At 41.9% G+C, this 144179-nt stretch overlaps 3 protein-coding genes and 1 pseudogene across 6 annotated transcripts; 1 reads left to right on the plus strand and 3 right to left on the minus strand.

The window, feature by feature from the left end:
- Nucleotides 1-5368: 5368 nt before the first annotated feature.
- Nucleotides 5369-38825, minus strand: Nup37 (nucleoporin 37). 4 transcript variants are annotated; one of them, XM_041663564.1, is made up of 10 exons: nucleotides 38772-38825; nucleotides 37386-37580; nucleotides 31914-32038; nucleotides 29265-29337; nucleotides 26848-26942; nucleotides 14020-14110; nucleotides 9062-9243; nucleotides 8668-8718; nucleotides 6535-6628; nucleotides 5369-5616 (listed from the first exon to the last, which is right to left on the minus strand). In XM_041663564.1, the coding sequence occupies exons 2-10, from the start codon at nucleotides 37539-37541 to the stop codon at nucleotides 5503-5505; spliced, it is 981 nt and encodes a 326-aa protein (XP_041519498.1). In that variant the 5' UTR covers nucleotides 37542-37580; nucleotides 38772-38825; the 3' UTR covers nucleotides 5369-5502. The 4 variants fall into 4 exon arrangements, with proteins under 4 accessions (XP_041519498.1, XP_041519480.1, XP_041519489.1 ...); XM_041663546.1 differs by having other exon boundaries at nucleotides 37386-37591; nucleotides 38772-38811; XM_041663555.1 differs by lacking the exon at nucleotides 38772-38825 and adding an exon at nucleotides 38433-38457 and having other exon boundaries at nucleotides 37386-37591.
- A 105-nt stretch (nucleotides 38826-38930) lies between these two features.
- On the plus strand, nucleotides 38931-79012 carry LOC121459635 (PARP1 binding protein). The gene is made up of 12 exons (XM_041669538.1): nucleotides 38931-38989; nucleotides 41528-41672; nucleotides 42614-42751; nucleotides 46420-46650; nucleotides 51020-51124; nucleotides 58830-59000; nucleotides 60200-60354; nucleotides 70055-70235; nucleotides 73311-73489; nucleotides 74775-74856; nucleotides 78020-78152; nucleotides 78539-79012. Exons 3-12 carry the CDS (start codon nucleotides 42617-42619, stop codon nucleotides 78859-78861), a joined length of 1695 nt encoding a protein of 564 aa, XP_041525472.1. The 5' UTR covers nucleotides 38931-38989; nucleotides 41528-41672; nucleotides 42614-42616; the 3' UTR covers nucleotides 78862-79012.
- A 95-nt stretch (nucleotides 79013-79107) lies between these two features.
- Pmch (pro-melanin concentrating hormone) lies at nucleotides 79108-80288 on the minus strand. The gene is made up of 3 exons (XM_041669552.1): nucleotides 79996-80288; nucleotides 79492-79690; nucleotides 79108-79249 (listed from the first exon to the last, which is right to left on the minus strand). Exons 1-3 carry the CDS (start codon nucleotides 80242-80244, stop codon nucleotides 79200-79202), a joined length of 498 nt encoding a protein of 165 aa, XP_041525486.1. The 5' UTR covers nucleotides 80245-80288; the 3' UTR covers nucleotides 79108-79199.
- Nucleotides 80289-110919: 30631 nt separating this feature from the next.
- On the minus strand, nucleotides 110920-112636 carry LOC121462748 (annotated as a pseudogene).
- Nucleotides 112637-144179: the final 31543 nt, after the last annotated feature.

Genomic DNA, 144179 nt, shown 5'->3' on the forward strand with positions numbered 1-144179 from the left:
GGTGGTGGCAAATCCAGGTGAGTGCCCAAGGCCTTCAGGCTGGACTGGGAGACCCAGTGGCTTAGAGGCTTTGGCTCTATGCTGCCAGGGTGAAGGCTCGTAGCTCTGGGGACTAACATCTGGCAGCTCTGGAAATTGTCGTCTTTGGCTTCGGGGAGCACACAGCAGCAAGCAGAGTGTGTGTGTGTGGGGGGGGGCATTCTCTAGTGCTGCTCTCCTAACCTGAATGGCCAGGCGTAAGGCCAAGGTTACCCAGGCCCAGGGTGTCGGGGTTCTTGGTTCTTAGGCTTGGATATCCCCTGGAACCCTGGTAGTCATCAAAGGGCGCCATGCCCACTCTCCAGTTCCTCCCGTCCCCCGTTTTCTTTGCCTCTGCCCAGCTCATCCTGCATCGCTTCTGCCCTGTCTGTTTCCGGGGACCCCCAGCGGCCTCTGCCGCTGCCCGTTCTTCATGCCACCAGGTCATCCCACCCTGCTACGGGGGAAAATCAGAAGCGTCCAAGAAAAGACTTCTCTAGAAGCCTTCTGAGGGCCTCAGGTTGCATACCACGGGGCAGTCCAAGAGAGGCGATCTTTGGGCCAGTCCAGAAAGTGAGCCCAACAGCGCTGCCACCCCTAGCAAGAAGGTGCAGGCATCGATCACAGAAATGATGGACCAGGCCGGAACCAATCAGAGGCCTTCTGCTGGGCCATTAGGGGAATAAATATTCTTCCTCGGCCCTGGGCAGAGAAAAGGAAACGTAGAGTTGCTCAGGAGGTTTTTGATGGCAGAAAGCTCTGTGCCCGATGTTTAAAACAAGCGTGACTGGGGCAGGGCCTTGAGGAGTCTAGCTCGGATTTAATAGCAAGCAGCTGTGGTTCCTGGCTCACTTCCTCAAAGCAGCCTTGTAGTTTTCAAAGCGCCCATTGCTGGCGTGAGGGGAATCCAGCTAGCTGCTGGGCTGCTGGTCCCCTGCTCCAGGCAGCCAAAGCACTAGGGAAGGATCAAACTGCTGTCAATCAGGGAGTCAAACGTCCCCGGCCTCCAATACCTTAGCTTATTTAAAGGAGAAATGAATATTAAAAGGGTGATTACCATAGAGACATCATTAGCGATGCTATTACTGCCAACCCCTCCCGCCCCCAAAAAAACCCAAAAAACAAAGGACTGGGCCAGAAGTTCCCAGTCCACCGGTTCAGAAGAGCGGTTCCTAAGGTTTGCCAGCACGAGGACCACGCTTCTCTCCTGCTTGGATTCTACCTTTCTCAGTGTTAGAGGCCACACTTAGGGCCTGCTATGTGCTGGGCAAATGCTCTACAGCTGCGCGCGTGCGCGCACACACACACACAGATTGTAACAAGACATCTAATTGTCACTGTACAAAGGGATACACACACACTGCTGGGGAAACGGGCATATTAAATCCACGTGGGTAAACTTTATTGGAAAGGCCACAGCAGTATCAAGTGTTTCCAATCAAACACAGTGTTTCCCGGTTGTTTTCTAGGCTAGATTTGATGAGTTTCCCTCACCGACCTTGCATTAGAATGCCTTGTCTCCTAGGGAACTGTGAAGTATTCTGGTTTCCATTTCAACACCAGAGGCAAACCCACAACTGCATACAAGCCACCAAGCAGAAAGACCCACCTGGATGTATGAACAGTCAGAACTGAAGTTTCTCCAGAATTCTAAATAAGGGCTCCAAAGGCCACTGTGCCTGAAGATTAAAGGCCTTGCTGGCAGCTGCACTTCCCTTTCCTATGACGAAATTTTAGGATAGGAGGTGGCAGATGTCAGGACACATGAACTCAGTGTCTGCTAGAAATACGTAAGCAAACTGGGATTTTGGGGTGTCTATTATTCCAGGGTCCTAAGAAACCGTCACTTCTAAGATTTGATAGTGATGATTTGAAATTATTTCTCTCCAAGGCATATTCTTGAAGTTTGAGGAGGAGCGAGTCAAAGTCTTACTGAGATGATATATGCAGAGAACACCTTTAGAGATTGCGGCATCTGGGTAGTAGCATGTAGAAAGAAAGGACTCAGTCAGCAACACCCCACAGCTTCAGAAATCTCCTCACACAGGAGAGTAATGTGCTTGTCAGGAGAATCCAGGAAGTGCTAAGGCCCTTTAAGCACATGGACATGACTTGCTGAAAATCCACACCAGGGACCTCTTCGTAGACAGAAGAGAGCCCCACGTATCTCAGGTGGGGGTACCTCCACAGGCATTCTCCAGGAACAGACAATCGGAGCGCATGCATGTCTGAGCGCCTATCACACGGCTTGAGGCAAGTCTAAGGAGAATAACCTACAAGAAATTGGCAGCGTATCTAAAACTCCTGAGTCTAAATATCACTAAAAAATGATTTTTCTGTATGTTGGATATCAAAATGAGTTATAATACAATAATTGTAATAAAATCCATCTGTTCTATTTTAATGAACAAAGACTTCATTTTCACTAGGGTTAGTGAAAGAAAGACCAAAAAAAATACGAACAAGAAGTTCATTAAAAAGTAACTTGTTTTGGTCTGATTTAAACTTGATGTGAACTGAGAAAAGTAATTTCTTAAGATGACAGTCCAAACAGAGATGAAGCAAAACGAAGTAACTTGGTGACTCTCCACGTCCTTCTCACTGTGCTGAAATTCATCATTAGCTGTCTCTGGCTTGCTTTAGAGGCTGTCTGGGGCCTGTTTCCTTTGTACCGCCTCAAAAGCAGAGATTCCCTAAAACAGTATTAGAAAGCTCTTCTTCCTTGAGATGTTTGCAAAGATTACCCTTAATTTTGGCCAGAGTCTAATCTTGTCTGGATTTTGCTCAATGATAGGATGACAGCTGTGTTTATGAGAAAGATCAAAGTTTTGTAGTTAACCACTTTCCTAAGCAAAGAAGCCAGCTGCTTTTGCCTTTTATTACAAAGCAATAGAGACTCAACAAAGCATTCTGAATGCAGATGGCAGAAATGCCTACTCCATAAAGAGTAAATCCACTGCATGATGCAGATTGCTCGCAAAGGTCAAGAAACCTGGTGGCCTCATTTTCTTTAGTATTCGACGCTCATATGGAGTTTATAAGCTTGCAGAAGAGTTACGAATTCCAAGGTCTTCTGTCAAAAATTACCATGGAATGCAAATACAGACAAGACAAAGGCATACATGGAAATAAGTCCACCCAAAGAAATTTCCAGACAAAAGGTCACTTGTTTCTACTCAGAGTGGCCGTTGTTTTACCAGGTTAGTTATAGAACAGCTGAAAAGGTCAGAGAAGAGATTAATGCTCTGGTTTCCCATAAAGACCGTGTCCGTGTGTGCAACAGAATGCTCATGCCGAATCTGGCAGTAAAAACACCAGAAAACATCAAGTTTTTATTTTACAAAATGAGATCTTCAAAATGATGGCTCAATGATCTTATTGTATTACTGTGCTTAGGTAATGTCTTAGGGTTTTTATTACTGTAGAGAGACACCCTGACCACAGCAACTCTTATAAAGGAAAAGCATTTAATTGGAGTGACTTACCATTTTCAGAGGTTTAGTCCATTATCATCAGGTGTGACATGGTGGCGGGCGGGCAGACACGGTGCAATTGCATTTAAAGGTAGAGCTGTCTTTGAATCAGCAAGGTGCACTACGGAAGAGACTGCCTGCTCCTGTCCTGTTCCAGAGGACACAGGGAGTGTTAAAGACACGCTGGAGCAAAAAGTTGCTCCTAAGGGCCCGACTGAGCTCCTGTAAGGGAGTCTGAGGATGCAGCAATCAAAACAGCCGCTTCCAGTTTGCAAACATTACTTCTGCTCAGAGCAAAGGCACCACTGGTAGGGTCAAACCGAGCTAACTTTTTAACTATAGAAAATTATGGAAACAGTCTGGAGTAGCTATTTCTCAGAGCCATTAAAAGTAGCCTGGGGCATCACGTTGTCTCATTACTCCCTTAGCATTTCTGGGACGTCTGATACTGGACAAATTAGATGCAAGGAAAGCAACAACAAACAAGTCACATATACGCAAGAAAGATTTCAGTATTTCTTTCCGGACACGAGATTTCAAACAGTTATCTGTTTTAAACATATCTGAGTCAGTGTCAATATGCAGGCACAAGTTATCAGCGTAAGCAAATACGAGTGTGATTCTGTTCTGGCAGCAGAGAGACACTGAAATTTCTCAACAGCCAGATCGTCAAAAGCATCCTCCTGAAAGCAGAGGATTAGTCCTGACATCCTGCAGGCTCGAGAGATCCTGACTGCTCAACAGTGCTGAGTAACACAAGTTAGAACGTATCAGCATGATTTTTTCTTTCCATGATGCTTGTGAGGGAAACTGGACTTCAGAAGAAGGAAAACCCTCTCAGAGAGATTTATAAACAAAAACAAGAATACTGAACCCAGGAAAACAGTATCAGAACCAAGTTATTTATCATGAACCGGAGCGATGACTAGTAACTCCCAGTGGCCATTTCCCCCCGTTTTAGTCTGACTTCCCTATCTATCCGTCCACCCATCTATCATCTCTGTCTATCTAATGACAAGGTCTAACTGCACAGGCTGGCCTGGAGCTGATGGCCACTCTTTGGATTACGGCTTCTGTGCTCGTCTAATGGAAACACATTTCACACAGCAGGCTTACTAAGGAAAGGTGAGCAGGTGGAAAGCGTCCTGTGGCCTGTCTGTAACCAAGGGCAACAGTGAACTTTAATTCTTTCAACTAAAAGATCAAGGAATCCCTCTCATTTCTAGATAATATCTTATTGTATAGAAATATATAATTTACAGTTGGAAACAGCACTTTCTTCCCTGTTAGGTTAATACCTCCTGTCTATTTTTGGCAAAACTGTATTTAAACATCTATAAGTTATCTTTTCCCAATATAGGCACTTTTAATAAATGGATGGTAGTTATACTTGATAATTTCATTAGACAAGTTTTACATTCTGGATTAATTTACAATTGGCAACTCATGCTTGATCCCAACTTCAGCATGTTCATGTCCCCAAACTGGACCCCTAAATACGACTATGTTTTTACAACACTTCTTAAGTTTAAGATAACAATTTTCAAATATGGTGGCCCAGCTGATTAACTTTGGGTTCTCAATGTTTTTATTTCTGACAATTAGGAAAAGCTTGTATGTCCTCAAAATGTATAGCTGGGATGCTCAGCTTCATATTCCTTAGCAAAATGGAGACCCAGGACGTACAGCTTCAAGGCTCAAAATAGAGCTGGGACGTACAGCTTCATGCTCCTTAGCAAAATCTGTCCTATGTTCCTCGTCCTCTCGTCTCTGGAGCTGAGCTCTTAAGGTCATTACACAGTTCTTACAAGATTTTACAGAGTATGTACACACATTTGACAGGCAATAAAGAACAACAAGAACATATGTTTCAAGAAGTCTTCATCACTTTATTTATCAAAGAAGACAACTGAGGCATTTCTAGACTTACAGTATATTTGATATAAAAATAAGGATTGCTCCAAAATATACACCAAAATACAAAGTATAGGATAAAAAATACAGAGGAACATCATATTTCTGTCACCCAAAACAAGAGCTTGTGGTCTCCTCCAACCGCACACAGTGGGAGTGTTCTATGCCAGGAAAGACCAGATCCGACTGCCACAGAACCAGTGAGGATGGGCTGGAAATATGTGAAGAATTGAAGAAGCACAGTGAATTCTTAAAAAAAGGAAAACCACTGTCTTTCTTCTATTTTTTTTTCTTTTAAGAAATGTATTTTACATTTATAACTGCTTGGTAAGTGTTGATGAAATAATTGTCATTTATAGTAAGGGACGTTACTTATTAAGCTACTATCCCCTAGAGTCAGAGATAGCATCACAGAACAGAGATCTGAATAGTGCAACATGTGAGCAGGCGTTCAGATGACAGGACAGGTGCTTCTCTGTAAGAATTACGTGGAGAAAGAGAACTGCAAAGCGGTGGGCTCTTTGGCAGCCCCTAAACTACTCTTCTAAGTTAGAAATGGGACTGGAGAAATAGCTCAGTGGCCGAGGGCCCTTTTCGAGCCCCACATGGCTGTTCTCCATCACCCCAACCCCAGTGCTAGGGATCCAACGCCCTTTCTGACCTTTGCAGGCACCAGGCATGCATGTGGCGCACACATGCAGGTAAAATACCCACACACATAAAATAAGGTAAGAAACTATTTTTGTAATAGAAGTATAATAATGATAAAATACAAATTATCTACTTGCTCCTGACTTGAATGAAAACCTACACCACCTATGAATAGTGGTGCAGTTCAGAGTCAAATATTTCTGTAGTCTACACAAACCAAGCAAACAAAATCATTATACTTAAATGAAAGATAAAATGCAGATAGAACAGATGAAATATGATTTTTACATTAATTTTGAGGAAAAATAATCTGTTGCTACTGGTGATCAAAACATTCAAAGAAACCTTTCATTTAAGTAGAGAGCAGACATAGTATCTTTAGTTACTAATTGCAAACTTGGGAGCTATGGATAGAAAAGTCAAATATCCACTTTAAAAAACACCTACCCACAAATGCCATGAAACATTTTGATAGTACCTGAGAGTGTCCTAAGTGGTGAATCTGAAACTGGCTTGTCATTTTGCCAGGATACCCAGTGGTAGCAAATAAGTTTTCGCTGATTGCAGACCACCTAAGAAACAAGAGGGCATAACCATAAGCATTGTCCTGCAGTCAACTAAGTTTGTCTGAAGAAGGCTACGTCCGTCTGTGCAAAAGCAGTCATTTCATAACTCTACATCTGTCAATATGGCTTCCAGGTAGACTTCCAGCTTATTTAGCTACGAATGCCTCCCTTTTCTGGATATTCGCTGAGTGCTCACTTGGAGCTCAGGACTACGTTCTACCATTACGCAAGGTTAGCACAGTCTTCACAGATGGAGACACAAGGCATCAGCCATGTATGGACATTCTGAAGATCAAAACAGCTATGCTCTGTCATATGGGTGCTGAGATCAAACCTAGATTCTCTGGAAGAATAGTGTTCTTAACTGCTGAGTCATCTCTCCAGCCCCATTAGCGGTCATTTCTTTTAAATTCTGTGATACACTTGTGTTTTGGTCACTTGGGATGGCACAACCACTCAGACTATTCAAGTCTTCAGGGTATCAAGGGAAATCTCTCCATTTCTCTAAGTCAGCGAATGCTAGTGGAGACACGATAGATGACTGTCAGTGTAATGAAGAAGGCAGAGGAAAACAATTCTTTGACAATCAATATCTGGCTCAGACGTTATTAACTGTTCAACAGTGCCCCTGTCCTTTGTCTATACCAACTAAACCTCAGCACTGCTCTGTGACAGGGTCCAGCTCTAGGAGGTGAGATGTACTTGGTGAAGAACGCCATAGCCATTCCCCACAAATGTGGAAGCACTCCATTTTCTCGTGATCTCAGGCAACGCTGCAGCAGACTACGGTATCAGCCAGAGGAACACATCCAATACCTTCTACTAGTCTCCTTCCTACTGCCTGCAGGCAGGGTCTCTCCCTGAGCCAGAAGCTCACCATTCCTTATAGGTTGGCAGGCCAGTGAGTGAGGATCTACCTGTCTCCGCTCCCCAATGCTGGGGAGGTGGTGGAGATTGGAACTCAAGTCTCAATGCCTGCATAGTAAGGGTCCTTACCCACCGCACAGTCTCCCTAGCAATGTCTGGGTTTTTAATGAGAACATTACCTGCTAACACACTGAGCAGGTGATCCTCACCAATCACACCGAGCAGGTGACTCTCACTCTCCGGAGAAGGGGAACTCTAACATCTTTAGAGTTCTCACAAAGCACACACAGTCACTGAGTTAAAAACATGCCTTTGCTCATATCTCTGAAATTTGGATTATCTGATAATCAATGGAATTTTAAAAAATATATAATTTATTTTTATGTGCACTGGTATTTTGCCTGCATGTGGTCTGGGTGAGGGATTCAGAAGTCCTGGAACTGGAGTTACAGGCAGGTGTGAGCCACCATGTGGGTGATGAGATTTGAACTTGGATCCTCTGGAAGAGCAGCCTGCACTCTCAACTGCTAAGCCATTTCTCCAGCCCCTAATCTATGGAATTGTAAGACTATAATGAATATATTTCACTTTTAATAATAATAGAGTCTCCATGATCTTATTAGGGTTATTTCAGACTTGATTTAAAACAAACAAACACACAAACAAACTCCAGCAAATTTCAAATGTCTCAGTGTTTTCAGTCTGGTTATATGCTTTTTCTATTATTTAAGACTGCTAATGACTATATAATGGATTAAAATGACAAAAAGCAAGACATATTAATTTAAGTGAAAAAACAAAACTAAACTTCAGCACGTTAAAGAGTCATACTAGCTGGCAGGATATTGCTTAAAATCCAGTGATATTCTTATGCAAACATGGGTCTGTGTACACTGTATTTATCAGGACAGAACAACGCTGAGGTAGTACTGGAAGACTGGCTACATGTTCTCTGTGAACGATCATTTTCTAAGTGTTTGAAAAAGTAGATTTCCCACTTGCTTAAAACAAAAAACTAAGCAACTACGTAGTAGGGAAAGCAAGATAACCCTGGTAAAGTGAGCAGACAAAGCAAACCAACCCCCAAACGCTAATGCAAAAGGGAGGGCTGAGGAATTCTGGTAGTGGCATACCACCAAATCAAGAATTCACACAACTCCAACAAAAGAGAGCATTACCTAAACAGATGTGCTCGGTCCGTGTGAACAGGTCTCGTCTCTTGAGGGTAACTGCAAAACAAGAGTTTGCATTTTGAAATTATGTGTTAAACTCAAGTAGACAAACTTAAAGGTTTCAAAGGTGTTTTTTCTTTGGAGCCCAGTAAATTTAAGGTGCAACAAAATTCCAAGTAAGCACTCAATTGGAAATAGATGGAAACCAACAGACACAACTTAGAATCACCCTAGGGCACCACAAGGTCAGCGTTTTTCTTTTCTAACATTCCCAGAACTCCTGCCCTTCTACAGGAGAGACTTGTTTTCAATCTACACGCAGGCCTGTATGTATAATGGCCCACCAGGTCACTTAACAACGTACTTATGTAATGTAACAGCACATATACTAAATATCTACCTGGACCGAGTGATGTCCCAAATTATCCAATCATTTCCTGCGACAGCACCAACTTTGAAGGTGTTTTTCAAGCACCAGTGTGCTGACATTAATGGTGTCTGTTCTGATTGAAGAGATAAAATTGCTTGCTGGGCCATTAGATCATAAAAGCGGATTGTTCCATTCTTCTCGGCAACCATCAGCTGTAACACACAGAGGAAGAAGGGAACTCCATGTCATCTCATTAGCTAAATCTAAGAAGGAGAGGTTCAATGTCATAAAAATAAACATGCACACACAGATACACACACACACACACATACACACACACACACACACACACACACACACATATCACAAACAGAAGGCAGATGCATAAGAAATGAGAGGCTAGCCGGGCGGTGGTGGCGCATGCCTTTAATCCCAGCACTTGGGAGGCAGAGGCAGGCGGATCTCTGTGAGTTAGAGACCAGCCTGGTCTACAAGAGCTAGTTCCAGGACAGGCTCCAAAACCACAGAGAAACCCTGTCTCGAAAAACCAAAAAAAAAAAAAAAAAAAAAAAAAAAAAAAAAAAAAGAGAGAGAGAGAGAGAGAGAGCCTATATAAAAGTATCAGTACAAAAACATTCCAGAGGAAATCGGCAAAACCAAACAAAAAAGTTAAATTTTAGGGCATCAGCTTTGTCACTAGGAGGATCAAGATTAATACTCTAGGAAAAGCTATATTTACACTAGTTATAAAGGGCCATTATGTATCTTTTGACAGGTGATTTCTGTTACACATCTTTATACAGTGTTTACAGATGTATGTATGTAAACACGGCATGGAACAGTCAAAGACAGACGGGACTGGATAGAAAGACGGCTGCTTCTTCCGCTTAAAAGTGATTGACTGCTATGTGGTTGGCGGCTCTCATCTCTGAAATGGAGATGTGAGGATAAGACTCTAGCCACTGCGGGAACTGTGCGATGGACCAATGCTAGGTACTACTGTGTCCTCAAGTTTACGACCTATGTCCTACCTCTATAATGTCAAAACAAACAACAAAAGCTGAAGTAGATACTGAAGGAAAGAAGGCCAAGCCACAGAAGAGCCACATGCCCATCTGCTAAACTTGCTCCTGCGAAGTCAGGTCCCAAGCTTATCAAGGTCTCTATGAAGTATTGAACGGAAAAAGCTAATCCTGGCGAGGATGGGAGCACCCTCCAGAGTCTGCAGAATCTGAAACAGAAAAGGCTGATGATGCTGGAGATACTTCCAAGCTTGTGTATTGTTGATAATCCTACTTCTGTTGGCTAGAATTGAAAAAAAAACTAAAATCAAGTTTTATAAAAATGCAATCTTCTCTTTTCCAAGCTATATAGCTAGCACACAACCCTTCACTGTTGTGGCAGAGAGAACATGTGCTACTAACAGTGTTTCCAAAGTCAGACTGAAGTATAGGAGGGAGAGCCCCTCTCCCTGCTAGTTCTGAGACTTTCTCTTGAATCGTAGGATGGGGTGTTCCCTGACATGTCTCCACATGGCTACCTTGTGACGATGCAGGAAAACTCAAATTTATTTTGATGTCCTTTCCCCCTTCTACCATCAACTCAGATTCAGTTGTTTAAAGGCAGAGATAATTTGAAAAGGACTCAGGGGCGTCTCCAGATTGATATTTCTGCGGTTTTCAATTTCTCAATGTCAGGGTTGGCTTATAAAAAGATGTGACGGTTAATATCACTTGTCAACTTGACAGGGTGTAGAATCGCCCAGGAGACATGCGTGCCTCAGAGTGAACACCCACCAAGAGTCAGCCAGTTCAAGTGGTCAAGTGGGAGGATCCAGCACAGGTGCTGGGGTCCTGGACTGCACTAAAAGAAACCGCTGGCAATTATCGCGCTCTGCTTCCCAAGTGCAGATGCAATGTGACCAGGTGCCCTGTGCTGTCACGACCTCCCCAAAATGATGAGCTTCCCCTTGAGCAGTAGCTCAAACCCCTTCTTTCCCACTTTACCAGGCTTTTCTGTTGTAGCAACGAAAAGAAGAACTAATACACAACCCTAATGTGAACTGTCAATCTTCACTTTAAGCTTCCCCATTCAGAACCAAGTATAGACTTTATGCAATCTGATGGCATCTTTCCCATTTTGATAGCTCATGTATGGAGTTTGAAAACTGTTGCATACTGTTAATGACTGCCCACGTCTTGTTTGAAATATTATAATGGCTCATGAAATCTATTTTTAGTAAGCTACATATAAGCTGGCACAGAAAGAGTAGGCTCGTTTTGCAAAGCATCTAGTAAATATTGAATTTTTTTTTTTTTAGTTTTTCGAGACAGGGTTTCTCTGTGGCTTTGGAGCCTGTCCTGGAACTAGCTCTGTAGACCAGGCTGGTCTCGAACTCAGAGATCCGCCTGCCTCTGCCTCCCGAGTGCTGGGATTAAAGGCGTGCGCCACCATCGCCCGGCAAATATTGAATTTTTAAATAAAGAATATTACTACCTAAATATTCCCTCTTTCTAAGAGTCCATTAGTCTTAGATGTTTAATAGACTAGTTTTATCACTATATGAAATATGTAATCAAATGTACTTTTATACAATAACTCCCAATTTTATAAAAATTACATGAAAGTTGTTTCTTCGACTCACAAAAACACGCCATTAGGATATCATCTATGGGAGAAAAGATTGTTGCAACTATATACGGCATGGCGTTCACAGCTAATGTCCACAGAACACACTTTATCTCCCCTGTAAGGCCTCTTTCTCCTGAGAGTGTCCTTTGATTTGGACTACAGAAAGGTGACGATGCTCCCGCACGTGAAGGAACAGCGACGGAAGAAAGAGCAGGGCTGCTGGGAGACCCTCGGCTCTCACACTCAGTGTGTCACAAAGAGGAAAACAGCTCACAATCAGAAAGTAAGAAACGGTGACAGAGGACAAAGGGAAACACATGCGCGCGCACACACACACACACATTTATTTATTTAATGGGATGAGTTTCAAGAAATAAACAATCACACTCGGGAGGCAGAGGCAGGCGGATCTCTCTGAGTTCGAGACCAGCCTGGTCTACAGAGCTAGTTCCAGGACAGGCTCCAAAACCACAGAGAAACCCTGTCTCAAAAAACCAATAAATAAATAAATAAATAAATAAAATTAAAAAAAAAAAGAAATAAACAATCAACAATGTAAAAACTGTCTCCATTTAAGCATTTTTTTTTTTCGAGACAGGGTTTCTCTGTGGCTTTGGAGCCTGTCCTGGAACTAGCTCTTGTAGACCAGGCTGGTCTCGAACTCACAGAGATCCACCTGCCTCTGCCTCCCGAGTGCTGGGATTAAAGGCGTGCGCCACCACCGCCCGGCCATTTAAGCATTTTTTAAGGAAAAAAAATCCACTAATGTATTGGAAATACCACAGGTAATTTGAGAAAATCTTGGTAACTCAATGACATTATGGAGTTAGACTAAGAAAGAGATGAAATACAACTAAAGTCACAAGAGGGCTGACCTCGACGCCCTAAACCTGCCGCATTTATACACCTACATAAAAGTTATCCTAGGATCCGCATCTGAGAGAAGACATGAGCCTCAGCCAGACTTAGTTACTTAGTATAGGTTTCAACTTCCATCTACTGCCCTGCAGTTGTCGTGACTTCATTCTCGTCCATGACTGAACACATATACCACATTTCCTTCACTGACCTGCTGATGGGCATCTAGGCCACTCCATTTGTTGGCCATTCTGAAAGGCGTAGCACTCATCAGTAGACATGTTTATGAACACACACACAAAGCTGAAAAGGGGTCATGAGAAGTGGAGAAGAAAAGGTATTAAGGAAGGGTAACAGAATACATGTGACATGAGGAACAGTGGAGGTATCGGGGGACAGGAAAGCAACAGGAAGGCGACCAGGCAAGAGGGCAGGAAGATAGTGGAAGGGGAGTGGGTCAGTGACCAACAAAAACATACATACGCAATAATGAGATCCACTGATTTGTATTTTAATTTTAAGAAAGCTAAACAAAAGAAAATATACCCAAACATTTAAAAATAAAAGGTACAACAGAGACAGCTTAAAATTTAAGTTGGAATGATTTAATTGCTAAGAGAAAAAGCTTTACCACTGCATATTTGCTAGATTTAATCAACTCTATCTTTTTGTGCGAAATCGAGGTCATGGTAGTGGACTGGAGAAAGGCACGAAGCTATTAGAGGTCTAGGAGAATCAGGTGCCCAAAGAATGAGGGTGCCTACAGGAAATGCTGAAGGATCCATTCTGAGATGAACATGGACAGTCTATGGAAAACACTGGCAGATGAGAAAACTTGGTGAATGGCTCCTGTCTTCACCATGAATTAAGGGTAAACTCAGTGTAGCTTTAGTATCTTAGGAAGCTTTAATTTGAACAGCCCTCATCTTCCAAAGGTCCCAAGTTCAATTCCCAGCAACCACGTGGTGGCTCACAACCATCTGCAATGAGATCTGGTGCCCTCTAGAGGAAGAGACCTGGTCAGTCATCCTCATCCACTTAGACCATGAAACCCAGTATGTACAAGTTCAACAGAAACGCCATACACGGGCTGTCCATGCATGCTGCAGCATGGGCAGGGCATAGATTTCATTTCATTTTTTTTTTTTAAATTTGAACAGGAACGGGATGTCACTAATACAGAACAGATGAGCCTTATGCCACTGACACACTTGTCTGTATGTAACATCTGATGTTCTGTGTTTGTGAGCTGCACACTGCTAACTGGACTGAGCCTGGGTCTCCAGGCTGCAGCCTCCACAGGCCAGGAAAAGCACATTCTGCATATACGAAGGATGGTTGCTAAGGCAACGTGAGAGAAACAAAGTGTCGACTTCTGTACTCACTCAAATGCACTTGTGCTCTTTGTGTTTGAGGTGGGAAGTCACTGGGTCTCCTTTACAAGTATAGGCATTATACCTGCATGTTTGGTAAGGGAAAGCTGAGTTACAGATAATAACCTTAAAAGCTTCCTCAGGGTGCCAGCATACACTCATTCCAGGAGAATGAAGAAGAAAATGAGCCGTCTGCTTTCCTTCCAAGTTCCAAATCCTAATAAAAAGAGTTTGAGGTTAAATATTCTTGATACATCACTACCAAAAAAGTGAAACTTTGACAAATGTCATCAAAGCCATCACCTACAGATTATTATGTACACTTATATTTGATAAACATCTTTGAGAAAATGAAAATACTATTGTTGAACAATGTCAAGCTGACATAAAGAATTTAAGTTTCACCATGCTCAATTATGGAAACAAAGACATATATTTTCTAATTAATCTAACATAATAACATTAATTATTTATGTGTCCACTACAAGCAAAATCAAAGTTTCGAGGCCATTAATCTGGTTGCATGCCTACTTAAGTCATTTCAATTAATAATTATTCCTATCAGTGGTGCTTACACACACACACACGCACGCACGCACGCACGCACGCAATCTCTATACACAAGCCTTTCCATTTTCAAAATAATGAAGTAAATATGAAGTGATAGGAATTTAGCGCATAGTCATTTTCCATGACGCTTATTCCTTCCACCTTTGGGCATGTCTCATCTCACAGCATTTTGGTCTGGCCGATTTTTCTAATGTTTTCTCCCCAAAGCTGGACATGCTTAACAGTTACCAGATTAAAGACAGGTTAAAGAAACAGGCGCTCGGTTCTTTCTACCGTCCATCAATAAGCACCAGCCTACTCAAAAATAAGGCTCTTCTTCTCAGCAGCTTATAGCTTATAAGCTTATAGCTTATAGCTGTGTAGCCCTGGCTGCCCTGGAACTCGCTCTGTAGACCAGGCTGGCCTCAAACTCACAGATCCGCCTGCCTCTGCCTCCCAAGTGCTGGGATTAAAGGTGTGCACCACCACACCCCAGGTCTCAGCAATCTCAGGCAGGGCACTCTCCCCTGGACGATGCTCTTTGGCTTGCTCACAATTCTCACCCAGTCACTGTTCCACTGTGCAGAGTGGATTAGCATGGCAGGAGACAGAAACCCGAGGATCGGGGTGGCAAAGTGCCTCCAGCGTTCTGGTCTTAGTGAGTACATTCACAGCTAAGGGTGCAGCTCAGTGGAGTGTGATGAGCACATGAGGCCCTGGCTCTGCCCTCAGCAACCCTCATCAAAACTGATAATCAAGATTAGGAGTTCTCCCCCGTTTTGTGTAGGTTTTATAGTTCCTACTTGCTTTAGGACTCTGGAGGAGCCTGTAAAAATTGAGGAATGTAAAGTAGGGAAAGTTTACTTGTGAAAAGTATAGGACGTCAAATTGAAATGCCGTAGTAACATACAGGCTAGCACACACATGTTTCAGGATCACCTACTTGATTAAATATTAGAAGCATATCTTTTCTTTTACCAAAAGATACTTTTCATTTCTTTTAACTATATGAAGCAGACAGCTCTGGTTTAACTGAAGAAGCAAATCACCAAGAGTTTAAACTCTTGTCCTTCAATACCTAGGATGAGATTGGACATTAAGGCAACTAAATCATTCTCCTCTGTTACCATTTCCATAATGAAGTATTTGGCTAGCAAATATTTTATCACTATTGGAATAGCAGAAATTTGTCTTCTCAACTCAATGAGTCTCATTGGGGGTGGGCTAAAACATCATTCTTTTGATTTTATTTTAAAATGAATTTGATTTTTGTTGGCTATTATATAAATTGAGCAAATACATGCCAAAATATTTTCATGGTTCCCCCCTCTTCAAATAAAGAAGACAAAAGAGGTGAAGAATACAGAGGCAGCTATGAAAATAAGTCAATTAACTAAGTATATTGTGGTCTAATGAGCCAAATTTTAGTCTAATTTCAGCAGTATTTTATCCTGATCAGAACCCGATGATCCTTTAAAAAAAGGGGAGCTAGTTCAAGCATGAGGAGGGTCATATGGATTATATTTCAGAGGACTACGATACAATGATTTATGGTTTGTAATTATACACTGATTCAATAATTCCCAAATGTTGCATAATCTCAGTACTAAGTATGCAAAATACAACAAATTGGACTAAAATAAGTTATCCTAACTAAATTAGCTGCAGATGGTACAATTTAAGTTGTTATGTCTTATTTCCCTTTTTGATAGATTCCGTAATTAAGCCTCTGAGATTCTTTTGTGGAGCTCAACTCATTTTCTATCTTTACCGAATATATTAAGTCCATCTGATCATGCTGCATTTCTTGTGTGAAGTATATCACAGACACAAACGATCGATCAATCTGAAGCACACAGAACAGAATACACTCAGAGAGCAGCAGCTCAGTCTAGAGCACCCCAAACACCCCCACACCCCCCACAACACTCTTTTCTAGCTGTTTCCTCACTCCCGGACAAGGAAGAAAGTCACCATTATGACTTCTAATGAGGTAGCTTACTTTTCAGTAGCATAAAGACAACGCCACAGTGTGCACTTTTGTTCTGGTTCGTTTACAGCTGCCAGGTCCTGTGAGAACGCTGTTCTATCTCCCCACTCATTTCAGAGTTCCCCGTTCAGCACACAGCCACACACACACTGCCACAGACGTTCAGACTGTACTTTCCAGCCCCTCTGCAGCACACAGCCACACACACACTGCCACAGACGTTCAGACTGTACTCCCCAGCCCCTCTGCAGCACACAGCCACACACACACTGCCACAGACGTTCAGTTCAGACTGTACTCTCCCCTCCACGTCCACCCCCAGCCCCTCTGCAGCACACAGCCACACACACACTGCCACAGACGTTCAGACTGTACTCTCCCCTCCACGTGCACCCCCAGCCCCTCTGCAGCACACAGCCACACACACTGCCACAGACGTTCAGACTGTACTCTCACAGACCTCCACGTCCCCCCCCCCAGCCCCTCTGCAGCACACAGCCACACACACACTGCCACAGACATTCAGACTGTACTCTCCCCTCCACGTCCACCCCCAGCCCCTCTGCAGCACACAGCCATTCCCACAGTCCCTACTGTTTGCTCAGTACATACCTACGCATGGCACTGGTGGATCAAGTTGACAAATGGGTTTAACTTTGACAAGACAGACATTTGCCAAACAGCTTTCCGGGTGAGCGACACGGCTTTGTCCTTCCTCACTCACGGCTATAATCACCACCGTAAAAAGGTAAAACTCTCATCTTATGTACTAATAAAAACATCACTGGTCTGAATGTCAAAAGCTGCAGTTTTCCAGATGATCTTCTTTCGTAAGACTGGTTTCATTTCTAAGGTTATGAGTTTTTATTGTAAATAGTGTGTGTGGTGCCTGTAGAAGCTACAAGCATCAGATTTCTCTAAAGCTAGAGTTGTAGGTGGTTTGGAGCGTCCTGGGCGCTAAGAACCAAAGCTGTTCTCCACCAGAACATCCTCTACAAAGCTGTTCTCCACCAGAACTAACCCTCTACAAAGTCATGATGAACCCTTAACCATTCAGTCATCTCTCTAGGCCCTAAGATCGAGTTCTTAAATTATTGTTCTTTCCTGTATTTGATGTCATTTCCCTCATCTATGCATGGATACATTTGGACAAATTTTAAGACGTCTTTATCCTTGTTTTTGTTTTGTTTTTCTTTGTTGTTTGTCAATTTGACACAAGTTAGAGTTATCCGGGAAGAGAAGCCTCAGTTGGGGAGACACCTCCACCCAGATTGACTATAGGCAAGTCCGTGGGATGTTTCCTTGATTAATGACTGATGTGGGTGAGCCCAGCTATTCTGAATTGTGTAAGAAAGCAGGCCGAGCAGTCCAAGAGAAAGCTGTTTCCGAATGTCTTCTAATGCCTAACTGCAGTATGCTCGCCAAGATGGACCGTAAGTGCTCTGCCCAGCAAAGCACTGTTTGCATGTGATTTAAAATCTTATTAGTTTAATTATGTAAACTGACAGCACATGAAAATAAAAGAACTATTTCAATGAAATGAACTTGATGGCAATGAATCAATATTAAAAAATCTAAATTAGGTGTGTGAGACAAGCAAGCACCAAACAAACAAAAAAACCATCAAATATTGATGAATTATAAACTTTTTAAAACCATGCTGTTTACACTGTAGATATTTTATTACGGTAGTTGCTCATGAAACAACAAGAGAGAGACAGACAAGATTTCGGGGGGGGGGGATAGGAAGACCTGTCAGCAGGGATCTGCTGCAGATTGTGCCTCTGCTGTCTTGGTCAGGGTTTCTGTTGCAGTGATAGAGCACCATGGCCAGAAGCAACTTGGCAATCAATGGATTAATAACCTAAGACAAAGGGCTTTGCTCTGCTATCAAATCAATCTTCATACATGTGTTGGATATTAAAATGAGTGGCAGGCATGATTTTAAGATAGTTTCCCAGCTTTCTGCTTTTCTAAAACTCACTGGTATAGCCCATACCAGACAGGAGGGCTTCCCATAAGAAGACATTGAAATCTGAAAATCCAAATTTATTTGAGTTCAACAAGTATTCATAATGTTTTTCAAAAAAGCTGGCACACTAGAGAACGAGAAAAGCTTTAGTCAGGGAGCAGGCAGAGCACTTGTCTACCATGTCTAAGGCTTGGGTCGGATCTCTCGCACCTCAAAGGGAAAACAAGCATTCTCAGTACACATAGCCAAACTCACAGAAAGAAACAGACAGTTTATAAAGATATGGTGTAAATGTCGCCACGTTAAATTACTGGGGCCAAACAGCCGAAAGCTATACGAAGTGGACAGGTACATAAATGCAAATGCTTGCAATTAAATATCAGAGGTAAAGGGTTTAAGGTCTCAATCAGGAAGCCAATCTCCAATGAACCAAAGGCACTGGAGAGTGGATGATAGAGCACCAACTTTAAAGAGAAAGACAACAGCAGTCTTCACCCAAAGTGAACTAGAACAAAGAACTTCCCATTCCAATGCCATCCTGTAAATAGAAGTTAGATTTAACCATAACATGAAGGAATCAAAACTTCCTGTGCCAAGTTTATGAATTATACTTACTCTAGTTTTTCTAGTAAAACCACTGCCTTATTTTAGTCTGAGAGCTTTTTAATGGAATGTAAAATTTCCTTACCATATGGTATGAAAATATAATTGTCATGTAACTAATTAAAAGACCCCACAAATTGTGTGTTGGCACGAGATACCATAGCATTTCCAAGGACCTTTTCAACTGACAACTGGTGGTGGGTAGTCTGAGAACTCGGAGGAATCTCATGCATAACACACTGTTCTTTTATTTGTTTACTCTGTTTCAGTTGGCAGCTCACTGTCTGCTAGAAAGTGTGTCACAGAAGAACATGTTTTCAAACAACAGACAAAAGAAGGGATGCATGACATTAGGTGACGCATCTGTACCCATTAAAGCCAAAATACAAACCGCAGGATTTCTACAAAAACACCACTAGATCACATGTATTGGTGTTCTGAGTAATTACATAGAAAAGAACAAAAGTAACAGGCAGAGATACAGTCGTAAGGACGAAAGGGACTTTATCTGTCCTTGTGTGCAAGAATGGGACTGCCCGTGTTGACAGGAAATATATTTTGTTCAACTTGTTGTGATAGCAGAATGAAGATTTTCCTTCTTAATTATGAATTATCAAGCAACTCAGGTTAGACGATCAGAGAAAGTGATGGTGAGACAAAAGACTTTAGTGTTTGTTAACAAAGTTCAGAGGTGTGTAGTGACATTTCCTTTGTATTTTAATAAATAAAACTTGCCTGAAGATCAGAGAGTAAAACAACCCCACTGGTTAGCCTTATGACTAGGTAATGGTTAACACACACCTTTAATCCCAGTAGCCACACTGGCTGCCATAAGAACCAGGCAGTGCTTGCCTTTAAATCCCAGTGGGGCATTCCTTTAATCCCAGTCCTAGAGGATTATAGACAGGAGAACACAGCCCTCAGACAGTCTCATCCTGAGATTCCTGGAGGCAGGATCGCCATTTCAGACTGAGGCTGAGGTAAGAGTCAGTGCCCTGTTTTGCTTTTCTGACCTTCAGGTTGAACCCCAATTTCACTCCCTGAGTTTTTATTAATTGTGCTACAGAGGTGGGACTCTAATAATTAAAAGCCCAAATCTAGGATTTAAATCTTTACAACTTTTGTTAGTTAATAGCTTGGACTATAGAAAAGTTTGGCAGCTATGTAAAGCCTTAGAAGTAGAGGTAACCAGCCTGGTCTACAAAGGGAGTCCCCAGGGCAGACCTGTGGTTTGAATGCAGATTGTCCTCTCTGAAACACTAGGAAATGAGACCTGGACTCTTGAGACGCCACCAGCCTGATGACCCAAATTCAACTCCTGAGATTCCCATGGTGGAAGGAGAAAATACTTCTGTACGTTGTCCTCTGACCTCTACACACATCCCCTGGTATATTTGAGCTCATGCATAAGTAAATAAATTCTAATTTAAGAAAAAAAGTAGAGACAACTAAATAGTACGATAATTTGAAGCAAGGATTTTTCAAAGGGTATGTCAATATATGTCATTTTCAAATACACTCTGAAATTAACATTAGAATTGATTTTTACCTTTTTATAATACTGACGTGTACTAAGCAAGCAGCATCAATAACTTTAGTATGCATGCAACATTAATGATGAAAGAAATGGATTGCTAGTCACAGAATGAGAATTAAAAGATTAAAAATGAGAACTGCCTATGTTTCTATTTTATTTTTCATTAGCATTAATTCATTCACTGAATTAATAAAGGTATGCAAATGTGATCCAGTCTGTAGTGTATTTATTCCCTGAAACCTCTAGTCATAGCATAACAATGAACAATCCTGATTTTGCTCTATGTTGGGAATTATTAGGCATTTCCTATGAGGTCTTCAGTAATGATTACTCTAAAGAAATGTTACATTGGCCTATCTTCAGAAGGCTCAGTTTTCCCCTGCTACTTCCATCAAGGGCATTTTTTTGTTTTGTTTTTTGTTTTTCAAGACAGGGTTTCTCTAACAGTCCTAGCTGTCCTGGAACTAGCTCTTGTAGACCAGGCTGGCCTTGAATTCAGACCCGCGTGTCTCTGCCTCCCGAGTGCCAGAATTAAAGGCACGAGTCACCACTGCCCAGCTAATGGTTATCTTAAAATATTTCGCATATTTTATGGTTCCAACTGAAGATAGGTAGTAGAGAAACTCCATATTAGTAATGGATCCTAAGAGATTTTCCACTGGATGTAAACAGACCGCCTATGGCAAGAGCTTGCGAGTGTGTGGCACACGCTTCTCTTGTAACAGCCGTTTGAGAGACTACATAATTGGTTCAGTGGACATGTTAGGGCATCATTTAGTATTCTTAACCAGCTATTTGGTCATACCTGTAAAAACAAACAACAAAAAAGAGGGACTACACAGAGACGGCCCAGTCCACACTGTTCCTGAAGAACCTGAATTCATCTCCCAGCACCCATTTCAGATGCTCACAATTCCCTGTAATCCCAGTTCCATGAATTTAATGCCATTTCCTGGACTCTGGAGTCACTGCACTGCATATGCAAATCCCCAACCCCACCAATACACAAAATTAAAAACAATACAATTTTTAAATGAGTCTCATCTCGTAAGGAAAAGCTGTATCTTACCCTTCTCCCATTCCTAGCAAGAACAAGAAAGCTTTAATAGTCCATGTTTTAGAGAGAAAGTGAACGGTATATACATGCCTCATATACATTAGTCTTAAACTAAGAATCCCCTCATTTGCAGGAGTCAGCTTTTCCTTCATCATACATTTTATCCACTATTGTTAAAGGCTAAGGGGTAAGGAGGAGAAAAGGTTCTTTTTGGCATCTTTTGTAATTACAGTGAGCACCGAGTCTATCCCTTTAGCATCACCCAGAGTACAAAGTGGAGTCTGTACTAACGTGTTTAATACGTGTTGATGCAACTTGTTCTTACAGAATGACACTGTTTCTAATACCCAAGAACATATGTGACTTGGTACTGACTAGGAATGGGATGTTGTTCATTAATGAATTTTTTTTTTTTTTTTTTTTTTTAATAATTTTTTTATTAAGAAAAGAAGAAAAAAAACATAAACAAAAAACAAGTTTCCACCTCCTCCCAGCCTCCCATCTCCCTCCCCCTCCTCCCACCCTTCTCCCCCTCCTCCCACCTTCTACCCCTCCCCCCACTCCTCTCCCCCTCCCTCTCCAGTCCACAGAGCAGTCCAGGTTCCCTGCCCTGTGGCGAGCTTAACCCATTAATCACTTAAGCACAGGCTGGAGAGCTGGTTCTCCAGCTAGGAGAAGGCACTGTTCTTGCAGAGGAGCGGGTGTTCCTCCCAGGACTCAGACTGGCCTGCTCACAATCCCTCCCCTGTAACCTGAACCCCAGGATCTGACACCCTCTCCAGCCCCCCACTGGTATCCACGTGTATGGGAGAGTCGTCAGGAGGACTCTGCAGAGAGCACAGCAACACAAGGCCCTCGGTGCAATCTGGGCTTTTTTTTTTTTTTTTTTTTAATATTTGTTGAGAAAGGGTCTTGGGATGTAGCCTTGGCTGTGCTGTTACTCAAGTAGCTCTTGAAGGTTTCAAACTCAATCTCCCAAGTGACCAGTATAGGTGTGTGCCACCACAGGGGGAGCCCACAGTGACTCAGTTTCCATCTGGAGTCCTTGCTGACTTAAAAAGTCATTTGAGTTCAAGCTTGCCTGCTCTGCCTGCTCCAGTATCCTTGAGAGCTGTGTGAATGTCCTGCCAAAGTCCACAGAAAGGAGCATTTTGCCCACAAGGAACAGCACATCATCTAAGCCACTGCACATTCAGATAGAGAAAGCAACTGCTTGCGGCTAGCGGGACTCGCACGGTAGACAGCGAGCCTGTGCGCTTTCTCCCCAGGACAGCGCAGGGAGGTAGTTCACTGACTGGATGGCTCTTCCTTCTGTCTTTCGCCCTTAATCTGTATAAAAGTTCCGAAATAATTCTGGGCTGTTTGGCGTTGGCAGTAGGCCTCCCAGATCTGTCCCGTGTTCTGTCTCAGTCTCTATCACCTGCCATCTCCTTAGCCTGGCACCGCCCTCCAGGTGCCCAGGCTGACTCATCCAACACCTCCACACCTGAATTTGACAAGTTCTTTTGGGCATAGTTTTGCAAAGTTCAATTTATTTAAAGGACATACTCTGAATTCACATTTATCTTTTAAAAATGTCTTTTCTTCCATAAGATGGTGGTAGTAGAGTGTGAGAGATCTTTAAATTTCTTTATACTTGATAAAAATTTGTTAATTCTCATAATATTGGGAGAATTTAACTAGTCTACAAAAAAAACAAAAGAAACTCAAACAAACAAACAAACAAACAAAAATAAGCAGCCTCTCAGTCTACTCTAAGGAAAACACAAGCGTCGCACAAGAGAAGGTTGGCACGCCTGTGACAAGGGTGGAGGCCGCTGGGAAGCCCGTGTTAAGGATGGAGGCCACTGGGAAGCCCGTGTTAAGGATGGAGGCCGCTGGGAAGCCCGTGTTAGGGATGGAGGCCGCTGGGAAGCCCGTGTTAAGGATGGAGGCCGCTGGGAAGCCCGTGTTAAGGAAGGAGGCCGCTGGGAAGCCCGTGTTAGGGATGGAGGCCGCTGGGAAGCCCGTGTTAAGGATGGAGGCCGCTGGGAAGCCTGTGTTAAGGATGGAGGCCGCTGGGAAGCCTGTGTTAAGGATGGAGGCCGCTGGGAAGCCTGTGTTAAGGATGGAGGCTGCTGGGAAGCCCGTGTTAAGGGTGGAGGCCGCTGGGAAGCCCGTGTTAAGGCTTCACCACCTACTTTGTGGCATCTGGCCACTGTTTTAGAATCACCAGTAACAGAGGAGATCAAGGTCCAGCTAGATCTCTCTTACCACCAAATAAAACCTCCAGTGCAGGAAAGGGTTACATTTAATTGAATTGTTGGCCAAACAGGCAAATAGAAGCCACCAAAAACCCAGGATGTTGCCAAGGTTATTGGTTGCTCTCCAAACACTGATGGTAAGGCCCTGTTGCTGGAGACAACACCAACAAGGCTAATCATGTCAGTGGCGACGTGGAGAAGTAGAGCTGATGCCTACAGAGTCATCACCGTTACTAATTCATGGCAGTGTAAGGAACTCTGCATGCTACCGGAGATGGGCAAACACCAACTCAGCTGCACACCGCTGATCTACAATGGTGGTCTGCCTTCAAGACAGGCTGGGGCAATCATGGAAGAAGGCTGTGTGAACAAGCAACCGCTCTGATGGATTTAAGGACCACTCCATGAGATGGAAGCCTCCCAGTACTGCACAGGAAGCCTAGATCCTGAGACTCGATAGTCCATGTACTGGGGGAAACCACATCCTAATGGCCTCCTGCTGTTCTCAAAGATCAGTGTCTTGCTCAGCCATCTTCAGAGACACTGCCTCCTGCAGCAGATGGGAGTACAGGGATCCACAGCTATACAACGTGCAGAGAATGAGAGACTTTGAACAGTTTTATGTCTCCATAAAAATCTCTCTCCTCAAGGCTTAGAGAACTCTGTGGAATAAGAGGTGGAAAGATTGTATAGGGGCGGAAGACAGCAAGGAAAAAAGGCTTCCAGACACAACAGGACGGACACACATGAAGAGACTGGCAGCGTGCACAAGGCTAGTCCCAGAACTGAGGTGAACACAGTCCATGCCCTTAAACCAAAAAGTTTTCTCCAGCTGATAGCTACTCACAAAGGAGTCTCACTGTGCATACAAACCACACTTGAGGGCAGGTCCCAGGCCCAACAGCAGATGCTAGAACAAAATGAGCCAATCGTGTTTTCTGAGGGTTTCTGGGCTCACCATGCTTTGCTTACATTTTCAGTTGCTCTCTCTCTTTATATATGCATTTTACCGTTTTAATTATATTACTACATATACATAAAATAATGTTCTTATTTATATATTACATATAAAATAAAATGATATATAAATAAGCATATTGCTACAGTAAATATAATTATAAAATGTAATTAATACACTTTAATGAAAAATTTGTGTATCTTATAGGTTATATAGCAAGGTTTGGGGCTTTGTTGGATTCCTGTGTGCCAACGTACATGTCTCTGTGTCTATGTGTGTATCTTGTTAAAGGAGCTGTCATGGGTCCGCCAGCCAATTGAGAGGAGCATTTTTGGTCCAAGAGGGGGGTTTGCATTGGGGATGGACCTGACCAGAAGAAAAAGTGAACAGAGGTGAAGATGTCCCTTTCAAGCCATGAGCCAGAGACTTTGAGAGTTAGCTGTGGCTTGTGATTCGAATCAGGTTCCCCTTTTGTTCTTTAATATTTGTCCATGAACTTTATTAATAAATGGTAAAGAAATTTTACATCAGTTTCTGTGGGGTTTTTTTGGCTCTTTATTTTTTTCCCTGTTCCTTTTTTGTCCCATTCAAATTTGTTTGTTTTTATTTTATCTTTTTAAAATTACTGTTGTTATTTAGATGCCTGTTTGTTTTATAGTGAGAGAGAGCAAGAAAGGGCATGAATATGGGTGGTGGTGAGGATCTGGGAGGAGTCAGGGGAAAGGGAAACCCTAATAAGAATATGTATGTATGTATGTATGTATGTATGTATGTATCTATCTATCTATCTACCTATCTACTGTGTGTGGAGAACAGCCCCGGAGGAACAGTCCCAGACTGTGGTGTGCACCTCGCTGCAGTCTGTTACGCGCAGGCTCCTCCTTGGCTGGCAAAGACATTCATTTCTTCCCCTTTCAGGCTTTATTATTCTATTTTTAAAAAACTCATATTTATTTATTTATTTATTTATTGTGGTGTTTTATATACATGCATGTCTGTGTGAGGGGGTTGGATCCCCTGGAACTGGAGTTACAGGGAGTTTGTTAGCTGCCATGTGGTTGCTGGGAATTGGATCTGGGTCCTCTGGAAGAACGGCCAGTGCTCTGGTAGATTTCATTATTCCAAATGCTTCTGATTAGAAAAATCATTTCACAGAACCAAATTATCAAAATTTATTTTTATTTTCCTATTATTTTAAATGATCTGTTTATTATTTAGGTCTTATACAAACAGGTTAGTAAATAAAATACTTGGGGACTTAGGTTTTATGCCTACAAACCTTTCGTGTCCCTCAAAAGGAAACTTTAGCGGGTAGTACATAGATACAATAGCCTATAACTAACTATGCCTTTGAAAATATAAGTTACATAAAGACAAACTATGTAAGAAGCAGCTGGCAGACTGACTTGCAGTGTGAAGCACTACATGTTTAGACGCTGTACAGATCTATGTGCATTGACAAACATAGTTTGTCAGTTACTCAAGTTTCCTTCTTAGGCAGAATATGAGAGTTATAGTTCACTAATGAACAGCAACCTATCTTTTGTGATGTAAAAAATAACTTCACAATATGATAGGAGACTGATATTATCCTTCTGAGCTTGCCCAGTATTGGAGACTTTAATTCAGTGGTATATATAGGCTTATAAATCCATACATACAAATTTATAGGCTTACAAATATGCAGATCCAAAAGAAGAGGACAAAACTGCTGATGAACCAGCAAGAGGAGGACCCATTAATTGTATGAAAACTACTTATGAACCAGCAAGAGGAGGACCCATTAATTGTATGAAAACTACTGATGAACCAACAAGAGAAGGACCCATTAATTGTATGAAAACTACTGATGAACCAGCAAGAGGAGGACCCATTAATTGTATGAAAACTTAATTTATTGCTTTTGGAATATTTGTGCCTTGTCTACAATTTAAATAAAATAGATTTCATTTATGATACTGCATGATATTACAATTTCCTAATTTTTAAAATGTTTATTAAACTACAACGACAATTCACAAATGTGAGTGTAACAAGCACCATACCTGCAGGTGTGGTCATCACTCACACTGGCAATCTCATGGCCTTCCTTGGGATGGAACACCAGGTCATTGATGAAATCTGAGTGGCCCTCCAAAACCTGGGAGAGAAAGAGCATTAGGGAAGCATGGCCACAGCCTACAATCTCCCTATATAATGCTTTCACTTTGTAATTTTTCCCTCTGTTTTTTTTTTTTTTTAAGGTTTTTCGAGACAGGGTTTCTCTGTGTAGTTCTAACTGTCCTTGAACTCTGTAGACCAGGCTGGCCTTGAACTCAGAGTTCTGTCTGCTTCTGCCCCCAGAGTGCTGGGATTAAAGGCGTGCCCTACCACAGCCCAGAATACTTCTCTATAAATACATTTTAAGAAAGCTGCCATTTTAACAGTATGTTTTATATAGCCACTCTGCTAGAAAGTTGCATTAGAAAGAAGTCATTCAACACACAGTCTTTCTTTGCTAGTATGTATTTCTTATAGAAACATACTAATTTTTTAATTGCATCTGTTCTCATAGCATCTCTGTGCTCTGTTATTATATAAAGCTCAAATAAAAATTGAAGTTGCAAAACCATTTTGGGCTTCCTGAGACAGAGTCCTTCCAGGCTTCTTCTCGTGGATCTGTTGCTTTACACACTACAATCACCTAGCACATATACACAATGTCAAGTTCACCCCTAATGTGTGCAGTCGTTTGTCCAATGGCAACGACAGCACCGGAGACAGCTAACACTACAAGCCTACAGCCACAACCAACACAAAAGTCCTCTTCTGGCCCTTGAGGGAACAACTGGAAACTTGCAATGACCATTATTATTCTATAAGTACAATTTCAATTCATCACGAGAGCCACTTACTATTAATAGAATATATCTATATTTCTTTATATAGACACACACACCATGCAACTTACTATGTATAAAGCATTAGTCTGAAGGTCTTACATAAATTAGCTCACTCAGTATCTATAACCCAGAGGCAGGTGCTAGACCCCAAACTTATCAGTAACAGTAGAGTTGCCAGGAAGAGTAGAGTCCCTGCAGGCAGGACTGAGCTTTGAAGGCAGGGAGTGTGACTCTGGAATCTACTGTCTTTTTTTTTTTTTTAAAAAAAAAAAAAACTTTCTTTTTATTTATTCTTTGTGTTTTTTACATCAAGCCTCTTGATCCCACCCATCTCCCCTGAAAATAATATAAAATAAAAACTTAGAGAAAAAAAGGGGGGAAATGTAGGGAGGGGGTCTCATCACGGAAGCTGCAGTGTGACATAGTGAGTCACACAGTAAACTTTATCCATACATTTTTACACGCAGGCATTCATTTCCAAGAACCAGGGGTCTGGTTCGAGGCCCCTTTCCTCTGCCACACTATCAACGCTGGGCCCCCGCTGGGATTCATCCTGGACATCCCGCTGTACCCGGTGTTGGTGTTGCTGTACCTATTTTCCTAAGGAGATCTGCGTTTAGTTTTCTAAAAATCAACTTAAATCTTTTCCGCCTTTATTGAGGCTTCCTACATTTATTTAAGGAGTATGCTCATGCTGTAAAGATTATAGCAACAGAGCTGGCCTACCCACAGCAAGTTGTTAGATATACTTGTCTCACTTCCCTTATGTGTACTGTGGGAACACCTGGGACCTATGCCCTCAGCAAATTTTAAGAATGCCGTATGCTATTTTTCATTTTTGTAGTTATCAATGCATACATCATGCTCATTCTCCTTTCCCCACCACTGTCACCCTGCCTGGCCTACTCTGCACTCAACATTTGTCTCCTGAAGTTATACTTCATTCCACCTTACTACATCCACATGTAAACCCCTCTCTTGCTGGCTCTTCCTAGCATCTGTAAGTGTTATGTTTACTAACTAGCTCCTTTTAAAAGTCCAGTTACTAGGGTGTATAATACAGTAAATGAAACCTAAATTGCAGACTTTGGAGAGAGGGCGAATCCTAACCACGAGCTTGACTGGATCTTGAACTAACACACAGGCCTTTGGACGGAAGGGAGAAGACCTTCCCCCAGAGTGCCTGCACCAGGTGTAAATGGTCCCAGGAAGAACCAGGGCTGCTTGCCAGCCTGCCTTCACTTCTGGCTGCTGTGCCCTATCTTTGCTGACATCACACTGCCCATGCACTGAGACACTGGCTCTGCTGAGCTTCTAACTTCACTGACTGAACAGCAGAGTTGCCGGCCTCTTCAGCACGTAGACTGCCACTGCCAGATGACCCAGTTCCTATTAGAAATGCCAGTCAAGCCAATATCCACTTTTATAATATGTATTCATTCTACTGCTTTTGTTCCTCTAAAGAATTCATGATTAATCCAATAGCCATTAAAAGGTCATTTTAAATCATAAGTACAATTTAATAAGCAAAGAAAATGAACATACTTTAACATATCAATTTATTGTAGTTGTCAATATACCTTATATTCATTTTTATCTTGAAGATCTGAAGTAAATAATCTAATCTTCATATCAGCAGCTGAAGTACAAAATCTGAAGAAAAAACACAAACAAACCGATTTTTAGCCTTTGGAAATTAAAGGTTTCTCCCTATGCCACCTTGGCTTCTAAGTCATCAAATCTTGTCATAACTCATGACGCTTTCTGGGATCTGTGGTGGTTGGGGGCAGGAGTTACTGCAGTTTGCACTAAAAATAGTACAGCCATTAAAGAAAGTAGGAGACAAAGCCAATGTCTGGAACACATAAAATCTTAGTACAGTCTGGATTTGTGTCTCCAACTATTAACACAGAATTTCATGTTAAGCTGGCACAGAGCGCCTCACATTCTCTACCGCTCTCTGAGTTTTTGCTACTTTAGGGCTTACAAGTCATCCTTTAAGAAAAGCAGACAACCTCAGAGACGTGAACCAAGATGAGTAATCTGTTCTCAGCTACTGTGAGTGAAAAACAAGCGGGATCGGAAGGGCAGCGAGTCAGGAGAGGACAACAAACAAACACAGCACACTGCGTTACCAACGAGAACTTCTTAAATACAAACTAAAGCTCGACAGTGATATTCTAAGTCATACCTTAGCCATTTACAGAGCCCACGATGTAGTCACAAAGAAAATTCTATTCATTTCAAAATACTCTTAAAAAACAAAGCAAAAATAGATCATATGACCATAATCATGTTCAATTATATACGAGTCAGGGTACCAACTTGTTGGCTTCTCTTAGCTCTACTGGATGAAGAACTGTCTTGAGGAAGCTATTGAATATATAAATTTTAAGCTAACGAATGAGCAAGTCTGTGTGTAACTGTTGCCACAGAACAGCAAGAGGTCTCCACATAGTCATCCTAATTATGAAGCCCTGGCTTGAAGTCTTAAAACCGTCAGGCAGGCCCAAGTTTGTCACCACTCATGAAGAACATGGACATATCTAAGGAACACAGCATGGTTTTCTTCTTTCATTATGAGAGCACAAGGATGACACTGAACAGACGGGACACCGACATCGTGGCCGAGAAACCACTGCGCCAGTGTTGCCAGGGTTTGGTGTGATGAAGCAGTTAGAATTCTCAGTGTATTTTCAAACTGCTTGTCAGATGGTCTGGTCTGAATTTTACTTCTATATTTTTTAAAGTAGTTGCCAACAAACATAGATGCTGCCAAAAAGTGATGACATGAACGGCCATGAAGCACGGAGTATTTGTCTCCGGAAAGATGGGATTTACAAAGTCTAGTTAAAAACAAGACAAACAAACAGGAAAAAAAAAAAACAAAAAAAAAAACAGGCCGGTAAAGAGACATGATCAAATTCTTAAGCTGAGTGTCAGATGGCAACTCTGTGTACTCCATGTAAAATCTGGAAGGTAACGCATCATGTTGATGTCCTCTTTATCATCGGCTTGGCAGAATTTAGAATTATCACTGAAACAAATTCATGGGCGGAAGGTACTCTAGACCATCAAATAAGCATGGCTCCTTTCCATCATGACACCAGTGTCCACTGTCTGCACTGTCACAACAGTGCTGGTGACCGTGGCGTTCACTCTCTAAGTCACTCTGAGCCCATTCACATCTGACGCACTAATTCCACTAACGACACCTAAAGCCAGCACCTGTACCCATGCACACACATACTGCACAAAAGGACATGCGCTTATCAAAACTTTATAAGACTGTACTTAAAATATGTTTATCTTAGTTATGTGTACATGTATGTGTTGGTATGCAGGTGTGTGTTGGTGCCTGTGGAGGCCAGTGGTATCAGATCCCCCTGGAGCAGGAGTTGCAGGTGGCTGTCAGTCCCCTGAGAACTGAACTTGGGTTCTCTGCAAAAGCAGTATATGCTCTCAACTCCTGAGCCATCTCTTTGGCTCATTAAACTATACTACTAAGAGCTCACGGTTTCGTTAGATATAAGTTGTCTCTTAATTAAAATTTTAAGTTACTTCAATAATAGCTAACAAACTTATTAAATACTTTTTTCCCAAAAGACAAATCTTTAGGCTTTGTCATTTGTAGGAACCAAAATCAGGGATTTGTAATATACCTTAAATAATCTATTTTTAAAAAATGCTTTCATCAGAACTGAAGCCCATTGACCAAACTAGTGATTTATGTTCTCCTAAAAATGAGACTATGACCCTGGGTCACATCTGGGATCAGAAAGGCTATACTACAGTTTCAGAAAATGTTACTTTAACAAAGTAGCACTTTGCTGTTTTTATAATTATTTTGTGTGTGCTTGTACGTACACACATGGTGTATGTGTGGGTCAGAGGACAACTTGAGGGAGTTGATTAGCTTTCCTTCCATCTGATGGCAGGTACGTTTACCTAATGTGCAATCTTGTTGGCTCTTAAATAGTACTTTAATTCAAAAGTGCAGACTCTGTGATGACTTTGAACAATTCTAATGAAACTCAAGTAAAGAGATTCATAGTTTGGACCATACACATGGTCAAGGCAATGGCCACAGTCACAAATCTAAATTGCAAAGATGATATGTAAAATTATTAAATAACAGCAAATATCTAATCACCCAATAGGCAGAGGGCACTTGGGGTCACTGGACGCGAAGGCCATCAATAATACTGCATGGGAATGTTTGAACTTACTTGATCACGGGAGGCAGGGAATCTAGTTTAGTTTCTGGGCTCCAGGCTATACCATCAACTCGGACTCCATGGTGAAATGTCCGTAGTGTTTTGTATTGAATTCCTTCAATGTCTGCTTCTTCTTCCTAAATGTATACAGTAAATGTTTTAATACGAAGACAAACGATGCTCTGAATTTCATCTCAATCAAAATTTAATGGAGGAACTCGGACTCCATGGTGAAATGTCCGTAGTGTTTTGTATTGAATTCCTTCAATGTCTGCTTCTTCTTCCTAAATGTATACAGTAAATGTTTTAATAAGAAGACAAACGATGCTCTGAATTTCATCTCAATCAAAATTTAATGGAGGTATGCATATGCTTCTGAAGCATGTAGAAAAAAACTAGATATTGAGAGCATACTAGTTTATGGGATTAAAAAGAATATTGGGGGCTTGAGATGTAGCTTTAGTGTTTGTCTAACATACAAGGCTCTAGGTTTGATTACTGGGGCTCTAGATGTAGCTTTAGTGTTTGATTAATATGTACAAGGCCCTAGGTTTGATCCCTAGCACCCCGGGGGAGGGGCAAAAGAAATGCAAATGAACAAACAAAAACAGTTGTTAAGCCTCAGTTACAAAGAAAGACAAAATACCTCTTAGGTAAAACAAAGCAGTAAATATGTTACTTTACCTAGGAGACATTTTATCTTTAGCAGTAAAAACACTGCCTAACAACTTTTTCAAAAATGATATGGTTTATGTAGCTTATCAACTGATAGACAACTGAACATATACTTGAGGTTTTAACTATGTGGAGGACCCTTTGGATGACAGTTCAAGCTTCCACATCAGTGCTAATTTCCAGTGTTAATATGCATAAGACGTTGCGATGCACCTGTCCCATTAGAAGCCATGGACGGTGACTATAAAGGTATACTGGTTCAGAATTCTGGCACATAATGATAATACTACATAGAAAATAGCGAATGGCCACAAAAAAATCCCAAGCACATTTCCTGGGAGAAAGAAAGGCAATGAGGGAAGACACTTCGGGGTCTTCCAAAATAGCTGCTACTCTCCCAATTCTTAGACTTCCGAGGATCTATTTTATGTATTTCTTTTTTTTTGGGGGGGGGGGGGGGTTGAGACAGGGTTTCTCTGTGGTTTTGGAGCCTGTCCTGGCACTAGCTCTGTAGACAAGGCTGGTCTCGAATTCACAGAGATCCCCCTGCCTCTGCCTCCCGAGTGCTGGGATTAAAGGCGTGCACCACCACCGCCCGGTTTTTATGTATTTCTTTACACACTTCAGAGAATACGCTCACTTGTGTACTTGTGCTGAATCCCAGTAGATGAACTGGTTTTCCCAGGACAGCTTCTGAGATCCTGGCAAAGCCACTGCCCAGGCATCTTCCCCATGTCTTTTAAATTCAAACACCATTTGCAAGCAACTTTAAATTTCAGGTAAACGTAACAAAAAGATTTCCCACTAACTGAAGAAATGAGTAGAAATACACTAATTGGGAAAAAGTACCTGACAAGTTTTACTACTTCATAGTTTGTGTGCATCACAACCGCTCAGCTAACAGATGCGCAGGCAGCAGCCACCACGCAGCTGAAAGTGAAGTCCAGTAGCCCAATCGCAGCGGACTGCAGACTGACTTAGCTCTATTTTTCCATACTTGACAAATCTAAAAATGAATTTTTATATAAAAACACACATTATTTTGCTACTGTAACGAGAGTGATGAAAAGCAGGTCCTGTATTTGTCACTCAAATTAGATATGGAATTACTGAGCGGCCAGAGGGATGGTGAAATCACGGGGCTGCACAGACTGAGCTTTATGTATCACCAGCAAGCCTTGCCCTGCCCCGGCAGGACTGGCTCTTACCGAGCAGCTGATGAAAGTGTGTGTGGTATGGACAGAGACGAATGAACTTCTGGTTCAGTCTGGGGTGTAGGCAGTATTGTATAGGCAGGAAATTAGAGCCGTTGGAAAACTTGCTGTAATAGAAATGGTTACACAAGGCTCCAGCAATGTGAGGCTGAGGAACAGCCCAGTCGGTAGAAGGTCTATTAAAGGATCTGAAAGTGGTAGGTTTTCTACCGCACCCATTTAGAGCCACGTACAGAATTTCAGTAAATTAAGGCTGGTTTATCTAATGCAACTCTTATTTAGTGCTTTCATTTTTATTGAAACATCTGAAAAAATATTAAAAAAAGAATAGCTCTCTGGACACTTACAATGAGAAAGAAAGGGCTGCTTTGGGAGAAGCAGATTCAGCAGTAGATAGGGCTATTAGAGCTCTTAGCATTAAGCCGGACTGTCTCCATGTAAATTCTACTTAATGCCCTAGTCCTGTCTCTGGGAGTGTAGAGAATAAGCTTAGTTTAGTGATGGCAACCCTTGCTGTAGCCATTTCTAATAGGTGAACACTTTCAGAGCATAATTTAGCGCCAGTCTTGAAGCAACAGCTGCAAACAAACGGAGGTGATACGTCAAACTCTGCCAGTCCAATACCACTTCCATGAGTTTTAAATAATTCTAATAAGGCTCTGACACTTGTTGTCAAATACACTGTCAGAGTACAATGCTGAGAAATAAAGATTATTATATAAAATATTATCAATTTATAGAGAACTGTGCTGTCTGATAAGGTAGCTAGTAGCCACATAGAAGCTAAAACACTTGAAATGCAGCCAGCATGTATACTTACTTTATAAGGTATAAAATATATACAAAGATCTCATTAACATATCAACTAAAATTATATTATTTTTTATTGACTTATGTTATTATATTGATCACATATGAAGTATTTTAGTTACCTTAGTAGAATGTTGAGAGTTAATCCGACCTTTTATTTTTATTGTCTGGGAATGTGTGTAGATGTGTACAAGCTGGAGCCAGAGGACAATGTTTAGGAGTTGGTTCTTTTTCCCACCACATGGATTGCAGGGATTGAATTTAGGTCACAAGGCTTGGCAAGAAGTGCCTTCCCCACTGAACTATCTCATGGCCCTACTCTTCTGTTATTACCGCAACATTAAAACTTATATTTGTGGCTCATGTTATATCCTAACTGGATATAGTATTGAATTCGCTCTGCTTGGCTCCCCATTGTGTTGACTTGGGTTAATATTCAGGTGGCTAAAATTTCTAAGTCCTAATTCTCCCTTCCCAGTTCTAAGTCTATTGTCTTAAGACTTATAGTCTTCTTTATTAAATTTTTGCTTGTTTGACTTGGTCCAATCTGTTAAACAATGTTTGGATCTGAACACAAGAGTTTGGCATACAAGTGGAACTCAATAAATACTTGTTAAATGAAGCTGGTTATCCAAAGGATTAAGGTATCTTTGTTTCATTTTCTCCACAAAAACAACGTGCTCGCCTAGATCAACGCTCTCATTCAAGCCCCACTAGAGACGTCTTTATTACTCAAGAGTGAACGAGCTGCGAAACTTTAACCTCATTTGGTCATTTACAAACGAGGCTTTTACAAGAGCACTGATTTAAGATCTCTTTGGGGATAAGGTCTTTACAAATTTTTATTTCTGAATTTCCTGGCCCTTAGTACTCACGCATTTGGACAAATGTCTAACAATCAACAAGTCTACCATTTTGACCCACATTTCTGGATCCTTCTGAGGACGGCATGAGATTCTGAAACGCTTCTGCTGAAACTCCAAACTTTCTGGACTTAACCTTTCCTGACAATCTTATTGTTTCTGACAGGCATGGGGAAATTGGTTCCATTTATATAAATTTTCTTACAAGATATGAAATTGGGTGATACCACACTTAAAGGTTCTAGGATGAGAGAATGGGAATGTTGAATAGCATCTGAACAGATACACGAGAACTGTAATTTCTTTTCAGTCTCCAAGGGCAAACTAATGAAAATAAATCCTTCAGAATATTTGAACTATTGATTTAATTTCAATAGAAACAGAATGGGTTTGATGGAAGGAAAGAACACGGTTTAGAAAGAGATCTAAATCTTGTTCTCATTTCTTAGTTATGTAATCCCCTAAACATCTTTGAGACAGAATGGAAACTATTCTCTTCTGGAATGGAAAGGTCAGTGGTTCTTAGCTCTATCTCTAATGTGTTCATTACGGGTAGGAGAACAGAAAGCCCCATTGTTTTTTCCTTAGATAACTTGGAAGACCTACTTTGTAGCTCTCACAGGTCCGAGGATCAATAAAGACAAGCCTTCTGAACCATACAAATACTTCATGCATCTCCCTTCTCGTTTTCCTTTCTCCTCGTTACCTATTTTCTTTTTTTCTTCTCCTAATATTTTTTCCTTTCTCTCTTTCTTCCAGCATTTCCTAACTGAATTTAAACTAGAAGAAAATATATTTATCAGTATTTAGAAACAGAATTCTGTGTCTGCATCTATTAATTCAGGAAGCACTGACAGTAATTAGGGGAAACACAATCCCACCATATGAATTTTTATCTGCTTTTCTGTAGATCAGTGGCCCACATTAGAGAAAGTTTTTAATAAATCTTCCTTAAGATAATGCTACATTATCACTTGTGTTTCTGACAGTCCAGTTGAACTTAGGTCAAGGGTCATAAAAATATAGTTCTGTAAACATTACTTTGTTAAATAAAGAATTGCAGAAATTCCAGAGGGTTGACTCCGCCTTGCTGAGTGTTTCCTATATGTAACCTTGGTTTCCCGTGAGAAAACACGGTATGGGGTCTCTTAGGAGCAATTTTCCTTTGATGATTAAATATGAGAGCACGGCTGTCATTACTGTCCCTCTGGACCACAACTAAAACTCACATACGGGTTACAATGTGTCAAATGTCCTATGGGAAACTTACATGCACTCACTCCCTACCCCTCACAAACCATCCTGGACATCATATTCCTCACATCTAGAGAAGAGAGGTTCATTATCTAATGAAGGTTTAATAAGTCAATGTCTAGGCAATGTGGCTGCAGAGTTCAGAGCTACGAACGGCTTGCTGTAGACGCAATCACACACTTTGCTATTCTACTTGTACGCTGCAGATACAGAAAGTGTGAAATCAAATCCATAGGAAAGACGAATATTACAAAAGCTATTTTGTAAAAAATTTCTTTCAAAGAAATTTTCTTTAGAATTTCAATGTAACCCTGTTTCCAATAACACATTATAATGCAGGGAAAGTGAACTGGACTGCATTTAATTGGACGTTTTAATACACGTAAATACATGTGTGTGTGTTCAGTTACATCATACCCTTTATGAACATATAAGAATATTCCACTAGTAATCACTGGGTTAAGAAGCGCTTCATACTTCTTATTTTACCATCTACGTAATGTGTACACAAGTCTCAATCATTGCGACTGGGAGAGCCTTTCTCTGTGGATCGTCAAGTCATTTTTTTTTTTTCAAGCGCACCATAATTCTAAAGTTTCGCCTTGGTTTGTGTATTCTGTTATTGATAAAACATCTCCACCATCGCTCCTTGCAGTCTGTAGACTAACCTGAAACGTGCACAGGCCAATGACCACGTAATTACTGCCACCATACACAATTAGGTTTCCCGAGTCCCCACTCTCAAAGGGATTAAATTCTACCACATGGACATAGTCTTCACAGTCCACGGTGTAGGCGGCATTTCTTGTCGCATCCTGCTTCATCTTGGATGAAGTTGTGAGGACCAATCAGCTTTCGACTGACTGTCGCGGAACTGTGGGCCAGAAACAAAATGAAACAGTGTTAGTTTTCCAAGGGAGGAATCAAATAAGGCTGGACATTGCAATACCTGGGGCAGCTTAAAAGAGAATTCTGCTTATATTAACAAACACACATGTTCAGCACCTGAAGGTTGAATAATTTTAATAAAAATAGATTCATAAAACTATCATGTAGCAGAGATACAGCACTATTTGTAGTTGGCATGCTTTGCATTTTACTGACATCATCACACTTAAGAGTACCACAAAAACTGGAACTACCAATAGTCCCCATTTTGCCTAAGATCTTGCCAAGTGGAGGAACGGGGAAAGAACTGAAAAGACTTAGTATGTATTGGGCCCAGACGCTAGAGAAAACACAGATACACACATCTGCCTTTCATTTAAGACTATGCTACAATATTTGTTTTAATTATATAGCTTTTAATATTCCAATTTGACAGTCTAGCCAAATTCCCATCCAATGTGGGATGAACTGGAAACGCCTACCCCTGCCTAAAGAGACAAGGAGTCGAAGAGCCTAGAAGGATATTATGGTCTAGGAATGTTAGGAATCAACGTTAACCCACGCAATAAAATGAGCAGATATGAAACACAGGATCGGAGGTAACGTGAGATATCCATGCTATAACGCTAGCCACAAGGCTCAACGTATCTGTAATGGGACAGGTAGCGGGCACTGAATAGCATCCCCTCAAGAGAATAACTTTAATTTGCTGTTGATTAAGACGAGGTGTCATTCTAGGCTCTGAACAAACACATTAAATATCTTTCGAGTATCTACGAAGATGCAGATGAGTCCTCCCCTCAGGGAGCTTATATATCAATAATAACCTTAATAAATGAGCATTCCAGTGTGGACACGTGTTACGGTGACCACAGACGTCCACAGAGCAGAGAGGAAATAGGACGTGCAAGAGATTCGCGGGCCGGACTGGAAGGCGACCCCTCACACACCTCCAGGTCTTTAAAGCCTGGGGTCGACATTCTCAGGGCCCGCCTAGGAGCTCCAGTCCCCCACGGGTGTCCCCCCCCCCCCCAGACGCCTCTCCGGAGACAACCCACGCCCACCCCGCGGTACACAGGGTAGAGCTCCGGGGAGCAGGGCAGGGTCCCTGGGGGAGCGTCACGGACTGGCGGCCCGCGACCACGCCATGCTCAGTACCTACATACCAAAGCCTGGGAGGTCGACCTGGGCACAGCTTCCTGGCTCTGGGCGGGTCCAGCGCTCGCCGGTTCGGCTTCCGGGTCGGAGGGCGAGCGCGACGATTGGTTCCTGAGTCCGGCCGCGAGATTTGAAAGGCTCGCTGAGGCCATTCAAACGTCCGCCCCGTCTCGTGTCCAGGCTGCGCTGCTCCTCCTTTGGCTCGCACCTATCTGGGCTTCCCGAAGTAGGTGACTCTCGCCTTTTCTCTGCCCTTCGGTCCCATTGCGCGTGGGCATTCAGGCTGCTGCTTCGCGAAGGCGATTCGTGTGACCGCGGGATTGCCTCGTCGCCAGGCAGCGGCGGCGTCTGGGCAGTGGCTGCGCCCTGACTTCGCAGGGTCCTGTGCGGAAGGACCCGGGAGGTCGCGAGGGCTTGACTTGTCTGTAGCTGGGCAGCATGAAGGCCGTCCAGATCTGCTGGCAGTCTGGTCACTCGCCCTGTGCAGATGCCCATGTCCAGAGTGTGTGTCAGCTGTTGCATCCTTCAGAGGGACCTTTCAGGACCGGACTAGGAGAGGAACAGTGCCAGCTGTCATCCCTTTTATGCAGTATTTTCTAAGTGCTGGCAATAAGAAAGTTGTATATTGCTTTGCTTCACTGATGCCTCGGAATTCTTTTTAAGTAGAAATTCCCGTCTCTGTGGACTTGAAGAAATGTATGCTCATCGCGGTGTTCAGCTAATGCATGGATGTGGTAGCAGGGATGCCAGGCCGTGAGGCGCTCTCATTTTAGCTTCCAGGGACAATTCCCAGTCTCAGAATTTCTGCTTTAGTTCACCCTGAATCCAGATTTTGAAACGAGAGTTTATTACTTCTGCCACCTATCTCCATCCTCCCCTCTCCCCTCTTTGCTCACTCCTCTGTATAGGGCCCCTTTACATTCATTTTCCATAGTCAGTGTCTCCTTGATTCTTCACAATGGCTGGGAGATAAGAGCAGAGGGTGAGGCAGCGCCCTGCTTCCAGTGTAATAAAACATTTACCGGGGCAGCCAGGTCCAGAACGAATCTAGGCTTAGGCAGCCGGGGGAGAGCTGGGGCGACAGTAGAGGTTGGCAGGCCAGCTGCAGGGCCTATTTGTGACTAGCCGGTTTCAGAGCTAAACATTGCTTTTACATGTTTAAACGGTCGGCAAAAAAAATTGAAGGAGAAAATTTTGTGACTTCTGAAGATTATATAAAACAGGTTTTGGTGTCCAAAAATAAAAGAAATTTTAATGGGGTCCAGCTATGTTTATTTGTCTATGCATTATTCCTGGCTACCTTGCTATGACAAGGTCAAGGAACGTGGTTGTGAAACAGATTGTATGGCCTGAATGTCTCACATATTTAGTGTTCCCCTCCTTCCAAAAAGTAATAGCCTCCTAGATGAGACTTTTGGCTTTCTGACAGTGGTTATAAGGCTCTTTCAATTTTAACTCAAAACAACTTAAAAACCCATGATGCACGATCATAACTTGTGCTTGGCATTGCTATAAAAGTATTAGATGTAGTTGTGTCTTTTACTTCTCCCAAAACTATGGAAGGTAGGAACTTTTTGTGTTTTCGCTGCAAGGAGGTTGGGGCATAGAGAAGTGGTATAAGTTGCTAAGATCTCATAACTTCATAGACGATAGAGTCAGAGATTCGATCTAGTTCTGGGTGATTTTGATAGAAAGCTAAATCTTAAAGTAATACCAACAGGTAGTCTTCTACCAAAAATTTATTTCAGGCAAACTAATCATATCACTGATGATAGCTCATGTTTTTATCACTTCTTCACTTTCTGTTTTTTAAGAGATACGTGTGTTATTTTTAAGAGGAGGGAAGCTCCCAGCAATGAAGATTACTGGTTATGGTCATCTGCTGTCTGTTTAAATTGCATCGCAGATTATAATTATTGTTTCACAAGTCGGGCAGGTCTGAGCTACCCACGTCTGTATTGCTGCACTAGTCACAGCCAGGTCACAAGATGACGTAGATACCCATTGAGGCATGAATAGTGGGGAGGTGGCTCAGTAGGTGAAGCCCCTGTTGGACAGTATGGGGACCAGCCTTTAAATCCTGAGGACAGAAAGAAGTGCCGGAGTACAGTCCAGTGTGCAGGAGGCAGAGACGAGAGATCCCTGGAGCAAGCTGGCTAGCCAGACTAGCTAATGTGGCGAGCTCCTGGTTCAGCAAGGGATGGTTCCGTAATGGATGAGGTGGACAGCAGTAGGGGAGAAGCTCCCAGTGTCACTCTTGGGCCTCTGTACACATGTGCTTACACGTAAGTTATATCACACGTGCGCGCGCACGCCCGCACGCATGCGCGCACACGGCATTTAAGAAAGGGTAAGTTCCATCAAGAAGAACAAAAACAGAAGAGGGACTTTGCTGGTTTGGTATCTAAAATGTTCACACCGCGCCAGATTATTTTGAATGTTGTTTGTGTGCATCCAGGAGAAGTTATGAAATACAGTGATTTAAATGCCAGGTTTTAGGATTACAAATTTTGGATTTATGCGTTTCGGCTATACGCTAGCATTATGTCGTTGGACATCAGTTTCTTCCTGTGTCAAATGCAGATAGTTGTAGACTGACATCATTAGGACACCTGAAAATTGAACAAAGTAATCAATGTCAAACATTTGAAAAGGATTGGCGTTGGGTAGCTTCATGTGTTAGAGAAAATATTGATTATCCATTTGCTGTGTAACAAAACACCAATACCATGGTCACTGTAAAATAACCAAGCATTTGCTTCAGATTCTGTGGGCCGGCAGTTTGGGCTGGATCGGGCGATTCCTCTGCTTGCCTGGACAGAGATGACTCACGTGGCTGAGGTTCACCTTCCGTATTGACTGGGGTCTCCCTAGAATACGCTGTCCTCTTTCGTGTCTGCGGAGTTGGGGTAGGTTGTCAGCTCTCTCTCGTGTCCTTTGCAGTTAGCTGGGTTTGGTACAGCAGGCCCAGGACAGCAAGCAGTGAGGGCTCCCCAAGACTGGCAGTTTGCTAGGAGGACCGGGAGCGTCAGCATGTGGGTGTAGCTGTGTACGTGATAGCAAAGATAAGATAGCGTCGGTGATGGGGAAAGGCACGGGAATGAAGTCCGGGGAGACCAGATATGGGCTTCTGAATGTCCTCTCCATAGAGTCACAAAGTCTTCCGTGTCGTCTACACGGAAAGTTATTAGAAACTCTGCCAGACTTTACTGGACTCAGGTAAGCCTGTCCAACGTGCATCAAAAACGCCAGACCCAGAAGGAAATCAGGTGTTCATCACAGAGAGTAGAAAAACAGCTCAGCGCAGTCAAGCACTCTTAATCAAAACTCGACTGTTTAAACTCTTGCACAAACCTCTTAAGGTGTGTCCTTAGAATTCTCCTGATCTCGTCGTCTTCCAGTCACATCAGGTCATAGCTGTTCCAGATTCTGACGGGCAGAAAAGTGAGCCACTCTGGGGACACTGCAGAAATGAGCCCCCCCTCCAGTTCTCCACTTATAGTGCCATTTTTCTTAGAACAGCTATCTTAAAATACAGATGTAATTATTGGTGTCTATGTCTATAATTATAAATTTGCAGAATTTGCATGTCTGTTTTTTGTGAATTTAAAATTGGAGGTTGGATTTTTGTTATTTCAAAAGATTTGGCTTAAGGAAACTAGAGGAAAATATGATTGGGCAGAAATTGTATTCTGTTTTCCTAAATTTAATTAAAAGCAATCTTGGTAAATATGAAATGACCCCTTGTTCACTACTTTTTTTTTTTCTAACCATGCTTTCTTCCACATGTTAAATGTTAATTTCCAATTACAACAAGTCACTTTAACATTGTATTCTGTTCTCCTTTAAGAGCATGTCTGTCTTGGACATGATTAAAGAGTTTAGGAGGAATTGGCGTGCTCTCTGTTCCTCTGAAAGAACGACTTTATGTGGTCCAGACTCCATGCTCCTGGCGCTGCAGCTTTCCATGGCCGAGAACAACAAGCAGGTTAGCAGACTATATTTAGTTCAACTTTTAAAACCTGAATTTTACTCGCTGCCTGTTTTAATAAGCTTGAGCTTAAGCACATCACTTTCTTTGCAGTATTTGCCCTCCTGTAATAGGCTGTTCCAGAAAAATGATTTATTAAATTATTTCATGTGTATAATTTGAACATGGAATGTGTACATTTGATATTTAATGAAAAAGTCATAAAGATTACATTTGCAACTCTTATGCATATATATATATATATTCCTATTTAATATTGTTCCTTTTTTTCCTAAAAGAAACTCTAGAGGAGCACATATAATTTTATTCAATATATTTTATGTCTAGTCTTAGCACTGTTGTGTGAGTTATGTTTTCTTAATCAGTTTATGGCTGAAATAAAAATAGGATGCTTACCTTATTTTCCTGCCACTGTGATCAACAGCTGAGGAAGGAGACGGAGACATGAACTTACCGTGGCTCATGGTTTTTCAGGTCCTACTTCAGTCACTTGGCCCGTTACTTCACGGTACATGGTCTGGAATAGCATCCCGACAGTGAGACTCTGTAACAGCTGCTCCTCAACTTGTGATGGGCAGGAGGCAGAGAGAAAGGGACCTTGGATGGAGTCTAGCCTTCCTATTGTGCCCCCAGTGACTTGCTTCCTCCATCTTGGCCCCGTCTCCTAAAGTTTCTAGCATCTTCCAAAGTAGTGTCCCATATTGGAAGCCAGGTGTTCAGTGCATAAATCTATGGGAAACATTTCCTCTTCAAATTCTAACAGTCTTGCCTTTGTATGGAGAGTTGCAAGTTTTCCCTATTTCAACCAGTATATAGATAATTTCAACACTGACATGCCAAGGTGGATGAGGTGAAATCCGAAAACCTCTTCCCTAGATTAAGAGCATCAGGCAGTCAAAGACTTTTGAGAGAGGGACCATCAATTTTCTTCAGAGGCGAGCTTCTGCATAGCTTGTTCTATACCAAGTGGCTCTCCCTGAACACATGCACACTCAAACAATACTAAATGGATTTATTAGGCTGTGTATACATGTGTGTGTTATCTTTGGGTTTCTATTGCTGCAATGAAACACCATGGTCAAAAAGCAAGTTGGGGAGGAAAGGGTTTATTTGGCTTATATTTCTATATTGTTACAGATTATTGAAGGAAGTCAGGGCAGGATCCTGGAAGCAGGAGCTGATGCAGAGGCCATGGAGGGTGCTGCTTAGTGACTTGCTTCCCCTGGCTTGCTCAGCCTGCGTTCTTATGGAACCTAAGACCAGCAGCCCAGGTGTGGAATTCCCCACAATTGGCTGGGCCCTCTCCCATCAGTCACTAAGTAAGGAAATGCCTGTCAACTGGATCTTAGGGAGACATTTTCTCTGTTGAGGTTCCCTCAGATAACTGTAGTTTGTGTGTCAAGTTGACAGTCAACTAGCCAGCTCTTATGCACACGAAACAATAATAAAGATGAGATCATGAATTTGGGGGTGCACTGGAGGAGTTAGGGCAGGCATAATGTACATGTAGTATTTATATATGACATTCTCAAAAAGAGGTGTAATTCTAACACTTCTCATTTCATTCTTGTGAAATATGACCCATGTCCATAAGAGAACTAAAGAACTGGACAGTTTGAACTTGCTTCGTACATTATTCAGCTGGCTGTTTTCATAGCAAGCAAAACATTGTCTGAATCATAGAATATTCTGTCTTGATTGGCACCTAATGAAAAACTAATGTCAGGAATGCATTTTTATTTGGCTTTAAAACAGTTTTTTTTTTTACAGTCCCGATATGAACACTTTTAATCTAGTAATAGACAAGATCATGAGCTTGCATAATTTTACTTCAACTATCTCTAGTCAACAGAATGAGAATAAGTTGTATGTTTACTTTAGTGAGGAAAACTTATTTTTTTCTAAGTATAAAGGATTGTCATACTAGTAATAATTTTAGAAATTTCTGAGAAAAAAAATTTAGTGTTGAAACTCACTGAATTTGTTTTATATTACTTAAAGTGTATTTACGATTATAACCTTTAAGGGAGTAGGAAGTATTAAAATATCTCATTTTTGATATGGTGCTGGGAAGTTATCTGACTTATGTTTGGGTTGTGGTAAACCTTGAGAGTTAATGGTAGGGGCCATTGAGTAGTTAGCTTCATATATTACGGTTGACTTCAATATTTGTGATATGGCAGGCCTCTATTCTAAGAAAATAGGGCTAATTTATTGTTTCAGTATGAGTAAATAAACAATTAAGTTTTAAAAGACATTTTAATCATGTTTTAAATCTGGATCTCAAATAAATAATAAAAGATAAATAAATAATAAATAATAAAAGATAAAGATATAGATTTTTAATAATTCAAGTATATATAAGAATGTATGTTTCAAATATATTGATTGCTCTGAATTATTCTTGATTAAGTAAGATTTAGTCCCAGACAACAACAGTTGCTAACTATGTCATTACTATCCACCTTGGAAAGGAACTAGAGTAAGTCTTAGTGTGAGCAGAAGCTGGAAGAAACTTCACCGTGGAAGCCCGCACGTGTTACATTTCACAGACCCACATATGGATACCCAAACATATTTGTTATTCATGCTGAACTGAAAATGAGAAGTCAGAACTTTTTAATGAGTCAAGGCTGGTGTTTTTGGGAGGCGCCATTGTTAATATCTTGCATATTATGTGGAGAAAATGTATTGAATATAGAGCAAGCCTTTTGCTTGTCCACTGAAAATGTATCACATGGCTGCCCAAGGAGACACTTGAAGGAAAGCTGTATACGAGGTGACTATTGACCTGCACCTGTAGGCAGTGCTGTTGGGTCTCTTGTCAACTGCATGTCAGGGTAGTCAGATCACTAGCTTTTGATTTCTTTCATCTATATGAAACAGAAGCCAAAAAGTAAAAGAATAAATTTGCATCTGAGTGCTCATAGAAGCATAACTTCATTTTTAGTACTTAGTTATTATAATTTAGTGTATTTAGGACCAGGGAAAAAACAAAAATCTTTCCAGACCCTGAGTTTTGCACTGATCCTTTTCTTTCTCTGTAATAACAAGACATAGGTCATAACAATGGTGACCTGAACACTGTGGTTGAGTTTTAAAGCCAGCACTTGGAATATATGTTGTTGTGTGGGATTCCTCATGGCACTGGGGATATAGACAAGAGATTGAAACACTTTAGCTCAGCGCAGTTGCTTGTGCACCCATCCTTTTACTGTGGGTAAAAGATGCAGTGGAGTTTGAAGGTCGAACCATGGATTATGCACTTAAAAAATTTTTATTTTATTTTTTGTTTTGTTTTGTCTTTCAAGACAGGATTTCTTCTGTGTTCCTCTGCAACTTGCTCTGTAGACTAGGCTAACTTCGAACCCAGAGCTTCTGCTGTCTCTGCCTTCCAAGTGTCGGGACTAAAGGTGTGCTTCACCATGCCCGACCCCATTCACCATATTTTTTTATTTGCAGACTTGCCTGCTGTATATATTTTATCAACTTCTCAAAACTTTATGCTTACTATAAACACATGCTATTTGTATTTCTCTTATCAGTTATAAGCCACTAGATAAATACGTCTAAGTATTAAGCACTCGAATTTATCATTTTCTTCCTTCCTTTCTTCCTTCCTTCCTTTCTTTCTTTCTTTCTTTTTCTTTTTTCATCTCCTTCAGCACAGTGGAGAATTTACAGTCTCTCTCAGTGACGTCTTACTGACTTGGAAATACTTCTTACATGAAAAACTGAGCTTGCCCACTGAGAGCATGAAAGCGGTTGACCACTATGAAGACATTAAGAAAACATACGATGATTTCTTGAAGAATAGTAATATGCTAGATCTGATTGATGTCTATAAGAAATGTAGCAACTTGGCCTCCAGTTGTGAGAATACCATGATATCCTCTGTAAGTATTTTAAAAATAATTCTACTCTAATCAAATTAAAGTTCGGCTCTATTACATTTATTTTACAGTATAGAGTTACTAGTTTAAAAAATATGGTGGAAGGCAGAGGCTGTAGTCTTTGTTTTCAGTAGTAATGTACTGGGTAGAAGCAAAAGATAGAATAAGTTGATTTATTTTTTTTAACTTTTTAAATCCTATTAAAAATGGAAAGATACCTGAAGGCTAGTTTTTACTTGAAAGAAATATTTTTGATAAGTTTTGTTGGTCTTGTGATATTGTTATTTAATATAAGAAAAATCTTCTTTTTTTTTTTTTTTTTTTTTTTGGTTTTTCGAGACAGGGTTTCTCTGTGGCTTTGGAGCCTGTCCTGGAACTAGCTCTTGTAGACCAGGCTGGTCTCGAACTCACAGAGATCCGCCTGCCTCTGCCTCCCGAGTGCTGGGATTAAAGGCGTGCGCCACCATCGCCCGGCAAGAAAAATCTTCTTAATGTATAAAAATTTGACAAAGAAATTAAGTTCCAAATGTCAGGTTTCTATCGAATTAGATCAAAAATTGCCTGTCCACAACTTTTCTCTTCCTTGTTGAATGTACATTTATTTATTTGGTGTGTATTGTATAAAGTGATTGTTTTAATATCTTTTTTTAGACAGACATGTGTATATCACTTAGATAATAGAATGATATAATGTCTATGAGGTAATAGGCTTCATTGTTTGAGCATATTTATTTTTAATCAAGTATACGTTTAGAAGCTATAGTGTCCCTTAGATTAGTTTGTATTAGAATTGATTAACAGTTTTAGAATCTGTTTGTCTATGTGCAGGTTTTATTTTTTGAGTATTGAAAGTACTTTAATATTTTCTGTGTGCAAATAAAGAAGTAAAGGTTGATAATGGCAGAGTAATTATAGCTGGACTTAGGAACTATTCACTGTATCTCATATGATAATTGGGAGTAGGATTTAAGTTCATTGTAATAGAAATCTGTACTATAAAATGTACTTAAAGAAAGTAGTTCGTTTCGCTGCCCTATAAATGGCCAGAGGTAGCTGTTGAGGTTCCAACCGCCGCCGTGTTCCTTGTAGGAGGCGGTAGGGCTGGTGGATGGCCATGCTCTTCTTTTAAGGTAAACAACTCTGTTATTCAGTCTCATTGCTTGCAGCTTGGTTGAAGGGCTGTGGTCTTTATTCAGAGTAGAAGGTGCCAAGGTGACAGCTACCATACTTTAAGCAAGAGTGGACATTGGGCAGCTTGTGGCCTTTTCTCAATTCGTGCATTCTACTAACTTCTGCCCTGTTATAGCTTCTTCAAGCGCACATCTTCTTTGGTGTCTACATGTAACACCTTGGAAGATGACTTTGTAGATTTTCCTGCTTTTAAGGCTGATTTTTGATTAGCTCTCCATAGGTAATGTATAGAGCTAGTCATATTAAACACTGAGCTGTAGAAATGACAACCGTGGCATGTCTGATACCTTGGTCACGTTATCCCCCCCCTTGCTTTCTCCTCCTTGGTTTCTCTCCCTCAGGTCCACGTTGTGTGGAGACCTGTAACGCTTCTTTGCAGGCTAGATATATGGGAGATTGTCTGCAAATGTTAATGTGTCTCTGGAGGACACCAAAAATTAGCCAAAGCTGCCAAGAGGTAGCTCATGAAGAAAACTCTGGAATTCTAAAGCTCAGTCTCTGATATTTAGGTTTTCTCCAAGGAACTTTCCCCTAACAACAAAACTATACAGCAAAACATAATTTGGGTTGACTTTTTTTTTTATTTTTAACCAAAGTGTGTTAAATGTAACCCTAATTAATTTGTATTGTGTCTTTAAAGTTACATATCAGAATACTCCAAATGGTCCTGATTTTTATGCTCTTGAATCTTCATGGTCTTCATAAGGTTACTTTGTTTCTTATTTGTTGGAGCTGAAGTAATGCAGAGATTATTGGGAATTAAGATAAAGATGAGATAGTTCTGGGAAGGTGGTAACTTGAACCTTTACTCCCTCGTTTATTTCCTCTCCATCCGGTAGCACAGAAGGCTTTGGATTCTAGCTGGAATATCAAGGAGAGAGAGCTGGGACAGATTGGGTTTTTCATGAAGTTAAAGTATGTGGACCGCCATATCAGACGCTATGACCAGCTGAAGTGTAGCTCTCAGAAGAACTTAGGCCCAGAGATCTGTGGATCCCCTGGGCAAGATCAACAGTTGCTATCTGTGGGTGGGCAGGGTGTCTAACAAAGAAGACGTTTGCTGGCGGCATCTTGTGAGTGACGTCAGCAAGGGCCAGCACAAGCTTGCGCACGCTCCAACTGTCGAGGCTGCTTAGAAGGCACTAACGTTGAACTCTGGGTCCAAGAGCTCTTTTATCCTGATGAGGCCACGCTCAAGACAACACAGGACTCCTGAGGAAGCTACCCTTAGCTGTGGCCAGAGACCGGCGGGCGCACTGAACCTTTGTGAACAGAGTGTGGAAGGCGGACTCCTGATGTCTTCATGCCTTTCCCAGGGCACTCGCATCCACGCGGCTGCAGTCAACGCCGCAGCCGCCTCTCGGAAACGGAAGCCGATTTCCAGGGCTTCCAAGCGGCCCTGTGGGTGGTTAAGGCCCTGCCAGGATCTCTCTGCTCCCGCGGAAGAAGCTTCTGTGTCAGCCCCCTCGACCCAGCGCCCTCGGCAGAAGCAACAGTCTCTTGCAGCCATGTCTGAGAGCTCAACATTTCCCAAGCTTTTCCACAAAACCCGCAGCGGGAGACGAGACCCGAGGAAGATGGCAGCCGCCATGGAGCGGGTGAAGCAGTGGGAATTTCGCCTGCTTCAGAACCTCGAGGAGGCCTCGCAGCACCACCTCACCATCGAAACCGAGAATAAGAGACCTGTGAGCCAGGGGCTTCAGTTCAGTGCAGAAGACCCGCCAGGAGCCAGCTCCGATCTCCACACAGGGCACGGACTTTTGTCATTGTGGACACATGTCCACTAAATACGAAGCTGGCATTACTCTTATAAATGATTGTACCACTCACTTTATCCAAAACACTTGTTCTTTTATTGTAAAACCGTTAAGCACCCTAACCTGCCGACCCCATCCTTCCTCTCCTCTTTCCCTCAGCCCCTCTTCAGGGGTAGGGGCACGGGTGCCGGCTCTTCTCTGTGATGCTAGAATAGACGCAGAAAACACCGTGACTGGGAGACACTGAAAACTTTGGAAGAACAACGTCCACTAGATGCCAAGGGCATATATGGTCTAGGACGTTCCAGGGGCAGGAGAGGTTTATTTTTAAACTTCAGATAGGGCCGGGCGGTGGTGGCGCACGCCTTTAATCCCAGCACTCGGGAGGCAGAGGCAGGCGGATCTCTGTGAGTTCGAGGCCAGCCTGGTCTACAAGAGCTAGTTCCAGGACAGGAACCAAAAGCTACAGAGAAACCCTGTCTCGAAAAAAAAAAAAAAAAAAAAAAAAAAAACTTCAGATAGGGCAGAAAGCTCGTATCAGGTTAGAGGCATGTTATGAAGGGTTACCGACATTGGGAGACCCAGGAAATCCACCACCCACTAGAACAGCATTTCCGCTGCTCCAGTCCTGTGTGTGGTGGGAACTCACTGTGTAAGATGCCTCAGCATTTGGGACCTTTATGAACTTCCTCCTGTGTGAACGACTGCTCAGGTTATAAAAGTGATAGAAGTCTTTTAACTTGTCAAATAAAGCATAAAAATATAAAGACACAAAAACTTACTATGTAATGACATAAAGACAAATACTTCCAAGTAATTCCTTCTAATTTTTATGAAAAATAAACTGTTTTCTTGACAACTCAGAGAAAAATATGAGGAAAGATTTCTCAATACAGAAGACTTACTGACACAAAAATTAATATTCTAACAAACAGTAAACTTAAAGAACTTAGAGCTACAGGTCCTGACATGAAGATGCTAGTAGTCCCAGAAGGGAAAACACCTGAGGGTATAACTAAATAAAAATGTATATGTCATAATAAATAGTACTGTTAACTGAAGAGAAATCTTAAGTTCTAGGCTATATTAATGAGATATGAGCTGATAAAATTCTTGTATTCTTAAATATTATAAATTTATTTAGTTATAAGTTATTATTGAATTATAATTTAGTTATGTTATGAGCAAAAGATTAAATAGAATGTTCCTTCCCACCCATAGTAATTTTTTTTTATCATTCATTTAAAGGGGTTTGTGAGAATATGCAAAAGTATGCAGAGGAAAATGTTATGCTTATTTATGATTATCCACAAATGTCAAGCAATACTTTGTCCTGGAGCATCCGTGACACTCACTGTGCAGAATCTTATATAACATACTGTCCTGATTCCTGTGACCTTCATTATACCGTGTATTGTTTACAGAGCCAGCTCCGGGACTTTCTGTCTGGCACACGGTGCGCAGAACACGATGAGAGTAGTCCTCGGGTACCTGCGTCCCCAGTGCAGCGCAGCCAGGACGATGAGCAGGTACCGGTTCGTTGTCAGTTAACCAGGATGTGACTCCCTCAGATCATCCGTCTGTTGGCTCACTGCGGTTATCCTTGTTTTGTTTTTTTGTTTTTCTTTTTTCCATGTTTTAAAGTTGTTTAAATAAAGCTGAATCTGCAAAGGACAATACATTGGGACTCGCGAAGGTCATTTTAGTTCGCATCTTCTCGGTCTGGTCCGAGGCAGCCAACGGGCACTGAGTGAGTACAGGCACAGCCTAAGTGCCAGAGAGGTGCCTATGTTTCAGATTGTCAGGTTGATTTTTTTTTTAACTTTCTGTTAATTAAAATTCACATCTGCTGTTTTAGATAGTTGATTCTTGAGAGGACGTGCTCCGTAACTGATAATGTTCTTGTGGCTGGGTGTATTGTGCATGCCACTCCAACTAATGAGGTTTATTTGCCCTTAGCTGAGTGTTATACTACGTACCTGTCGCCTCAGCCAACCATGAACTGGGTTTATGAAAGTTTCTATGTTTAATAGAATCACCATGGTGAGAGTTTAAGAATGTTGGCAAAATCAGTAAAATTTTGTTGAATGTGTTTTTGAAATCTACTTTCATGACCGTCTACTCCAGTAAGGTTACCACATTTGATGAGTTTCTCTGGTAAGTTGTCAGGAAGCAGTGCTGAGACTGCTGAAGTCTGGTGCCGAGCAGCTTGCCCCTTACAGAGCAGAGACCCTCGCTGCTTCGCTAAGGCTTGCTCGCTTCCTGGATTTAACAGTGCACTTGGTTTTCCTTCTGTGCTTCCTTTTTCCTGTCTTGTTTAGGGTTACCCAAACCCTGTGCTGTGTGTATGCCTGGAACTCTTGTGTGTGAAAATGAAGGATAAGCCCATGTCTGGTTTCTCTATGATTTCCTAAAGTAGTTACGTGTCTCTGTGGACTGTTTTAGTCTCAAGGATTCCCTAATTTTATTTTTTTCCTTTGCCTACTTAATGCTCTACTGTCCCTAAATTTGTTGTGTCTCTGATTAAAAGCTGGTCTACAAGAGCTAGTTCCAGGACAGGAACCAAAAGCTACGGAGAAACCCTGTCTCGAAAAATTAAAAAAAAAAAAAAAAAAAAAAAAAAAAGCTGTAAGTTAATATTTAGTGTTACTATTTTATAAAAAATACTTTGTGACTGATATGCAGTATTTCGTTTTGCATCACCCTAGGAAACAGAAATTCAGGCTGTCCTGAACTGGCAGATCTCTCTACTATAAAAATTAGTTCCCACTTTGCTGTCATCACCAAACACCTGTGCGAAGGTCCCCTGCGTTGCAGCAGCAATCCTGTCTCCCAGCAACCGTTTACCTAATTAGTTCTTTTAATACATGCCGTGATGATCCTTGCCTGAATCAACTGTTGCTTTTTTTTCCCAGCATTTGTAGAACCCTGAGTTTTTTTGTTTGTGATATCTTCATTAGTCCCCTTCAATCACCAGAGCTTTAACCTGTATCCTTAGGGTCTCAGAAAGGGCTGGGACTTCACTGTATCCATAGGGTCTCAGGAAGGGCTGGGACTTCACTGTATCCATAGGGTCTCAGGAAGGGCTGGGACTTCACTGTATCCATAGGGTCTCAGGAAGGGCTGGGACTTCACTGTATCCTTAGGGTCTCAGAAAGGGCTGGGACTTCACTGTATCCATAGGGTCTCAGAAAGGGCTGGGACTTCACTGTATCCATAGGGTCTCAGGAAGGGCTGGGACTTCACTGTATCCATAGGGTCTCAGGAAGGGCTGGGACTTCACTGTATCCATAGGGTCTCAGGAAGGGCTGGGACTTCACTGTATCCATAGGGTCTCAGGAAGGGCTGGGACTTCACTGTATCCATAGGGTCTCAGGAAGGGCTGGGACTTCACTGTATCCATAGGGTCTCAGGAAGGGCTGGGATTTCACTGTATCCACAGGGTTTCTTTCTTTAGGAAACACTGAGAGTGACTTGAGGTATAGATAAGTGTAGAACAGTGCTTCACCTGTAACTGGACGCCATCCCAAGCCCGTGTGAACCAGTGTGGGCGCACACACACACTCACACACACACAAAATAAAAAATGGTGGTTTCTTTCTTGAGTTATATTTTCTTTTTCTATTTTGTTCCAAGCCTTAGTAAGTATATTCTACTTATTAAGTATATACTTTCTATAATCATAGGCAGTCATCAACAGCTTGCAGCTTTCAACCATCTTTTAGGGTGACAGAGAGCGAGCTTCTATAAAGTCCGATGAAGGCTTCATTTAACACTGTGGACAGGCCAATGTTCCACACTAAGCTTAAGGTTTCAGACTGACCCTGACTTTCAGGAAGCAGATGAAAATGGCAAAACCACCAGTCTGAAGACGACAGTATGGGAAGGACCCGCTGTCCTGAGGAGGCACGCCATCTCTGACACTCCTAAAGCCAGTGTCAGGGAATCAGGCCCTAACGGATCTCTGCTCTTAAGGGAGTTCTTTGCTGATGCAGGAAAGGGGAAGAAGACACAAAAGTGAATATGCCCACATCCCAAGGAATTTGTGTCAAGTGAGAGTCAAGAGTCTCAGGACGAGCAGGAAGGGAGGCTCTCCCGCACATCCGTCAAGTCAACTTTGGAAACATTGTTAGGAATGCATGGGCCCTCTGCCACAGCAGCGAAGGAAGGGTTATGTGTGCTAAACAGACTACTTTTGATAGAACTTGATGTAAAAAATACTTTCGCATACTGTTCAGCCTCCAAAAGTCACACAGTTCACACTGGCGTCTCCAGAACCCTCAGCTGGCTGTGCCTTCTCAGTTTCCACGTGTCCGTGATCCGCAGAGCTGGTTCCGTCCCTGCTGACATCATCTTCCCTCTCTTGAGGATACTTTGTCTCCTTTCTAGGGACCCTTTAGGCTCATGCCTGACTGATAAGGCATTTTTAGAAGTCTGCATACTTAAAATTCTAACGTGACTTTGGGGGGGAGGGGGGATATACCTTGGAGAGGTGTGTTCTGATTGTCAAGTACATTTCTTAACGGCACATCAGAATCTTCTCATGGAACTGTAAGATCACGTTAAGAATACTCTTTATTTTCTTGTTTTATTTTACTCTATTTTCCCCCTAAGTTGTTAAACTGTTGCTTAAACTGACCATTAAGCAAATAAAAAATTGTGTCAGTGTACTGGTTCCAGTCCGGTCATTTGCCGTTATTCACAAGCATTTATGTCTTAGCCAAGGAAAGATTTTAATGAGGAAATCAGGTACATTTTTTGTGGTTGTTAAAAACCTTGATTTCAGATTAAGGCTGGATATTTGCTTCTTAGGATTTGCAGGAGAGTGGAATGAGTGCGAAGCAGTCACAAGTTAATAAAGCTGTCCAGCCTGCAGAAGCTGCAGGTACTTTGTGGTGTGGATAGAATCAGGTATTAAGCCAATAGATGAGTTCTCTCATTTCTTGGTGCTGTGCTAAAGCTTTCGTCTTGGGATTCCCTCAGTTTGGGTCCCTGCTTCTGGATGTCGTAATTGCATTTATGGACTGCTTTTCCAAGGAGCCTTTTAAACACTAACTTGCACACACAAGAGCACAGAAACCATAACTGCCATGTTATCTGACCATAATGAGAGGGAGGCAGGTCCAGCTGCAGCCAGAGTTTCAAGAAGCCCTTCCTCTGTGAGGACTCCAAGATACTTTCCCCAGTGTTTACCCAGCGGCCTGGATCAGAGAAGCGGGATCTGTGAGCCTTAAAGAGCAAGTAGTAGGTGTGGGTGCTTAAAGGTTGGCTTTATATATAATCTTCCTCCCCATCCCTACTTTTTCTTTCCAATTATATCTGTGTGTGTGTGTGTGTGTGTGTGTGTGTGTGCGCACGCGCGTGCAAGCACACATGTATTTAAGTTCACTGAGTCCACATAGTGCCGCCTCCATGAGCACTGTGTAGGAGCATCCACTGGGCATGGGCTGCATCCCTGAGAATGACTCTTTCCAAGCCCTCAGGTGTCGCCAGTAGCTACTCAGCTGGGGTGGAACTTGCATGGGAGTAGCTTCTGCATGCAGCTTCTGCTCTTGATGAAGGCTGCCCTTCTTTATTGTGGTAGGACTCTTGTCAGTCAGGCGGGCAGCTTTAGGAGGGACACACGAGGTATGTGTGTTGGGGGGAGGGAAGGTCCAGCTAGCCAGGGGAGCTGAGGCAGCCCTGTGAGCAGGGCATTAACATCCCTCCCCATACCTCCCTCTCAGGGTTAATCTTTGGGCGCTTTTTTCTTTTGATGTTTTTCTTCCTTTTGTTGTTGTTGTTTGTTTTTGAAAAGGGCCTACTCTGTAGCCCTGGCTAGCCTTGAAAGTCCTGTGAGCCAGGCTTGCCTCCCTCGAATTCAGAGATCTACTTGCTCTCTACATCTAAGTGCTGGGATTAAAGGCGCATGCTACTGCCTGGCCCTAATTTTGTTAACATTTTATCTAAAGTCTATAATTTCAGTAAGCTTACCTATCCTATGAAGTTTTTTTTTTCCTTTATATTTTGTTTTTGTGAGGCATGGTCTCACTGTAGCTCAGGCTGTCCAGGAATTCATTATGTAGTCCAGGCTGCCCTGAAATGCCCAGTAATTCTCCTGCCTCAGCTTCCCAAATGCTGGGAGTTACAGTTGAGCCACCGTGTTGGTTGGGCACTGATTAAGGTGTTTTTTCTTTTTATTAATTATGAGTGCTTCTTAAGTTTTTTTTTGTTTTTTTTTTTTTTTTGGTTTTTTCGAGACAAGGTGTCTCTGTGGTTTTGGAGCCTGTCCTGGAACTAGCTCTGTAGACCAGGCTGGTCTCGAACTCACAGAGATCCGCCTGCCTCTGCCTCCCGAGTGCTGGGATTACAGGCGTGCGCCACCACCGCCCGGCTAGTGCTTCTTAAGTTTAAAAAATTATTTTACATTTGCATATTTAAATAAACCAAAGCTTATCTTTAAATTTTCTTCTAAAATGTACATTAATTTAGGATCTGCTTACTTATTATTTACCAGAAGAGTCTTCCTAATGATTTTGTTTTTTATCTATTCAATTTTCTTTTACAGTTCAACATTTTTAATGTGGAAAGACAGAACAGATACAAATTAATTTAATTGATTTTTATTCCTTCTCTAGCAATTTTATATATGCTCTCTTGATTACTGTTCTATTGCTGCGAAGACGTTCTATGGTCAAGATAACTTATGGGGACTAAACAGTTTTTTTGTTTCAGAGGGTTTGTCCATTACCATCATGGCAGGAAGCATGGCGCTCAGCAGCCATGGCCCGGAGTAGTAACTGGGGGCTTATGTGTTGAGACAACCACCAGGAGGCAGAGAGACAGCTAAATGGCAATAGTATGAGCTTTGGAAGCCTCAAGCCTCCCCCTGCCCCTGTGTCCTCCCCTCCCCACCAGTGGCATACCTCTGCTAACACATAACCCTTCCAAATCATATCCACCAACCAGGGGCCAAGTATTCGAATATATGAGCTGGGGCGGGCTTCTCATCCAAACCCCCAGAAATGCACATGATGCATTTTTATAGTAGTCATTCCTACTCCCCTCTCTTAACCTCCTTTCTCAACATATCCCCCTCCTAATTTCATGCATTTAAAAAATAACCTATTGAGATTAGTTATGGCCGCTTGACTGGTCATGGGTATATGGTTATTTACCAGGGTTCATCTGACCCAGCGGCTGGTACCTGCCGACAGTTCCTCAGCTGGGGCGGGAGTCCTCTGTGTCCCCCCCTTCACGGTACTGGAGTGCTGGGACTGTGGAGATAACCACCGTTCCTGTCAGTGCGCGTGCTCCGAAGATCGCTTCACACTCTTGCCTTCTTCTCAGGCTCCTCCAGTCTTCCCGTTCCCTTTCCTTGGATGCTCCCTGAGCTCTGGGAAAGCATGGGGATGGGGCTGGTACAGCTGTCTCACTTAGGGCCGGGCACTCCCTCATTCTCAGTGCTTCCAGCAGCTGTGAGTCTCTTCACTGGCTGCTGCTGTAAAGAGACACTCGGTGACTCTGGCATATTCAGAGGGTAGTTTGACAACATGACACCGTATGCATGTAGTGAAGCAGCAGAAATAGTTGTCTCCCCAACTCTCTTGACCCTAGTCACGGACTTTTGAACAGGTTTATGGTACCAGGCACAAATTCCCTTCTGTAATAGGGGTCAGAAAGTGCCTGGTCGCACCCTTGATGTTTAACCCACTCTGGTGCCTTGTGCCTCTGGCACATCTTGCCTAGCTTGTCGGTATTGTAGCATCCACATGACTAGCCAGGTAAGACCACTGACAGCCTTCTCCTGCTAGTAGCCTGCCTAGCACTCTCTGGAGCTAGGAAACCTAGCAAGCAGGTCAGTTCTAATTTGATTACTCCATGCCCTGCAACCAAAGCATGCTGTGTCTTCAGCAGCAGGCTCCGTTTATCTACTTCTGGTAGACAACCAGAAACAGTGGTGGTAGCCTGTAAGTTTTGGGAGGTTGGGCCAACAGTCCACAGGGAGACATTCCACCTTTCACACTGGGCTAAGAAAATTGAAAGGAAATACTTTCTTAGAGTTTGGAGATGATACATTGCAGGGCAAATGTATCTGAATTTCCGGTGTTCCTGAAGTACTTATGAATTGAGCTCAGCGCCTGGAAATCTGTTATCTGCGGGAAAGACTGCAGGCGGACGATATGAGAGTGAGAACTAGAAACAAACAAGCCCGGAGCTGTGGGAGGTAGTCATAGTTGCAGGGAAAGGAACACGAAGAGAGTCCATAAAAGGAGTTTGGTTTTGCTGAGATCTAGTTGTTCTTTCTCCCCCACTCCCCCGGATGTGCTTTGGGTGTCAAATCTAAGTTCTCTGCCCCACTCTAGGATTTAAGGATTTTCTCCTATGTTTTGTTCTAAAAGTTGCCTTACTATATTGTACATTTAAGTCTGTGGTCCATTTTGGGTTAGTTTCCATAAAAGGTGTGAGCTTTTGGCTGAGGTTCATTTGTCTTCCTATGGATGTTGGAGATCTGTTGTCCCAGTCCCAGTGATGGCACTGGATTTTGTGTTTCTGTTGCCGAGCTTTGTTCATCTGCTTCTGGATTCTCTTGAGGTTCTCCCGGGTGGTGTATATGTCTTTTTGGAATATACTTCCCCGTCTTGCTTACTATAACTTTGTAGTAATTCTTAAGATTTTTTCCATATATTTAATATGTTTTCATATAACTTATGTATTTCTTAATAAATCTGTTAATGCTCTCAAAGGTCAATGTCAACACTAAGTGTTAATGTTTTCTAAACATTTGTTTTATCTTATTCATTTTGATCTTTAGTTATTTGATAATGTCAGTCACTCTCTAGCAGTTCTCCAGACTTAAGCATTTCATTTGAGCTGTGTGTCTGGTGTTGGGATATAGACTTGGGGTCCAGGGACCAGACTGCTCCCTCTCTAAGGTTCTGGAAATTTTATCTTCAGCCGTTATTTCCTGGCAGGCTTATGCAGACGAATAAGATGAAACCTCAACAGAAAGGCCTCTATGAACTATCTTTTATATCATGTTGAAGAACAATTTTCCATTAATCATTGTTAATATTTTCTTGTTATTAAGTTCATTACTGTAAGAAAATTCAAGTTATCTAACTTGGCCATTCTTTTTGCCTAAAGAATGAGATGCAGAATTGTGATTACAGATTCTGTGTATTCTTCCTGAATATAGAAAAGAGGTTTAGAACAACTGAAATAAAGAAAATAACGGAATACTTTACTGTACAGGTACGGATACTGGTGAAGAAAATTTTCTTTTCCTATTTGGGCCTGCTAGTGAATTCAAAGAATGACTTGGCTCTGGCTCAGGTTCTCAACATCCCTGATCGAGGACTGGGGAGAGAGGCCTTCACCACCTTGAAGCATGCTGCTCGAGAGAAACAGCTGTCCATGTTTTTGGTATGGATGCTTACACTTTCAGGACTGTTTATAACTCCGTGAGCAGTGACCTTTAATGTAGATTTCTTGTAATTATAATGAAACAATTTTTTAAGTAGTTAATTTATATTTTACCTCTGCATTTGAAAATCCATTGCTTTTTTTTTTTTTTTATCTTTTCCTGTGTCTTCCAAGTTTAGCAAAGGGGGATTTCTCTTTAGCAGTATTCTCTACATAATTATATATTATAGGCTGTTAGTCCTAATAAATAAATATACAATCTTCCTCTTCTTCCTTCTTTCTTTCCTTTCCCTTTCTTTTCTTTTCTTTTCTTTTCTTTTCTTTTCTTTTCTTTTCTTTGTGGTGCTTTACTATGCGGCCCAAGTTGCCCTCAGACTCTTAGTCCCCTTGCCTCTGTCTCACAAGTGGTGATACATGATTAACGTGTATCTCCGTGCCTGGCTTTGATAAACTCTTCTTGAGTAAGTGTTTCCAATGGTAGAGTCTTCAGACATTGGTTGCACACTGCATATGTGCATATCAAGGGCCGTGGGAAGTCCTTCACTGAAGTAGCACCCTCATGTCTTACCAACAGCCTTGTTATTTCATCTGTTGCTCTTCCTCAAACCATTGACCCCAGAACTTCCCCACAAATTACTGATATTCCATAATGTGCCTTTCTTAGGATACTTTGGGAGATACTGCTTGAGAACATGGTATCTTTTTGATGGAGATGTTCTTGGCGATAGCTATCAAATATGCATTTTTCTCAGTGTAAAGATAGGACTTTTACCTGCTTATCCTGGATGTAAAAACTTGCTGGAATCCAGTGATTATCCAGTACAAGTCTTGTTTCTCAGCAAAGGTGAAGTGAAGGTTTGGGCCCATGTAAAACAGAGTCATTGGCATTGAAAGTGAATTCTTCTACGTGATGATTTCAATAGCCAATTAGCCGTATAAGTGAAACTGTATTCTAAGCAAAGTCTGAATAGTAGTCATCTGCTCTTAAGGTGCAGCTATTCTTCCATCCTTGCTCCAACATTGCCCAGCATCTCAGTCTCACCTGCAGTCCACAGGGCACTCTTTCCTGTGATTATTTGCTCCTCAAAATGTGACATGATCCATAAAATGTTCCTCAATGTAACCATATACCTAGGATTATATAAATGTTCCTGGCTTCATTAGCTATATTGTAATTTAACTTCCATCTTCATTCACAGATGGCCACCTCGTTTATTAGAACACTAGAGCTTGGGGGGAAGGGATATGCCCCGTCCCCATCCGATCCTCTGCGGGCACATGTAAAAGGGCTTTCTGACTTCATCAATTTCATTGACAAGTTGGATGAAATTCTTGGAGAAATAAGAAATCCAAGGTAATAATTTATAAATTATAAATGTTTGTTGTTAATCTGTTTTAAAAGTTTACAGAATCAGAGGTAGGAATGAAGGGAATATTGAAATCACCAAACATCAGTATGAAGCATAGGTAAAGAAACAAAATATCAAACTAAATAAATCATAGCTGCATAACCTTCCTCTCCAAATTTCTGCCTTGCTATGATACTATTTTTTTGTGTGTGGAAGCTAAAAGTTGTGTTCAAACTAAATTTGTTTAGTGAAGATGATTATTATTTAACTCTATATATGGAAGAGACAAATTTTTCAGAACTGGAGGTGACCAAGTAATTTCTTTAAAGTGTTTATACTTAGCAGTAAAGGAAACCAATACCAAGAATGAAGAGGGAAATTGGGTTTTTCTATTTTTTCTTTTCTTTCTTTCTTTCTTTCTTTTTTTTTTTTGTATTTTTTGTATTTTTGTATTTTTCAAGACAGTGTTTCTCTGTGTAATAGTCCTGGCTGTCTTGGAACTTGCTTTGTAGACCAGGCTGGCCTCGAGCTCACAGAGATCCGCCTATCTCTGCCTCCTGAGTACTGGGCTTCAAAATGTGCACCACCACCACTAGACTATTTTTTAGTTTTTTTTTTCCATCTGCAAATCTTTTATCTAGTATTTGTTTTATGTGATATTAGAGGTAAACATTCTTTTTAAATTTAATAGACTTCCATTTATAGTGCAGATATGTTAGCTGTTTGGTTTGTAATAATTTTAGGGGGACTGGGCTAGACCTGTTAAAAATTGTGAATTGCTATCATTTTGATTGGTGCGCCACCATAGCATTGTTCAAATAAAGTAGCTGATACTTACTGAACATTTTATTTTATTGAACATTGTACTGAACTTTTTTGTGTAGATTATTACGTGATCAGTATAAGGTCTCACATGGTAGATAACATTACTATCCCTGGTTTAGAGATGAGGTGACCGAAGCATTGGGATCAGTCCATTTACCCTGGATGGCATAGTCAGTTAACAGCAGAGCTTGGCCTTGGATTAGTCCAGTCACGGATAGACATTTGCAGCAGGCTTTCTTTGACCCCAGCCAGCTCCCGAATCAAGACATGGAGACTTTTTATCAGTCCCCTTAGCTCTTAAAACTTAAATTAACCAGTTTCTCTTCATCCACGCTTCGCCTCAGGGATTTTTATCTTTCTTTCATTTTGTATGCTGTACTCCGTGTCTGTCTTTCTGGCAGCTGCCTGGCTGGCTGGCCCCAAGCATCTCCATCATTTTCTCTCTCTCTCTCTCTCTCTCTCTCTCTCTCTCTCTCTGTCTCTCTCTCTGTCTCTCTCTCTCTCTCTGTCTTCTCTCTCTCTCTCTCTCTGTCTCTCTCTCTCTCTCTCTCTGTCTCTCTCTCTCTCTGTCCTCTCTCTCTCTCTCTCTCTCTCTGTCTGTCTCTCTCTCTGTCTCTCTCTGTCTCTCTCTCTGTCTTCTCTCTCTCTCTCTCTCTCTCTCTCTCACCCTCTCACCTAGATTCCTCCTCAAACTTATTCTCTCTGCCTGCCAGCCCCTCCTATCCCTCTACTGCCTTGCTATTGGCCATTCAGCTTTTTATTAAACCAATCAGGTGCCTTAGGCAGTCAACACATCTCTATGTAATTAAACAAAGGCAGCAATCTTTACTTAAGTAAACAAATGTAGCCCACCTTTACATAGTTAATATTTCTCAGCAGACTTGCTTTTATGTCATCCTGAGAAACATCTTCCCAAGAATCAAATTCCATATTTCTTTTCTTTTTTACTTAATGTACGTGTAAGCCTGTGTGGATGGAATGAATCACATGCGTGTCATGACATGGGAATAGAGGCCAGAGGACAACCGACAAGAGTTGGTCCTCCAACATGTGGGTCCCAGGGATTGAACTCTGTAGTGATATTTCTTTCACTTTTTAATAAATAAAGCTTGCCTGAAGATCAGAGAGTAGAACAGCCACCCTGGTCAGCCTTGGACACCTGTAATCCCAGTAGCCGCCCTGTTCACCATAGAAGCTGAGTGGTGGTGGTGCACGCCTTTAATCCCAGCCCTAGAGAGGATATAAAACAGGAGGAGACAGCTCTCATCTCAGTCTCATTCTGAGATTCCTGGAGGCAGGGTCGCCATTTTTGGTCTGAGGTAGAAGTAAGAGCCAGTGGCTGGCTGCTTTGCTTTTATGTTCTTCTGGTTGAACCCCAATATCTGGGTTTTTATTATTTGTGCTACAGAACTCAGGTTGTCCAGCTTGGCAGCAAACATCTGTACCCACTGAGCCAACCCCAAATTCCATGCTTTAAAGGATTTTGTTCTGAATCACATTGTATCTCATATGGGTATCTATAATGTAAGAGCAGGAATGCGGATGTGAGCAGCCAAGAGTAAAAAGGAAGTGAGGCCATAGTGTGAAGCCTCAAGACCTGCCCCAGTGAACCTCCTCCTCAGAGAGGTTTGCAGCTTTCCCAAAAAGCTCCACCAGGTGGGAACCAAGTGTTCAAATGTGAACCTAAGAGATATTTCACTTTCAAATTCCCTACTTTTTTCTTTTGATTTGTTTCCTATTTATTATTCATCAATTAGTTATCAAGCTTGACAAATTTTGTGTTAATATTGGTTTCTCTACCAAATCATCCCTTGCCCTTGAAGACAGAGTCTCTGCCACCGTTTACTCCGCACCTTTGCCTGCCTCAGAGTGGTCGCGGGCACCTTCATCAGTACCTCGCGGGTTTTCCTTGCCCCCGCCCTGTCTTCTGGACCTCCTGGCTCTGCTTTCCATTGGTGAGCTCTTCTCGCTCAGACAGCTTTATTCTTAAAAGCCAACACGTGGACAAGGGCGTGGCTCAGCAGATGAGGGCACCTGCTGGGAACACCTGGTGACCAAGTTCTGTTCTTGCCCCTGAGAGTAGGAGAGAGTCGATTCCTGGAAGGTGTCTTCGGAGTGCTGAGTGCTGCCGCCCCTCCTGGAACAAGAATAAAAGAAGAAGAAAATAAAAGCCAATGGGGAGCAAACACATTTTTTTTTCTCACTTTTGGCTTTTTATGGTCTTACCATATTTTGTCATTCTAAGATTGTTAGTCATATTTAACTTCAGCTGGGTGTGGTGACTCACACCCGTTTCAAGCACTTAGGAGGCTGAGAGAAGAAAATTGCTTCAGTTCAAGCCAGGGCTCCAGTGTGAGACCTTCCCTCAAGATGAAAAAAAAAAAAAAAAAAAAGCAAGAGGAATTTAACATTTGTATTTGCTTTCTACGAGTTTCTGGTTAGAGTTTTGTTTGGGCCTGTATTCTTGGAAGGTATGGTGATTCCAACCGTCCTTTCCTTTTTAAATGAGGCTCTGTAAAGCCGATAAGCAGCCTTGTGTACTGGGCTTAATTACAGCACTGTGGTCAGTTGGCCCTTTTGTTAGGGACTGAACTCTGCAGACCTCAGATAACTGCATCATCTCTTGTGTTTTTCCAAATTATCCAGAAGTCCATGCTTTAATCCCCGCAAGCCTAAACTCTGCCCTGTGATGGACGGGCTTGTTGACACCGAGCTGGAGTGTGTAGTGTTATCCCCTGTATGTTCGGGCCTTGCTGGCCCTGGCCCTGGGTCCTCCCTGGCTCGCACTGCGGAGTGATCCTGCCTTCCATACATGGTGGAAGAGGCCCACTAGCTTGACTGCTGAGAATGAGAGAGGGGACCTAGAGTATAAGCACATGTCCAGTTTTCTACACCCACCCTTGGTTGGAAACAGCCCTGCGATGGGGTCTTCAGTTTCTGAGGATCCTTCTGACCAGGCGTCCTGTATTCTCTCCTCACAGTGACTTGCTTTTATCTTTGTTTCTCTTCTGGGTTGTTAGCGCTTGTCTACCTGCCCTGTCTTTACTTTGACGGAATTTCTCTGCTATTACCAGTATTTTTCTTTCCTGTGTGGATTAAAAAAATCTGCTTTGCTCTTTTTTGACTTGAGTAAAGTTTGGGAAGAAAGCTAAGACAAATGCATACATTCAGTTCAATGAATCTGTTAAAATTTCAGCTGACTATATGGTTGGGGAAACTGACTAAGTGGTTGGAAATGGAATTGTTTATAGGCACCCAATATGAGAGAGTATATTTCGTCAACTTGAGCAGCCTTTTATTTGAGGTGTTCATTTTGGTCATAACAAATACTCTATCTTTTGAGGAAGGCACTAAGGAAGTCGGCATCTAAATACTATCTTCAAGTGGGAGCTTAAGGAATCCACTTTAACAATCTGGTCTTTTTCTTTTTAGCAGCAAGTATATGTTAATTTTGTAATTCAAAATAGTAAAACTATTAAAAGCTAAAAACGCACCCTGTTTATGAGATGCGTGAGAGACAGTGGGTGTACCTAGGCTGTCCTGGTCTCTGGGAGCTTGTGATAAGGTGTAGAAAGATGCCTGGAAAAGTCTTACAGTTGAGCTTAATCTAAAGGGTGAACGTGCAGTGAGCCAGATGTGGAGGTGTGAATAACCTACCAGACTTCTGCCCCATTGGTCCTTTTGTCTTTAATTTTATACTTTTTCTTGACTTCTTTAGCCATAGTCTATAAAGATAGTAAGACAAACCCAGAAAACTGTGTTTTCTGTCCAGTTCTCCATCCTTTTGCTCAGATTCATGAGAATTTAGTTTTCTTTTTGTCTCCTCCTTTCTATCCTGACATGCATGTCTTCGTAGGCAGTAAACGTCATAAGAGCCTACTGTCCTCACTAATGTGCTGGCCATAGCTGTTGATGCAGAGCTGAGGATAATTTGCTTGTTTACTCTCAAGCGGCTCTCACCGCCCCTCTCTGCTCCTCTGCTCCTCTGCTCGTGCATCCTTACCATCTGGAATGTTTCCACTCCTCATATTTGACCGCTTCTTAGAACTTCTGTGATGTCATCTCTCATCTTCTACCTCTCTAACTTCATACGTGGAAATTCTTATGAATCTCTTCCTTGGGGAAACCCAACCAGTGCCGAGTGAGTTCCCAGGACTTCAAATTTAATGTATGCCAAAATATTAATATTCATCTTCCTCTGAAAAACTGCATGCCACCTGAGTGGATTCACCCTTTCCCCTCCAGTGACCCAAGTCTTATGTCTCTTAAGTCCTTTTCCCTGTCGCGGTCTTAGCTTACTTTTTTTTTTTTTTTTTTTTTTAACATTTTCACATCTTCTCTTGTCTTGTTCCTGTAACTGCTACCTTATTTCTAGTTTTCGCTGTCCTTTTCTTTTTCACCTGAATTGTTCATTCTGCTCCTTGAGCCTGCATTGCTCTATCCTGTTGGTTTCTTGATGCTGGTGTGGTCTTCTCAAAATAGCTTTTGATAGTATCATGATTAAAGACCTTCAACGGTTCCATGCTGGGTACAGGATAAAGCCCCGGAGTTCAACGGTTCCATGCTGGGTACAGGATAAAGCCCTGGAGTCATGGCTGATGTGCACAGTTGTGTATAATTTACCTTCCACCTTTCTCTCCTGTTTCTTTATCCTCTTTGTTTCTTTACTTCACAACTTAAGAGCTAAAGACATGTATCCTCTTGCACCTGGTGAGAAGTTTGTGCTTATCTTATAAAGGAGGCGTTATAATAAACATTGGGTCTAAGGAATATAATGAAAATAGTTGGATAGGAAAGAAGGGGAAAAATGGAAAAATCCAGATTGTCGCTCAGTATCCTTTGCCAGGCCTTCAGGAGGCCTTCTTAGCCAAGCCGGCTGCATTTCTGCACTTTGCCAGTAGGTGCCACCATAAAACGCATGCCACACCTTTACCTGAGAAGTGTCTCCGAAGCTTCAGCTTTTCCAAAGGAGATTCTATTGTTATAAGAATTTCACATTGCTGTACTTAGGCTTACCACACAGCTTTTTAATGCATACCTGTGTTGTATATGGACTAAATATATGGCTACAGAATATTTATTTGGCTGGAAATTACTTGTCTCGTGTATTGTTCGTTATTTTTTTGTTTGAAAAGACTTCAGAAGTATTTTGATACTATTTATGTGTCTTAAATCATAATTTTAAGAATGTTAAAGCAAATAGTTTTCAAATTCTTGAATATATAATGGGAAAGCCTTGTATTTTGTTTAGCAAAATGAAGAGTAATCAATTGCATGAAAGTATTTGTTCCTATTGTTTAGTATTTTCTTCCATCCATTTAATTTGTAGCTGTGCTTTTCATTACCAGCCTCGTTGTATTTTCTGCCCAGGGACTTGAGTGTGATGGAGTGGGAACTACAGTTCAATTCTTTCCTCTAAATTCTCCTTTTGATGTTTATCTAAATTAGCAAAAACTGTATCTTTTGGGAATGACTCATTCTTCCTTCCTCTCTTCCATTCTCGCTCCCTCTGTACTTTTAGTGTCATTCTTTGCTGTGGGACAGCAGTCTGCACCCTGTCACTTGTATTTTAAATAAACGCTGATTGGCCAGTAGCCAGGCAGGAAGTAGAGGTGGGGTGACCAGGCAGGAAGTAGAGGTGGGGCAATGAGAATTCTGGGAACACGGAAGTTTCAGTCTGCAGTCATCACCCAGACAGAAAGGAAGCCATACACAGAGCAAGCAAGATGTGGCTGCCTCGCCGATAAAGGTACCAAGCCACGTGGCCAACACAGACAAGAATTATGGGTTAATATAAGTTATTAATAATAAGAAGCCTGAGCTAATAGGCTAATCAGTTTATGATTAATGTAGACCTCTGTGTATTTCTTTGGGATTGAACAACTTTGGGACCTGTTGGGACAGAAACCTCTGGCAACAATACTCCTCCCCTCAAATGTTTTTTTTTTTTTAATCTTAAAAACCAATGCATATCTGGGTGGTCTGGAGTACTGGGTTAAAACTTGTGGAGCTTCTAGTTCTAAAAGCAACAGGTTGAATTAAGTTACAGTATTGTCAGCTAGACTAGGAAGTCTGTTGGTTGGCTTAGGTAGGGAGTGTATGAACTCACCATAGTAGCAGTGTTCACAACGTTTGCTGTTGGCCAGAATTAATCTTGGCAAGTAGTTAAAGCATATAAATATTTTCCTAGATGCAATCTGGCAATGATTTATACCATCTTGAGAATTCAGCAATTTTCTCTTACCAAATTACCCAAATGATAGCCTTTTCTTAGTATTATTTGAAATTTTTATTCTCATAATTTGCAACTAAGAAATTCTTTCATATTTTATTATCCTTTGAATCTCTATCAAAAATATTTTTGATGGTTTATTTGTAGTTTCAATAAACCTATGTAATTGACCTAGCTACTTCAATAAAAGGATAAATTTAAAAGCCACTTGAAAGATCATTATTAATAAAAAGGATTTTTATCAGGCTGGTAACCTAACTGAACATTTCCTAGTTGGCAGACGCATTGCTCATATCGGTCTATAAACCTGGACTTCACATTCACGCTGAGTAAAGGATAGAATGGCTTAAGCACATATATAATGTATTGTAAACAATTTTTTTGCAAATTAATGAAGCTACCAGAGCAGCAGAAAGTACCAGTGTGCTAATTATGGATTAATTTGGGCTATATTTCACCCAATTTGTCTGTTCTTTTAATAGAAATATGTTTAAAGTAACAGCTTCAAAGAAAGTTCTTATATAAGTGAAGGTGTTCCTAGAATCAGCCTAGACTCTAGTTAGGGAAGTACGGCAGACAGATTCCTTGCAATGTCCCTTTCATTGACAAAAATTAATAATAACAGATAACATTTTTAAGTACTTTTTAATGCTTTGAATGAATGGGCAAATGTGATTTAAAAAAAAAAAATACAGACCAAGGATCAGGTGAAGAAGAAAAGCCAGAGAGACAAGTCAAAGTGGAACAGGCCAAACAGCGTTCTCAGTGAACTGGATTCTATTCTGTGGGAGGGAAGGATGAGTGTGTGGTTGGGGGTTGTGGACATGTGTGGAATCCAGTGATCAACCCCTTAGGAGCTGTCCGCATTGTGGCACCTGTGGTAGCACACCTGTGGTGTGGCCCAGGGCTCTGCCTGTTTCCACCTTCCCAGACCTGTGGTACACTCCACTGCATCAGGCTTGTGATGTGTAAGCTGGGGATCCAAGCCAGGAACTCATGCTTGTGTGGCGAGCATTTTACCCAATGAGCACTCACTCCAATCCAGAAATTCCCTTTGTAAAGCCACTAATGTCTACAGGACAGCTCAAACTGAGGTCTAATAGGAAGACATGATCACCCTCCAGGGATGATCCCCCAGCGTAAAGACGGACAAGGACTGTGTACCCCGATGCAAGGGTTCCTGTAGAAACCTAGTTGACTTGCAGGGTGGTGATGGCGAACACCTTTAGTTCCAGAACTCAGGAGGCAGAGGCAGGTGGATCTCTGTGTGTTCGAAGCTGAGTGTTCTTGGAGTCTTCAGCTAAAACAGGGCTCCTTCGTTCAATGACATCCGTTGTCTCCCGCGGGTTCAGTGGAGACTGGCAGTGAAGAGTGTAAATGGAATTCCCCTCTCAGAGCTGACGTGTGCACGAATTGCTTCCCACCTAGCTCTCCATGGCAAGTCCTCTGTGCTACAAATGCAGCTATATTGTACCCTTCTCAGAGAAAGTAATTCAGTACACAATGAAAAGTAGGATCGGGAGTGAGGGCCGATGGGATATGATTCCTACGATAGGAGATGTGGGAGAGGCCGAACTAGTGAGTTACGACTGAACTTTCCGTCCTCTGGCTGCCTCCTGAGTTTCCTTTTCTATTTGGATCAAATATTTACCCCATCAATCACATTTTCACATACTTGTTAGAATACCTGACTAAGATGTATAACCCGGTGATAAGGTATTGAGGACAGAAACTTAAGTTCATAGTTTTCCTTTATGCTACAACAGAAGAGAAGTATAGTAGCATCCCCAAGGTAAAGAGAGGCAGATTTGCCACGACTCCACGTCACACCAGACACTTCTTCCTGGGCACACCCTTTCCCGGGATACCTCATGGCTTCAACAGAGAGGCCTCATACGCCCCATTGGACACCACTGACTTCTTCAGAGCAGACCATCCTGCTGTGTTTCTCACACTGGGCCTGTGCCAATACCGGGAGCAGCAGCTGCAACCCAGATTCAGGCTCATAAGGAAACACTGACTTCAGGTTTTGAAAAAAAAAAAAACAAAAAACATTGGTCTATTGGCCCTAAGTCTAGTTTTTGGTTTGCTCGGATCATTACTAACTAACTTAATTTTCTCTTCTGTATATACTAATGCTTCTTGCATGGTGGGTAAGTATTTCTTTCAGATCTGGCTTCTTTCCTCTTCCCATCCTGGAAGACCATGTGATCTAGGACAAGGTATTTCTCTGTGAAAATGAGTTCAGTGGCAGCTTATTGAGTTGGTTTTAAGATTAAGGAAACATTCTAGACATTCACTGAGAGGTGACTGTTTTTCTTGTCTTAGTAGTGTATAAAGTTGCATACTTTACATATATCAGATAAATAGAAATTCATCTGATCTGCATCAATTTCATACATAACTAAAATATTTTTTTCTCAGCTTTCAAATCAAGGAAGATGTAACTTGTGCCATGCTGGGTTTTAGAAAGACTTTATTTTGTTGCTCATGGTTTTTCTCTTTCCCTCAAATGCTTTGCTATTTGATCTGTAAGGTCAGAGTTATATTCTTTGAAAGGTGTTAACACTGAAAAATACTTTTTCCAGCTTATAAGCTTACTGTCATTTACAAAGCTTTCAGAAGCTCACTCTTCTTTCTATTTTCAGCCTGGCAGGGGGCCGGATATTGTCGGTGCTAAAGATGCAGCTGATCAAAGGCCGCAACAGTGAAGATCCTTTCTACAAAGCTGTAGAGGAAGTTGTTCGGGATTTGGATATGAGGATTAAAAATATTATCAGTTCTCAAGAAGGCATAGCCGTCAGCACCACCGGCGTCAGTCCTGCAGCGGTAACGGATTTATTCTTCATTGTCCTTCTGTATGAAACATGATCTCTTCTATTCATTGCGGAAATTGTTTGCCCCCGCTACTCAAGTCAGAAGAATGCATTTTCTGTGTTTTAAGATGATGCCATCAAATTTGATTTTCTCAATAGGATTATGTTCAACTTAGGTAAATCAAAACATCTTTAGAGCAAAGGTGTTTGTTGAAATAAGGCATTGGATAATCTCCAGTCTATCTTTCAGCACTGGATACTTAAGGTGCTTAGGGCTACTTTTCAATAATAATTTTTATAATATCATTATTTTTCTATTTACTTTGATGTAAAATAATAGTCTGGTTTTGACCACAATGCTCATCTCTCTGCAGGACAGCAGCGGTCCTACTGGAACAGGTTTTTCCTTCAGAAGTTTACTTTCCATTCATAGAGCTATATAATTGTTATTACTAACTACATTTCCAGTTGATTACAATTCAGCCTTCCACATACTTGGGAATCTTCTAATTATACAACATATACTTCTTCCTTGGCTTTCTTGCATAGTCAGTTTTAATGGATCATTACTACAGAAATGAACTACTATGATTTTAAGTGCAGAACGGAATTTTAGACTATTATGGTGGGTCTGTCTTTTTCTTTTTTCTCTTTCTTTTGTTTTTATTTGAGATGAAGTCTTTCTGTGTCGTCCAGGTTGGTTTGGAAGTCACGATGTAGCCCAGACTGGTCTCAAACTCCTATCGTAGCATTCTGAATGCTGGAATTACAGTGTGAACCATTGTGCCTATCTACATTGTGGTATTTATTTGGTTAACAAAAGGCCCTTTTCATTAGGTGTCCCCATGGCAGGCCGTGCATGAAGAAATTCTTTTGCTTTTGCTGTTTATTCATTCTTTCATCCATGGGCCTTGGTGGTCATTTTTATCTATTTTACCACAAAAATGCATGTTCTTAGATTTACTTCAAAGGCATCATGGGGAAGATTCTGGGATGCTACCCCAATTATTTCATGTGCATGCCAACATTTTGAGTAACTAGCTTGGCACAAAACACAAGAAAGCTATCGCTGCAAGTGTAAGCCAGGAACCACTGCCATCTGAGATCACTCCGAGTGCCAGTTTCTCATCTGTAGGCAAACAAAATCCTGACCCAAACCACCTGTTCTCAGTCTTATGTTTTCCACTAAACCACGGACTTTGAAAACATCATCAAATAACACTCAGCGAAGGTACTATTAGCCTGTAGCCCTCTCTGATACCAAAGTAAACCATGTGGTAGGTACTAGGTGAGGGTAGGCTCGCTGAAGGTACTATTAGCCTGTGGCCCTCTCTGATACTGATGTAAACCTGTGGTGAGTCCTAGGTCAGCATAGGCTCTTGGTTTTAGTTTGAGTGCAGCTGTGTGTTACAGTTTGTCTGGTGGCCTTAGCTGACAGAGACAGAGACAGAGAGAGGCCAAAGCCGTGTTGGTAAGTGCGGAGGCAACTGGCTCAAGTCCACCGAAGCCCTGAAAGAGTAGCTCTGATGTTTAGGCACAGTGTCCCTCACCTCAGTGGACAAGGCGCTGCCGTTGCTCTTTGGCAAGTGAGAACATCTTGGGTGTAGGGAAGCTGAGTATTTCTCAGAGTCCCGTACTACATAATTGGTAGGGTATTTCTAGCCCAAGAATTCCCGAGAGTTGATGTCCATGTGTCTCTGGATATGACACGGCACCATGCATTGCCACCTCCTCCTTTATTGATGTCCATGTGTCTCTGGATATGACACGGTACCATGCATTGCCGCCTCCTCCTTTATTCTCTAGTTACTCCTTTCCCGGCTCTCCCTTTTAATCTGTTTCAGCACTGTTCAGACCATTTCATTTCAAAACCAAGTTATTGTAATCTTTTAATTTGCTGTAGCTGTTTCCATATTTGACAAATTTTACCCTAAAATATATTTTACACATTGCTGTTGTTGATTTTTCTAAAGTCTAACTAAATAAGATTATTGTATTTACTTGCTTAATAAAGCAGACTGCCCTATAACTTCCATGAACTCTTCCTTCTGACCAAGGTGCCTGGACCTGTCCTAGTCCCTGGTCTCTGCAGCTCCTTCCTCTCTGTGAGCTGTCCTAGTCCCTGGTCTCTGCAGCTCCTTCCTCTCTGTGAGTTGTCCTAGCCCCTGGTCTCTGCAGCTCCTTCCTCTCTGTGAGCTGTCCTAGCCCCTGGTCTCCGCAGCTCCTTCCTCTCTGTGAGCTGTCCTAGCCCCTGGTCTCTGCAGCTCCTTCCTCTCTGTGAGCTGTCCTAGTCCCTGGTCTCCGCAGCTCCTTCCTCTCTGTGACTCCTCTTAGCTCCATTCTCTCCACAGCTTTCTCACCATGATGAGTTGGGTGTTTCTACCACACTGTGCGTGTGTGTACTGGAAATATCACTTCACTCTGTAACTTTTTGCTGACTTATTTGTCTTATCAAGTAGGCCATGATTTCTCTGAAGGTAGTGCTTTTCACCTTAGAAGCCTTAGATTCTTAAAATAATGCTTAGAACATAGGGTAATCATGAATTTTCATTTGATTAAGCCTTTCGTTTTGCATTTTTGAGATAGGGTCTAAGTATAACTAGGCTGATCTTAAACTCATGTAACTGAAACTAGTCTCACACCCATGCTCTTGCCACCCCCTTCCCCGTGCTGGGGAAATAGGCGTGCACCACATCTGACTCTTGATCAGATCCTAAGTTCATGGAGGTTTGCTTTGGATTGCCAGAGCCCTGCCCTTTTGTACAAGAGAAAAAACACACAGATATTAAGAGATAAGTCATGGGGTTGAGGCTAACTAGATAGCGATTAGATTTTTCTGTCTTATAAGCCTAATGTTATTCACATCAGAAACAAATGTCGTCCTTTGATGATATTCTTATATGTCTGAAAATTGGTAAAATTGATTATAGTGTGGGTTAAAGGAGAAATGTCTAGATAGCTTATAGCTATAGCTGATTTTCTGTGATTTCACCAATAAAGAAAGAAAAATGACATTTGAAATGGAAATTCATGACTGATTCACCTAGATGAGGTGATTATTATAATTTAAAATTAATTTTTGTTCTAGCCAAAATCTTTTGCCATAAACCATGACACTGCATACTGCAGCAGAGATGCTGTGAAAATTTTGCTGGTTCTTTTGGATGAAGACGCGGCCAATGCTCCAACCAGAAACAGAGCAGAACTTTTATATAACGACGAGAGCACAGTGCCACACAGCGGGGCTTCTTTTCTCACGCTCTTCAGGTGTGTGGTGTGGCAGCTGGACGTGTGTGTGTGTGTGTGTGTGTGTGTGTTTGTATGCACACATACCTTGCTGATTATCAGGAATTTCTACCTATGATAGGAGACTTGGAAGCAGCTGGACAATATGGAAAAAGCAAACAAAAAATAAAGGAAAATTGGACATTTCACTGTAGCACAGTTATATTTATAATGTAGCACTTAAGAGTGTGGCAGATGATTTGGGTTTAAGTGTTTTGCTGTAAAAATACTTGTTTTGGTATGCATCAAGAACCTTGTTAAACCGCAGTCCTTCAAGCGGTTCCTTTAATAGTGTCCGCACTGTCTAAGTGGAGAATTGAGACTTAAGAGAGATGTCATGATATTCCCTAGAGAGCTCAGTTAACAAGTAGCCAAGGTTTCCTCTCCCAGCCTTGAAGTCTTTCTTTGTGGACCACTGTTCTGCATAAGAATAGGACGGACGTGCACACCGTATCATAGCAGAATCAGCCTCTGTTGGGTCCTTGTGCACTGCGGAGGAAAGGATTTGCTAGGTGCGTGTTGGAGTTGTACACAGACCTTGATGCTGCCTTGCTCTTGCCTGCAGCAGCTGTAATCCATACCATCGCCAGACTGCTACCGTTGCTGTTAACCCACAGAGACCTGGTGTGAGGGGAGACGCATAGGTGCGGCACAGATGGGCCCTCTTAAGAACTCTGACAGTGTTGTTTCCCTAGATGACCTTTCTGTAGTGTGCGTCCGTAGTGGCCGCTCGTTGTCCCGTTCCTACCAGGTGTTTGTCCTACGTCGTTGACTTTACTCCTCTGACTGTAATTGTCTCCTGGAATCTTTATCACGATTACAGTTTTTTTTTCCTTGTAGATGTTTATGGGAGTAGAGAGAACACTAATTTAAAAGCTACTCTGGTTTATGAGTGTCATAGTTCATTTTAGTTACTACCAAAAGATGTCTTAGACTGGGTGATTGATAAATAAATTCATTTCTTATAGTTCTGGAGCCTAAAAATTTAAGATCACAGTGTCAGCAGATTGACTGCTGTTTGTAGGCAGAGGCCTGCCTGTTCCTCATGAGTTGCACCTGCTCATGCTTCTTACTGTGGTAGAAAATTTGAAAGGACAACAGTGGCCAAACAGGGTCTCAAGCTCTTGTATAAGGACACTAGCCTGAACACCTTCTAAAGGCCTTCCCTCTTAATATTGTTTCATTGGCAATTAAATATCAATATAATTTTGAAAGGACAGAAACATTCAAGCTCTATTAATTCGTGTCTTTTTTTTTTCTTATATAGGTCTCCCACACAAGTAGATAATACATCAATTAAACCCCTCAGAGAGCGAATCCATAAGTCAGTACAAGCAGAAAAAGTTAAGGTATAATAAAGTTTGATCATAAAATGGTAAATATTGTTTTATTTTGGAAGAAATAAATATACAAACCTGGGTCGGATATTGTAAATATGCAATTCATGTAACACAATAAGAAGGAAATGAAAAATAAGCCATGACAATGACAGTTGGTATAGAAAAACATTGTTTTCACATAATCTTGACCTATCTGTAGCTTTTTAATTTACTGGAGTAAATGAAAGAAAGGCATACGCAGTCGCAAATGTTACGCCATTGTCTATGGCACAAGTGAGAGGGAAGTAAGGACGCTGTAGGATAGAAACCAATAAATAGTAGTTTATTTTTGAAGATTTTTTTTATAGGAAGAGAGTAAAGAAACTTGATATGTCACTTACAAATAGAAAACTATCTGAGCTGGGTGTCCTGGGCATCTCCATGATCCCGGCAGCCTTACACTCTGGTGTCTAAGGCACCTCGGCCAGCCTGGGTGCATGGTGAGATCATGTCTTAAGCAAGCATATAGGCAGAAAACCCCCCAATGTAGTCTACTCCCTGCTATTTTAGATACAACCATTCCAAGATCAGATAGAACTCTTATGCTTTTTGTATTTTGATATGTATTTCGTGGTTAATCATTTTTTTTCCTCACCTGTACCTGGCCTTCTTGCTGTAAGAACATGCTACCTTGTAACTGTAGTGTTCTGAGTTGGATCTGTCACCGAGGGCTTTGGAAGTTCTCTCTGTGGTGCCTGAAGAGGGCCTCTAGCAGGAGACATAGTCACACTAGTTCTCAACAACATGGAATGGGAATCAAAAGCTTTGCTTAGATTGTGTATTAACAGTAAATGAAGTAATTTTATAAGAAAATTTCTGTTCTTGCTACACATGAAATTGAGAAAGGCATACTATCCTAAACAGCATAGTTACTGTCTTTTTATTGGTGTTTCCTATAGGTGATGCTCTAATGGGTACAGGTGACATGTAGGTGCCACCACCCTCTGACCTACATCGTCTTACCATGCTTTTTATAACTTGTTTGTCTGAGGAAGGGGATCAGAGAGTGTCACTATGTGGCCCAGGCTGGATGGAACGCTATACTACCTCAGTCTACAGAATACTAATTAGAAGTGTACACCATTGCATTTACTCCTCGTTATAACTTTATAAACACGTTTCTAAGTCTTTGTGAGCAGTAGAAAGAGTTGCTGGAAATCTTGAGTGACAGGAAGACTTGTGGTGAGCTGATACAGCCGAAGTTGTGTTCCCAGGGACCACAGGTACCCAGTGAGGAGGGAGTCTTGCCACCGTCAGCTCCCGGGGACCGCGGGTGCCCAGTGAGGAGGGAGTCTTGCCACCGTCAGCTCCCGGGGACCGCGGGTGCCCAGTGAGGAGGGAGTCTTGCCACCGTCAGCTCCCGGGGACCGCGGGTGCCCAGTGAGGAGGGAGTCTTGCCACCGTCAGCTCCCGGGGACCGCGGGTGCCCAGTGAGGAGGGAGTCTTGCCACCGTCAGCTCCCGGGGACCGCGGGTGCCCAGTGAGGGGGGGGCTTGTCACTCTTTTCTAGTTTCTGTCAAAAATAGCTTTCCAGCCGTGTGCATTTTTACACCTTTTTTTCCAGCTTCTCACTTCTTTGTGATTAACAGACTGTAGTTGTCTAGTTCTTCAGTGAAAAATATGGAACAAAATTTTTTCTAATATGGGAATGGCTTTCATTAGTTTTAAAGATAATTTATCGCTCAAAATGAAATTGGCTTTTATGAAGCAGCTGGAAAGGTGGCCATTCCCGTATCTTTCAAGCTACGGTGAGTGATTTTATTGCTGTCACCTTTGCAAACATCTGAGTGAATTAGAACACTAGTCCCTGGTTATATGGCATAAAATGTAATTACTAAATATAATATATAATTACATTTTAATCAGTAAATACTCTTAGTAATATCCAGCATAATGTAAATATAATTTGAAGTGTTAAAAGGCTGTGAGGTGACTTCTAATGGTTTGGGGAATTCTCGGCATCATCATCAATGGTTATGGACTAAGTGCGATTGATGATGTATCCGCATTTTATGTATAGACCAGACAGGAATACTGGAATGTGCTCCTGCTCCTGGGATAGCTCAGCAGTCTCACTGCAGAATGCACTTCTAGACTGCGTGTTTTCCCGTCCTAGTTCATAGGCTGACTTTCCTTCTTCCTTCCCTGCCTCGCCCTCCAGTGTCTCTGCGCACACGTAACCCAGGCTGACCTTCAGCTTCCGAGCCTCCTGCTTTAGTCAGATGGTGGCGCACACCTTTAATCCCAGCACTCGGGAGGCAGAGATAGGCGGATCTCTGTGAGTTCGAGACCAGCCTGGTCTACAGAGCTAGTTCCAGGACAGGCTCCAAAGCCACAGAGAAACCCTATCTATCTCGAAAAAAACAAAAAACAAAAAAAAACAAAAACAGAGTTAGGGCTACAGCTGGATGTCGCCATGCCCTCTCATTATCAACTTTATCTGTCTGATAACTTTTCTTCATTTATGAGAAAGTCGGGCTTTCATTTCTTATCTCTGAGGGTAAATGCAAGTGTATAATGTGAAATTTTCACCATTAAAAGTCCTTGTTAAGTCTTTCTAGAATGATACAGTTAAAAACTCTTTCTGGTTTCCCCAAATATTTGTTTTAACTAAGAAATAATGTCTTCCCGTGTTGTTTGTGCTCCCCTTGCTTAACATTTGCTATTTCCGTCTCTTTTAACATCTCCATTCCCATTTTTGCCTTAGTATTTCTCCTCCCACCAAGGTCTTTAATCACATGTGCTACTTTTCTTTTGGATTTTTTTTAAAAAATACAATATAGAACTCCCATTTTTTTATGGTTGTGTGTATGTATTCAGTTATCATAACATTCACTCCAAAGCCGCCCAAAGGAATGTATTACAAAACCTCTAGAATATAAAATTGAATTTTATAACTGTTATAAAATATAAAACATATGGATAAAGCTAGGTATTGCTAACAAGCACTAAGAGACTAGCCGTAGTAACAAGTGAGTTCCAAAACTGTAACAAATCTAGATAGAAGTTCCCAGTGAGTGCTGTTATTTGTAAGAACCACCTTTATAGTATGTGTCAGTTACTAGGGAGCATGTCTATAACTAAATGGAAAATAAGACAAAATATAATTGCATTTTTTTCTTTGTGTTACCAGATGAGGCAGACCTTAATTAGATCACAGTTTGCTTGTACTTATAAAGATGATTGCACGATGGGCAAGAATAAGTGGAACGGTAATTCATCTTCAGAGCCATCTCATGCTCTGCGCTTGGAAAAGGATGATTCTGGTAATTAACCTTGTTTGAATAATTAGCCAACCAATTATTTTCACAAATACTAGGCAATGTAAAGACTTGTTTTTAAGGCCTGTATTTGTTTAGGAAATTGAATCTAAGTACAAATTTATGGATAGGAATAGGATATGATTTAACCTAGCTAACTGGATTTAAAAAATAATTCATAGTATTTACCTGTTGTATTTTTACATAGATATTCATTGTTTGGGGTGAGATGTGGCATAGTAAAAAGACAATATAGTTATTTCTTGACATTTGATTGGGTGGGATTATTATACATGTCTTTAGATGCTCTAGCCATTTTAATGATTATTTTATATGTCTCGTGATTTGTAATACTAAGTATTATATGATTCCTTTCCCCTTGTCATTTTAAGGTGCCCTTTCTTCTGTTGGAAGAATTGAAACAAGTTCTGAAAGTGTGCATCAGGACAGAAGTAAAGATGACAAAAAACCTAGAAAACCTACAGAAAATAAAATACCCAAAAGGAAGCAGGTGGTTCTAGACAGCGACAGTGTCTCCTGTGATAATGGAAATGAACCGTACCAACATAAACTTGTTAAGTTCCCGAAAGTACCCAGTGACTCACACAGTAAGGCTGGCGGCAAACCAGCCCACGGAGCAAAAGGCAGTAGGTGCACTGCCAAGGTCAAACTGATTCCTGGCCAGACCAAGTTAACTCAGTTTTTTAGGCTGTGATTTTTGTCATCTGTGTGCTTTAGATTTGTGTACAGAAGACCATTCACCAAAGCCATGAGCTAACTTTTAAATATCACAATGTAAATTCTGATGCTTTATTATTTTGATAGAGAGGCGCACATGTTAACCGCTGTCCAAAAATACCAGCACGTCAGGATTATGCAGGAGTTCCATAAAGTTTAATGCACAAGCCAAAGCATGTCATGTAGGTCATTACGTCTTCACTATTTCTAAACAGACATTTAGGATAATGCACAGGTCATATCAACACTAAGGGCTTTTCTCTCCCCTTGAAATGAATTGCGTTCTTCTGGAAGGACGGCGTGGACCAGCAGGACTCAGACTTGCCAGCAGGGCCGGTAGACTCTTCCCAGCATACACCTGAGCACTGAGAGGGAACAAATGACAGCGCAGTTACCACACAGAAGGAAGGAAAGTTGTGGAGCTGTTTTAATAAATTCGGAATAAATCAAACCACAATTATGACTTTTAGGAATTTCCCATTTTGACAGGGTCACCTGAACCCGTGTTCCTGCTACACTTTGATATGGTCAGATCCAAGTCAGTTAAGCTCAGACCGCTTTTTATAGAATTAAGATGTAGGAATTGAAGTTTTAAAAAGCTACTCACTGTCAAAATCTCTCCTTCCTATGGGAAATTTAGCTGAGTTTTCTTCATCCCCAATTTCTCTCTTTTCTTGTGTTGACTCAGAATTCTGAACTCCATTCTCAGCTGGAAAAGCTACTGATCCTTTCAGAGCAAGATAAGGTTTTACAGCCAGATTCAGTGGTAGACCATGACTTAGGAGATTCTGTTTGGAGCCTGGGTTCTGTAAAGAGAAGGTTGGTTTGTGTTCCAGCTGTCGTCTTGAGCACAGACAAGCTAAAGTACCGTTGCCCAGCATGCCTGCGGATCAGTTCTAAAGTGCTCTACACTGTTTTTCACTTCTAAAATATCCTCGATAGGAGAAACACAGTTTTTGATAAGATGGGGAGGTACCTGGTATGTGTGAAATGGTACTAGTTATCTGAACGCACACTGTGACTCTGTCGGCAGTATTCCCATTTATAAAATTAAAACACCAAGTTTACTTCTAGGTGACTGTGGTAATAAAATCAGACTGCATGGACTTACCTTTGAATTCTTGTTCTCATCGTCGCTCAAGAAGCTGCTGTCGTCGTTTTTATATTGTTCCAGAGAGGGAGCCACAAGCGATCTTTCTGCGGCGTCTTCCTTCTGGAAGGCTTTCCCCATCCTAAATGTATTAAATACCATGTCGTCTTCTAAATTTCTTATGGATTTGGAAGCTGAAAGTAAAATACCTTGAGAAAACAGAGACACAACCAGCATTAACGTGTAGGAAGAGAGACTCATTTTTGCCATCCTTAGTTTGATGCTTGCGTAAAGCGAAGCAAGGATGTGTAAAATGAAAAACTCCGCTCTGACAGTGCTTGATTCCCCGCCTTTATATGTTTTCTGCTTGAATAGAAAACACTTGAAGGACTTATCTTTTCATCATTTGGAAGTGACTCATTGTGGAGGGCCTAGCCTTTTGTAAAGCTGCTAATGCCTGATTGCTTGGGTTTTAGTGCCCTGTTGTTTATTTTGTGTGTGAATTTTCTCAGAATCTGATTAAGGCCTTTGATAGACGGCTTTCTGTTGAGTAGATTATAGGCTCTTGAAAGTGGGTTGTTATTAAGGAAGACCACAGGACACCAGGCTCTTTTAATAAGACTGTTTCCTTCTTTGTGGTTTCCGATTAAGCTATTAAAACACAAGTTACTTCATTCACGGATGATAAGGATAAAGTTTTATGCTCTTTTAATCCTTCTTAAATAGAAGTTATCTCCAGAAAAGAGTTTTATTTTATAAATACTTGATATGATCTTTTGTGATCTAAAGTACATACACTTGTCAGTATTAACAAAATAAACAAACCCAAAACCTCTTCACTTCATCCAAAACTCATCTGTCTGGTGTTTCATCTCAGTTTCAAGAGGACAATAAATATTTATTAGTGAATTTAGTAACTAAACGATAAAAAGTCTGTGAAAAAATATTGATGGCTTCCATAGAGATTAATTTTAGAAGTTTTATGCTTTCGCTTTGTTTCTTATTTATTGAGACTGGATCTTGCATTGTAGCCCTGGCTAGATTTAAATCTATGGCAATCCTCCTGCCTCACCCTACCAAAGTCTGGGATTGCAGGTAGGTACCACAGTGAGCTTAGAAATTGTTTCTTTTAATCACATGCTTCAGACTTAATTTGTAAGGTTTTAGTACATTCTCATGCAAGTCTGTGTGTGTGCGTGTGCGTGTAGTCTCTAGGCCATAGTATATGTCTGTGTTGGGTTTTAGAAATGCTTTTGTTTAACAGGGCACAAGAACCTGTTGCCCCGTGTTTGACCCTGACAAGTACTTGAGTATCTCCTTACGCTTTGGGGCTTTTCTCTTAGCTGTTGTTCTATGTGTCCTCTCCCCTCCTCCTGAGCTTTGAACCTGGGGTTGCATGTGCTGGCCACATGCTCTGTCACTGAGCGGTATCTCTAACCCTTCTAGTTTTCGTTCTTTAGGTGGTGTGGCCCTGTTTGCCAGCGGGGCCTTGAACTCACTCTGGAATCGTGGCAGGCTTTGAATTGTCAATCCTTCTTAGCATTCAGAGCTGCTAGAAGGGCTGCCCAACTTTGCTGTCTTTTGCTAATTGATTATGAGCACCCTGTGTACACTATTCTGGACATTATTTGTTAGATATGCATGTTGGAAATATTTTTCTTGGCTTGGGTCTTGTTATTTCAACTTCTTTGTGGTGTGTTTTGGTGACCTTGACTGCTTAATATTAATATGTAAATTTTTCTTCATGTTTACTTATTCTTAATATGTGCTTTCTCAAGACATTTTTTCTAACTCTGAGATTATTGATGTATTTCCATATGTTGTATTTTTAAACTTAAATATTTTTATTTTCACATTTGTCATTTATTAATTAATTCTAAATTATTTAGAATGTTGCAAATGGTAGTGCATTTAGGCTTTTGAGTTTCTGGTGTCTGCATGTTCCCTGGGCCGTTATGCATCCTCTTCCTGTTGATCTGTGGCTTGCCTGTGCAGTGTGCCAGGCTTCCTGGAACCAGTGGGTCCTTTTCTGAAGTCTTCGCTCTGCTGTCACATCGACAGACTTATCAATTTATATTTTAATGTTGAAGTGGGTGAAGCCTCCCAGCCATTTCATCTGCTGTTGACTTTCGTGAAGCAGCTCCTTGGCTATTCTTGGACAGTTCTTCGTTCCGAAGCACAGGGATTCCTTACAGACTGTTTATGAAGACACACTAGCCCAAACCTCCAGCTAGTGTTGAAAAGGAGGACACAGACATCTGCATAGTAATCATTTTACAGAACATAGTGACGCTTTGCTCTTGAGCACAACCAAGGTCTCTTGTGGACTGTCGAAAGGGTAGGAGATTCCCTTCTGTTTTTGCCTTACTGACATTTTTTTTTATCAGAAATTGCTGGTTTTTATTGAATGCTTAGTATTCTGTGTATTTTGGAAATGGTCGTATAATTTTTTTCTTTAGTCTTTAGTGGGCTAATAGATTTTCTCTAGTACTAAAATTTTCATGTGCTGGAAAACAGATTTTCATTTATATTCAACCTAGAAATATTTCATTTGGTTATTTTAAATTTATTATCATGAATGAGATCTATAAGTTCTCTTTAATACTGAATTTGTCTGAGTTTGGCATTAGATTGTAATAATTTCATAAAATGTAAGAAGGGAAAGTCTTGGGCTGGAGAGATGGCTCAGAGGTTAAGAGCATTGCCTGCTCTTCCAAAGGTCCTGAGTTCAATTCCCAGCAACCACTTGGTGGCTCACAACCATCTGTAATGGGGTCTGGTGCCCTCTTCTGGCCTGCAGGCATACACACAGGCAGAATATTGTATACATAATAAATAAATAAAAAAATAGAAAGAAAATGTGTGCCTATGTCAATCGCCTTTAAAAAAAAAAGAAGAAGAAGGGAAAGTCTTTTCCTTTACTGTACACTATTTGGGTGTGGTTTTCCCATAGTGGAATTTAAAATCGTTTTTGTTCTGAAAAGCTAGAAAGAGGTATTCAACCTCTCTGTTCTTTGTTTTAAGAATTTATTGTCTATGATGTGTGCAAAGTATATTTTATCAGGTAGACATAGTTAATGTTCAGTCACCCGGGGCTATTAAAATTATAATAGGTAAGTGTTTTCTGGGTGTTATATAAACAAAAATCTCTCCTTTCTTAGAGAGTGCTTATCTGTTTTTTGCTGCTGGTTTATTTGCTTTTAATCTTAATGCTGTTACCTGTGGCCTGCTTTGTTTTCCAGACCTAAAACCTGCTTGGAGGTGTGTGCATGATCCATAGAAGTGCTTATTAATACTAACCTTTTCTTCTGAGCTGCTGTTGGAGTATGATAAGTATTAATAATTATGTATTTTGTTTTAAGTTTCCACTGGCTGAATTGTTTTGGCTAGGTCTCCTCTCAGATTTGAGCCAAATCCAAACCATTCTGACAGTTTAAAAAATTAGTTAGCGTTTTCCTTTATTTTGCTTAAACTGTTTTAGCCTCTGAGCAATATGAGGTTTTCTCAAAGCCATTTAATGACAGAGATAGTTTCCAGTTCTTAATGATAACTCTTTTCACGTCAGCTACTCTGATGTGCAGTGGAGCATGGCAGATTTCTTTTTTATTGATGCTGAAAATTTAGTTCCCCAAGCAGTAGAAAGCAACTTTGAAGAAGAAAAAAACTATTGCCAGATGGAATTGTGTGGTTCAGGAAACCTGGGTAAGTACTAGGCTCATACCAAACGCAGCTTCATTTTCTGAAGGACTACTATGAATACTGTCTTTGTTTGTAAATCATTTTATTATTAATCTTTCTTCCAGTTAGCGTACTGTTGCTATGTGACGAGAGTAAATTTGCCGAGAATCTTGTCAGGTGGGCACCGGTTTACTAAGAATGAAGAATTTCTTGCTGATTAAATTTCTCAGTGTAAGCACCAAGGTTGTTTCAGAACTTCCGTGTGTAGAAAAATAGTGCTTTAGGAAAAATTCTTCCTTGTTGAACTTGATTCAGTAAAAATAAGTAAATATAAAAATAATTACTGTGGATGTTCAAATACACAGAGAAACATTAAACTCCTAAAAGTTGTTCATCCCAGAAGAAATCCACACACAGGTCTACTGCGAACGGAGTCTTGAAATGTAACACATCTGTACCAAGAGGACCCACATCTGAGTCAGCCCAGGATGCTTTAGGCTGATGGGGGCTTCTCTTGGGAGCCCTCTATTGGGTCTGCCGAGAATTCAGGCCAAGGCCTTAGAATTCACCAGCGGGTTTAATTTGAAAAGACATTTTCGTTTGTTTGCAGTTGTTTCTGTACAAAACACTCAGTTGTTTTCTTTGCTGTAGATGCAGTGATAGCATGGATATTTCCACCTAGGTTGTATCCCTTGGATCCTTCTACCTTTTCTGTATGGGATGTTGCCTTTTGTTAACTGAGCTGTAAGAGTTAATTATGAGTATATTGTTGTGTGTGTGTGTGTGTGTGTGTGTGTGTGTGTGTATGTGACTGTTATCTCTCAGTCTGCCTTTAACTTAGTTGAATTTTTGTAAGCATAAAAGCTTCCTTTTGAGATATTTTGATTGAGGGAGCCATTATGGGACTAGCAGGAAACCTGGCACTAGATAATTTCCCAGGAATCCACAAGGATGACCCCAATTAAGACCTTAAGCAATAAAGGAGAGGGTGTCCAAACTGGCTTTGCCCTATAGTCAGACTGATGAATATCTGAAATATCACCATAGAACCTTCATCCAGCAACTGATGGAAACAGAGGCAGAGACCCACGTTGGAGCATTGGACTGAGCCCCCAAAGTCCAGTTGAAGAGTGGGAGGAGTGAGAACATGAGCAAAGAGGTCAAGGCCATGATGGGGATACCCACTGAAACAGCTTTTCTGAGCTAATGGGAGCTCACTGACTGCAGCTGGACAGGGAAGAAACAAGCATAGGACCAAACTAGTCCCTCTGAATGTGGATGACAGTTGTATGGTTGGGGCAGACTGTGGGGTCACTGGCAGTGGGACCAGGATTTATCCCTGCTGCTTGTACTGGCTTTTTGGAACCCATTCTCTTTGGAGAGATACCTTGCTCATCCTAGATATAGTAAGGAGGGCCTTCGACCTTCCCCAAAGCAAAGTGCCTGACCCTCTCTGAGGAGTGGATGGGGAGTGGGATGGGGGGTAAGTGGAAGGGATGGGAGGAGGAGAGGGAGTAGGAACTGATATTGATATGCAAAATGACAAAAGATATTTGTTTTCTTTTCAAAAAAGAAATTTAAAAAGTTTCCTTTTGATTAGATACAGTTTATCAAATTAAGAGTTGTTATTGCTTTCATTTTTTAAGAAATATTTGCTTATTTCTAACACACGAAGATGTTTTCTTACATTGCTGGAAGCTTTTTTATCTTACATTTAATTATCACCTTTCATATTAATCCTTGCACTTTTAAATGGTAGGAGCTGGTTCTCTGTCCTTGGTTCTGCGCACGGAGGGCCAGCTGGGTCAGCAGATCAGCTGACAGCTGTCTTCTTCCCCTAACTGCTTCACTTTGATGTGCGTGTCGAAAATTAAACTCCTGGCAGTACAGAGTTGTTCGGGACTTCCTATCTTGTTTGTTTATTGGCTGATGTATTTATTAAAATTTTACTGTTGTATCATCTTATGTGTCCTTGACACTTGCTAAGAGAGCAGATTTTGAAGGTTCTGGAATAGCTTTGCCCTGTATCAGCTTGTCTTGATAACAATATTGAAGTTGATTGGGCAGTTTGTTTCATTTTCATGATTGCTAGATATGCTAAGCTTTGTTTTTTAAATCATAGATTATGCTTTGGAATCACACTGGAAGTAAATTTGAAGTCAATAATATTAAAATCATGTGGTTTAGGAAAGTAACCATAAAAAATTAGAGAATAGTTTGGATTGAAGATAAATATGACATAATTTGTGAAACCAGCTGATGTGCTTAAAAGGAAACATATGCTTTAAAATGTGCATTTTCTAAGCAAAAACCCAGTTTACACCTTGAGCTCTGATCTTAATGAATACAAAAAAGAATCAGAAATAAATTTAAAAAATTAAAAATACATAAATAAAAAGTAAATTAATTCAGAAAATGAAGCAAATGAAGGACAAGAAATAAGAGCAAAGAGGTGGCTCCATTGGTAAAGTGCTTGCTGCAGCAGCGTGAGGACCCGAGTTCAACTCGGCACCCATGTAAGAGTTGGGCATGGTGACACACCCTGCTAATCCCCGCACCAGGGAAGCCCAGACAGGAAGATCTGCAGGGCTTACTGACCAACCATTGTAGCCAAATAGATGAGTTCTAGGTTCAGGGAGAGACTTCATCTCAAAAGTACTAATAGAAAGAATGTGGAGAGCAACTGTAAAAGTTACTCAACATAGATCTCAGGCCTCCAACACACTCAAGCACATATTGCACGCATGTTGTATATTCATATGTCTGTATACACTTAAACATGTACACACAAACATATACACCATGCACACATACACATATTTGTACATAAAATACAAGCACGTCACATATACACACAAAAGCAGTCATACACACGCACAAATGTACATGCATATGCTCACATACAAAACGTACACAACCACCAATAAAAGGAAATCTTCAATAGTGTTTTTATAAATAATTGAATAATAAATTGGCAAACATCTTTCTGCAGTGGGCTAAGTAGTACATGCATCAGGCTTTCTGGGCCACACAGCCATACCTGCTTGCTGTGGGACAATGGTCTGTACCCTGTCACTTGTATATTAAATAAACGCTGATTGGCCAGTAGTCAGGAAGTATAGTCGGGGCAACCAGGCAGGAAGTAGAGGTGGCAGAAACAACATGGAGCTTAAAAATTCATGGAAACTGAACAACATCTCTGAATGAAAAATGGGTCAAACAGAAGTAAGAAATTAAAGACTTTCTAGAATTAAATGAAAATGAATATACAGCATTCACAAACTTATGGGACACATTGAAAGTGGTGATAATAAGAAAATTAATATCACTAGCGCCTGCATGAAGAATTTGGGGAAATCTCATTCTAGTGACTGAACAGCAGACCTGAAACTTTAGAACAAAAGGGAACAAGCTCACCCAAGATGAGTAGACAGCAAGAAATATATAAAATAGAAACAACCAATGAAACAAGGAGTTGTTCTTCTTTCAGAAAACAAGAAAAATCCTTATCCAAACTAACTAAAAGACACAGAGAATATCCAAATTAACAAAATCAGGAACAAAATGGGGACAGTAATGACAATGAGGAAATTCAGAGAATCATAAAGACATACTTTAAAAACCTGTACTCTACCAAAGTGGAAAATCTAAAAGAAATGGATATTTTTTATAATAGATATAAATTACTAAAGTTAAAGATCAATTTATATAGACCTATAACCCCTAGTGGAATACAAGTAGTGATTAAAATTCTCCCATTGAGGGAAGAAGAAAAAGACAAGATTTCCTGAGTAAATTGGGAGCATGGGGACTATGGAGAGGGTAGAAGGGAAGGGGAGGGGAGAAAAATATATATCTCAATAAAAACATTCTCCCGTTGAAAAAAATCCAGGACCAGATGGTATTAGGGCAGAATTCTACCAGACTTTTAAAGAAGAGTTAACACCAATATTTATTGTTATTCCACAAAATAGAAACAAAAGAAACATTGCCCAATTCATTTTATAAGATCACAGTTACCCTGACACTCAAACCATATAGACCTAACAAAGAACAAGAATTACAAACCAGTTACCCTTATGAACAAAGTTGCAAAAATGCTCAATAAAATCCTTGTAAACTGAATGCAGGAAGACATAAAAAACATCATCCACAATGATTAAGTAGGCTTTGTCCCAGAGACAGGAATATCCCTGGGAGGGGGAGATAGAATATATTTTATGGGTGAACTGGGGATGGGTGCGGACAGTCAGTAGAATGAGAAAAGAATCTACTTTCAGTAAAAGGAAAAAAAAATTAAAGAAGAAAAAAGAAGACGTATTTTTGATTGTGGGAGGAGGATTGGGAAGATACTCAAAGGGGACAATAATTTTGTAAGGAATAAGTTCAGTTGTCTATTGTAAAAGATGGCAACTATAGTCCATAACAATGGATATACTTACAAGTTGCCAGGAATATAGATTCTAAGTTTTCTGTTGTAGATTTTCCAATATATCTACTTGTCTTGACCCAAATAAGATTGTCAGAATTTCACTTCCTTTATCTGTGTGTTTCCAATCGGCGTGTGCCACAGAGGACATTCCTATTTGAGAACTGGATGGTGGAAGTAAAGGAAAAAAACACCTGTAAGTCACACATGATGTCACTTGTCTGTTGGCTCATCTCATTGGCCATGTTAGCAGTTCGACCTACTGTTGCTCACTTTCCCTGGAACAGTGTTGAGTTTCTCTGGCTCGTGTGTGTGTGTGTGTGTGTGTGTATTCTGTGTCAGAGGGTTCGACACAGGAAAACCTGATGTGTTTCATTCTGTTCTCAAGAGTTTCAAGTGATGCTGGTACACTCTAATTTTTCTCTCCTGTTTTGCTCCTTGGTTTTAATTCACATCCACCACCCTCAGTTTGCTTAGTCTGTGGATATCAGCATGAGATGGAGTGATCTTAGTATGGGATTAACGACCACAGTTACCGCAGATCAAATCTCTATAGCAAATCGTGTATATGCTTTTGCATATGATTGCATCTATATGTGTGGTTTAACTTTTCTGCTGGATCCTGACTGATTTTTTTTTTTTTTATAGTCTGGCATAGACTTAGTTACCAGAACCTGAAAAGAATGTTATCAGAAAGGAAAAGTATTGACCAGGGGCTGGAGAGATGGCTCAGAGGTTAAGAGCATTGCCTGCTCTTCCAAAGGTCCTGAGTTCAATTCCCAGCAACCACATGGTGGCTCACAACCATCTGTAATGGGGTCTGGTGCCCTCTTCTGGCCTGCAGGCATACACACAGACAAAATATTGTATACATAATAAATAAATATTTAAAAAGAAAAAAAAAGAAAAGTACTGACCAGCCTGTCTTTCTCATACAGCTGTAAGTCCTCAACAAAATATTCCCACATAGAATCCATTTATATAGAGGTCATATGGCCAGATGATACTTATTTTAGGAATGTAATTTTTAATTTTCAAAAAATTCAAATAAAATCTCTTTAAATAAATGACTTGATGAAGCATTTTCAACGACACCAGTAGATGCTGTTTCCTGATGGGAAGAGATTTAAGGAAGAATGAGAGGGAATCAGAGGAGGAGGAGGCACTGAGTAGAGATGCTAATGATACCGAGGAAAGCAGCAAGGTTGCAGTGTAGACAGAAAGGGGTGGTGATGCTAAGGGAAGAATTCTGGTTAAAAAAGGAAGATGCCGCCTGGTGATAATGGTGATAGGGCAGGTGAATTTGTGAGTCAGGTAATAGAAGATTTCATATTCCCCTAACAGTGTAGAATGAGAACAACATTCATCTTGCTTCCCAATCTTAAACATGTGTGTGGTAAAGATCAGTGAAGCGGAATAACTTCTAAACGCACTTGATATTCAGATAGCATCGTTTAGCGATTGGAGGAGGGACAAAGAAAACAGCTCTGTAATGGCCATGAAGGTGTGGGAAAACAGGTAACAAAAGTGATGTCTGTATGGAGAGGATATGTCTCAGGAGGATCATGAGTTCTAGGCTGCTCTCAGCTCTACATAGTGAGGTCAATCTGGTCTTGGGTCTCATTACCAGACAGTATGTTGTATTTAGTGTCATGTGAACAGAATTAAGCTAAGCGAAGAACCGGTTGTAAGGAATGAAACATACTCAAATAGTAGAATTTTAATCTGCTAATTTTGAGAATCCCCTTCACACTCGTGTCACAAACCAAGGTTTAAGTAACATGAAATGTTGGTGAAAATGCTTAAGCTTATATTCATGACAGTTTTCTACTTCCTTGGAAAGATGATTCTTAAATTTTGTTTTAATTCCTAGCAATTTTGGAGTTATCTGATATCTTGCTTCCAGAAAAACAATCTGATGATAGCGTTCAGCATTGGGTTACCAACAAGGATTGTTCTATGTGTATATGGACTCATAATTCCAGGTTTCTTCATGTCATTTACTGTAAAGCTACATTGAGTCTTCGCTGTTATGCATGTTAGGAATCTTGTGGATAGCTTCAGCCCTCAGACATTCCTACTTATTAAATTTTGAACTCTAGTCTCCTAAAACATTTGAAAATGTGGTGGTTTCTTCTATATAGGTTAAAATTTTTTTTTGTAAGACTGCATTTTTCCCGTGTGTGATAGATTGGATAGTGAAAGCATCTGGATGACTGGTATACCTGCTAACCTTTTCACCATAGATCCGATAGTGAAAGCATCTGGATGACTGGTATACCTGCTAACCTTTTCACCATTTCCACATTAAGTACTCTTCTCCATCATCATTGGTTTACTTACAATAATTCTTGCTCTTAAAATACCCTCATTTTGTCTAGTCATCCATCCATCCATCCAAATCTGAAATAGCCTTTGAGATCCTTTTTCTGTTATTGGGATACCATTCACATTCATTCAATAAAATTTGTTCCATATAAGGATAAGGACTTGAGCTTGTTCTCCAGAATTCTGTAAAAGAGCCAGGCTTAGCAGCATGCACCTATAAATTCTAGTATTGGGTTATGAATATAGGCAGATCCTTGGAGCTCACTGGCCACCCAGCCTCACTAATTGGTGAACTCTAGGCTCAGCAGGAGAACCTGTACCCCAAAGTAAGGTGGAGAACAATTGAGGAAGATATCTTGTGTTGACCCCTGGTGTCTACATATGTGCACTTGTATGTGCACAAACGTGCACCCACATGCATGCACATTCCACCACACAAATATATGCACCCCTACTCCATAAATGCACCATGTACATAAATATATACATATAGACAAAGATCCTTCTCCTTGCAGCTTTGTCTGGGTGCTACAGTAAAATTTCATATTTTTGAGTCTCCACTCTTGTAATATATTATAATTAAAATTAATTATGTATTTATTAGTTTATAAAAGCTATACTTGTCTGAGAATCTTGCCATCATGTCTTCATTCTTGCTATAGCCATGCCGTATTACTTTGTAGCCCTCTTTAAGAGCATACGTAAGGCCTAAAATATTACACATGATACTAGGAATAGGGTTATATTTGGGAAGTCTTTCTCACCCCAATTTTTGCCATTATCATGAGAACATTCATTAGCTAGGAGGTCCATGTTACTCCAGGCATGTTACACAAGCAGCAACATAACTTACTTTGGGGTACAGGTTCTCCAGCTGAGCCTAATAATTAGAAGATATTAGAGCAAGGTAAATTGAGATCAGCCCCTATGCCTAGCTGGTTCCTAGTTCACCACAAAAGCATAAGCCGTAAACATATTTTCACTGGGTGCCTTCTGAAGCCTCACATGCTTTTGTCACATGACAGGAAAATTGGTGCCTTGTTTACTCCCTCTTCCTCTGAAGAATAAAGACTGACACATAATAAACTTTTGATGTATACAAGATTAAAGCGTGGATGCTTTTTCTTGTTAAGAGAATAGGTGGTACACGATATGATAGTATTTATTAATTATCTAGGTCTACTGTGACAAAAGACTGGAGACCTTATGGCTTAAACAGATGTTTACTTTTTACAGTTCCTGAAGCTACAAGTCTAAAATCAATGTATGGACAGGACAGTTCTCCCTCCAGAGGCTCCAAGGGGGTGGTCCTTCCTTGCCTCTTCCATCTCCTGGCAACCGTTAGCCTTCACTGGTTGGTGGCTGCATCTTTTTCTGCTCTGCCCTTAATGATGTTCTCTTTGTGTCTGTCCTTAATACTCCTCTGCTTTTTTCTTATAAGTGTTCATATGCTGGTGTTTAGTGCCCACTGATGACCCAGAATTGTTTTCTCATCTTGAAATCTTTAACTTAGTTCTACTTGCGGAGACTTTCTAAACGATGTAGCCTTTACAGGTTGAGGGAATCCGATAATGAATTAGTGTGTGGGGGATAAGTTAGCATGTGAAATGTATGCGAGCAACAGGAGCAGCATTGAAGAGCACCCGCTAAGGGGCCTAGCATCCTGGGTTTGACTTTCAGAGTTGCTGCTTGGATGCGTATGACCACACTGCTCTGTGCTTTTTCCTCTTTGGAAAAACCCAGACGAGAATACCTACTTCAGAACTTTGTAGAGACTGGTGTGTGAGCTCTTGGAGCAGTTTCTGTGATGGAATCAGCCACCAATGACTGCACTGTAGAGTCATACTCTGTGTTGACTATGTACCAGGTTTCTACATGCGTTTCAGGTTTAGCTAACCGAACTACTGGGGCAGTGCCTACGCCGTCATTTAAGGTCATACATGGAGTTTGTAATACAGATGAAATCCAGTCAGACACTGCTTCAGGAGTCTGACTGATGGTGTTATTTTTAAATTATTACCCCAAGAACAGAGTTGGCTCTTAATGTTTCCAGGAAAACTAGAATTTTCTGGGAGACTTGGATATCAGAGAGTAGAAATTATGAATCTTTGTGTTCCTGTGTTGTTGACCTCCTTTGGACAAGGTCGATGTTTATTAATTTCACCACCTCTCTATGAAACATGGACTTCCTGTACGTGCTCTAGAGACATCACCCCTTTGGGGATTTAGGCAAGTAGAATCAGTCAGTACATCTTTCCAGTTCTCATTTTGCTTAATACCAAATATACTTGTTCATTTTCGTTTCTCTCTCGCTGTTCTGATAAAGTGCTTTGACAAGACAACACAAGGGAACAAGCACTCTGACTCACAGTTCAGAGACGTGGTCCATCATGGTGGGGAGATCAAGGTGACGAGAGTGTGAAGTAACTACAGTGTGACATTCACAGCTGGAAAGTGGTGGTGCCCAGTTCTCATTTTCCACTCGGTCCAGGACCCCAGCCAGAGAATGGCACCACCTACTTTGGGCAGTCCTTCTACCTTCATCAATACAGCCAGAATGATTCCCTATGGACATTCTCAAGAGGCTGAAATCCCAAGTGATTCTGTACTCTATCAGCCTGAGCTGTAACAGTCCAAAACATCACAGTGTCCACCAGAAGTTCATTTATTCTGTGAAGTGTTGTTGCAAATGTTTATAAGATCAACTTTTAATGGATCATACATGTTGGTGTATATAGTATCTGAATGGAGACAAGGCCCTCTGTTAAGCCGAGCCGAATTTGTTCCCGATTATTTCATGCCCATTAGAATGTGAGCTGGCAGAAGGTGAAGGGGTATTCCCTGCTTTGCTTCGGTCCTCTCCTTACCTCCCCGCTACTCTCTACCCTCCACATCCCCTTTTTAATTTATCGCCCAGAGTAGACCTTTGAAAATGCAAGTTGTATCACTTTTTGTGTCCAATAGAAAGCTTCCAGGAATGCTGGTGCACACTACACTCCCACCCCTCAGGAGCTGGAGCCAGGAGGATCAGACCAGCCTCAGCTACAGAAGGTTGAGGTCAGTCTTGGTTCCATGAGATTCTGTTCCCCCCAAAATAAGTAATTAACAAACAAGAGTAAATTCCTCTGAACTGTAATCTAAGGGTTACATGTGAAGTCTGTGTCGCTGTGCCCCAGCTTCTCTTCAACCCTGTATTGTTTCTGTTCTCTTCTAATGTTTGCCTTCATCTTGATTGGATTTGTGCTTCAAATGTTTGTGATTCTAACAGTGTTGTGTGCTTCAAATGCTGTTAGTTCTCAGTATAGCTAACGATGACAAAGCTCTTTTCTACTCTTTCTTTAAATATAAATTAGAGAAGTACAGCTCCCTGTAAACAACGTCCTGATTATCCTTCTTGGATTTTCCTTTGTCTGTGTATATTTTGGGTGTAGTGGCGATGGGGAAAGGGATGCTTTTATCCCCACACATAATTTAAAATTCCCCTCTCTCTCCCCCAAACTCTAAGAAATTCTTCCGTGAATGTTTAAGAAACACTAATGGGTGCTGCCCGGAGTGAGACGACAGCAACGCATTGTGGTGATGCTGCAGTAGCCACATTCCAGGAGCTGGTTTGCCACAGGGGAATGGCGAGCATCACGGTGGAGAATGCAGAGTATTCTTATCCAGAGGGTGTTCTGCTAAAAATCATGGTTCACATTAGAACCCTGATGATTCTCGTCTCATCTCCCGTCTCTACCAAACTGCCTTCGCCCTTATCAGCCCTTTACCCAGGTTTATGACTTTTGATTTTGTCTTACGACCCAATTGCCTTAGCTAGGGCCATCTACATGTTTTTGAAGGAAGAGAAAGTGTTTGGTTTTCATTGTTTTATTTTTAATTTATGTACAGGAGTGTTTTCTCTGAATATATGTATGTGCCGTGTGTGTGCATTTCCCATGGAAGCTAGAGAAGGCCCCCTGTATCTGGAGTTAGAGACTATTGTGAACAGCCATGTGGATGCTGTAAATCCAATCCACATCTTCTGCGCTAGCATCCCGTGCCTTTAACTGCCAAGCCAGCTCTCCCAGCCTCGTTTTGTGTGTCTTTGAGACAGGGTCTCCTTGTGCAGCTCAAGTTCACCTCACAATGACCCCGAATACCTCGTCCTCTGACACCACCTCACCTGTGGCGGGATTACAGCTGTGCCCGGCCACACCTGTCACGTTCCTTCACAGTTCAGTTTTTTTTTTTGTTTTTATTTTAAATCATGACAGAACACTTACTTCCAATGACAATGATTTGGTGCTCATTCAACCAATGAAAATATATAAATAACGAATTGTGACTGTTTATGCTTATTGTCGGCTTTTTGGGTTCCGGATTCACCTCGGAGGTAAGCCTCTGGGCACACCTGAGAGAAAATGTCTAGATTTGGGTTAATTGAAGTGGGAAAACCTGCCCTAATTATGTGAGGCACCATTTCATGGGCCAAGTTTCTAGGCTGAACAAACAGGAGAAAACAAGCTGGACGCTGGCGTTCATCTCTCTGCTCCCTGACAATGTAGTGTGGCTAGCTGCTAGCTCTTCTCCCATGATGCACTGCGCCCTCAGTTTCACACAAGAGGCCAAAATAAGCCCTTAAACGTGTTGCTTCTGTCAGATACTTTGTTACATCATAAGAAAGGTGATTAATCACTTAGTGACTTAGTTACTAATCATTTATATTGATTTTGGTCATTTTGTTATAAAATTACATTGTATTACACACGAAACAGATAAAGAGACATGTAATATTTAATAAATTATGAAATACAATAACCACTACCCACGTCAAGAAACATTTCCATGGGTTACCCAAGCTCACCTGTGCTTACTCACTTACGCCCTCAAGAGATCTACTCTTACTGTTCTCGTAAAAATTAATTTCTGTGTTTTTCCTTGTTCAAGCGCACATGCCACAATTTAGAATTTAGTCTTGCTCATTAAAAAGGTGTTGTCCCTTTTGATATGTAGATCTCTCCTCCATTATGTTTTATTTCTCATAATTCATCTGATGAAAGAACCAAAAATACCCAATCTATAGTATTTCCCAGTCTGTATTTTGTTAATAGTGGACTCATAGTGAAGTTCACTTTCTTTATTTCCCTTTCATACAAATTAGTAATAGTATCTAGAAAATTAGTAAGACGCACATGTTTGGGCCCTTTGACAGGAGTCTAGGTGGGGCTTTTTATTTCAAAATCAGAAGTAATATAATTATTAGCTATTGATGGCTAGTTAACTGGTGGTTTAAAGTAAGGGTATTTTACTTTTGTACTTTTTAAATTAATACATTTATGAGTATGGGTATTTTGCTGCATATATGGGCACCACATATATGTCTAGTGCCTATGGAGGCCAGAAGAAGGCATCAAAGTCCCCGAACTGGAATTACAGATGGTTGTGAGATGCTATCAGGGTGCTGGGGTCCAACTAGGGTCATCTGAAGGAGGACCCAGTGCTCTTAAGCATGGCACCGTCTCCAGCTGCTTTTCATCTCCTTTTCATTTATTATTTGGAATATTTTTCAAGAAATGTATACCTTTGTTATTTTGTTACTCAATGATACGATTTATGCAAGAAATGAAGAATAAATGCTTATTTTTATTTATTATAGCTTTCAGAATAATGGGAGGGAGATACCGCTCCTCTTCCAAAGGTCGTTGACTCTCTAGATGCCAGCACAAACTCATTACCTTAAACGTAATTGCCGTTTCAATATGCTGGCATCATTATCCAACCTAAAGCTCAAATGATCCCATCTTTGGCCACTGGAAGAGTCTTGACATGAACACAAGCTTGTTGCCAAGACGTAACACATTCCAAAGTCCATCCTGTATGTGTCTTGCCTTAGACCTGTAACCTGCCAGTTCTTTCAGAAGCCTTGACATGAACACTGGCATTTCAGCAGAATGCTCTTAGCTGCGGAGACACATGCTTATGGGGATGATCCTGTCTAGGTTTCTGTGGTGGAAAGGAGCAAAGGAAAGCACTATGCCGAGCGAGGTGTCTTGTGAGTTTGCACCAATGCTTCTGCTTAAAATGCTACAGGGGTTCTATGTTTTGTTTTGCCATGTTCCCTACCAAAAAAAAAAAATCCCAATTTTTAGCCTTAGAGTGGATATTGAAACGTCTAGTAATCATTCATTTTATCCTAATCTGCCTACAATGTCAAAATGTTCATCTACTGCTACTCCACCCCCACTGCAGTTACAGGGAAGAGTCTGGGTGGCTTCCCTTTGTGCGTGCTGCCTTTGTTTTTTGTTGCCATACAGGAGTTCACAATTATCTGACCGCATAACCATCTCATACGATTACCTTCCCCTTTAATGAGCATTTAGTCCTAGTCTTACCATGACTTTTTGTTTTCATTAGTACAGTCTCTAGTGACAGCCTTACTTTATTTTGAACACTTATCACTATCTTTAGTATGGTTTTCTAGTCATTTTGGTTGCATGAAGAAAATTCTCAGCAAGGGTGTGTGAGAACAGTACTATGTGATCTTTTTCTTGCATATCAAATGAACCCTGAAGGACTGTCTCACCTTTTTTAAGGCAACTTTAGCAGTCATTTTTCTGTGGGTCCTGCATGTCCAGTTCATACAGGATAACATCAAGCAGTCCAGACAAGAGCATTTTCTTGCTCAAATGGCTAGCAAACTCCATAAGGAGCCTCTTCGATGCCCATTATTCTCTTGAAGTAGGTTGGTGCTGCCAGGAGCAGATATGTCTCATTGTCATGAAAAGTCCTAAGTTCTTAAAACATTTAAATGCCATATTCTGTAGTCTTTGAAAGATTTGAAGAATACTTATCTAACTGAAATATATCTCTATATATCTAGAAAACTTAACATGACTATAAGATTGACTATGATAGATGATTATCTATTAATCTATATTTTTAATTATACATTACATTTTTATGAGCTACACAGTCACAATACCTTAATCAAGAGCAGAAATATACATATAACAAGATTGATCTTAAATTTGTATCAACATACCAAGATCCATACCAATGCAAAGTATTGATTTCTATATCATATACTCTTTTAAATATAAACAAACATGTATAAATAATCCATTAGCATAGTTCTCTCTAAACTAATTTCTGTTTTGTCTAGGACTAACAGTTTCTTCTTGTCATGACCCTAGAACTCCTCCCCACACCTGGTGATTGACCTGTGGTTAGTTTCGTTGCAACATGTTGCCATATACAGATAGCTTTAGCTACTCACGATAATATTCACAAAGATTCCAAAAACAGTGTATTTTATCTCCAAATATTGTTGGAAGTTGTGATTAAAAATCTGAATATGATTCTCCAGTTTTGTCTTTGTCGTGTTCTTTGGAAGAATATCATTCTATTTTATTATATTTCTATTTGAGAAAAATAAAGAGATCTGTATTCCAGTATTTTTTAAAGATTTATTTTTAATATGTATCGGTGTGTCTATGAGTGGACACATTTGTGAGTGCAACTGGCTACAGAAGCCAGAAGACCTTCCTGAAGAGGGAGCTACAGTTGGTTGTGAGCCGTCTGGTATGGGTGCTGGGAATCAAACTCAGGCCCTCTGTAAAAGCAGTGTATGCTGTTAACAGCTAAGACATCCTTCCAGCCCTTGTTCCAGTGTTTTCAAGAAGACATAAGAACATTATTTTGAATATGGCTTGTCCTTAAATGATCCTATGAGATTCTGACTCATCAATAGAGTGGGATTTTTTTTTTTTTGTCAAATAAAAATCCATGCCAGACAACTCACAAACATCTTATTCCGTATCTAGCCACCTTCTGGACTTCTGTATGCAGGACTTATCTATAAGGATGGTAAAGAATGCGGCCGTGCTGGTGATGGAGTGTTCATCACTGTCTTTTCTCTTCATTGCTTCCAGTGACTCTGTTTTCACGGGTGCTCCTTCAACAAGGTCCATCAGTATGGAACTCTGAAGTTGTTATTCACGGTGTTGGTCTCTGAACTGGTATCCGTCCAAGCTAGAAATAGATTGCAGTAAATTTTTTGAGGGTAGCAGAGTCCCCAACTATCTGTCTAATCCATGACTACATTGTCGTCAACATTCCTCGTGGCTTTTCCGTGAAGTCTTCTTTTCTCTTAGGCCCTGTGTTTCTAGCAGTCTCTTCCTTATGCAAGTCTGCATTCTGCTGAAATACCTGTAGAATTCACCCAATCTCAAGTCAAAAGGTTTACATCTGGTCATCCATTTCTCTTCCACCCAATTCTTACAAAACAACATTTAGTGTGTGTCTACATTTACTTAATTCTTAACTGTCATTTTTTTCAATAGCTAATAGCTATTCTATTCTGAACAAAACTTACTGATTTTTAAATATGATTCTGCTTCCAGGAATGCAATACTCTAAGTTTTTCTATTGCATACTTTAAGTGGGGGGACGAAGAGAGTCTATTACAAGAGAAAATGTCAGCATTTTAAATATATATATATATATTTCAGAGTAGATAATCCACTTCATGCCTACCTAGGGCTATTCTCTCTCCACGCTGCTAATGGAAATGCTTCTAACACTGGCACCAAAGTAGTCAATTTTTCCACTCTTTCTCCCAGAAAGATCAGGAAGTGCAATAAGGTTCATGAAAATTTAAGCTCGAAGTTTAGAAAACTCAAAACAACCCAAAGCCTCAAACATTCAATTTGGTTTGAGTCTTGGACAAAAAGTTTGCTCTGCAGCAGTGGAGCCCATCCAGTTAGAGGGCTGTAGTAACTTCATTTCAGGGCCAGGGACGGGGGAAATTATGAAACCATAACTTGGACCTCATTTTAACAAAACCAAGAAACAAAAATACTTACTGGGGAATCTGCTGGGGAGAGGGGGCCTGCCTAACCCCAACTGCTGTTATTTTATTGTGGCAGCCCCTCTGACTATAGGAATTATAAAAGCATTCTGGGCCACCCCCTCCACCCCCGGGAGAAGGCTGACTTTGGAAAGGGATGGCGCAGTCTGTATCCAGTTTATAAGCCTCCCGATGGGCACAACAGGGGAAGATCTCGCCTAGGTGGCTCAGTCCAGCAGAACGAAGGCCTGTCACAGTCACTTCCCTTGTGATCAGCTTGCGTTTCAAAAGTCATCCCAGGAGAACAGCTGTAGCTTTTCTACCTACGTAACTCCCGAAACAAGCTTCCTGCTTAAGCGACAGCCCAATAATTTAGACCCTATCTACCTCGTCTATGGTTTATTTGTCCCAAAACTAAAAATCCAGTTTAACGACTATTGGTGGCTTTCTTCTGTTCAGCAAGGCAGAACTATTTCAAAGCATAGATACATAACACAGGAAAGACACTGTCAAAGATTCTATATGTAAAAATTACTTAACAGTGAAAACATCTTAAGGCAAACAAAATACAGGGAAGGTTTTTCTGAAAAACCACCAGGTGGTTTTTCTGAAAAACCACCAGGAAATGCTGTTTGATTAGAAAGGCTAAGCATATGCAAAAGAGTATATCTTTAGAGCTGATCAGCTATGGAATACTAAGCAACAGGAGACCAAGCTCAGCCTCTGCACATGTGAAAGACAAACAGACTGAAGACAAAGAATTAGCCCTGCTGGAGTTGAGAAGCCTGCAGTTGCAAAAGAACGTAGAATTTGTCTTACACTAAAGTGACTAAATTGGCAAAGGTCCAGTTAGGATTAAACTACGCACAATGTCTACATTATTCAAACACATTTTAAAAATCATGAGTATATTTGGTTAGTTAGTTAGTTGGGTTACATCAAGCATTAACTATTCTTTTAAGTGCTCATTTCTGCTATTACATGGACTCCTGTTACCATGAAATTTGAACTAATTCACATGAAATTGGTGAGTCACACGCCAGGGAAATGTGGTTAATGATATTTGGTGTGACTTGATATTACGCTCATATGACATCGATACGTAATTCTTTTCCTCCCTTCTGTCTGTCTTTCAGAACTACAGGAAGAACGTCTGCTTCTTAGAATACAGATGCGTCTAGCTAACTTTGCAACATTTGGATAGTTCTTAGAATTATTTTCCAACAGAATAATGATTCAATAATGATTGCAGTTGACAACGGAATTATAGGAGTCTAATTCTACATCTTTTTAAATCAGTCAATTGATTAATTAGTTTTACATACCAACCACAGTTTCCCCTCCCTCCTTTCTTCCAGATCCCTCCCCCTACCTCCCTTCTACCCCTGCCCCATTTGTTCCTCATCTGTCTCCATTCAGAAGTTAACCCTCCCATGGGCGTCAACAAAGCATGGCACATGGAGCTGAGGCGGGACCAAGCTCCTTCCCCTTGCATTGTGACTGGGCAAGGCACGCTGCCACAGGGAATAGGTTCCAAACAGTCAGCTCATCCATCAGTTTTGGTCCCGTTGCTAGAGGCCTCACAAAAGACCAAGCTACACGACTGTCACCCAGAGACAGAGGGCCTAGGTTGGTCCCATCTAACTATACATCTTGATACTGGATATTTACCCGAGCTCTTTTCAGCTAGTCAATAAATGTGGGTAGACTACTATACTTAGGAATGAGCCAATGGTTAAAGAAATGAAATAATTCTGAATGTAAAGGTCTTTTAAGTGGTGAAGGTCATTAGTTCCAGTCACAGAAATTATTATTTCCAGACAGAAATGGACCAAGTGCTCACGGAAGATGTGATGTTGGTATTAACAAGTGTAAGAATTTTGAGAGAGGTAAGCAGGATATCTCAAATAATTGGAGGCATTAGTGTGTCAGGGGCTGGGAAATGCATTCTGTGGGAATAAGGAAGCCACAGACATCTATGCAGTTAAAATGGGAGAGTAATAAGAGTCATGGTTTGGGTTGTGGCTTGAAGCCAGATTTTGGAAGCCCAAGTCAAGGTATGGTGATACAAAGACCAGTTCTAATTTTGTACTACATTAATTCATAATAAAAATTTGATCTGCTTTGTGTGTAAATAGCAGTTGCAGTTTAGATAGGTGAGGTCACCAAAGAAACAGCTCATACGTGTTAGGAGAGGAAACGCAGGTGTCTGAGATTTGAGCTGAGGGTGAGAGAAGGTGGATCCAGAAGAGAAGGCAGTTGGAAAGCAAGGAGAGAACCAGAACATGAGAGAACATTCCAGATAAGGAATCAAGCAGGTCTTGATAGTCAGAGTTATAGGCAGTTCTCACGCTTACAGAAGCTAAACAGAATGGGAGATGGGAGGGGCCATTGACTTTAAAAGGAAGAGTCTTTGGACCAGACTCAGAGTAGTTTTCATAAAAGAAACGCAGCTGTATGAGAAAAGGAAGCTCTGGCAGTAAGGGAGTGGGGCGGAAGTTAAGGGAGTGGGGGCGGAAGTTAAGGGAGTGGGGCGGAAGTTAAGGGAGTGGGGGCGGAAGTTAAGGGAGTGGGGGCGGAAGTTAAGGGAGTGGGGCGGAAGTTAAGGGACTGGGGGCGGAAGTTAAGGAAACCCTCTGCTGACAAAAGCGTAGCAGGGTGCTTTCTGGTCTCCCTTCCGAAGGCCACGTAGTGCCTGCCGCCCGTATGTAATTATCATCTATATGCCAATGATCCCCACAGTTTTATCTCTGACTTAGACGTTATTAAAAAATTCCATAATGCCAATCTATTAATTATTGCTGGAATGTTACTTCCATTTCTGAAGCTAAACCCGTTCCCCATTTCACACTATAAAGCAAAATGAACTACAAATAACAATAAGTAAGCAACCTTTGTGACCTTCCATTTCTGTATTTCAGGAACAATACTGCATTCTACCTGGTCGCTTATGCTAGACACCTTGAGGTAATTTTTTTTTAAAAAAAAATTCAGATTTAAATAATAATATTTTGTGTTGTAGAATATTATTTTAAGTTGTTTTACATTTGTTTATGCTCTGGAACATTTGTTTAATGGCGTAAAGATGTGTTCCTTTGTCTATGCTGCATTTGTTTAACTCTGGGAAATTGTGATTCTTTGCCTGTCTAAAACACTTGATGGTCTAATAAAGAGATGAACAGCCAATAACGAGGCAGGAGCAAGGATAGGCGGGGCTGGCAGGCAGAGAGACTAAATAGTGGAAGAACTGTGGAAAGGAAGATCAAGGGTAAAAGACTGGGAGTGGATGATGATGATGATGATGATGATGATGATGATGATGATGAACCAGCTACCTGGCAAGCCACAGAGCCAGTGATGCCAGAAGAGCCAAGTGAAGGTAAGATACACAGAATTAAGAAAAAGAAAAAGCCCAGAGGTAAAAAGTAGTTGGGACAATTTAAGGTAAAAAAAAGAGCTGACTAGGACAAGCCAAGCTAAGGCCAGGCATTCATAAGTGAGAATAAGACTTCAGGTGTGATTTATTTGGGAGTAAAGAGTCCAACAACATTGTGGTGCTCCAATGTGGGGTGAGAGTAAAAGAAAATCCAACTATAATTCTGTTGTTTTGGGGGTTATTCTGTGCCCCCTATTCTCTCTTCATTTCTATTGTCTAATCTGTTTGCCAAATCTTATGAGCATATTTCTCTTGCTGGTTGAAGTCAGGGTCACCTGGGTTAATTAACACTTGGTAACTGTCCACCATTGCTACTCTACCTGCTTTTGGGTAACCTTCCTCCTCCTTCACACCTTCCAGTGGCTCCTTCTGTCTTTAAAGGGTAGTGATATTATGGACACACGTTGGTAGGCTGTGGCACCTAACGCCATACGGAGAACTTAGGGAAGGATTCGGTTAGAAGCTGGCATGTGGATTGCCCTTATGGCTTTCCAGAAGGATCATGTAACAACAGATTGAAGGATATGGGCAGAAACCCTTTCCGTTGGTGGGTGTTGTATGCAACGACAGCAAGCAAGAATTCAGGACAGACTGACAACTTCAGAGCGACTGCATGCAAATGTTGGGGGTAGAAAGGTTTTCTGTGTTTTTATTTAATGTTTTACTCCTTTTTTGTTTGGTTTACCTCCCCCCCCCCTTTTTTAAAAAAAAAAACAAGTTTCACTGTATACTCTTGGCTGGCTTAAAACTCACTGCATAGACCAGGCTGGCCTTTAACTCAGATTTTCCTGCCTCTGCCTCTAACTCCTGAACGCTGGGATTAAAAGTAGCTACCACCATACCTATCCTATCTTGTTTCTTTTTTTTTTAAAAAAAAGAAGATATGATTTTTATTCTGGGATCCCATACATTAGTTTGTGATCTCATACGTTATTTGTGATTTCATAATACATGCATACACACACAATTCAGTAATCACATTCATCCCCTATTCTTCCCCCAACTCCTGGCCCTTCTTCTTCTCTCTGCATGCTGACCAACAAGTGGGCTGTACTTTCTCTGCCACGCTTTACTTCCATATTACTTGCTGCAGACGCCCAAATAATGGAGCCAGCCCATCATGGAACGAAAGACCCAAGACGAGTCCAGCCGAGCCTTTTCTAAAGCAGCAGAAGGCTTGCTGGCGCTGGGAACTGGGAAGGAGGAGTCGGGTGGCATTGTAATGTAAATGACAGTGTGAAAGTGTCTGAGGAGCCGACTTGAAGGAAGACTTTGGGAAAGCTTGTGGGGACGGGCTAGGGACAGCCTAGAGCTCCGACATTCGACAAGAATGTCGGCATTAGGCACAAGACTGATGAGGCCGCTGATGAAAATTGGATCCAGTTGTTCTTGTTGCACTGTGGTAAGCAGTCTAGTGACATTTCCCCATTCTCCGAGTCTTCGTGGGAGGGTAAGCGCAGAAAGACGGACTAGTTTATTTGGCAAAGGAGAGCTCAAGGCTTCTAAGCACTCAGTGAGGTGGGCACTACCGATTGCATTTAGACAGATTTATCGTGGGAATCGGGACCAAAGAGGGGCAGACAGGAAGATTTGAAAAGCTTGTAACTTGGCAAGAAAAGTAATACATATTATATAAAGGTATTGCTAAGGAAGAGAGAAACATTTGCATTGAGAGAATAGAAAACATGCCTTGAGGGTAGCTAAGCATTCTGAAGGTCGTTCTACCCACCACAGGCTCAAACATTTTTTTTTCTCCCGAAGACTTTGATTTCAGGGAAGCTACTTCCTCAGGCACTGTCAGAAGCACTCTGTGACTCCCTTTAGTTTTCATCCAGCAAAGTTTGCTCAAAAGGCCCTGCAGCCGTGATTCAGGTGGGCCCTGGTAGAGCTCACACTGACAGCAGCCCTTGGCATTGTCCATGTGATGCTGGTTTTGCAGGAGGCATGCGTTAGAGTTGGGGGGGGGGTCCCTGAAACTTCTAACAAAGTTTCTAAGGAAAGCCTGGCATCCAGACAGTCCTGTTGTATGGTTGGTGTCCTGAGGATAGCCCCTGATAGGTCTCTGCTGTATAGAGGTTTATACATGAAACTGTCACTCCCGTGGAGAGCCCAGGGAGATGCAGGGCCAGAGACATAGAATGCAGACATTGGTGAGCAGAGTTAGCTAGAGTAGCCAAGTGGGCTGAAATAAAAACCGCCAGAGGGGAGGAGCTATCCAAACCCTCCTGAGCCCACACCCTGCCACCGTGTCCTAGATAAAGGCATAGACCTACAGAAATCAGTTTGCAACTTTGTATCTCAGACTCGCTTTGGTTCAATCCCTTGGTATTTTAGGGTCCTCTTCTTTAAAATGGGATGAATTTTTAGCCTGTGCCTATCCCGCTGTTGTTTTGGAAGCATGTAGCTTTCTATTTTGATTTTTAGTAAGAACTTATATCTGTTTGCCTTGTATCTCTGAATGCTGAACTTAGATATTTGGACAATATTGAAACAGTTAAAGGTTGGGGCTTTGGGGCATGGAGTTGATTGCGTTTTTGCATTGTAAGGTGACCTAAACCCTTGGAAACCAAGGCAGGTTCTACAGTATGGAAAAGTATCACCCAATACACGAATTAAAGGCTTGATGACCATTCCATGTCACTATAGGATGCTCTAGTGGTGAAACCTTGTTTCAAGCTTTTACGTCACAGGGAATGTGTTTTCTAACAGGATGTTGGAACCTGACCCTTTCTTCTATTCTATTGTGTCCTGGCCATAAGACAATGGGTTTTTGTGATGACACATATTTCTACTGTGACATGCTGTCCTACCACAAGTCCCAAAGGAAAAGGTCAACAGACCTCCAAAGCTCAGTACTCCAGTAAGCCTCTTCAGGTTACACATTGGCGAATCTGGGTAGCTGTTAATAATAGAGTTGACCAACTTAGCTGGAAGTATACGTAATTTAACAAAATTTCTTTCATGTATGAAGCACTGTGGAGAAAAAGAACCATAGGTAAAAGAATGTTCCAACTTGAATACAGTAGATTTATCCAATGGCTAAACTTAATGCTAACAAATACTTGGGGTGGGTAGGAGTGACGGGCCCCATGGTCAGTGTGGTTATTCTAGCCTCAGGCTTACCAATGAAGCCTCTGGGTTCTGGTAAATGCAGTGCCTACATTGCCAAACAGGTGGATGGCAGGGAGTAGAATCCAGGTGATGGATCTCAGATAGTTAATCCACTTGTCTTTGGCCAATGTGATTAAAGGATTTTAATCAAGACCATTAACCAACCAAGATCACAGTTTACTGCTCGTATAAAAAGTACAAAGTGTGGGCTCCCTGAGAACGGTTCGTTGGTAAATAGATACAGTCTACATTTTTGGCGCGGCCGGGATGAAAACTCTGATGGGGTTATGCAACCGTGGCGAGATATTTTCAACTGTGGCGCTGGTGGCCAAATCACCAGTGGAGTTAGCGTACTACTTAGCAGGCAGACAGGCATGCTGGCATAAACAACACACGGGGCTGCAGACTAAACTGGGGAACGACAAAGGAATGGGATTTTGCAGCGTATTTATGTGAATTCCTTTTGCTATGTGTATCATATCCAGCTCTTGGATGAGGGCCATCCGATTTTCTGGGTTGAATTGAATGTGAAGGTAACAGAATTGGGTTCCTAAAGACAGGCTCTTTTTATGACATTCACAGTCTTGCTCAGACAATTTTTGTAATTCACTATTCTAGACAATGATTGTTTTCTGGTGGCGAAGTAACATTCTTCATTGGTTTGTCTTTGTGCTTTGAGGATCACAGGTGAAACGAAGCTGGAATAGTCATTTTATGACTAAAAGTACTAAAAGTACTTTTCAGTTTTAAAGTACATAAGAAAGTAAGTTGTGTGTATACTTGTATGCATTTGGTATATTCTGTATCTTAATCAAATTATAAGTGTATAGAGGAAAGTTGTGGAATTATGGCAAAAGTTGCTAAAATTTTAAATTTTATTACTATTATTCTGTGGGGGGTGGGAGAGGGAGAGAGGACAGTGGTATACCATAGCCTCTAGGCATGTGGAGATCAGAGAGAGCTTTCTGTGGTCATTTTTTTCATTCCAGCTTTAGGTAAGTTCCAGGGATTGCTTGTAGGTTGCCAGGCCTCTTCTGCAAGCATTTTAGTCAACGAAGCCAGTGGTTCTAAACCTGTGGGTCGGGCTTCATACATCAGACATCCTGCATAACAGGTATTTACATTATGAGTCATAACTAGCAAAATTACAGTTATGAAGTATTAATGAAAATGGTTTTAGGTTTGTGGGTCTCTACCAGGCTTTTTCTTTTGGGCCACCAACCAGCTCCCAAATCATAACACGGAGATTTATTATTAGTTTTGAATGCTCATCCTAGCTTAGGCTCCCTTCTGGCTAGCTCTTTTAACTTAGATTAACCTGTTTATTTTTATCTACCTTTTGCCTTGGGGCTTATTATCTTTCTCAGTCTGTATATCTGACTTTCACTGCTTCTCTATGTTTGTCTGTCTGTCTGTCTGTCTGTCTGTCATCTGCCTAGCTTCTTGTCCCAGGCATGTCGCTCGTTCTTCCTTTTTCTCCTGGAGCCTACTTTTCCCCTCCTATTTATTCTCTCTGCCTGTCAGCCCCTGCTCTCCTTCATCTACCTACCGACTGACCGACCATTCAGCTTTTTCTTAGACCAATCAGGTGCCTTAGGCAGGCAAGGCGAAACAGACACAGCCCATCTTCACACAATTAAACACACGTCCTTACATCGTTAAGCAAACACAGCATGAGCAAAAGTAACACAACCGTTACACGGGTTAAAGTAATATTCTGCAGTGTAAAAAAATGCAATACATCTTTGCTTAGTTAAAATAATTTTCCACAACGGGTCACCACAACATGGAGGACTCTGTTGGAGGGGTTGCAGCATCAGGTCACCGCAACGTGGAGGACTCTGTTGGAGGGTTGCAGCATCAGGAAGGTTGTGAACTGCTGCACTAAAGCCATCGCTCCAGTCCCTGGGACCATGCAATTCTACAGTAACTTTCAAGATTTGTAACCTGAGTGTGACAAGAAGCCCGGGGCCCCCTCAGGTGCCTCCACTGCCTCGCATCCTCCATTCAGGTCCTCATGCTTGTCCACAAGCCCTTTACCCACTGAGCCATACCCTCAGCCCCATTTTTCTTTTTTTGTGCTGTGTAAAATCGTGTTGAGGCTAATATTAAGGCACTGTAGGTTAGCTGGAGTGGGGCTCGAGCCGCTACCCTTTCTTATCTTATCTGACCTAAAAGAAACTGAGTTAGACAGAAGTCAAGTTCAGTTGCTTAATACCAAGGTGCCAGAACCCAGATTCCACACAGCTGTCAAACTCAGTCAGGTCTAGAGCACGTAGCCAGCGCAGAACCCTGTCTGCTGGTCATCCACCAGCACCTACGGCTCTAGCCAAAATGAGCGTTGGGGTGGTCATGTTGGACAGATGTAGATTTGGGAGAGTGGAGGGTGGGGGGAGAAGAGTTCACAAAGCCCACCATGGACAGCTGAGTGAAGAGGCACCGAGCCACAGTGACCATAGGCAAGATGAGCCTTAAACAGACGAAAGCTGCAGGAATGTAGGGAAGCAGGAACGGGGAGGCCACCCAGGTCACTGCTCTGTCCAAATCCATGTGCAAAACACTTCTGTGTAGCATAGAGAAAGAAAATCCCTATGTGTAAGATGTCTAGATCTGTATTTATGCACCCCTATATCTACACACACACACACACACACACACACACACACACACACACACACGTATTCTACTCTTTGAAAAGGGTCTTCTCCTACTAGCAAACTGTTTTATCCTAACCTTAGAACATAAAGCCTTATACATCCTGCTGTGCTTGCTTATTGGCTCCTGTGTGCCACGGTGCCTAGAGAAGTTCATTGTAAATATTTGGAAGGCGATGACTTACCGACTAAATGAGTAATAACTTTCCCCCTTTACGTTCCATACCACACCGAATCTTGGATCATTTTTGAGTGTGGACAAGGGAGGCTTTGAGGGGAGGGGCAGAGAGCCTCTGAAAGGCCGTGGGCATAGCCAAGTGTTCTATGACTTCTGTTTCTGCTTCTCACGAAATGAGGTAGACAAAGTCTGTTAGGATCTAGCACCGCTGATGCGTCCAACGGTAGAGAAGAGCCAAGAGGAAAAGAAGCCAGTGAAAATACTCATTCTTTCTGTCAACCCCGTGTTCGCATGTGCGAGAGTGCGGGGCCCAGCACGTACGCACGCACATTTATAAATGTAGTATTTCTTTTGTCTATTTGTCTAGTCAGCTCAAATGGGTAGATTCGTGTTTTGGCTCCTAGAACCAAACCAGACTCTGGCTCACTCTACCTGTGAACTTCTTGGCCTATTTGGGCAAAATGAAGTGGTTTAAATTTCTGAGAACAAATAACTCAGCTCTAGGAAAAGGCCGTGGTTATACAAAACCCACTCATTTCTTTCGGCTTCTGTGGGTTTTGTGTCTCTGTGAAAAGGAACAGCAAGTCAGAGAAGGACAGCGTTCAGCCATGTGTGACTTGTGGCATCTCCCCTTTAGTGCTATCAGAACTGCTTGAACTTGTAAATCCTACAGAGTTAATGCTTCTAAACCACGTTGCCCTTTGTCCGGCAAGCGTGTGGAAAGAGCTGGTATTGGCGTGGAAGAGAAAGCTGACCTTGATTGTATTCTCGTCTCCCTTCTGGGGCAGTGAGATATCACATTATAAAAGGGGCATAGTCAACTCAAGTAGGTCATGGACATGCCATCCTTGTGGACATTTTGTTCTACTTATTCTTTTCCATGCTTCTTGGGTTCTTTCCAAACAGTTAGACCATGGAAAACGGTGTTTTTGGTGCCACCCCCACTTCCGGCAGAGATGCACCGTTCCCAGTGAATTTATTTTCGTTGACTGGAGACAGTGTTTGCACCAGAAACATATATGTATAGAGATGAATAAATCCCTCCTTTATACTTTCCTTCCTTGCCGGACCTTCTTCCTGGTAGACAAGTGTCCTAGCACGGAGTTACAGCTCCAGACTACACCATTTTCAATTGGTTTAAAAGTAGCCCCAAGCTGGTGGTGGTGGCACACACCTTTAACCCCAGCACTTGGGAGGCAGAGGCAGGTGGATCTCTGAGTTTGAGGCCAGTCTGGTCTGTACAACAAGTTCCAGGACAGCTAGAGCTACACAGAGAAACATTGTCTCAAAAAAAAAAAATCAGGAAAAAAGTATACCCAAGCAGAAATCTCACTTTTATGCCCTTTTCCTTTATCAAGAACAAAACGTCCAGAAGTCTTCTCTATCTAGGTCTTTTATTTTGTTTTTAAGATTTTTGTGTGTGTGTTTTAAATGTGTGGTGTGTGTGTGGTGTGGGGGGGTGTATGAGTGGGTGGGGGGTGTTAGGGTGTGAAGATTTTTTTGTGTTTTAAATGTGGGGTGTGCGTGTGTGGTGTGCGTGTGGGGTGCGTGGGTGTGGTATGTATGGTGTGTGTGCAGGAGGGTGTGTGTGTGTGTAGGCATGTGTGGATGTGTGTAGGGGGTATTGGGGTGTGTGTGGGGTGTTGGGGATGAGGTGAGTGGAAGTGGGAATATGGGGGTGGTGTGTGTATGTAGAGCGTGAAAATTGTTCCTTTGAAAAATGTCATAAAAGCTTACTCGGTTGTATTACCACGCTCCTGCACCCACATAATATTTGTGGGGTAATCGTAATTCCTTAACCAAAAGATAAGAACTAAAGTCTGGCAGGGACTGATTGAAGATCAGCACTCACGTACCAGGGAAGCAAGAGGATGTTTCACATTCCTGTGCTTATCTTCACTCTTTATCCTTCCAATTTAGCAAAACCACGGCTGCTTGCCCAGGTCCTAGCTGATCTTGTTAATCTGAACATTTCCTTGTTTAGTTTGTCTGCGTGTTCCTGTACTTCTTTATTTAGTTCTTAATACAAGGTCTTTCTCTGTAACCCAGGAGGGCCTCAAGGTTCCCATTTTCCTGCCTCACCTCTCCGACTGGAATTACAGTTGTGTGTGACTATGCTTGACACTTTATTCTTTGTTTTTCTTAAAGCTTTTACTTTGAGACATCATGGAAATAAACCATACAGGGACACATGGAAAACACATGATCATAGAGTGATGTTAACATGAAGCATCAATGATTGTCAGCTAACAGTGAAGCTGAAGTTCTTTGAGTTTGACATGATCCAGGGGCTGGAAGAACAGATCAGTATTCCTCTCCTTCTTCCTCACCCTCTCCTTCAACAGAATCCACATCAACCTCCTCATAATCCTTCTCCAGGGCAGCCATGTCTTCACAGGCCTCAGAGAACTCCCCCTCCTCCATGCCCTCACCCACATACCATTGCACAAAGGCACGCTTGGCATACATCAGATCAAACTTGTGATCTAGGTGAGCCCAGGCCTCAGTGATGGCTGTGGTGTTGCTCAGCATGCACACAGCTCTCTAAACCTTGGCCAGGTCTCCACCAGGTACTACAGTGGGAGGTTGGTAATTAATGCCAACCTTGAAGCCAGTGGGGCACCAGTCCACAAACTGGATGCTGTGCTTGGTCTTGATGGGGCAATGGCAGCACTGACATCTTTGGGAACCACATCACCATGGTACAGCAGGCAGCAAGCCATGTATTTACCATGGCGAGGGTCACATTTCACCATCTGGTTGGCTGGCTCGAAGCAGGCACTGGTGATCTCTGCTACAGAAAGCTGTTCATGGTAGGCTTTCTCAGCAGAGATGACAGGGGCATATGTGGCCAGAGGGAAGTGGATGCGAGGGTAGGGCACCAGGTTGGTCCGGAATTCTGTCAGGTCAACATTCAGGGCTCCATCAAATCTGAGGGAAGCAGTGATGGAAGACACAATCTGGCTAATAAGGCGGTTAAGGTTATGCTGTGGGACAATGGTCTGTACCCTGTCACTTGTATTTTAAATAAACGCTGATTGGCCAGTAGGCAGGCAGGAAGTAGAGGTGGGGTGACCAGGCAGGAAGTAGAGGTGGGACAATGAGAATTCTGGGAAGAGGGAAGTTTCAGTCTGCAGTTGTCACCCAGACACAGAGGAAGCAAGATGTGACTGCCTTGCTGAAAGAGGTACCAAACCACGTGGCGAACACAGACAAGAATAATGGGTTAATATAATATGTAAGAATTAATTAATAAGAAGCCTGAGCTACTAGGCCAACCAGTTTATGATTAATGTAGACCTCTGTGTATTTCTTTGGGATTGAACAGCTGCAGGATCAGGCAGGACAGGAAACCTCTGTCAACAAGGTTAGTGTAGGTGGGGCACTCAATATCAAGGTTTCTACAACAGATGTCATAGATGGCCCCGTTGTTTACCATTAAGGCACAATTAAAGTGCTCCAGGCAGGGTGGTGTGGGTGGTGAGGATGAAATTGTAGGGCTCAACCACAGTGGTGGAAACCTGGGGGGCTGGGTAGATGGAGAACTCAACAGAACCACTCCAGCAGCAGGGAGGTGAACCCAGAGCCAGTGCCCCCACCAAAGCTGTGGAAAACCAGGAAGCCCTGAAGACCTGTGCACCGGCCAGCCAGTTTGTGAACTCTGTCCAAGACAAGGTCAATGATCTCCTTGCCATTGATGTAGTGGCCACAGGCATAGTTACTGGAGCATCTTTCTTGCCTGTGATGAGCTGCTCAGGGTGGAATAGCTGGCGGTAGGTACCAGTGCAGACTTTATCAATAACCATGGGTTCCAGGTCTATGAACACTGCCAGGGGCACATGCTAGCCAGCGCCTGTCTCACTGAAGAAGGTGCTGAAGGAGTCGTCTCCCCCACAATGGTCTTGTCACTTGGCATCTGGCTGTCAGGCTGGCTGCCATGTTCCAGGCAGTAGAGTTCCCAGCAGGCATTGCTGATCTGGACACGAGCCTGGCCAACGTGGATGGAGATGCACTCATGCATGGTAGCTATGGATTAGAAGGTGAGGGTGACCGAGCAGACACCTGGCCCTGGTTACCGTAGTTCCCGATAGCTAAGAGTCGAGGTAAGTAATGCAGTGAGGCTGATTTTTTATTCTTTTGGTTCCCGAGACTTTAATTTCTTTCCAGTCTGTGTGTCTTAGACGGTAGAAGTGAGAGTTTGGACAAGGAAAGTGAGAACCATACTTTGAGTCTGGAAGTAGACACTGGACATGTAATTTATGCTGCAAATACAATGTTGTAGCTTCAACAGGGTGCTGCAGTGTTGGATTCCCAGTGTTTATTCCACTTTTTCTTTAAAATGTCAGAATTTCCCTTGGCTCCTCCAATAGTGAACTTACTGTGACCTCCTTGGTCAATGATCAACCTAGGCTTCACACTTTTCATTGGAACTCTGACAATCTGACAGTGATCTGAAGGGCAACCGGCTGGAAAACCCATTACCCATACAGCCTCAGCCGGGTCTTTCCCCAGAAATAAAGGACAAGTTTGGGGGTTCAGTTGACAGGGTCACTGATAATTATGAAAAACTCCTGAAAACAGAGTCTCCATCCACCCTGTTTTTGGAAATAGGGTTCCTCATTGCCCCAACACTCACTGCTTATGCCAGCCTGGCTGGCCAGCAAGACCAGGAGATCCCTCTGTTTCAGCTTCCCCAGTGCTGGGGGTATGGACCAACCCGCTCTGATTTTGTTTTTACACATGGGTTCTGGGGACCAAGTCCAGGTCCTCACGCTTGTAGAGTGAGCACCTGGTCAACTGAATAGGCTCCCCTGAATTTTACAACAGCTCAGATGACTAATCTGCAGCCCTAGGAGCTGGCGATGGCAGAGGAGAGCCAAGGTGAAACAGAAAGCGGCACCGGCAATGCCGGAATCGCCAGGGAGAATAGCACAGTGAGTGCAGGGCCTTCCTTAACGTAGGACCAGAAAACCAGATTATGTACTACTCAGGGAGTTAAGAGATGGGTCTCTGGGCAGCCACACTTCCACTCCTCTGTCACTGGGCAAGGAGGGTGGGTCCCTGAAGGGTCAGGATTTAGATGGAATGGAATACTTTCTCATGGTTCTGCCCTGGGCTGCCCAACCGGGCAAGAGCAAAAGTAAGGAAGCCAGATCACCATCGCTGGCTCCTCCAAAACCCTCCATTGACTCCAACTACAAGCAGCCTTTTGATATCTGAACTTCTATACTTTATTATTTTATATCTTACTGGAACTTTTCCTGGCTTAATGGTTCATTTAAAAAAATTGCTTCTCCCTCTGTATTTTTCCTTACTGGAAATATTCTCTGATGGTTTTCTTTCCAATTGTGCAAGCCCCAGCCCAAATCCTCCTCCCTGGAGGGACCCTCTGGTAGCGTTCTGATGTATAGCCTTCCAGACTGCTTCAGTTATTTCCAGTGCTTAACTGAAATAGTAGACTCTGCTACAACTGGAAGAGACCCTAGAGATCATCTTTCTTGCTCCCCATTTATACCTTGCAGGCTTCCATAAGATAAATGTCCCCTGTAAAATCCCACCATAGCGTGGACCTGGCAAAGTTGGGACCTAGAACTTAGTTCCTTACTAAGTCCTTCTCACGGCCGTTATATTCGTAGTCTATTGGATTCCCCAAAGAGCTAGTTTCTGGAAGCTGGATGGAATGGCTCGTGGTAATTTATTTTACAAGGTGGTTATTTTCTAATGGAATGCAATCGCTCATCTAACCAAACAGAAATGCCCGAAGTTCCTTTGGCCAGAGGCTGGTTGCACAGGCCCAGCGTTCTGCCGACTGGAGCAGCACTCTTGTACAAGGTTGTTCTCAAATCTCTCTATCTTACAGAAAGTTTTGCCTCTATTTTTGCCATTCACTCCATGGCTTTGAACACAGTCACAGGTCTCCCTACATTTGATTCTCGTGCTTCTAGAAGGATGGAGCTTAACTCAGCCAGCCTGTTCCCATAGCCGACTCTTTGGATAGCCTCTGAATGTTCCCCATAAAACCTAGGCTTTTCTCCTGGTGCAGGACATTATGTTTTTCACCCATGTACCTTCAGATGAGATTTATAGACTGCTTAGCAAAATCTGACCTACCTTCGGTGTTGAGCCCGGCTGCCTTTTATATTTTTTAAACAGACGCTCCCTAAGGCTTTTACTCCAAGGACAAGTTGTGCTCCCCCTGTACGATGGAAATTGCACATTCTCATGAAACAGCCTACAGAGACCCCCTAGTCTCGTCCCAGCTCCTCTCCAGCCTTTCTCAGAACTCCTTGCTCATCTAACCCACTTGGACACCTCCAGGTTGCAGTTCTTCAGTCTGGCACAGATCTTCAGTCTGTGCTCAAGGTCTAAGATGACTTCACAGTTAGAAGAAACACATTGACTTTGCCTATGGTCAGAGCCTTGGCACAGATCAAGCGAATAGTGAATTTTGGTAAAGTTTGTTTTGTTTTGTTCTGATATATATATATATATATATATATATATATATATATATATATATATATTCTCCATATCCAGGGATCCAAACTGACCAAACTTGAACTTTAAAGGAGGAGCATGTTAAGAATGGGAGCCAAGGAGGCCCACTCTGCAGCTTTGTTTTGCAGTTAGCAGAGCACAGGCAAGCTCTTGTGAGCTTAATGTAGTGTTTGTTGTGTAGGGACTTTTCCTTCATGTCGGCTTCTGCCTGTTTAGTCTCTCTCCTCTTCTCCTTTCTCTCCCCGCTCTCTGTGTCTTGAAACTGCAGAATAGTAGTTTCATGTTTACCTTTCATATCCACTTTGAAAGGATGGGATCTGCTGCTATGAAGAATTCTGTAGCTAGCGCTGCCCTCACGAAGTTCAGGCTCAAGCCTCTGAGTCTTAATCACAAGCAGATGCTGATCAAGAATTCCCCTCTCTGGCTCTTCGGCCTGAGCAATGAGCTGCCTAACTTGGATGCTGCAGGCTTCTTGAAAAACTCCACAGGCTACCTCTCTAGCGGGCTGGTAACATGCAGAAGATTGATATTTCCCAGACCCAAGCAGGACTTTGAAATAATACCTATCCCTTGCAGAGAGCTATTTGTCTTCCCCTCCTCCCAGAAGTGTTTTCTTGTACATGATCTCATTTTATCCTCTAAGTAGTCCTTGGAGTTAATCAGGGAAAGGAGAATGTCCCCCAGGAACCTGAGGTCCTGATGTTAAGTAGCTTGTTCAAGGTCACGTAATTAGCTTGGATCCAGTGTTCTTTCTACCAAAATGACACACCAGTATTGACTTTGTTCTGTGGTAAAGTTGTCCAAGCTGTCTTCAAGAGCTGGATGAATCCAGGCTGCCTGTCTTTTATTTATTGAGCTTAGATTTAAGTTACATTTGTAACATCATTTAGTGTTTTGTGTTTTTCTCCTAAGTCTCAAGCTAAGTTTCTAAGGCAGTGAATCAGGGAACCTAAAATTATTTGGGGGTAGCTTTAGTAGATGCTGATCAGAAGATGAAAGATGTGTCCCCAAATTCAGCATACAAGAAAAAAAAGGGAAAAAATCATGTAATTTCAAAACAAGAGGCCTGTCATTGTTGTAAGAGCCACAGTCTCATTCTCAGCCTTCCGTTTAAGAATGTAAAGCAGCATTGGATGTGCTGGCACACACCTTTAACCCCTGCTCTTCAGAGACAGACAGATCTCTTTGAGTTCGAGACCAGCCCGGTCTACATAGTGAGTTCCAGGCCAAGCAAGACTACATAGTGAGACCTTGTCTCAAAAATAGACCATCGACTAACTAACCAACAATTACCCAAACCAGCAAACAAACAAATGAAAGATCACTTGTATTCCTGGCTCTAGGAAAGTTGAGGCAAGGATACTGTAAGTTTGAGAGCAACCTAGTTCAAGACCAGCCTGGGCTATAGAAGGAAGTCTTGTCAATTCCATAAATTAATTGGATTCAAATTCTTATATATTTTTCCATAGAAGAAATCATATTTTTTTTCTGAAAAACTACCTTGGAGGCAGAAAGTGAAACCCAAGGGGTCTGAGTTTCCTAATGGATGCAGGAGTAAGGACAGAGGGAGTTATAGGCAGACAGGAAGTCTGGGTTGTTTAGGATAAGAGCCGATAGAGGCCTCTCAGTGGTGGGTGACCAGAAAAAGCTGAAGAGTGTAAGCTGAGTACAGAGGTTAAAGATTTTCTTTTAACCTTTACGTTTGTGTGTTTATGTGTGTGTATGTACTTGCATGAATGCATGTCATATGTGTATGTATGTATGCATGTATGTATGTACTTGCATGAATGCTGTGTGTGTGTGTGTGTGTGTGTGTGTGTGTGTGTGTGTGTGTGCCTACAGAGACCAAAAGAACACTTCAAATCTCCTGGATCTGAAATTATAAGTGGTTTTGAGTTGCCCATCACAGTGCTAGGAAGGAAGTTCAAATCCTCTGGACGAGCAGCAAGTGCTCTTAACCAATGATCCATCTCTGCAGACCCCAGATAGGGTTTTAAGAAGCTTGCTCTATGACCATCATATATCCAGCAGAATCCACACTCTGTGTGTTGACCTCCGTTTCTATCGGAGCGAAAGAGGCTGCGCTAGTAGTTCGTTATATGTGTTGCATGCTGAGCACATATGTAGTTTTAGCAGGTTAGCTATTGCCATAATTTTGATGTAAAGTCCGCTAGACTTTTCATCATGGTGACAATGCATAGCACTAACAGCTTAGAGAAGGGTGTGTATTATGGCCCCTAGTTTCAGGGGCTCCAAGTCTTGGTCTGCTTTGCAGCTCCACAGCCCACCATCACGGTGGGAGCACGTGGCGTGGTCTATTCACCTCATACTGCACAAGAAGGAGAGAGATAGAAGATGCCTGGGCCACAGCCATCTTCCTTTCCCTCTTTCTCTCTAGCCCAGTGGTTCCCAGCCTTCCTGAAGCTTCGACCCTTTAATAGTTTTTCATGTTGTGGTGACTCCCCGCAACCATAAAATTATTTTCATTGCTACTTCATAACTGTCATTTTTCTGCTGTTATGAATCATAGTGCAAATACCTGATATGTGACCCCCTAGAGGGGTTGTGCCCCACAGGTTGAGAACCGCTGTGGTCGCCTATAGTATGATGCCACCCAAGGTATGGGGAAATCTTAATGGTTCATTGCAGGAAATGCTGTCACAGACATTCCCAGAGGCACACTTCACTCATCTAGGTACTCACTAATCCAATCAAACCGACGCTTAAAATTAAGCGGCAATGAGAATGTGTCTAAAGGATATTGTAAGAGAATTGTAGCCACCATACCATGCATAAAAACACTCGTTATTCCCTTGGTGAGAGTCTGTGGTGTTTTGAATAAGAATGGTGCCCATAGGTACATATATTTGAATGTTTAGTCACCAGGGATTAGAAGGAATAGGAGGTGTGACTTTGTTTGCAGGAGGTGTGGCTTTTGTTGGAGAAAGCATACTATTGGTGAGTGGGCTTTGAGTTTTCAAAAATCCAAGACAGGCCCAGTGTCACCCTCTCGGCCTGCGGACCAGGATGTAGCTCTCAGCTGCTGCTCCAGGGCCATGCGTATGGCTATGCTCCCCACCATGACGATAATGGACAAGCCTCTGAAACTGTAAACAAGTCCCCAGTTAAATGCTGTCTTTCATAAGGGTTGCCTTGGTCGTGGTGTCTCTGCACAGCAACAGAACAGTGACTAAGAGACAGTCATAGGTGTTGCTAACTTTGCCGTGGCTTACTGTCTACATTTATAACCAAAGGAAATGTCATGGTAGTTTTGTGCAAAAAGGGGTTATTTTCCCAGCGCATGGTCATGCACAGCTAATGTCTACCCAGGGCCCCAGGTTCCACTCATTTGCCCGAGAGTCTTCATTCTCCTCTCACTCCTGACCTCTGCCACGTTAGTCACGGAGCGTTGGACAATAACACTGGAGCCAGTCTCAACTCCTTTTCTGACATAGCGCTTTAGTTTAATTGCTACTAAACCTCAAAGAAGGTGTTCTGGCAAAGACGTTACATTCTAAATGGTGAAATCCAGGAAGAGGGGACTAGGCCAGAAGCCATGGAGTCTGGTTGTTTTCGGATCGGAAAAATGACTCGCTGTTATAGCAAGCTTGCTCTGCTTTTTCTCAGGACTTGAGAAAACTTAGACAGGCTTTTATTTCTACGATAAACCTTTCTCCGTGTTACCCGTCTGGACTAGGGGCCAAGGGTATGACGGTGGGCTCATATATTAAGCCCATTGGAATTATCCTTCAAGGCATATTCTGAGTTTATGACCATAATCAAAGAAATTAGTTTGGCTTTGTTTAGTTGCTGTTTTGTATTCATGAGGATAGTGTGTGGAGAAAATACCTATTTTTACTGTATGCTAAGGTCCAATCAGATCTTGTAATCTGGTGTAATCTGTGTTTCGTTTTCTAAAAATCTCTTACATAGTGCATTCGAGCTACACAGAGGACCAAACCCCGTCATCGAAAGTAGATTTAAGCTGTTAAGTGCTTTGAAGAACACAGTGTTCGAGAGCTGAATACACAGTGCCTCATTCTTTTCTGCGTAATATTTTGTGAGGTTTTGAACAGTGACGAAAATTTCCATGTGGGCTTCTCAACTCAGAACAAGAAATAGAGACTTAAGGTTTGCATTTAAAAGTCCTGAGGTCCTGTTTGTACTCAGGTCGACATGAAGTGCATATGGGAAAAAGTCTACTTTTAATAGAGATCGACTTGAAATGGTCATAGAAAATTTAAGATATCAAGTGAAAAAGAGGTAAAATCAGGGCATTAGCTTGAAAAATAAGTCCAGACTCATTAAAAATTGATGTACTTTACACAAGATGTCGCTTATCACAGCAGGAGTAGCAGGGACATCTGAGAACTCACATCTCGATCCATAAGTAGGTGGCAGAGAAGTCACACGTTGATTTTTTAAAAAAGATTTATTTTAATTTTATGTGTATGAATGTCTTAACCGCTTGTATGTATGTGTACTTGTGCGTGTCTAGTAGCTGTGGAGGCCAGAGTAAGATGTCCAGTCCCCTTGAACTTGAGTTACAGATGGTTGTGGACTGCTACGCTGGTACCGGATGCTGGGAATTGTCAGCTGGACACAATGCGGCATCTCTTGGGAGGTGGGTCTCCGGGCTGAGGTGGGAAGATTTTCCCGTGGTGGATGACATCACACCTTCCACAGGGGATTCTGGACTGTTTTAGGTGTGGAGAGAATGAGTTACTCGCCAGCCTGTATACATTCACTGTTTTCTGATCCTGATCATGGATGTCATGTGTCCAGCTCCCTCAGCTTCCGCTGCTGGGACTTCCAGTTGTACTGGGCTGTGACCTGGAACTGTGGGCTACATAAACGTGTTCTTTCTTAGAGCTGTTTTGTCCAGCTATGTTTTTAACAGCAATTATTTCCATTTTCTGTCCTTTTGCTTCTTATTACAGGATATTTTTGCAAGCTTATACACTCTTTCATAAGATACTTTTCTATGGTTTAGTTGCTGTTTCGATTTCTATTTACCAACATATAAAGTATTTGTACGATGGTATGCGCTCCGTCTACTTGTCTTTTTTTCTTCAGGTTTAGCTGGTAATGTTTGTGTACCTCTAGAATCTTATATTTCTTGTGTGATTTTGTTAAATAACACTCCCTAGTATATGTACCCTGTGAAAACAACTCTATATTCATTGTTGATCATCGTGCTTCTCTCTCTCTCTTGTTTTCAGTCTTGATATTTGTCCGTTGTGGGCAGACGAGCTGGCTTGCTGGCTGGCTTCCTTCCTTTTCTTTTCTCCAATAGTATTGAGGATTGAACCCCACAGAACCCTGTGAATGCTAGCCCAAATATTCTATCACTAATTATACACCCTCATCTCTGGTAAATGGTGATTTTATTATTTTCCCAAATTACTTTAATCATTAAAATTAATATAACAAATGTTTAGATAACCGACTCAGTGGAAAGGATTGTCAGGCAATGAAATGGAAGTGTCAATATACTGTAAAGTAAAAATATAAACCAGATCAGCTGTGTTATTAAACTGCTGCCAAGTCTTCTAGTTTTATAGGGTAGGGTGCTGAAGTCTTAGCTCTTCACTTGCACACAGGCATTCCTAAGGCAGACTTTAAGAATGGGAATCTTAAGATGTCTGATGCGTACCGATTAACTCTTACTCATTAAAAGATGTAAGGCGGCAAATGAGAACACTTGAGACAACACGCATGTGCAAATGAGAACATTGAGACAGCATGCAGACATGCCATTGACAATTATTTTACGGAAGCGAATTTGTTTAAAAAGGCTATGAGTTTTCAGGAAAGAAAAAAATATGTTTAGAAAACATTTATTCATGTTTCAGACACTGTAGGAAACCTGGACACAGTTTCTGTTCCCGAGAAGTCCCCCAAATCTAGTTTGTGTCTTTATCCATTATTTGTATATGCCATATCCCTTTGGATGACTATTGGAAAATAGGCACACATAAAGAGACTGGTACTCAAAGTGACATTTCTGGGAATGAGACTGTCGTTTTAGCTTGCTCTGGAACCCAGCAGCCATCATGATGACCGAAATCGTAAGCCGGAACTCAGCTATGCCAGGAACTACACGTCGAAAGTACCCTCCAGTAGCCAAGTGCCCTGCTGCACAATGGCAGAAAGGTCTGGAAAGTCATAAAAAGTGCAAATGGGTTCCCCAGTTCGTTTCCAAGACAAACCGCCTAATGTGTTGCTGATGAGCTGGTCAGGTGTTCTCTGAGCTGCCCTCTGTGCAGAGCCAGCAAGCATAACATTTTGCTAACCTAGTGACACACAGGGAATTTGTTTTCCATCTCACCGTTCACAGTAACCGCCGAAAACGTCTTTCTCTTCAGCTAGCAGCCTTGACGAACAAACTATTCATTGGGACTTAGCACCCATGGGCAGAAATGCTCGACATTTCTCTCCCTGTTTTTTTACTCTTGATCACGTTTTGTTTTTCAGCAGTTGCTTCCTTTGCAAGAAAGAATTTTCATCTTCGCTTTAACTTTAAATGTTAGTTTGAAGATTCACCCTGGACTTCCCAGAGCCGATACATTAAAAGTTATAATGTTTATATCCATGGTAGCTTAGTGATGTGTGCACATTCTTTTATTTAAGACTTTACGCCCACTTTATAAGATAGAACAGAGCTTTTAGTCATATATGAATGAAGGGCTGTCTGAAGAAATAGTTGCTAAAAATGTTTGAAGCATTTTCAACCCAAGGCTATTCTCTTTCCCCAAATAGGAAAGTGAATTATGAGTTCTTGCTTTTATTCATTTCCTCTTTTATTTTTGAGATCCTAATATAATTGCATCATTTCTCTCCCCCCCCCCCCCCGTCTTCCAGATCCTCACATACACCCCTCCCTGTCTTCCTGGGGCCCATGCCTCCCTCCCCATTAATTGCTATTGCAATGCACACATGTGAATGTATACACATATATATTCCTAGATACACTCTCCTCAATCTGTACAGTGCTGCTCACGGGCACGCCTTCAGGCTGACCATCTGGCTCTGTAGTTGTACTTAAGTACAGTGCAATTTTGGAATTTTTTTTTTAATGATAGTTAACTCAATCCTGTGTGTACAACAAAGCTTAAGACATTTTTCCATTAAAATCTTTACAAAGTACATATGTCATCTTCCATAAAGATGGGTTCTGTTGATTCCAGGTCTAGGGGGGATGGGTGTGAGATAAAAAGCATAAAAGCATAATAACCTGGGGATTCAGGTGTGACTTAGCCCTCCAGAGAGCGCAGATCACCTGGCTATTAAATACATTTATTTCTAGCTTTCCAGGTAGAAGATAGGTAGACATCCAAACTATCTCATCAACTCTGTGTGTTTAAAATTCCTAGTTTCCCTAGTGATTATCTGTGGACACAAGGACCTTGTGTCCTTTACAGCCATTAGGGAAAATATGAGCAGAATTAGGAAAATGTCAATTATTTGACTCACCACTGGATCTGTGGTGTGCCCAACCTATTTGGTAGATGGTAATATTCATTGAGACGAAAGTGGCTGGGAGACGGGGGGTGGTTTTGTGGGAAAAGTCAATAATCTTGCTAATTTTTCTTGCTTAAGAAAGGCCTCCCCTGGCATCAACACTGAGAATCCATACATTTGTTGATTAGTGGCCATAACTCTGTGGTATAACTAGATTATGGACATCGTTCTGGCCTAGAGGAACCTGGCTTCCCTCCAAACCTCGTTGATTCTGCAGTTATTAAACAGTTGCTGTGAACCAAGCATGTGTTAGATGCCAGGGTTAGAAAAATAAACAGTGCGCTATCCCGAGGGACTCACAGTCTGCCAGAGAGAGTCGCGTCGAGGCCACAGAACAGCAAGACTAATGTTGGCAGCAGAGGGTGAAGAGGAAGGTCATAGCAGGTCACATAAAAATGCTGACCCTACACTATGTCTAGAAGGATGAGCAAGAGAAAGTAATGAGAAGATCCTGGCCCCTACTGGAAAACCTATATAAATGGTACAAAAGCACTTCTTTGGACTCCCAGGTATAAATAACAAACCAAAGTGGAGCACACATGCCATCATTATTTATCTGAAGCTCCCTGTCAATTGCCTGAGATATAGAAAAAATAAAGAAGATGAATGAGAAGTGAAGGAAGGGGGGACCTGGTTAGAGACATGGCAGATCAGGGTGGAAATAGAAGAGGCTGTGCCAAGGAACCAGCTGAGGATGGCGAGGCAGCCAGGACAGCCATGTCTGCTCCTAAGGGAAAGGGCCGAGAGCGGCACTAGTGTGGGCTGCAGAATCACAACAGGGAATAGATGGTCAGGCACCCTGGCTCTATTGACACAGGGAGGCAGAGAGGGAGAAAGGAGTAAAAATTCCAAGCAGCTTTTTTTCCTCATTGATATTAGCAAAAGAGTGGAGGCCGGAGCTAAGGAGGCCCAGAGGATGAAATCTGTGGGGATAGACATCGAGATCGTTTCCCAAGACCCAATACCATTTATATTATACCATCTAACAATAAGTCATCTCTGGTGATGTCAGGGAGTCCTCTTCTCCCTGGATGGATCCAAGATAGACCATATTGCCCAATCGTAAACTACAAGTTTACACAAGATTAAAATCCAGAGAAGATACATTCTCGAACTACAGACTGCTGAACTAGAAACTAATGAAAGAAATTTAATTTCCAGTTTAAGAAAGCGTAAAACAACAGACCTCAAAACTACCAATAAAAAATAAAATATGAATTAGAAAATACTTCAAACTGTGCTCTACGTGGTAGTGTACGTGTTCAGGTCCAGTGGGGAAGTCAGCACAGGAGGAGCAATGTTCAAGGCAAGCTTAGTGAGACTCTTTCCAAAAAAGTATTTTGAGTTGATGAAAAAATGAAAATACAACATCAAAATTTACGACCCCCAGCTAAAATGATCTTTGCATGATAGACAAAAGTGATTTGTGTAGTGATATTTCATTGTATTTTAATAGATAAAGCTTGCCTGAAGGTCAGAAGGGCAAAGCTAAACCACTAGAGAGGCCAGGCAGTGGTGGCGCACACTTTTAATGCCAGGATTTGGGAGACGGAGACAGATGAATCTCCTAGTTCAAGGTCCCCTGGGCTATGTGAGATCAACACAGAAACAAATCCAGGTGGTGTTGGCTCACACCTTTAGCCCAGTCCTAGGGAGTCACATGCCTTTAATCCCAGCACTAGAGGGAATATAAAATGAGGGGAGAGAGAGGCTCTGGTTGCTTAGTCTGAGGTCACCCAGGCTTGGTAGAGTTAAGACTTGTCTAATGGCTTGGCTGCTTTGCTTCTCTGGTTTTCAGGTTGAACCCCAACATCTGTCTTTGGATTATTATTATCCATGCTACAGATTTGGGTCAAAATTTTACCAAATAAATAATCAATGGAAAATATAAATCTGAGATATCATTCATCAAGAAAATTAAATTTATTTTATAGCTATATAAGTGATGCAGATACATACAGGGAGAGAGAGAGAGAGAGAGAGAGAGAGAGAAAAGAGAGAGAGCACAAACTGATGACGCTAAGATTTACCAACGGCAAATGAAATAAAGGATTTTCAATGTCATTAAACACTAGGAAATGCAAATTAAGCCCATAATGACATAAAACTTTATGATGCAGATTAAACCTGTAGTGACATAAAACTTTGCACTTGTAAGAACAGGTAAAATTAAGCCAATTAATCCAGCAGTTCCAAGCACTAGTTATGTTGCAAAGCCACCATAATTCTCATGAGTTCCAGACGGAAAGGCAAGCAGCAAGATACACTGGGAAACAGTTTGCGGCTTCTAATGAAGTTAAACGTATTTACTGAAGGATTCAGAAATCCCACTCTTGGGCATTTACTCAAGAGACATGAAGGCAGATGCCCACCAAAAACGTGTCCATGAATATTTATATCAACATAGTTCATAATCATAACCAATTAACCCGGATGCCCTTCAACTAATGAATAAAATATTCGATACTATGGGTTATTCCTCAGTAATTAAAAAGGAAAAACATGGGCAAGTATAAACAGCTTTCTATGTTGACACTGAAGCTACATGGTAGCTTCAGAGATGAAAATGTTGTAAATCAAGGTAGACACTCCTCCCCTTACCAGCTAAGTTGACAATGGTGGTCTCACAGCCCATACACCCCCATTAACGTAAGGATAGCTAGTGGAAAGGGTGGGATCCTGTGTATTGGACTAGAAATGTATATGAAATCTCTGAGGGCGTGCCAGGCATCCCATCCAAGATTTGGATGTCTTTGTCTGTGAAAATTAGGATGTCCCTAACTGCTAGTGGAAGCAGCCTTCCCCTAGCCATCGGAAACAAATGCCCCAGTGAGCGGATTCTACTGGTTGTCATGTTTCCCCATCTTTAGTGAAGGGAAGCTTACTCTGTACCTAAGAGAGTTGTGATGGCCTCCTCTGAGACAACTACCTAGTAAGGCCATGCCTGTAGGCCTCCAGACTCCGCACTTGACTGTGTCTAGACATGGACCTAAAGTCAAGTCCTCACTGGTCCCCCAAATCAAGATATAAAGTATAACCCATAGTGAGGTACAGCACACGCCAAATGAACTCCATAGGTTTTTCTACTTCGTAAAGAAATTGGGAAATTGTGTAGACAAGGATGTTGAAGATGTAGGTTATTAGTAGAAGGCATGAAGTAGGATCAGTTTAAATTTGCTGAAATGAGACTACCAGATCAATTCTGTACTTGCTGTTGTACCCAGGGCAGTTAGACAGGGCACCTGAAGGTGTTTTAGTAAATTGTCTAAAACATAAAGCAAAATGTAGACTGTAGGGATTATTCTAGAAATGCTGGATTTGTGTTGGTGTGGTAGAAAAAGGAATGCAAAGGTTTGGAGAGTTTGGAGAGCTAGACTGTGCTTGCCACATAGCATCCTGGATGCTGAAAGAGTCTAGAATGCATACTTCTGACTGACAAGTGAGAAATAGCGCTGGGGAGAGAGCCCCATGTTCTTGAAGGGTCTGGTGATCCCTCTCTCCTGCAGACTAGACTTGACAGTGGGCTGTGTGGTAACCGAATTGGAAAACAGAAACGCGATGGTAGTAATTAGGTTCTGGGATGGCGGTGACCAAAGTGGTGTCACAAAACCACCAGTGGCAAGGTGGGCGTGGCTACCAAATAGGCAGCGGAGAATCAGAGTGGTCTGACTCACACAGACCTATGGCATTGGCCAGCTACATGGTGTTCCTAGAAGTGAAAGGCTTGACTAAATTAGCACTTGGTTTGCATAAGCTTATGAAGGCTAGGTCAAGTAAACAGAATTTCAACTTGGATCATAAAAACAGAATCGTGGCCCATCAATCTGATTTTTGATAGTTTCTAGATCTGGAACACCTTTAAAATGATTGATGGTCTTTTGACAGGGTATTGCACACTGGGGCAAGGCAAATAAGTAAAATTTAGGGCAAAGAGTTGTGGATGCAGCTCAGTTGGTACAGTGCATGCTAGCCAACCTGATGCCCCAAGTTTGAGCTCCACATCCACATAAACAGGGCATGATGGTTCATGCCTCTAATCCCAACACTCAGGAGATGGGAGTAGGAGACTTCTGAGTAGTTCTGGTTTGAAGCCTATTGGTCAGAATAACTTGTTGGCTATATCTGTTTGCTTGAAATACCTTTTTCCAGCCTTGTATCTTAAGGTGGTGTCTAGGGTTGATGGCAGCGTGTTTCTTGAAGCTAGCAAAAAGATGGATCTTGTTTTCTTCAATTCAGTCTGCTAGTCTGTATCTTTGTATTGAGGAATTGAGATCATTAATAGTAAGAATTACTATTGAAAGAGTTATTATTGTATATTAATTCTTGTCATTTTGTTGTTTTGTGATGTTTCCTTAGACCTCTCTTGATTAACTATTCTGGAGTTGTTTACTTATTCCCTGTGACCTCTTGGGTGTGCTTATCCTTGCTTTCCAACTAAATTATTGCCGCTTCTGCCGTGGAGACTTTTTAAACCCATGCGATCCCATTCATCTGTTCTTACAATCATTATCTGAGCCTTTGGGCTGCTTTTCAGAAAGCCCTGGCTTATGCCTTCACCTTTCAGGGTCTTCTCTGCTTCCCTCCAGCAATATTGAAGGTTCAGAGTTAAACTATACCACAGGCAATAGACTCAATAAACACCTACAGGGTTATTTTATCTAACAGTGCTGGCGTATGCATTTTTATCAGCAGTCCCTGGAAATTTCTCCAAATTGGAATACATTTTGGTCACAAATCAAGTCTTAGCAAATAAATGGACATACTTAACACATACAAACAAATCATAGTTATTTCTTATATATTATAAAATCATAGAAGAATCAAATTAGAAATCAGTAGTAAGAGAAACTGTACAAGTGTGTGGCGACTGAATTATTGAGTTGAGCAAATTTTTAAAATCCCTAGCAGCAAAGTGAAATACAACTTATCAGAGTCTTCAGGATTCTCGAAGGCAGTTCTGAGGGGAAAGCTTACAGCTGCAAGGGCTTAAGACATCAGAGTTGGCCCTGGAGTGCAAAGAGAGAATGGACGGACCTCATGCTTTTAGAAAAGCAAGAAGAAGCCAAACTCGAAAACAGCAAATGGAAACAAATAAGTGTCAGGGCAGAAGTTAATAAGACGAAAATTAAATGAACACTATAAAGAATGAAAGGGTTTGCAGTAGTGTCTTTACCGTATTTTAAATATAGGACCGTGTCGTCTACAAATGGGGCGATTTGACTTCTTCCTCTTCTATTTGTACCCCTTCTATTTGTCACTTGATCCTGCCCCGTTTCTCCAGCTGAAACTTCACGAGCTACATCAGTGTACATACCTCTGCTCTTTGTGTAAGGTGGTGGAGACACAACCAATAGATGAGCTAGTTCTCAGTCTTCAATAGCTCAGCCCTTAAGTGAGGACACAGATGTTAATAGCCAATGACAATATTAACAATTTGATTGTAGTTGTGATTTGAGCTTTTTGACGAAAGTCATATTGGAGAACTTGGCTTTACCTCCAAGAAAATGAGGTCCAAGACGGGATGTCAAAGGCTAACCAGAAAGAAGGGGGCAGGAAAGCCCAGTGGTTAATAAAGGAAGGGCGGGCAGAAAGGACCTGAGCCTGGGAGACTCGGTTTTACCCTAGACAACCCAAGTAGTCCCAGGAGGAGGCTGTGCCACACTCACTGGATTCTGGTGCTTGTGGGCTTAGGGATCCACAGTCTGCAGGCTCACTCACTGCTCTTAGAGACTTCACAGAGACTTGTCGTCTTGTACGACAGACACAGAGACTATTTGCTCTAATTGGAAGCATTTCTTCAGAGCCTAAGGAGGCAAAATAGGTTTATTCCTCACCCACCTTGATTCTCCTTATTCTGACAGGCATCCAGGAAAAAGAAGCCCCTCCACTGACTTACATTTGGGAGCTAAGAATTTAAATATGTGGGATTTAGATGGAGTGAAAGAGTTCAGGCTGAGGGGAAGGAGGGCCCTTGTGGACCACCAGGGACTCTCTTCTGCCTCCAGCTCCATGGCTCATGACTTCTGGGCAGCACCAAACTTCCCTGAGCTTCTGTAGTCTCATTTGTACAGGAAAACAGTTAAATCCACAAAAGAAGCCATGAACCAGATTTACTTTAAAAAAAAAAAAAGTCACAGGTTTGTGGGTTAAAATTCGGGTCTTCTATACGATTCCATTGGTCGACTTCTCTGTTTTTATGCCAGTACCACACTGTTTTCATCACTGTAGCTCTGTAATAGAGTTTGAAGTCAGGGATGGTAATGCCTCCAGACAATCCTTTATTGTATAGGATTGTTTTGGCTATCCTGGGTTTTTTGTTTTTCCATATAAAGTTGATTATTGCCCTCTCAAGATCTGTGAAGAATTTTGATGGGACCTTGATGGGGATTGCATTGAATCTATAAATTGCCTTTGGTAGAATTGCCATTTTTACTATGTTGATCCTCCCAATCCAAGAGCAAGGGTGCTGGCATAACTGGATGTCAACCTGTAGAAGAATGAAAATAGACCCATATCTATCACCATGCACAAAACTCAAGTCCAAATGGATTAAAGACCTCAGTATCAGTCAGAACACATTGAACCTGATAGAAGAGAAAGTGGGAAGTACCCTACAACAGATGGGCACAGGAGATCGCTTCCTATGTGTAACCCCAACAGCACAGACATTAAGGGCAACATTGAATAAATGGGACCAACTAAAACTGAGAAGCTTCTGTAAAGCAAAGGACACTGTCACCAAGACAAAAAGGCAACCTACTGACTGGGAGAGGATCTTCACCAACCCTGCAACAGACAAAGGTCTGATCTCCAAAATATATAGAGAACTCAGGAAACTAGACTTTAAAATGCTAATTAACCCAATTAAAAAATGGGGCACTGAACTGAACAGAGAATTCTCAGCAGAGGAAGTTCAAATGGCCAAAAGACACTTAAGGTCATGCTCAACCTCCTTAGCAATCAGGGAAATGCAAATCAAAACAACTTTGAGATATCATCTTACACCTGTCAGAATGGCTAAAATAAAAAACTCCAATGATAGCCTTTGCTGGAGAGGCTCTGGAGGAAGGAGTACCCTCATCCATTGCTGGTGGGAATGCAATCTTGTGCAACCACTTGGGAAATCTGTGTTTCGGTTTCTCAGGAAATTCGGGATCAACCTACCCCTGGACCCAGCAATACCACTCTTGGGAATATACCCAAGAGATGTCCTATCATATGACAAGAGCATTTGTTCAACTATGTTCATAGCAGTATTATTTGTAATAGCCAGAACCTGGAAACAACCTAGATGCCCTTCAATGGAAGAATGGATGAAGAAAGTGTGGAATATCTACACATTAGAGTACTACGCTGCTGTAAAAAACAATGACTTCTTGAATTTCGCATGCAAATGGATGGAAATAGAAAACACTATCCTGAGTGAGGTAACCCAGACCCAAAAAGAAGAATATGGGATATACTCACTCATAATTGGTTTCTAGCCATAAATAAGGGTCACGGATTCTACAATTGGTGACTCTAAAGAAGCTAAGTAAGAAGGTGAACCAAAGGAAAAACATATAGTTGTCCTCTTGGCTATGGGAAGTAGACAAAATTGCCAGGGAGAAAATTGGGATCTTGGGGGTGGGGTGGGATGGGGGTAAGGGGAGATGGGGAGAGAAAAGGGAGAAGGGGAGGATGGGGGGAACTTGGGGAAAAAGGAGGATTGGGATAAAGGAAGGTTGGATAGGGGAGCACGGAAGCACAATTCTTAGTTAGGGATCCACCTTAGGGTTGGCAAGAGACTTGAACCTAGAGTGGCTCCCAGGTGCCCAAGCCGAGGTCCCCAGTTAGTTCCTTGGGCAGCTGAGGATAGGGAACCTGAAATGACCCTATCCTATAGCAATACTGACGAATATCTTGCATATCATCATAGAACCTTCATCTGGTGATGGATGGAGATAGAGACAGAGACCCACACTGGAGCATCGGACTGAGCTCCCAAGGTCCCAATGAGGAGCAGAAGGAGGGCGAACATGAGCAAAGAAGTCGGGACCACGAGGCGTGCACCCACCCACTGAGACAGTGGAGCTGATCTATTGGGAGCTCACCAAGGCCAGCTGGACTGTGACTGAAAAAGCACGGGATAAAACTGGACTCTCTGAACATTCAACAATGAGGGCTGATGAGAAGCCAAGGACAATGGCATGGGGTTTTGTTCCTACGTAATGTGCTGGCTTTGTGTGAGCCTAGCCAGTTTGGATGTTCACTTTCCTAGAAATGGACGGAGGGGGGAGGACCTAGGACTTACCACAGGGCAGGGAACCCTGACTGCTCTTTGGACTGGAGAGGGTGGGGGAGAGGAGTGGGGGGAGGGGAAGAAGGGTGGGAGGAGGGGGAGGGAAATGGGAGGCTGGGAGGAGGTGGAAACTTGTTTTTTTTTTTTTTTTAGTCCTTTTCTCAATAAAAAAAAAAGTCACACATTGAAGGTGATTAGATCACAAAGCAATGTTTAGGAATGTTCTCAATGACAAACAATTTTATAAAATCAACATGTACCCTGGGTTTCAGGTCTAAAATATTTGGCTGCATTTTGCTAGAGAAGAGAAAAGAAACAAACAAAAAAACTTTTTTTTTTGCCATGGTTTAAAGATATACCATAACAGAAAACCTCAACTTTTAGTTATATCATAGTGCATCTAGGTTACAAAATGATTTATGATGAGGTCTTATGAATGAAGGTCTGCTTGCATGCATGTACAGTACCTTAAGAAGACTTATTGTGCAGGAGAGAGACACCCCCAACTTGTGCTTGCTCAAGAGGTCAGGTCATCTGTGGACACACCCTGGAACACGTACAATTTTGAAATTCCAAGAAGAATTTCAGACATTAAACAATCTTTATTTTTTTTTTTTTTGTTTTTTTGTTTTTGGAGACAGAGTTTCTCTGTGGCTTTGGAGCCTGTCCTGGAACTAGCTCTGTAGACCAGGCTGGTCTCGAACTCACAGAGATCCACCTGCCTCTGCCTCCCGAATGCTGGGATTAAAGGCGTGCGCCACCACTGCCCGGCGAAACAATCTTTATTTCAACTTGTTTTTTTTATCACAAATATGAATCATCATTTTATTTCTTTCAAAATTAACTCCTGGTATTTCTAGTTAACTTTGAGTTATATTGTCAACAGATGACTGATTGAATAAAAGCTCTTCATTTACTGACAATAATGCTTCCTTCTGAATGTCTCTAAACCTTTTCTTTTACAACATGTCTTTATTATAGTGTGGTGTGATGTTTGATGTAGATGAACCAGGTTGATTCTTGAAAAATCTATCAATTTGGAGGTCGAAAGATACCATTAGAGAAGGAAAATGAAAGTGGTCTTTCATTTATCTTATGAGCGTCACAAAGTTTAATTTTTAATTTTATATTTACAAGAGACTATTTTGAAGGATGCTATATGAAATAATACACATGAAGCACCCTGATATTGAGTAGGGTCGTTAGAGAACTGTTATATGTAAATGAACATGGATGAATATTCATATGGATACATAGGAATGCTCCAGTGTTGTTTTTCCCTCCATCATGTGTGAGTGTGTGGAAGGAGCGAGTTTTATAAGAAAGAAGTAAATGGCAAAAACATGCAATGTTTGTCACTGCAAAGCAATGCAAACAGACCGCTGTCCCTAAAGGACAAAATGGAAAGACTGGGCAAACTCAGAGCCTACTATCTTAAGTACATGCCCAGGGTACCAAGGCCCGGGGAGCAGAACTTTGTTTGAGCATCCCTACCTAATCAAGATGTTTCCTTTGTCCAGTTAGAAGCTTTGCTAGATTTCCTTAGACTGCTATGGTAAAATGTGTAGGACTGCCTTTGAAACTGAGAACAGAAAATCCACGGGAAGAATTTGTATGAAGAATTTGGGGCTTGCTTGCTAGTGAGTGTTTCTGTGTGGCAGACTGTGGTCTGAGATGAACATTCGCTTAATGCTGAAGGAAGGAAGAGGCCATTGCTTCTATTTAACTTTTATCAGGTTACCAGATGCTGCAATGTCGAATATTTATTTACTAAGAGAGTCTGGTAACTCTCTTAAGAGTTCTCTTATGTGAGGCCAGGTTGGTTTACATCATCTGGTATGTCATTAATTGTCTGTGACTTTGGAGCTCTATATATAACACGAGAAAAGTCCCTGGAGCTCTATATATAACACGAGAAAAGTCCCTGTCTACAGAGAGCTGATAGATTAACTTAAAAAAAAATGCTATTTCTATTTATGTGAGGGCATATTGAATTTTAAGACCACACATACCAGAGGGAATAGTCTCATTTACAATACTGAAGTTGAAGTCAAGATGATATTTGATTAAGAAAACATTTCAGTGATATTACTGTATCAGCTTCTTAAGAAATGGATCCGATACTGACAGTCAATATAGAAAGATCTAGAACTATGTACTGGCTCTGTCAGGCAACCTTTTGGGATGTTTATTCTTACAAGCCAGTCTCCACGCCGTGTGACAGACTAAGGCACCAGCGGCGAGACCCACCAGGAGAAGAATTCACCGGCTTACAAGTCACCCTGGAGGTCACCCAACCCTCAGTAAGGCCAAGGGAACATTGCTGCGGTATTCCCACCGTGACAGAGCAATTTCAAGGCTGCAATGGGGAAACTGGCAAGACTGTATCTTAAGAAGGGGGAAGGTTAGGGAGCACATTCCTAGCATAAGGGTGGCCCCGAGTTGACACCCTCTGAGCCACAAAAACAAAGAACAACAACAAAAAGCTATCAGTAGCTCATAATTTGAGACTAAGAATTGAAATCAAGTTTTATTAGTGCCCCTGACTTTAATTAAAAACCATTGATGCAAATGACATTTGGAGGGGGGTTCTTCAGGCTCTGGGTGCTCCATCTGAGCTGCGACCATTATTTGACCTACTTGACAGATGGTGGGGTCACTCGAGCCAAGGGTTTGTCCCATTCTCAGGTGGAAGGACAAAGTGGAGAGTACACCCCAGGTCAGACAACTTAGTCTTTGCACAAGGATACCCTTAATCTCTTGTGCCACTGGGGAACAGTTTCAAAGACATTCCAACCGCAGGATCATGCCAGGGCACTGGTTATCAGTTGTTCGGCTGCTCCTTCAGCAAACCCTCAGGCTGGCATTTCTGCCCTTCTGAGACACAGACCACAAAGTGCTTCACCGCTGTGGCGTCCCCACTCCAGTCCCAAGCACACAGAACAAGCCTTGCAGGGCCGGTGATTTATGGTTTTCCCACACTGATCATGGCCGAGCCCAGACAGATACCGAAGATCTATCGTTGAGGGGAGAAATGCCATGTTACTTGCTCATAAATTCAACTTAATGGTAATTTTAGGAGGGCAGCTTGCCCAGAGTTTGTCGAAACACAAATCAAAAAACCCCAAATTCCAGGCATATTAGCCTGGAAACTCTTCTGGCAACCTGGCCCCATTGGCTTTTTAAGGAAATCGGCTCCCCCAGTCATGGTCGTAGTTGCCTAAGTCTGGATATCACGTGGGCAGCACAGAAGCACGTAGGTGCCATGCTGCTCGAAGGATTTTGCCAAGCATAAGACCTTGACACCAGTCATCTAGGAAGTGCAAACAGACAGACCCACAAACTCACAAGGCAGCAAAAGCAGTCAGCTTTCAGACAGTTCAGATGATTGTCTGTCTATGTGTTTTTCAAATCCTCCTGCCATCGGCCAGTCACAAACAGATAAATCCTGATCATTGCCACTCTTGAATCAGACAGTGAGCTGCTGCTGACAGAGTTGGCTTGGTTCATGGTATATTAGAATTCTATAAACTGTGCACAGGGACAATGCTGTTAGATTGTTCTCAATAACCCTGAGAAGCGGACTAGATGGTAGCATCTTTTCCATGTACAGAATGCCATGCTCACTTCTCCTGTAGAACCTACAAAGTTTGTGCTTTATTCTCTGTGTTTAAAGATTCCTTCAATAAACATGTTCCCGGGTACGGTGATATACCCGAAGTTGATTTTCTAGCCTCTTGTCCAGTGCTTGGCTTGAGAAGACAGCATGGTTTCCATTGTTGGATGAACAGAGATGTGAAGGCATTAAGTTCACGTCTTTTAAGGAAGACAAAACCTGTAAGTCAAGGAGCCTGGTCAGTGGTCATGTGAGTTAAATGGCTGAGTGAGACCTCAGGGAGAAAATGCCCCTTTACATCACCACTTTCTATAGACCACAACTAAGTTCATTAAAAATAGAGTTTTGAAAAAAAAAATAAATAAAAAAAAATAGAGTTTTGAACATTTGAATAAGCATTTATAATGCCGGTATAGGCAATGAATAGTGCCCAGTCCCAAGGATGTTCAGAACTCAAAAAGCTTTCAATTTGTTACTAATTAATTCTAAAAGTCTAACATATGATGATACGTTAATTGCCCTCCCAATAGCACAGTTCTTTCCTTAACTGCTCCCCACTAAAAAGCATGATGTCTTCTCTGATTTGGTTTGGTAGATGGCTGTAGCCATTTTCTTCCTCTGTGTATTCGAGTTCAGTTGGAAATTTATCTCTATTCTATTCTCATGTCTAGCACACAGGAAGGCTAAGATTAGAGTTGACATGGAGGCTCGGAATATCTAAGGAATCTTTAAATCCTTACAGGTTTCTGTTACTCATGATGCTAAGATTCAAGGGCGGTGGCTTTCCAGCTGGAGTGTCTGTCACAATTGCTCTGAGGGACTATTAGGAAGCTGCGATTGCTGCCCAGAGTGGTCCTGTCTAGGCAGACAGCCCAGTGTTGCCTTTCTTTCTGTGTGTGTATGTACGTGGTCCTGGGGAGCGAACCCAGGGTCTCATGTGTGCTGAGCATGTGACCTCACACTGAGCTAGACCCCAGCCCATAGAGGAAGAACTTTTTAAAAATCACAGAAACAGCTGATCTAATATTCTGATTCTTACTGTGTATCTTGAACCCTGTTCTCTTGAATGCCCCCTCATAGTGTCTTCATTGATAGGTTCAGTCATGGCAGCCCCTGAGTGGAATGGGAAAAAGCTGTTTGAATTGACTTATAACTATTTTTCATATTTTTAAAATATACAGATATCTTCTTTATTGCTGTGTACCTCTTGGCTTTTTGTGCTGACTTTCCTGCTGTTAGTTGGGATTAAAAACATGGGCATGCATACATGCAAATGATGCCACTGGCCTTGGGTGGGTGATTGTATAAAAATGGAGAACTTAGCATCAAGCTTGAGACTATTTCCTTTTTGATGAGGAACATACAGAAACTTTGGTCTAAATGGAGAAATATCAGCCATGCCTTTCAATCTTCTAAAAAGCTCCTGTAGTCCAGTCAAGCTACCTGGTTTCCTGGCTCCACAGTTTCTATAAAGAGGAAAAAATAATTTTCCAAGAACCGTTTTTAGTTACTTTCTCTTCTCATGATGAGAAGCTTATCCAAACAGCCCAATTTCACTCAGGATTCTTTCCCATTCCCTGTTCACTGCCCATTCTTCCCTGACCCCACCGATCCTCAGACGGCCAGGGATTTAGAAATATGTTGGAAGCTTCTAATGGTGTCTGGAGGACAGAACTGTGTTCAGACAGCAGTCTGTGTCTCATTCGTCATTAGCTTCACGGTATCGCTTTAATTGTGGCTTAATCACTGGCTGTGTGCAGACCGTGCCACATCGTTAAAGTAATTACGGGGGTTTAATACGAAAAGTTTTGAGTTGGTACAATGCTGCCATTACAATGAGATTTGCATTTTTTAAAAGGAGAGAGCAAAGAAGGACAGCCAATTGGTGCTATCATCTGCACATTTTTTGCTCTTTTGCAAGGCTGTCCAGGGTGATATACATAAACCCTTCTAGATCATCTTCCACCTGCTCAAGGATGCATTTGGCCCTGTTCTGGAGAGAGTGTGTAGTGACTCAAACTATTTAGAATGGCTAATAATTAATCTAGGCTTCGCTACTAGTAAGCTTGACTCCATCAGCACATCCATGCGAACCCAATGATATATTTACATAAGTGATGTCTGCTGCCAACTTGAGAGTACATTCTGAAAGGTGGTTCTTGATACAAGTGGTGTGACGGCCAATTTTACGTCTCACATCGACTGCCCGTGAGCTTTCACGTGGAGGTGGAGGGGAGGGAGAAGTATAAGTTTGGGAATACAGGCGCTCTTATTTGAGCAGGCTCAACTTGTGCTATTTCAGCTTACCAGTGACCCCAAAATGAACACTTTCATTAAAACACACTTTAAATCTGAATTTTGCGTCATTCTACTGGGTAAGGAGTTTGCAGTGCTCTGACGATGGGCAGCGGTAGAAAGTATCAGTTACCAAGAAGCCTCAAGATTAGCATTGTGAAGCTGAAGAGCTGTTACTGTGGTGCGTGGCCGGCTTTCAGGCGGCGAGTGTTATATTTTGTTTTTTGTACTTCACTCTGTTTACAAAACGCCTATGCATTTATATGAGACATTCAATCATTTATTGTAAAATAAACCTCTTGTGACTGGTGATTTTTGCCCAAAATAGGCTAACGCAAGTGTTCTATATAATACTGAGAAAAGACAAAGTCGGGTCAATGCTTTGTAGTTTAGGTACCTTTGGTGTAGTTTTGAGGTTTTTGAGGTCAGACTTCCATAAGAAATGGAAGACCAGCGGTTGTTTGTTTGTTTTTTGAGCTAGCTAGAATCTACACGATTCGCTAATAGATGGAGTCAGAGGGCAGAGAGCTATCTATAGACTTCTGGATTAATCAGCAGGTGGATTGAGTGTGAGGAGGAACCAGTGACTGACAGGAAGAAGACAAGAGGGCACAAGGCGTTTTCAGGTTTGTGGATCTGAGATAAACATCAAACATCCAAGTGGAAGCAGAGTAGGCAGCAAATGAATCAGACAAGAACGTCGGAGGTAAGGCATGCTGACTAATGTACTTCTCTGGAGTCCTTGGCACATATATGGAACATCCACTGCTGACCTAGATCTTGAACGAGATGCTCAGCCAACACGAAGGAGATGCACGCATTATTCCCCCCCCCTCTCTCTCCAGTCTTACAGTGTAGCCCCCAGCTGATCTTAAACTCATGCCACAGCTTCGTAAATCCTGTGACCACAGGATGTATGTGTCCATGCTCAGCTGATTGAAACAATAAAGACTACCTTGAAAATCCGCCCACTACTAAGCTTACAGCAGAATTAAAAATAAATAAATAAAACCAATATGTCAACAAAAGGAGGAGGACATAGCAACACTGTCGATTTGAAGTTGACCCTGTTGCTTGTTTTGCCAGTCCTCAGAGTACTGTTTTGCGTGTGTTTTGAGCAAGAAGGGGCGACTAGGATAAGTCATCTTCTACCATGAGATTACTTCAAAGGAAAGAGTGTTTGATTTGGTTTTGTTTATTTAGTTGTTCATGACTATATACTTGCCGTCTACCAGGCACCAGGTGATTCTTCTAGTCAATCATACACAGTGAGAAGAAGACAGCAAGGCTGGCTCTCAATATTGAATCTTTGCTCTGAAACATTGCCATCTCTTGGTCTTTTTCCTACCCCTACACCCTCAGCTTAAAAAAAAAAGACAAAACTCAATAACTCAGTTAACACTGAAACAAACAAAAACATTCAAAACATGGAATAGGGCAGGGTGTATCACCCAGGGGTAGAAGATTGGCTTAGCATGTGGAAGACAGCGGGTTCAATCCCCAGCGCCCCTCTTCATACACAAATAAGATGGAATAGAGGCTAACTCAACCTTTGCCCTTCTCGTTCGGTTCCTCTATCATATTCTCAGGGACGTAACTCGCACCCTCTGACGCTTCTTACCAAATCCCTTCGGATATCAAACCCCCTTCTTCTTTCTCCTACTTCATCTTACTGTCACAGGACGGTGCTAATCTCTGGAGTAGGAGTCTAAAATTTCGTTGATTCTTCATAAGGCATTGGTGACTTGATACTGCTATACTGTGGCCTTTATTTCTATTTTAATGACAGAATAAGGTGGAGAGGGGAAAAAAAACCTGTACATTTTTCAAATGATGAAAATAAGAGAGATTTTAAGGAGTTAATTTGTATTTTGCCAGGGAGCCTTCCCTATGGCAGAAATCACAGCCTATACCACTTCTTTAGACTGCCAGGCAGAAAGGCTGGGAGCAACAATCTTTCTGTTTTTCACTGATGATACCATTTCCTTGTAAGAAATGTTCTTCAGTGCTCAAGTGACAGGTAACATGTTAGCAAGCGAGCCTCAACACTGCTACAGGGATGGGCTGCTTTTGGCCTTGGCTTTGTTTGGCTCACCACTGCCTGTGCGCTGGCCTGGGGCCTCTACCACCAGAGCGCTCGCTTCTTCCGCCTGTGCACCGTGTTATTACAATCAGCCCTACTTGTTCCCAGCGCTTTCAACATCTGTACTGGCAGCTGGCTCATCTCCTACTTCATCAGGAAGTGCATTCAAGGGTATCCGGCTAGAAAGTTCCCCCAGCAAGCATTTCTTCATCATGGAAAACGAAGAAGAAAGGGTTCAGTTGAAGGTATTCATATCTGGGGTGAAATAAGGTAGGGTAAAGCCAGGGAGGAGCTTCCATCATCAAAGTGTCTCCTTCATGGATGAGACGCGTAAACAACACCCCCCTTTGCCCTCGTGGACTAAGAGACTGGCTTTCCTTTCATCCTACTTTGAGTCGGGGAAAGGGTGCACAGAATTATGTTACTGGCACAGCCCTTGTTTGTTTTCTAAATTCCCAAAGGGAATCGCTCTCATACCATGGATTTCCTCCAAGATCTACAGTCTGATTACTCTGGTTCAGTTTTGTGTGAGGCTTCTTGCCTTTTGCCACCAAAGAGCCATGTCGATCTTTCGAGAAGTTAATAGGAAAACCCCAGCATGCCTCTGGCTTTGCCTTTCCTCCCTGAGAAAACAAGTCCCCCCCTCCTGTCTTACGTCCCGGATGATGAATGCATGCCTAACGGCATATCCTGCATGACGACAGTAACAGCAGTAACTAGGAGTTGTCAAAAATACCGAAACAAGTCCAGTTAAGGTGAAAACACCTGTGACCCAGGGGACGAACTCCTCACGTTTTCTCGGGGAAAAGTTCATTCGTTTGTGTGTGTGCATGTTCCTGTGTGTATGGGTGCAGTCAGAAGCCAGAGGGCAATCTCGGGTGTCATTCCTCAGGTGCCATCTGCTTTATTTTGCGAGACAGTGCCTCTTCCTGGCCTCTAACTCACCAAGTAGGCGAGGTTGACTGGTCACAGAGCCCTGGGATCTGCTGTATCTGCCTTTCTCAGCCCTGAGACGGCAGATGAATATCACCATGTATGGCTCTTTTCTGATGTGGGGTACAAAGAGTCAGACTTAGGTCCTTGGATTTGCATGCAAGCTCTCTACGGTTGAACCATTGTCCCAGCCCATTCATTCCTGTTGCTGCTGTAGTTAAACAGTATGCTGTGTGTCTCGGGAGTGGTGATTGCAGCCAGACATCCTCTGGCATGCACTCGTCCTTGGCAGTTATGGAGATGGATGTGTTTTTTATATAAAGATTAATTGGAGTCTTAAATGTTTAAGGAAGCTAACAATTATTGAGTGCGACTTTTGTACCAGGAAATGTGCTAGGAGTTTCTGTGTATATTATGTCATAGAGTCCTGATTTTCCACTTGTTAGTTGGACATTGATTTTATTAGTATGGCATGAAATGTTGCTGTGTGTGTAGTTTATGCTGGAAACAAAATGTACTTCGTGTCTTAAAAGAAGCATTGTTGCCGTATAACGGTGGTGCACACCTTTAATCTCAGCACTAGGGAGGCAGAGGCAGTAGAATCTCTGTGAGTTCGAGGGCAGCCTGGTCTACAGAGTGAGTATCAGGACAGCCAGGGAAACCCTGTTCTAAAACACAAACCCACAAAACAAAACAAAAAAAAAAACCCTCACCCCTCAACTCCCCCAAACAACACAAACAAACTGTTGTAAATAACAGGATCGGTTCACAAAGCAAACAAACAAGTACAAATTATAAAGTCAGAGGAGCCAGAAGTTTGTTTAGTCCACAGACCCTAAAAAGGGCATCCTTTAAAAGACCCTAGGTTATAGGCTGGAAGGAGAAGACAGACAACAGGGAGGAAGCCCTCTTCTCTAGACCCAAAGATCAGGGCCTGTTCCAAATGCCTTTATCCCTGTCTTGCTGTGTTTCTAAGGTAATAGCTTCATTGGGATCAGAAAGTAGAAATACAACTGTCTAAACGGAGAGGGACCCCAAGAGTCGCTAAGCCAGCTGATGTCGGGGACACCAGTGGAGTGCTAGGAAGACATTGTCCCGTATTTTAATAAATCTCTTCTTTTATAGAATTCATGGCTGCTGGCCCTGCAAAGTATTGACTCCGAGTTTACCAGCAGATGGCATTCCAGGTCAGCTCTGGAAATTGTGACCCTGCCAGTCCCTATCAGGTGGTAATGGGGACAGTCCAGCGCCTGAGCCTACCTAGCCAGTGGGTGAATTCTAGCAGGAGTCAAGGTGGAGGGAAGGGGAAGGAGAGGTGTTCCATGCTGGAGAATCAAGTGGGAAGAAGGACCCGTCACTCCCCCACCTCCACCCCCACTTCTACTACAGCCCTCAGGTAGATGAGGCTAGGGATCTGGTGAAGTAGGTTGTTTTTACATAAAGGTGTTGCTTTGTTTGCCCCAACCTTCCCATCCATTTGGAGCTAGAGAGCCACCCATAATCCAAAGATAACACACATAGACTTTGGGAAAGACAGTGGTAGGTAACACTTTAGAATCCTCTCGATTCTCACCTTCTAATACTTATGTATCCCTATTGAAGCAATCCTGATTCAATCTTAAGGGAGTCTGATACTTCTGACTTGGATCTCTAGGTCCCAAGAATTCTTCCTCTTGCCTTCTCCCTCTGGGGAGGGCTTTACAGATGTTTTCTTATAGGAAAGTCTTGGACGTTGTAACCCCAGACCTCATCCTTCCTTAGTATTTGCATCTTTACGTTTCCTTCATTATTTTAGCTCCGTTTTCCCCTACTGTAGGTTGGGGTACTCATTTGGGAGGGGTACAAGCTGCTGACATGTGTCTGAAGTGCCAAGACCACACCAGGCATATGTTGCCCTCCTGAAAAGGGTCCCTTCGACAGAAACCTGAGTGGATAGGATTTCGTCGTTGCCTTAGCAAGCCAGAAAGCTTGGTGTGAGATTATCAAAGAATTCTCTGGAAATGAATGAATTGCCAAACTGGTATGTTCAGTAGACTGCCCTGTCCATTGTTCACTAGTTCTTTGATCTTCCAGCTTCAGGTGGCTTTCCTTGGACTCAGGTTCTTTCAGAGTTAAGCCACTAAGCCACCCATTAGTCCTACACAGAGATGGCTACCCAGGGTGGAAACAGTCCCACTGTGCATGTGTTCTAGGCCAGTAACCCTTTACTGAAGCCAAATAAAAGGCTACAAGTGTTAGCCCAGGCTAGGGATGATATCAGACAGGATGTACTTCCCAAGTGTTAAGTTTTCAGGATTTGCAAGTCCTGACAGGGGACATTGAGGTGGCTCTCAGGCCCTCTACCACATCAAACCAGAGTCATTGAGATGGCCACAGGTTTGTAATAGCTGGTAACAGGGTTCTGATTCGACCCTGGGCTATGCAACAATCAGCAGGCACTGATGTACATGGATACAGGTATATGCATTGGTGATTCATTTTCCAGCTACAAGGCTCGGGAGGGGCTGGGTGCCTCCCATTCGCCTGCAATCTTACCAGCCTTCAGTATTGGTTTCACAGGCTCTTCTAAACCAAGGCGTCAAGCTCAACATTCTTCACAGTGTGGCTCCTCATATCTCCTGGTCCCCTGGGAAAGCTCATGACTCCTGTGTTACAGGCCACCATATTTTTCAGGTTTTCTTGTCCGCTGGTTTTCAGGTAGCGTTGTCTGGCCGAAGGCACCGGCTGAAGAGTAGACAGCAGGGTGACTCAGAATTGCCCCCCACTTCGTTTGGCTTCGGATGAGGCTTCCAGCGCTGGCAGCTTCTGTTTGTTTATGTGTGCAGTTTCCGTCCTTGTGGATCAGCTCCGTCTCGGTGTTCCGGGCTCTCACAGGGCACAGTTCTTCAAACTGTGGTAATGAACTGACATGGAGTTGTGTAAACAGACGGGGAGGCAGGTCTCAAAACATCTGGCAACAGCAAAAAAAAAAAAAAAAAAAAAAAACCAAAAACGAAAAACAAAAGAAAAAGCTTTCTGAATATGGGACAGAAAGGATTTAATTAAAATCAAACATGTAATAAATCTAAAGTGTTTCTGGAAGCGTGTGCGTCATGCAAGTTGCGTCATGCAGCTTTTCTGTAATCTTGGTGCAGAGCACACAGCAGGTGTATGTCTCGTGGCGTGCATTGCCATGCACAGTGCTCATAACTCTGCCTCAGACACCCCGGCTCACACTGTAGACTCTTGTAGGTTATGGATTGTAGCGTTTTGACTGTACATACAAAGTTTTGTGTCCTTATGATTTAACTGTAGAAGTGGGAGATGTTTAGTATTTTCCTACTATTCTTTCTCAACATGTAAGTACCAAATTAGGCAGCCTATCTTTGGGTTTTTATCATTATGTTTGATTTTGATCACTGATGCTTGAACTAATGACTTGAGTCTCACAGACCTTTGCCTGATGGAGTTCGCCATGAGGCTAGGACAGAATTTCCCACAATTCCTGAAATGGCCCTAAATATACTTTTACCATTTTGTGCAGTATATTTGTGTGGAATAGTGGCCTCAATATTATGATTAAAAAATGCAAAATATGGATCAACTTTGAGAAACGTTGAAGATGCTCAATGTCTTACAGTAGCAGATATCCAATTAGTATTTAATTCTTTATAAAACTAAACAGCATGTCCATCTCGTTAGTACGCAGATTTACTTTCATCTTTAATAAGTTGATAAAACTATACCAAAGGGGTGGGTTCTTTTCTTTCTTGTTTTCTTCAAGACAGGGATTCTTTGTGTAGCCATGGCTGAAAAGGGCTTCTTTAAAATAAATATTCTTAATTTATTAGTAAATATTTGATTTGTATAACTACTTTTACATTATTTAAGTATCTGTGTATGTGTGTGTGTGTGTGAGAGAGAGAGAAAGAGAGAGAGAGAGAGAGAGAGAGAGAGAGAGAAAGAGAGGAAGAGGAAGAGAGAGAGAGAGAGAAAGAGAGAGAGAGAGAGAGAGAGAGAGAGAGAGAATACACATGTCATAGGTCAGAGGTCATAGGACAACCCACAGGAGTTAGTTCTCTCTTTCTACCCTCTGGGTTGTTGGGATCAAACTCAGACATCAGACCTGGTAGTGAGCTTTTATCCACAGGACCGTCTTGCTGGCCCTGCTGGCCCACACTGTGTCAGTGACATTTGCTAAATGGATTTGCTAATGCTATATCCTTCCACCCTTCCAGAGTCACCCTGACCCCAGGGGGGAATGTGCTGCTCTGGTCCCCTAGTCACCACCTCAGCTTCATCCTTGCCGCTGTGCCCAGGTTCCTATCGTGGAACTGTAGGAGCCATAGACTCTC

This window comes from Microtus oregoni, unplaced genomic scaffold (genome assembly GCF_018167655.1).
Source record: "Microtus oregoni isolate MIOR12 unplaced genomic scaffold, Mior012 000001F_ref0000356, whole genome shotgun sequence".
Classification (NCBI taxonomy): domain Eukaryota; kingdom Metazoa; phylum Chordata; class Mammalia; order Rodentia; family Cricetidae; genus Microtus; species Microtus oregoni.

Bases quoted from the DNA above. Each gene is read 5' to 3' on its own strand.
- Nup37 (XM_041663564.1), bottom strand. From the start codon at position 37,541: ATGAAGCAGGATGCGACAAGAAATGCCGCCTACACCGTGGACTGTGAA. The intron at 32,039-37,385 runs GTTAGTCTACAG...GTATACATTTAG, and splicing joins TTGGCCTGTGCACGTTTCAG to GAAGAAGAAGCAGACATTGA. The intron at 14,111-26,847 runs GTATGGTGCTTG...TCTTTTTATTAG, and splicing joins AGTGATGACCACACCTGCAG to GATTTGGAACTTGGAAGGAA.
- LOC121459635 (XM_041669538.1), top strand. From the start codon at position 42,617: ATGTCTGTCTTGGACATGATTAAAGAGTTTAGGAGGAATTGGCGTGCT. The intron at 59,001-60,199 runs GTATGGATGCTT...CTTCATTCACAG, and splicing joins AACAGCTGTCCATGTTTTTG to ATGGCCACCTCGTTTATTAG. The intron at 70,236-73,310 runs GTAACGGATTTA...TTTTTGTTCTAG, and splicing joins CCGGCGTCAGTCCTGCAGCG to CCAAAATCTTTTGCCATAAA.
- Pmch (XM_041669552.1), bottom strand. From the start codon at position 80,244: ATGGCAAAAATGAGTCTCTCTTCCTACACGTTAATGCTGGTTGTGTCT. The intron at 79,691-79,995 runs GTAAGTCCATGC...TTCTCTTTACAG, and splicing joins ATGAGAACAAGAATTCAAAG to AACCCAGGCTCCAAACAGAA. The intron at 79,250-79,491 runs GTGAGTAGCTTT...GTTCCCTCTCAG, and splicing joins AGGAAGGAGAGATTTTGACA to TGCTCAGGTGTATGCTGGGA.